This window comes from Neolamprologus brichardi, chromosome 8, assembly GCF_056152115.1.
Source record: "Neolamprologus brichardi isolate AB-2024 chromosome 8, ASM5615211v1, whole genome shotgun sequence".
NCBI lineage: Eukaryota > Metazoa > Chordata > Actinopteri > Cichliformes > Cichlidae > Neolamprologus > Neolamprologus brichardi.
The window spans coordinates 15,492,787-15,614,682 of record NC_142111.1 but is presented as its reverse complement, the minus strand read 5'-3'; the positions used below and the strand labels follow the sequence as shown (position 1 = coordinate 15,614,682).

The following is a 121,896-nucleotide window of genomic DNA, read 5'->3' as shown; positions in this document are numbered from 1 at the left end:
TTTGTAACTTCCTAAAAACATCGATAGACAGGTGAAATTATTACCTAGGTGTAAGATGGCTTAACAAATTAGTAGATATACATAACAAACTATAAGTTAAAATAGCAACAATAGCTGCAGATTATATAGCAAAAGTAGCCTAGCTTAACGTGAAATAGTTAGCTAGCAATACTTAGCTAAATATAATGGAAATACGATAGAATTGGTAATAATTAGCAATACATTCCTATTGTCTTCTGCTTATTCAAAATTGTGTCATAGTGGTGTTGAAATAATCAAGGTCTTCAGGTTTTTCTTTTTATATATACAAAATTATGTTATAAAGGTAAATAAATGAGTTAGTAATAAGTAATAAATATAAAGGAAGCGATTTGATAAACTGAAAGGCATTATAGAGGTCACGAATATTAGTGTCCTGTAATAACAATAGATTCATGCTAGTTGACTGAGTAAGCAGAGAGAAAAGTGCAGGGGAGCTCAGTTTTATTTTAGCTGTCGGGATGTCTGGGTAGGTATCTGTCAGAAATATAACTCCACAGGTTATGACATACAGGCTGAAGGGTGAGGGCTACTCACCAGAGGAGACACCATCCAAGAATACCAGAGATATGGACAAAGACAAGCTGAACATGAACCTGCAGGCCATGGTCTGAAGAATTTGCTTCAAAGAGCAAGAAATCAACGTATAAAGAGGAAAAGGTCAGTGTATATCCGTAATGCACAGTTTTTTGTTTTTGTTTTTATGAAATCTATGAACTTGTAGTCTTTGCATAGTTTTTGTATACATGTGATGCACATGCAAGGTCGTCTAGTCAGGCTTGGCAAGATAGGTTATTATGGAGTTTAGCCTTTAGCCTAAAATAAAACATTTACAAAGTGGTCTTGTAAAGTTTAGTTACATAGGGACATGCAGCTATTTTTTTTGTCACAATGCACACAAAATCATGCAACTGGCTTTGATTAGAGACCATTTGTTGAGTACTGGTCAGGCTGGTTCAGCACCATGGACAGATTCAGCAAATTTCAGAGTGAGCAATTATCAGTGGAATAATGATAATTGGCAAAGAAAGGTCTGTTGTCGCTAATGTGGATTGTGAAATGGTCATCAGTACAGCTTGAAATGCAGATGGAGCTAGAGATCGAGATCGAGATGTTTCATTGTAATGGTTACGAGCAAAACCCACATAACTGCCAAATTCACGTACAATGAGTCTAAAACCTGGACATTAATTGTTTTTTACAGGTTCTAAATGTTATGTTAACAGTGTATGTAGTTTTGATTGGACTGGGTGTTTCTTACAAAAAAATCCTCTTAGACATGCTTCTGCCTTTGCATTTTTATGTACACAGACTTCTTCCTTTGACTTATTGATCAAAGAATTCAGTCTTTTTGAAACATGACTGCTTGAGTTTTTCCAGTGATAATTTAAGTTGTAAAGTTTGGTGTTTCTCATTCTTTGTGAACAGAGAGGACAGAAGGTATCAAATCAGCTGTAAAGGGTACAGAAGGGTGGTCCATTATCACTGAGAAACCAAAGTAATACAACGTTTCATGGCCAGAGATGAAATAGTTGTTTTACATGTGACGCACACCGATAGAGACAGGGTGGTGATGAAGCAGAGGCCCTCCTGGTTACACTGCGTCTCCTTAAAAACAAAAATCTCCCGGCGTAGCTTCGGCTCCAAGCTGATGTGCTATAGGGAGCTGAGGTCACTGGTTCATCCGTCAGAGAGGCTCCTCGCTGATGGATGGCACTCAGAGCAACGCGCGCCCAATCCGCTGTAGCCCTAACCGCCGAGAAAAGGCCTTTGCAGGCAGAGAAATAAATAAATAAACAGCAACATCAAAGGGATGTTCAAAAGAAAAACAAAGCCTGCACACGTTCGTTTGCAAACACACACACAGAGGCGCACATTGGCTCTCTCGCACGCATCCGGCGAGAGAGAAAAGGGAGGCGGAGGGAAAAAATACAAAGGAGTGAAAGCGTACACATAGTTTACTCTCCGATGACACTCGGCTTGAAGAAAATCCAGACAAAACAAGGCAGAGTGGCGAAAATTGGAGCGTTTGATGGTTCGATATTCATTCTGAACAGACTCAAAAACAAATATCACGGCAAAAACTATATACAGATTCACATTTGTTTGTTTGTTTAAAAAGAAATCTACAAACACCCTCAGAGATCTTTATTTCAAGTCTTTTGGTATCTCACTGTGGGGATTAACTGACACCTTCACATACTGGACATCCAGCTGAGGTTCAGCAGTCATCAGTAAATCTATACGTGTTATGCGTAGTCTAAAAAACCTTTTTAGACATTCTTCAAATAGCTATTAAAGAACATGTTTCTTATCCAGGAATCCCACGAAAAGATCATTTGATCCTAGTAACATGTGATCTCTGTGAAGCCTGATATTGTAGCTCTTTCCACCATACCATATGGATGAATTTTTCCAGGATTTCACAAGTGTGGTTAGCACTGCAAAATGACGTCAATGTCAAGTGTCGAAAACTGTAGTTCCTCAAATTGCCACTTGAGGCTTGCTACACAAGTGAGTTACTCTCCATAGACTCCCATGCTAAAATGCTCACTTTACAGCAGGACTGAGAATATTTACAGCTAGTAGAAAAACGAGGTGTTGAATCCTTTTTTAAAACGCTTAAAGTTTGTTTGCTTTGGCAGCTGAAATTAGTTTGATCAGAATCAGAATCCTTGAGAAAATGATGTGGTCACAATTGCTCCAAGACAATAAAAAAGTAACTCACTAAACTAAATTAAACATATTACAAAGTTACAAAATATAACAAAATAGCACTAATATATACAAATAGCTCAATTATAAGTATCCCAATATATAACACTAATGGTTAAAATTGAAGTGCAAGGATGTGCAAATATTATGGGTGTGCAGCTGTTACAGTGCATATTGTACATTAGATGGAGGAATTACCACAAGCAGGAATGATTTCTTGTTTTGTTCAGCAATGCATTTTGGTAATAGGCTAGCAAACAACCTGTTTGCTGTATTGTGGTGAGGTTTACAGTAATTGTACAGAACTTGCTCTGGACTTCATGTTAGGTTGTATCAAATGTTGCTGACATCAGTTTATACTGTTCGAGTCACTCACTGAATTCCACTTCTTATACCAACTTTATAGTGTCTGGCCATGGAGCTGATGTAACGTTGCTTATATCTTGCTGAATTCAATGTGAGAGTAGCAGCACAGACCAGCCAATCACAGCTGGTAGAAAAATATACTGGAACTCAAAAAACAAATTATTTTGCGTCTTACTTCTAAGTATTTCTTCACCCCACGCTCCACCTGCCAAGTCCCACTTTAACCCTTGCCAGTGGCTGAAAGTAACATTTGCTTGACAGTAACATAAAACAGACTATCGTCTGGTATATCCTTTAAGCGAGAACGAAATATCTGCCATTTGTTGAGTCCCAGTTAGGACAGTCTCCAGTTGCTCCAATGGTACTGCCGTCATGTATCCGGCAGCTCACACAGAATGTGAACAATGTAAGAGCCTTTTGTTTGAATGTGTCAAATAATCTACTTGCACTCTGTTTCTGGACAGAAATCTGTCTGCTGGGATTATAGAAGAGCACCAAGAGGTCAGAAAGGAGGCAACAAAACTCCCCCCAAAAGTTGAAGAATCCTGTATGAGGTAACTTAAAGCAATCATTCAAAAACAAGTTTGAATTCGGGAACTTTTACCCCTTGAAGAGTCTTAGGATGCTTTTAAACATGTGGCTACTTATTGTATTCCAACTCAAAAAATGCATCGTGATACCGGTTAACACATTTTCTTTCACTTCTTTCCTTTTGAAGACACGCTCAAAAATGATAACATTTACATTTATGGCAGTCATCACAGATGCACCGTGTTCTTCTTTGTCTCCTTCAACCGATTCCTGTGAACTGGAGCTAAATGTTATTGTTTCCAAGATCGTGGATATTGGCAACCGGGAACCTCAGCAGATTGTGAGTGCTTTGGTTGGTTAGGGAGCCTTGCTTGCATGGCCTTGAGTTAGTCAGCATGGGCTCATCCCATGAAATATTGAGGAAGCTGGAAGGGCTGGGCTGGGGCCTCACGTTGGGTGTATGTGTGTGTGTATGTGTGTGTGTGTGAGTGTTTTTGTGTGATGGGGAATGCCTGACGGTGGAAATAGTGGATGTTGTGTCAGCTCCCCCAAACCAAAACAAACACCTATACCCCCCCTCCCCCCAGTGCACTCCTAAAATCAGAAAAGTGGATTGCAATATATCTTCCATTGAAAATATACCATTCTCTCTCTTGTTTTCGCACCCGACTCCCCCCTCCTGCTCACCCCTCTCTCTCCTTTCTGTCTTACACCAGCCTGACTCTCCTCCTAGATTTAATCTCATCCTTATTCCTCTACCCTTAATCTTTTTCTTTCTTTACATCTCCATTTCCTTCCAAATCAGCACCTCTCATCTTTCAGATTATTCTCCTTCACTTTCTGCTCTTGCTCTTTCTCTCTGTTTTCCAATCAGCCCACAGAGTTGCTGCTGTGTGTGTGTGTGTTTGTGTGTGTGAGTGTGTGTGTCTAGTCAGTCAGTGAGCTGAGCTACTGTACAGACAGTTTAGTACAGTTGAAAGAGCACATCAGACTTCTGCCCTGCTCTCTCTGAGGGCTGATAATATGGGCCCTTCTTACCTGTTAGGAGCTAGTGAGCCGCTGCTCCTCCCTTTAAATGAACTTCAGAGGGGGAATCAGATTGACAGGAACACAGAGAGGGCTGCCTCGTTTGACTGGCGGTCCTGTCAAGGTGAACCCAAGGTGCTGTCTCGGGCCCCGTATTGCTTTCCACAAGGCTGCCCTGGTGAGCTGATTGGGTCTTAATGGTGCAGTAATGACCCAAACAAGCTCACTCCATCTCGGCCAAGGGCGCGCTATTGCAACCCATTTTGGAAACTTAAAGGTCTAAGCCAGCTAATTTGGCAAGTTAACATCAGTTGAGCTTCCCTATTAATCTTTGTTTCAAAGTATGTGAGAGAAATATAAGGCGAGAGTAGTAAGTGTTTGAGAAACCATTAAGAGTGCGTGGTCTCGTTTTTCTCCCCGACAGATTCTGCATAGTAATAAAGGCGAGGGGAAGCCTCTCTTTAAGCCTCAGCACCTTAATAGCCTGTATGATGACACTTTATCTATAGTTTGTGCATATAATCACCAAACTAAAGGGGGCGACCTCAGGGCGTGGGTTCACCCGCTGACATTTGACATCTTTATAATTAACTGGGAAGGTCTAATCTCTGCCTTCAAATGACGCGTGGCCGCATTCCATTTAATATGCTTATAAGCACTATGTATTATTCAAATATGCTGATGAGGCTCCGTTACAAAACAGACTTTTTGACACAGGTTTTTCTCTCCCGTCGTGGTGGGGTACGGGGCCACTAATGGACGTGCAGGGATCGGAGAGCAACAGCCCTTCTGAAATTTTCATTCCCTGAGAAAGACGACAAAGTTTTCTCCTAAATCCTCTTTGTCTTACGCTCCTGTTTGAATTTAAGGAACTCCGGAATAACAGAAGCTAAATGAATGCTTTTCAAGGTGCAAACAAACCAAAAAGCTCTTAAAGCGAATTCTTTCTCGTAGTATAAGACCTCATTAGTATTAGGACAGGGGCTGCTTGTGTGGCTTTCTCTGAAGAGTTTTAATAGTTTTAATAGTTTTGGCCAGAGATGTTTGGAAGAATCAGCCATCTTTAGACCGAGGGAACCAGCAGAGCTTTTTATGGATGCGGGCTCTAACAGGGCTGGAAGAAAGAGCCTCTTATGTTCACTTTTGGCTTGAGTTACTTTTGAGAGGTTGGTGGTCGCTGGGTCAGAGGCTTCAGTGAGCCGGTAACCACTACACGAAGCCCTCAGTCCTCACCGGAGCTTTTCGGCTGCAGCAGAGCCTCACCGCATTCCCAGCCTTCCATCCTCTCATTTTAAGGAAAGGAAGGGAGCTAGAAATCACCGAGCAGCGTATCTTAAGACGCTATCAATGTTTTTGCCTTTTCTTTCACCAATCCATATTCATGAAGCTCTTAGAAATTAAAAAATCAATACTAGACCACAATTAGACTGTGCTGAGGTCATGCGGTCTTGTTTTTTGGAAATCATACAAGCAACCACGGAGCAGCTACTATAAAAACAATGGAAAATTATTTTAATGAATGCATTATGATACAAGGTCATTACAAACTAGAATATTAATTGCATCTTTTGTCTTTTGAAACCACGTTTTTTGCACTAAACGTTGGCGATCTGCAAATCTAAGTGTTCTTATGATGTTTATGAAGTCTTTTAACTTTAAAATCATGGTAGATTTGGAGTAATTAAGAAAATGAGGCAAACTACTTTTTTCATTAATTTCACTATTATGTTGTCTGAAGCAAATATACAGTCCCTGGATGAGGCAAGTGCAACCTCTTTTTAACTGCATATCATTTTAATACGCTGGTCTTCTCAGCAGGAGAAGAACGAGGCTGTGTTATTTATATAACATAGGGGGCATTCTTCATACTTTCCTCTGCTTAATTGTTCGCATTGTCTTCAAAAAATCTAACATCCGAAAATGTGAAAAAGCAGTTTTCTTAAAAACAAACAAACAACCCCCCCCCCCCCCCCCCCCCCCAAAAAAAAGCAAAAAAATCAAACAACGTCTGGTGCATATGCCCTCTGTTTCAGGTTTATCCCCAGCCCGCTGTTTGGTTGTTACAGGGTTGATATTGAACAGCATTGAATCACCTTTTTTTTTTTGTTCCTTAAAGGTTTGTAAAAATTTGTAAATGAGTTCTTGCATTTGTTGAAGGCATATTTTCTCCCTGGTGCCCATGGGTGTAGGGTGTGTGTGTGTGTGTGTGGTGGTGGTGGTGGTGGGGGGTTATTGAGTGTGCTGTTGTTGATCCTGGGCTGTGAATCCTTCCCTGCCCTCTCCTCTGCCTGGAGCCTGCCCCCAGCCTCTCCACAACCTCCCACCGAGCTCCCTCCGTGTCGGGCTTCAGCTCCGACTTTTCCGTCTACGCGGCTCACCATCGCATCTCCCGCTTTCCCGTCTCGTGTCCCTTTAAACGAAACTGTTTTCGCTCTTCTTTCTGATTCTCGTGTTGCTTGTGCACCTGAGTTTTACAACCCTCAAACTAGTCCCTTTTAGAGACCCTCGCAGGTGTTTTTAACCTGCCTTCAGCCCACGTGTACACTTTACCTGCCTGGGTCTCTTTCAGAAGCGACTAAACAACAAAATGCTTAAAGCTTAATTTGACTTTAGGTTTATGTAACAGCTGCTGTGTTAATTGGAGACACACAGTGTTGCAAATCCAATGTTTCTTTAACTCGTTGGTAAGAAAATCAGACCTTTGGAGTTACACAGCTGTAGAAAGTTAACAACTGAGCACTTTTGAGTGGATGATAAAGAGTTGGCCTGGTCGTAAAATACCAAGCGACAAAGTATATGTGGTTTTTTTTTTTTGCTTGTTTGCTTGGTGCTGAAGTCCCACCAAGAGCACACAAAAAAGTCACCACAAAAACCATAAAATACCATAAAAGAAGCTTTCGTTAGCTTTAGAAAGAGCCAGATGAACTGTAAGAACACTGTCAAACTACAGTACTGTGCTGTAACGGCTATCAGGCTTATAAGTATAATGCTGTTTAGCTGCTAGATTCCCAACTGGAATATTATCACATTTTCACAAATGCCTTGTTTGATGATTTTAATTTGAACATTTGCATTTACATGACTTCGTTTATGAGACCCCATTACTGCTGTTGTAGGCCGTGACGTTGGAGGAAGGGTACACCAATTTTAATCTCAATCGTGATTTTTGGCTTCTCAAAATTAAGTGAGCATGATTTAGTAATACTGGCTAACGTAGTTGAGACAGACAGTCTGATGTGCTCACATTTACACCTATAGGTAGTTTTAAATCACCATTTAACTGATATCTTTGGACTCTGAGAAACCAAAGTGCTAACCACTGTACCACAACGCAGCCATTTCTAGATGTCTGTGTAGGTTCTCAGGCATCCAGGTTGTGTTGGTCTTAGGAGCCTGAAAAAAGAAGACAACTGGACTTCTTTACGTTTGTGAAAATGCTTCAACCCTCATCCAAGAGGCTTCTTCAGTTCTAAAACAAAAAGCGGCGACCCCTTGGACTCTCCAACCCCTACTGGGGGTTAAATACCTGGGACCCACCATCTTTTGTTTTGGATCTGAAGAAGCTTCTTGGATGAGCATTGAAGCATTTCACAAATTTCAAGCTCCTAATATTTTTAAAAGATAAATGTTCTTTTTCATAATTTAACTCAGGGGTGTCAAACATAAAGCCTTGGGGCCAGAATTGGCCAGCCAAAGACTCTAATACACCCCATTGGATGGCTTTGGATTTTGCATTTGCATTTTCTTGTCATGTAGAAAATACTCAACATACTGTTGAAATTGCTCTTCTTTTTCTTATATTAAGGCATCTCACTGGTTAAATGTGTAGCTAAACCTTGTTACACTGACAGAAATTGGAATTTCACTGGTCCGGACCATATAAAATCAAAGTGCGTTGTATGTGGCCTGCATTATTAAAAGACTTTAACATACCAGTTTTAAATGTTATCAGCACACTCGTGTTTTCTTATGTTTTTGTCTGAATGCTTTCATGTTTTATGGAAAGGCTTATAGAAGGCATAATTCTCATTATCTACCCATGATTATATATCCCATAGTATATAACATGAGCCAAGCCTCGTGCCAAAGGTGCAGTATAGACATGAACAGCGTGTATGAGAATTTTATTAAAAAGTTCCAGACAGAAAATGATGCTCTGCACAAATATGCGTGGGATACACATAACATCTTGTGCATCTGTTCAGAGTGCATGTCCGCCAACGATTCTCTTTGCAGACACATTAAAAAAAAACAAAAAACCAGTGAAGGCAACGGGCCTGTTGGCAGCCATATTGGCTGAGTGATTTATTACTTTTCTCACATCCACCTGTTGTTTTTCATGGGGCCTAATTAGAAGCCTGCTGTGTGTGTCATATTGTAACGTCAGTCAAACAAGCATGGAGGCAGTTGTGCAAAATTTGCTTACGCCCAAAATAAACAAGGTAAGAAATATTTGCCGTCTTCAGCCATTTGAGGACAAAGTCCCAAAATGCTTCAGATATTTTAGCATATTAGAACTGTTTTCATTTATTTCTTTATTTATTAGGTGAGGAATATTAAAGGCTTATCTCGCTTTTTAATGTCCTAAATATATCAAGAAAGATATTTCCCTCTTTTTTCCCCTCTTTTCTGCCACTGTCCTCTCTCTCAAACAACCCATCTTTATCGCTTCGACACATCTCTCTTTCCTCTCCTTCTCTCCTTCTCTCCTTCCCTAGGCCCTGCAGATTGTCACTGTTATTTACCAAATATAGTCTGACAAAGAAGAAGTGGGATTTTTTACTGATTGAAGATCAAAGTAGCAAAGTCTCCTCCTCGAAGCCCGCCCCTTCTATTAGCCGCCCTTAAGAACAGAGGAAAACATCAATTTCTCGCACATCAATGGCGGCTTCATAATCAATTGAAAAAGACACTTGTATGGGGATGCAAATCTTATCTTTGTCTTATTAGAGCTTTTAGAAGATGCATGTCGGGATTTAATGTTATGAAATAAAAGGGGGTCGCTTTTTTTAATCTAAAGATGCAGAGGCGTTAGTAATGGTCGAAATCAAAGCCCAGAGACTGTGGTAATTACTGGAGGAGTTTGGCTATCCTTATTAATATTGATCAAATATTACTGTGATCTGATCTCTGGGCTTATGATGAATTTGGAAGGTGGTTAACGAGCACAAAGAGGAACGTGGCAAAGCAACAACGAACAGATGTCCATTTTCTTCTGGTTGGGATTATGTCTCTTTTTAAAGTAAAATTATTTTCACTCACATTTTTCTCTTATTCCTGTATTCCTCCATTTTGCCTTAAGTCGCAACAAGGTGATGCACGCTCAGGCTGGTTTGAAAACTGGAAAAAGACAGTTGTGTCAAAGGGAATTCAAGGTTGCTTTTTCATTGACCTGATGATGATGTGCAGAGCTTTCAAATGGCCCTAAATAAGCTGATGTCCTCTAGGCAAACGGGATGCACAAAACACACTGATTCATCCACCAAGAATGCTGCAGATGATCACAGAATGTTAAAAGATCCTCATTTTGAAGTGTAAATAAGGCCGGCTCAAAAGTGTTGCCGGTAAGGGCACAATTTCTACAAAATATATCCCAATTCTAGTAAGCTTTTTTTTCACGTTAAGTCATACTTAAATGAAAACCAAAGGCATGATTTCATGCCCTGGAATATACATTGTAGATCACAGGGGATTGTGAAAGGTGGAAAATTCATTAATGTTTATTTCATTTAAATTCATATATCGAAATCCTCCAGCTATGAACACATAAACAAAAGAGTGAGGGGGCTTTGGAGCCACCCATGTGGAAAGCATTGATTGCTGCTTGCTTGAAGCCTTCAGGAGTCTATTGGACATAAAACTTGAGGCCAATTGATTTTTCTGCATTAATTTCTCAATTAGGATCTTCGAAGAAGACCACGAGGGCTGCAGCCAAAACACTCCAGTTGAGGCTAAAGCATGAAGCTTTGGGGCCTTATTGTTGTGAATGTGTGTTTGTGTTTGTGTGTGTGTGTGTGTTGGCACTGTATCTAATGTACCTACCACAGAACTATCTGTGTGATTATGAAGGATTGTGGGATCAATTTTCAGGAAAAATGAATACCTGAGAGGTAATCAATATTTGAACCAACTGTGCCCTCAAACTTCATACACTCACATCCCTCCATCACAGTCAAACATTAAAACAAAAGACCGACAGACCTTTAAGAGCAGCTGTGAGCGTACAGTATGTGTCATGTTGACAACAAAGAGCATTTAAACAAAGAGAAGAATTACACAGCTAAATATGTACTTTGGTATATTTGGTTGCCCTTGTTTCTTTTTTACCTTCTGTCATCTGCAAAATAACAACTGTTGAATGGGGGTCTTAACAATCAGGGATTTAGTTAAACATCCCTGTTTGACTAATGCAGTGAGGTCATGATAAGTTAAAAAGAAAAGAGATGCAGAATGTGAGTGTTTTTCTAAGTGCACTTGTTTTCTTTACAATTGGCTTTAGAGGTTTAGATTTTACTTAAATGTGTTAAAAACTTAGAACCAGATTAGTCCCTGCTTTAACTCTCAACTCTCAGTACTGTACTTTGAAGCATAGTACTGTGGACAAGTCTTGAGCTGCTCCTCATTTCTTTATATTTTGCTAAGAAAATGGGAAATACATGCAGGGATTTGCTGAAATGTGTAAATACAGTATATAAAAGAAAAACAGTTTGTACAGTTCTAACAAGCTTGAAAATCAATATTGGTATGACCACCTTTATTCTTCAGCACAGCTTGAACTCTCTTAGGCAAACTTTCTTCTAATTTCTTTTCTTCAGTCTTCAGGAATAGTTCTCCAGACTTCTTAAGGATATTCAAAGCTCTTCTTTGGATGTTGGCTGTCTTTAGTTCTGTTTTCTGTCTGCTTCAGTTATGTTAAGGTTCGAGGCCAATCCATGACTCTTAGTGTTCCACAGTGTGTTTTTCTATGCAGCTATGCTTTTCTGCTTTTACTGTGTTTGGGATCATTGTCATGCTGAAAAATGAAGCTGGTGTCAATCAAAAACTTTTAGGATGGTACATACATGGTAGATTATAAGGTCAAAGCAAAAGCATCTGTGTTCACAATTCTATCAAATTCGACAAGATTCCCAACACTTTTCTTTAGACATTCAGTTTTCTGGCCCTCTTAGGAGATTTCCAGTGACCTTGTACATATTGAGAATGATTTGACCTAATCACTCCATAAGACCTATTACCACTGATTTTCAGTCCCCCTCTTGTGTAATTTGGCATAACTCAGCTTTTCCTCCCTTTTTCTCTTCCTCAAGAAAAGCTTTATGACAGCCACCTTCCACTGAGACCATTACTAATGAGGCTTTGGAGAGTAGTAGATGGACGCAAGGGTAACATGCATTTCTCAGGTCCTATGTCAGGTCTTTGGTCCATTTTCTCTTCAAATTTTGCACAACATGTCAGATAATATTTTCATGGACCGGCCTTTAAGGTGTCGCGATTCTCAGAAGATCCAAAATCAAATGATACGACCAAGACAAAAACTGTGTTTTTTTGTAAATATAATAATAAATACAAATTCACTGTGTAATTGTGTAACTTTATTAGCAGCATTCTTCTGAAATGCGCCAACAACGCTGAGAGTGACATCCTCCCCTCTGGCCCTTAACACTCTCTGGTCACTATGGTAATGCGTAGATATTTCTTTCAAAATAAGACACACAACTACAACACGAGAATAGACCCAGGGAAACCGAGTTAACGATAAAAACCCTGAAAACCATAAATTTCACACCCGTGGCTCAACTCTCACAGCCTGGTACCAAGTGACTCACGAACCGGTACTGGTCCGTGGCCCGGGGGTTGGGGACCGCTGATCTAAATTATAATTATAAATTATATAAATTATATAAATTATAATTATTGTGTCAAGGTTAAATGGCTAAACAAAATAACATCTGTCTGAAATTGATCAGGTACAAGGACTGGACTAATATGAGTGAAAAGCAGCCAATGTCCAAAGAAAAAGTTTGGAAAACTTTAAGAAAGCCTGGAGAACTACGGAGAAAGTCTGGCTCCTTATATGCAAGATATTGTATAAAAAAAACTGAATGGGTGATTCATGACTTTTGCACAGTACTGTATGTGTAATCTATATTAAGATATTTTATGACAGCGTGGTGGTGCAGTGGTTAGCGCTGCCACCTCAAATTAAAACGGTTTCTTGATTTGAACCTGCTGGACAGCTGGGGGGCTCTCTGTGTGGAGCTGGTGGCTGCATGGTTTTTCCTCAGGCGCTTCGGTTCCTCAGGTGTAACCTGTCTCCGACGGCTGGGATAGGATCCAGCTGCCCTACGACTCTAGCTGGATAAGCAGTTAAAAAAATGAGACTTTAATGCAATTTTATGAAAGTTTACTTTACAAAATATACATGACAACAATAATTTCTAGAGACAAACGCAATATATGGTAATGATCAGTTTATTAAGTCAAAATATTAACATTATAATATGGAAAACCACTGAAAACTTTGCATAATGAGTGCTTTTACTTTAATTGCTTGTGATTTTTAATACAGGATTAAAAAAAATAGTTTGACATTATGCTACTTAGTAATGACCTAAATACTTAATGCAGTTGTCTGGCTTATGTCTTTAGGAACAGGCATACATAATATAAGGCTCTAAAGTGTTATTTAGGTGTATAAGATTTAAATTAAAAGAATGATTCTTATAAGTTAGACTATCACTGAAGTCAAGATAAAGAGAAGAGTTAAATCTTTTATTTGCAATTTACACACATACACTGGGTCTGGAAACACAGGAACTTGGAGTCGGAGTCAAATAAATACAGATGTATATATACAAGTATAAAACAAAGGACACACTGAGGTAAAGTAAGGTGTATTATTTAACAGATAAAGATACGAAAAACAACATGTCAAGTAGTTTCAGGTAAGAATCTGGAGGAATGAGATGTAAAATGTGTGTTCCAGTGTTAGATAGGACACAAAGGAGTCCAGTGTAATTACATAGAGACTAGTTAAAATAGTAATGGTTTGTACAAAAGCTTCCCACCCTCTACTTATCATTACTCACAGTTTTAAACAGTCTAATAAAGACTGGATTTTAGCGCATATATTTTACAAAGCAAATGCAACCTCAAGTAAACAAAAGAGGTTTGTATACACGACAAACAGATTTTGGCTCAGATCTACATGATATTCTTGCGGTTCTCTTGTTTTGTGTGTGTAGATACCGAGAGCAACATGTGACCACCAAGATATGAGCCTTCGCATCAGCTATAACCTGCTCACAACTTAACCTTGGATGATGTTTAGCTTTCTTTTGACTTGTATTGCACAAAGAACGCAGACTGATGTCTCATTAAGCGGCTCATCTTCCACTCTGTTAATGAAAACATAGCCAAATGAACACGCCGCGGCTCTGATTTATACCGAGAGGCGACTCATTTCACACAAGGTCACGTCTCCATTGTCTCGCTCGTTAATAACTGCGCACGTTAAAGATGCAATGGGTTCTCTGTACTCAAGCTTTTTCCAAGAATTTATAGCATTGAAAGAAAACCCGTCGCTTCTTCATAACTCGGCAAATGAGCAGTAATGTCAAGTTCAAATAGGCGCTCTTTATGTTTGAAATAACATCTCAAATTCCTCTCTGTGGGTTGGTTTACCGCAAAGACGTTTAGATAATGTGCTACCAAAACTTTGTCTTCAATGAGCATAAGTCCCTTGGATATAAAAATAGCATGCATACACAAGACAACAAAAGTTTGCTGAAAACTCGCACGCAGTCACACAAAGGCACCTGTTTCCATCATTTACATAACACCCCAAAAAGGTCAACTTGCCCTTACTGTGATTTTAATTAACGTCCCATTGTCAGGAACATGAAGAAGGCACAGTTCCCTCTTTTTCCTCCTCTTACAATAAGGCCCTCTGCTTCCTGTTTGAGGAAGCACCTTCTATGAGACTCTCCCTCTCTTAACCAAGAATCAGAAAGAGTTTCTCCTCATTAAAAGTGCAGAGATGTCAACGGTCCTGCTTACAATACCATTAAAGAAGAGGGAGTCCTGGTTTTCTTCAGAGGGATAAAGCAGGACTCAGCAGGGAGATACTTTCTCCACATTTGTCCTCTTTTACTTTTTCTGTAGTGGTGGAAAAACATGAAGGTCATAGGTTAAATTTGTTGTCTGACTTTTGCTTTAGCAGCTCGCCAGCTGACAAGGTGAACACCTCAAATTCATCAGGATTTTGCCGCCTGAGTGCTTATGTGCATCGTTGCAGGGAGGGCCGTGCTTTTAAGAAGAATGCCAGTGGGCTTTACCCATCTGTGATTCCTTTATGCAGACTGTCAGTGATTTCTGTGTGACAAAGGCTACTACATGTTTGCTTCGCATTACATATAAACTGAATTCACAGAAGATCCATTAGGAAACACATGAATGACATGAGTCACCTGAATCAGCCTATAAACATTTTCTTCGGCTACCTAAAGCCAGTCTGAAAGTATTACTTAACCACCAACCGATTGGCTCAAACACCACTGACCTTTAAGTAACATTTACCAGCCAGCAGTGGCTTGGCTTGCTCCTCCCTGTAAGATGCTGCTCTGATGGACAGGTGAACAGTGTGTGCGTGTGCATGTGAATGTGCGTGTGTGCAGCACAGTACATAAGTTAGCTCGTCTCCCAGGTGGATTCCATGTTTAAAGAGTTCAGGCCCTGCCTCAGACCTTGATTAATGGCTATCTCGTCCATTTCTGAAAATCGCTCGGCTGTTTGTTTTGGAGGCAACAGGAGACAGCTCACGTAGCTGGCCTAATATAGTTCCCATGATGCTGGCTGCGCGGATGAGTTCTGGAGACGCTAGCTCCTGCTTGAGTCCGGTTCCTCCAGTAATATGAAAAGCAGTGTGTCTACATTCATCACACGTGTCCAGTCTGTTTGCAAGCTAACTCCTCATCCAATTTTTTTTTTGCTGGCAAAATTAAAAATGAAACTTCGCATCCTCAGGTTTGACCTGTTCTGATAATTGATTCACAAACTTTTAACCTAATGAGACGCTCACCGAGCTGTTTCTTTTATTACTCTCGTGGGGGTAATATTGATTTGGATGAGTGCAGAGTCACAGGCAAATTCATTATGCTATTATTCTTATTCTGTGCTGTCATCACTGAGATTTGTAATGTGGGTTATAAACACAGACAGAAATTGAATGCATTAAAAAACAAAACATTGTGCTTTTTATACTAATATGTTCCTGCAAAACACGTCCCTGAGACATCAGTGACCTTCAGTGAGCAGACGCACTGGATTTCTATTTCTACATTGATAACAGGTCCTCTCTGTGAAAAAGACATAACCCTCAGCCCTTAAAGCTTTGGTCAATATAACTCTCTGAGCATTTTCCTTCTTAAATTAATTTCTGAAGGATTTATGAATGGAATTCCTGTATACAAAGCTTTTTTTTTTCTCAAATAAATTGTCCTATTGTGTCAAATGATTACAGTGCTGAGGGGCAAGGGAGTGGAGAAACTCCTTTTGTACATTTACAATAAGAGTGAAAATAAATAAATAAATATATAAATGTATATATCGACTGTATATACATTGTGCACATGAAATGACTTCATTTTCAAGAAAGCGGCTCTTTTCTCATCATTTGCCACGTTTTGATGTATAGAATATAAACCCCCCCAATCCATCCAGTGAGTAATTAAAAGACACAGAAATGCTTAGACAACAGCCATGCACTCAATCTGGCGAGCACAATGAGAGGAAGAGTGTTCAAGAAAGCGGGCTCAACCATTTGCACACAAATGCAAGCGCAAACTACATATTTGTTGTGTGATTTGGCTTTTAGCCTAAAATAATATACAGCATTAGACATGGTTTTCATAATCAGGTAAAACAGACATCTATTTCTCCATCCTGTCCATTCTTTAAAAAGAAAAAAAAAACCCCAATGAGGACTATTAGTATAGATGTAATTACGGCTAACTGCAGTATTATCCCGGTGATAGAATTCATGTGAGCCAAATGCCAAAAAAATGCTCCGCAGCATCTTTCTCAACAATAGAGGAAATTTGCAAATGCACATGAAGTTAAATGTTAAGTCTGGCTTATTAACAAGTAAACAAACCTCGTCGCAGGAATAAATAAGTTACCATAAAACAGCCCGCTTTTTTGTGCAGGAAAAAAAAGGAGGAAAATGTCCAGCGTTAATATGTTAATCAGCAACGAGAGACCTTTTAGTGGCAACGCAGATGCATGATGGGAAATTAACCGTTTGACAACGCAGAGCATGTTCGCTGCATGTTGCTCGAAAGCAGGCGACTATTTGCTGTGATGTCTGAGGATTCGAGGACTCTGAATCTTTTTAACCCTCCTCCTGTTGTGTTTTTAAGACTGGGAACAGCTGTAGACAAACGCGTACCTGTGAACACAAAACCTATGGGATATTTTTGTCTGTGCAGGCTGTACATAAACCAGTACAGCCTAAACACATGTCAGTTTTTATTTGTGCAGCTTCTATTTGCTTTACACAAACCTGAAGCATACGTGCAGGGTGGTAGTGGGGATTGAGAAGAATTATGAGATTATAGTAAACAGTAACTCCTCTTCATGAAAGCTCTTTTCACCAAAGACTGTTTGGACTGGGTAGGCCATTTAATTATTCAAGCCACTATTTGAAAGCAAAGGAGCAAATTAAAAGCAAAATGTGGACTACTACGTAAAAAGCTTCTTGTGTGTGTGTTGCAAATATTGCTGCATGCATATATATTGCAAAGCAATGTCGTGTTTTGTTCCTGTAAAGCAAAAGCAAAATGATCAAAGCATGCATTATATACCTTTAATTTGACATTTAATTATATTAAATGTGTGTGAGGGAACATTAGTGTGATTAAATCTGGGCCAAGTTTCATTTCCAAAAGTGCCAGTTCAAAAAAAAAAAAAGAAAAGAAAAAAGGTCAGAGTGCGATCATGTGATCAGGCACAGGTGATGCTTCTGACTTCCTCCACGCGCTCAGCCAAAGGAGGATGAGGCAGTCTGCGTCTGTACTGAACGACAACCACAAGGATGCAGAGGTGAAGATGCCGGTAACAAAATAAATAACAGCGACAGACACTGAGTGTGCTCCCGCTCCATCATTCAAGGCAGCGGCGGCAGCAGCATAGCCTATCATTATGATATTAAAGGGTCCTGTAGATTAGAATCACCAGGGCGGCATCAGAGGCAGGTGTCCCCACGGCATGCATGATAACATGCTGCCAGCCCCCGGTAAACTCTCAGGTACCTGCTGAGGCAATCCGGGGAGAGGCCAGCTTGGATCTCCTCTGCTTTGGTCTGGTCTGTGTGGGCTCGGGTTTGGAGGGCCCCGAGCGGCAGGGTGCCTCTTCTTCTTCCACCGGCTGCCTAAACACAGACACACTGGATGAGAACCAGAGACGGCAATGCCTTCCCCTTTTCCTCCTTGCCCCCTAACACTGCTGGCTGGGCTGCAGCCAGCTAACACAATCACAGCTTTCACTGCATCCAGATAAGGCACATCAGTGATCACCGAGCGGAATCGTCTGCTTTCATGGTGCTGCCTGGTCTAGGTGAGTCAGGCAGGCAGATTCACAGCACAGTGGTGCTACGCTGTGCACATAATTCCCCATCAGTTCTGTTTGACAACACTGCTGAGAACAGATACAGAGGAATTAGCGTCATAATATTTGTTTTTATGCGTCTTAGAGCGTGATGACATGAAACAATATTTTTTTAATCAGCAATTCTGTGGCTTGTTTTTTTTTTTTTTTTGATCTCACACTCTTTTATTTTTGCCTGAAAGGAGCCATGTTGCAACAGAGTGTAAGTGTCACCTGGATGTATGATGCAGTTCTGTTTCTTGCAGCTATATTTAAAAAAATTTTTTGTGCATGTGTGTGTGTGTTTGTGTGATTACTCCATCATATATTGGCTGTAAGAGAAAATGCATTTCCTGCCTGATGAGGTTCACCTCCCCCCTCCTACTCATTTACCAATATGCACATATATAGATATATATGTATATCTATATATTTATATATATATTTATATATATATATATATATATATATTATATATATATATATATATATATATATATATATATATATATATATATATATATATATAATAGAATATAATTTATTTTGTTATTTAACGCATACCCTTAATGAGTCAATTTTATTTAGAGAAAACTGATAAACATTTTTCTCTTTTTTTAAAAACATTTTTTATAATAATTTTATGCAATGGCTTTTAGATGATAAAATCTATAAAATATAAAAAAAATATGTATATTGTCAAATTATAAGCAGTTCTCTCAACTTTCTTCCTAATATATGCATATGTGTAGTCTGCAGTATCATATAGCTGTCTGTGGTTGATTTTCTGCTAAATAAAACACAGAATTGGAGCATCTAAATCTGCATCAGTTGTTTGTGTCCAGCCTGGGTGCTAAAAGAGAAGAGAGAGAGAGAAAAAATAAATAAATATATGTAGTCAGTCTGTGCTGCCAGTGAGGAATTCAGGTTAGTCCCAAAGGACATCACACCTGTCAAGAAAGCAGGATGCAATAACACCATCCATCCCAAAAAATAGATCTGAGGAAACATTATCTAATATGATGAAAAATAGATCTAAGGACCTGACAAAGCAGATAAAATAGGAAAACAAGGTCGGAGTAATAGCTTTTATTCTGCCTTGATGGGCCTCTAGTAGTTAGTATGCAAACTAAGGACAGATCCAAAAGTAGGTTAGAGAATCTGAATGTGAAAGGATAGGATTGGGGGGGATAAAAAAATAAAACTTTAATTTCAGCTATGATCTTAACTTTATTTGGCCCTAGTGTGGCAGACTGGTCGGGAACAGAGGAGTCAAACTGGTTGCAAACAGCCTGAGGAAGTACCCTCTTTTCATTTTTTTTTTCATTTTTCCTTCCTCCCCCCTCTGGGAGACCGCCCATATGTGCGTTTAATCCACATTTGCAAGCAACTCCTATCTTCCTCCTATTTTACCATCACTGTCCTGCTCCCAAACTGCCTTTTTCCTCCTCACATGCTTTTTTCACCGCAGTCGTCCGCCGGCTTCCTCCAGCCTCCATCTCTCACTCTCTCTCTCTCTCTCCCCTCCCTCCCTCTCTCTCTCCTTTTTTTTCCTCCTATTTATGAAAACGTCACTTCAAGTCCCTCCCTGTTTGAATCTCATTAGTTTCTTGTGTGTTTCTCCCTGTCAATAATCCTGAATCCAGACTCTCTCTATTTCCATCCCTCTCTATCTGTCAATCAGCGCCGCCTTTGAACTGAAAACCACTCCGACCAACTTCAACTCACTCAATCCGAGCGGCTCGGCTCCTTCTCCGGCTTCCTTTTTCTGCCAAGATTCCCTTCTTTTTTAGTTTTGTACCAACCGCCAGAGCTTTGGAAAACGCCAATACAGACCCCAAACTTAAACTCGGACTTTTCTAGATCACCGAGATCAAGGTTTTTTTTTAAAAAACTTTTTTTTTGGTTTTTTGTGCCCCCTTGTCTCTTAAAAAAAAAAGAAAAGAGAAAAGATTTTTGCTCGGGAAAAATGCCGCAGCTCAACGGCGGTGGAGGGGACGATCTGGGCGCAAACGATGAAATGATTTCCTTCAAAGACGAAGGGGAGCAGGAAGAGAAAATTTCGGAGAACTCCTCGGCAGAAAGGGATTTAGCAGATGTCAAATCTTCTCTTGTAAACGAGTCGGAAACAAATCAGAACAGCTCGTCGGATTCAGAGGTGAGTTCAGTCTGTTTCTTCGCATGTTAGAGAAAAAAAAATCGGGGATCGATCGTCCCCCCGGCGCTGTTTTTAAGTTTAGGGGCCTACATTTACTAACACTGTATAGCGGGTGGACTTGGAAAGAAAGTTAACTATCGCCCTTCACCGTCCGCTGTGCTAACTTTAACGCAATCCTTGTGTTTCATTGCATTTCAAGGCGGAAAGACGGCCTGCGCCTAGATCTGAAACTTTCAGAGACAAAACAAGGGAAAGTTTAGAGGAGGGTGAGTTTCTGCTTTATTGTTCACTCTTGTTTTTTATTTTATTTCTACCTACAACATGACATTATGTGTGCCTGTGCCTCCGCCTTTTATTATGCAATTGCAATTTTTTTGCAAAAAAAAAAAAAAAAGTTCTCAAGGCCACTTTATAAAAAAAGTTTTCTTCTTTCCCACAACCCCCTCTTCCCCCCCTCGCCATGTTAGCTGCGAAAAGGCAAGATGGAGGGCTGTTCAAGAGCCCACCGTACCCGGGCTATCCATTTATAATGATCCCCGATCTCACAAGCCCCTACCTTCCCAATGGATCACTTTCTCCAACAGCACGCACAGTAAGTTCATTTATTTACAGCTTGTATGTGCACACACACTCGTCACACACACACACACACACACACACACACACTGACTCCCCGGGTTAGGCGCCGAGGCAAAGGCAGACGCGGAGTGTTGTCACACTGAAGTGCAGCCGATAAAAATGCAGAGCCAAGTTTTGCAAACTCCCCGTGAAGTGTACAGTACAATGGCATGCATGCGTGCATGCGTGCCCGCACGCGGCTCCCAGCCCGTTTGCCCTGGTCAGAAGCTAGCATGCTAACAGTGCTAAAGAGCTGCAAGTGGGTTAAAATAAAAGGAGAAAAGGAAAAACAGAAATAAGTAGGTTATTGTTATATGTCAGCTTTACGTGCACGGCATTTTTACCAGTATTTTTTTTAGCAACTTTTAAATCAAATGCACAAGCCCCTGTGAAAATTTCATTCTCCTTGTTATAATTTAATAATGATTATGACATTATTATTGTTGTTATTATCATTATTACTACTAAGGGTCTGCGTATTCTCCTGGCTTACAAGTGCATGTTTTTACTCTCCTGAATAATGCAGTTGGCTTGTGTTTGCACGGCCTCATCAAAAATGCCCTTTTTTCTTAATGCAACACCATGCATGAGCATTCAGGCCTTTATATAGCAGCTTTTCTGACACACTGTAAGCAGGGGAAAGCAGTGTAAAACCACACAAATAAAATCAATATGCAAATTGGGTTGTTTTTTTTTACAGAGTGATTTGCATGTGTCAAAACCTGTAAAGACACTATGTAAAAGATGCATGCGTGATAGCTTTCCCCCCTCTGAAACATCAAGCAGTGCATTTTTTTCTTTTTAATTTAATTTTTTGCTTTTTCTAATTATTCTTTCAAATGCGTGTTTATATATATACATATACAGACATATATATATATATATATATTTATATATGTTTGTATGTATGGTGTGATTTACTGATAGGAATTGTGCGAGACTGTGCTGTTTTGCATGTGCACTGCCTTTGCTCCCAGCGAGGAATCCATGGCAAACATGTGCCATGCAGTAAACCCATATTTATAAATAAATTCATGTTATTTATTTAAACACAATCAGCCATGCTGTAATTATGCCCACTTACTCATTTGCTCAGCACCTCGCCGGTCCCACTGGGCGATGGCAATCCTTAAGCAGCATAATTTTCTCAACCATGGGTGTTTTTTGTTTTTTTTCCTTTTTCTTTGCCCCCCTATTTTAAACGGTTGCAATTACAAGTCTGCGCTTTAGGACCTGTCATCTCATTTTACAAGGTTAAGGCAAAGACCAGGCATTAGGAAATGTGACCCTCCAACACCCCCCCTGCCCCCGCCGCCACCACCACCACCTCAGCTCTGCCTAACGAAACTGATATTTGTTACCTCTTTTTTTTTGTGTTCTCCGCACACCTTGGAAATCAACGCACATCTGACACACAATGCCTTCTTTTGTGTTTGACACAAATTCTGCTTTTGAGTTCAACATGATCACCCATGGTTTCACATGAAATATTTCTTTTGCTGCTTACACAGGTTCTCTCTTTGCGTGCGTGCTCCCTTTGCACATAGGAGAACATTTTGCCATTCATTCTCTCTTAGTCAGCCAGCCTTCTTAACGCTGCTGGCTGGTATGTGGAATTAGTCACTCATTATTCTCATCCGCACTGACACAAACACACATTCACAACAACACGCATGATTTGAAGTGAAGCACTTCCTTGTTTCGATGGCAGAGTTTTGTAGTTTGCTGTCACACGCTACTGTGTGTGGAGCGCTCATTTCCTTGTGCTTATGCAGCAGTTAGAAAAGCAGTAAATTGTGTGGTATGGCTGGAGGATGCTGCGGCGAGACCGTATTGACCTTTACCCTCTTAATGATGCCCTTGAAATACTATTCTCGGACATAATTGAGGAAAGGAAAGATTTTTAATTTTTTTTTTAAATATATGCTCCCAGATTTATTTATTTATCTGTTGTTTTCCTCTCTGTGCCGCTTTCCCTTATTTAAGGAAAAGTCATTACAAAATCTAAAAGAAGGAGGTGCTCGTTTGCAGATGATTCGGAAACCTTTATTACAGCTTAACCTACTGATGCACCTGGACGTGGTTCTTGACTTATGGTGGTCTTCCTACTGTACTGCCTCGGCCCCCTCTTGTCTGCAGCGCGCTGTGTGTCCAGCCATTAGCGCTTTGAAGTCAGCGGTCGCTGTAATATAAATCTATTAGACTTAAAGCTGGCATAAATAATTCACCTGGACATTGATTAGCTGTCTTGCTCCCTAACATGTCATGTAAGGCACTGAATATGACTGCTAGTATCATTAGAATGAGACTTTCTCCTTCATGGCATGAAAGGCTTTGATTCTCGCTGCTTTTACCTTCGCCTTTTCTTTTTCTCCACTCGGTTTTGGTGATGCTGCGATGCTGGTTTTTCCTTTTGCCTTTTTAAAAATTATTTAAATGAATACAATTGATTGGAAGTCTTACAGGCTAAATTCTGATGGGTTTAAATGTTTCCCATCAGCTGGCGGTGATTCTGATCTCCCTGGACGTCTTAACTTGCTTCACTTATTTAGTGTTTGCATGACTTAAGGAGGGGGAAAAAAAGATTTCTTGCATGTGGCTATTACGATCGTTTGTCTGACCTCTGGGAGTCATAACCAGTGAAAATTTGTTTTTCCTACCACCTAAGCCCAAGGAGGCTCACAATTTAGTATCATTTAGCAATTTGACATGACGCTGTGCCCGGGCTTTAAAAGCCTTCCTGCCCTCGTCTCCTCCTCTCCTTTCCCTGCCGTCTCCCTCCTCCCTAAACCTCACACAAAGGCCTACTGGATCACTCGGTGCAGGTTGAATTGCAGAAGTGGCCTGGCTAGTTCACCCTGGGTTTTCTATCTCCTTTCCCCCTGTTCCCTTTGCTCTCTTCCTTTCTTCCTCACTACCTTTTGTTTCCTGCCAATGCTAACACTAGGCTTTTTAAAAAAAGGCGGCGGGTTAACTCCCGGTGCTGTGGGCTAACATCTACACCTCAACAGGTCTGTGGATGCAGAGGCTGAGGGAGGGAGAATGGGATCTGGGCGGCCAGCTCCCCTGCATCGGGGCTGCTGGGCCGTAAATCCACTGGCTTTATTTACTGCCTCGCGGACTTATGAATGTTAAGATATTTGACGCCACCCCTGGCCCCATAATTCTCCAGGCCTGGAGACTTTTGGCGGAGGTTTTGAGTTTCGACGTATAATTACGAGCAGTTTAAAAAAGAACGAGAAAGTGCACGGGGTGGGGAGCAAAACGGGGGATGAAGACACAACACTGTGCATCCAATACTGTGTTTAGAGTGGGAAGGGAGGAAAATAAGAAAGACGCTCCGAGAACCCGTGATGATTCTACTACAGGGCGGTGAAAAGGCTTTGTGTGGTTGAAACAATAGTTTTCTCCCCTTTTTTTCCTCTTTTGTTTCATTCGTCTAGTCACGCCAGGACTGCTCATGTTGCCGCACATTCACCTATTTTTTAATAAAAAAACCCATAAATCTACTTTGATACGGGGGCCGACTCGGTCTTTTGTCTTTTTTTATTTTATTTTTAAGGAAGAAATAATGGAGGATTTTCTGGTGAGATTATTATAATCAACACCCATAAGTGCACACCACCTCCTTTGTGCTCACGTGCACACATTGCTGTAGCCTGTTATCTGTTATAAATGACACAGACAGTATCTTTCCTAAACATGGCAGCAGCATAAGCATAACAATGGTATATCATATGGATTATGTGTGTTCGCCTGTTGTAAAATGGATTTTATTTTTTTTTGGCCGTGACAAGGGGGAAGATAGTTTAATGCGGATTTAAGGGATAGGGCCCACACCTTATCAAATTGGCTTTACATGTTAATAGGGCCTAATTGGTGTCCGTGGGGGGTTTGGTGGCACGACGTGGCCGCATTTTGTGCCTCAAGCTGCAGAATGCACTCCGAATTTAGTTGGAAGGTTGCGCTCCTTTTGTCTTGCAAATCACTTTTGTTTACAAAGTATGGCGGAAGCGGCTCCCGCTCGCTCTCTCACTCACTCTCCCCCATCTCTCTCTTCCTCTTCTGCATCTACTCCCTCTTTTCCTCTCACTCGCTCTCCGCTGCTTCTCTCATCCTAGGCAAGGAGAGGGGGAAAAGAAAAAAGGTCCTTATTTTTCTTCGACTCAATAAACACTCATAAAAAAAAAAAAGTACAATCTGCTTTGGATTTGAGGAGTTAAGTTAGAGAAAAGGTGGAGGCGGGGGTGGCTGGGAAGCAAAGTTTGGCACCATTAAACTAAAATTGGGGTCTGCTAGACATTAGCGGTGCACAGCACATTCTCAGAGCTTAATTAGTCCGAACTGTAATTGTTCATGGTCTGCCAATAGGAGTAATGCTCAGAAAAAGTGGAGTTGCACTAAATCGGCCCGGGGTTTTTAAAACAATAAATCACTCGCATATTTGTGCCGTGATTCAAATGGAGGCTCGACCTCTCCCATCTCGACATGTGGTAAATTGTAAAGTCAATGAATCGCAGATGTAGGGGTGGGGTGGGGGGATTGGTGGTGGTGCTGAGGACTCAGAAAGAAAGCGAGAGAGAGGGAGTACAGTAAGGTTTTGTTAGTGCCTGGTGAATGAATGGAAAAGATTTGTGCAGTAAATATTTACCTTTTTATATATAAAATATATAAAAAAAATTCTCCCTGCTAGCGGGGCTTAATTGTCTAATGCTGATGATGTTGGCAGGCTGAGCCGTGTGAGAGCTTACGCGCTCGTCGATCTGTCACTCCGCTTGAAACACCACAGAGGCAGGAGGAAAAAAAAATCAGTCAGTTTGTGGGGTGTGTTTCTAATCAGATTTTAAACTAGTGCGAAGGGAGTAGTGGTTCCCTGGTGGCAGTGTGAGCTGGGTTTGGGTGTAGCAGCTGCAGTAAAGTCTGGTTTGGAGCTGAACCTTTTTTTTTTTAAAATTAAATCATCGACTTTATTGCTTTTAATGTAATAACAGCTAATCTGAGGCCTAATTTTGCCTTCGATGTGACATATCATTATGTCTCGGTTCAATCTGGATATATATATGTATATGTTTATTTTTGCTTTTTATTCTTAAAAGTGAATTAATCCATTTATCCTAGTTTCCGTCAGTGAGCCACCAACACTCTGCTTTTCTGTGTCTGAGCAAAGAAAAAAAAAAGGCATTAGTTAAGCAGCTGTGCACTGGGGTCCCTCTTACCCCAGCCCCCTGGTGTAACCCCCTTCCTCTCCCAGTTTACCCCCACCCATCCAGCCCCACCTCTTTCTCCAGTGCATTTCTATAGAGCTGAACACAAAGATACTACTGTACATCTGGAATGAAACTTGTGTCATCTGTTTAAATATAGGCTAGCTCCACTCTTGGCCCACAGGGATTGGGGCTCCCTCAAACATGGAAATTAAATTATTGTGTGTGTGTGTCCATGTAGCCACACTTAAAATCTCTTATCTGTGTATGTTACCTTATTTTAGCTCAATGTCTTGCACATCCACAGCATTGTGGGAAGTTCATGCTTAATATCAAAAGCAGTGTGGAGATATATGCTTGGGAAGCCAATATTTTCCCATTTTACTTCTTCCTCTTACAAAAATATTTGCACTGTTGGAATATGTTAACAACAATATACGCCAAGTTCCTTTTAAAAAAAAAAAAAGCAAAGAAAAAACAAAAAAACTTTACGGTCTCTTTATGGATTTTAAATTACTGAAGAGCAGCAGGGTACAAATGCAGGTGTTCCTAGGATGGAATGAACTTGTGAACTTATATGGAAGTGGCGATAAGATAATTAAAAGTGGTTGCTGGAAATTTTCTTGGCAGCGTTACTTTGCTGCATCCAGCAAAAGAAGATAAGGTTAAATGACTATTGATCGCATCTTTTTAGATATGAAGGTTATGGGTAGGGCTAGGATTAGATGCTTTCAAGAGATGATTACCTAGAATTGGTATTTTTATTTTTTCTATTTTTTAAAGGCGTCGTAATTACAAAAAACACTGGAAATGTCACTTTTTAACTGGATGCTGTGTATGTGCATCTAGAAGGAAGCCACAGATTGTTTGTCATATTCCTTTTCCTCTAAGTTCATTCATAATGGGACCAGAGTGCTCCAGTAGTCAAATGAGTTCACCAGTAGCTGAGTGGGAGGGGAGGGGGGGCTCAGAGAAAAGCGGGAAATGTGTGTTAGGCCTCTGCCTGTGTGTGTGTGTGAGTGAATTGGGACGGTGGGGGGGCCTCGGGGTCGGCCGCACAAAAGCTGTCTGAATAGAGCGCATAATTGCTGTTAATGCCAGGGCAATGAGAGCAGCGACAGTTCCTGGCTAGATGTCCAAACAATAGTGCCCCTCGGCTTCACATTTATCTTCCCGTTTGGAGGAATGAAAAAAAAAAAGGGGGGGGGGGGCGGGGGAAGAGGAACACAGATTGGAACAGGAGAGTTTCAGTTTTCATTCACGCCTGACGAACAGGCATGTGTTCATGTGCGTGGTTCGCGTCTCTGAATAAACCCCCCTCCCGCCCCGCCGCCCTATCTCTCGGCCCAACCTCCACTCCACGTTTTCCCTTCGTGCTTCCCATTCTCGTCGTCATCAGAAAATATTTGCCTTAAAAGCTCTGGGTGAGAAGGCCGCCGTGATGCTGGGAGGAATTCTGGTTGCTGTCGACCTTCTGTTTGGATTGCGGCATGTGTTTGGGAGGGGTCAAAGTGCACTGGCGCTGACATGCTTTTCGTTGACGAAGGAGCTTCCCCTCTCACCCCCTTTTTCTTTCTGATAGGGAGTGCTTGAGTATCCATTGGAGGTTGTTTTTTTTTTGTAATTCCAGCTTGTGTGTGTGTGAATGCAGGGAGGAGGTGCCAAACACAGCTCCTAATGATCACGTTGGGCTAGATAATGACTAGCCGTGCCAGTGTGCAGTGAACACCTGTGGTACACCAGCCTTTTATGGATGTGGTACAATGTCCTGGAATGTACCACAGAAGAAGAATTTCATTCATTCATTCCAGTATCTGTTTTAAAAATACTTTCCTCACTTTTTCCTCACAAAAGTGGTGGCAGTGTTATTTAAATATTCACATCTAGATATTAAACATTAATTATACAAAAGTCTTTGTCCAGTGTTCATCCAGCCACGCGCGATATATTATGCAGATGGTTGTTTTTCTACCCAGTTTCTATCTGCAGCCTTAATGTAGTCAAGGGAATTTCAGTATGCAGATAATCTGTTCAAAATGGCTCAGATGGGAAGGAGGCACTTGTGTGTGCTAAACACATAATAGAGGAGTTTAAGGTGATAAAAGTCCAGTCAATGTATTTTTAATCTACTAATTAAACTTTTAATTGTAGCGGGATAAGCTCCAAGGAGCGTGTGTGTGTGTGATTATGTGTGTGTGTGTGTGTGTGTGTGTTTTGGAAGCGAAGCCGGTCTGCTAATGAGGTGATCGTCTGCTTGTTTTGTCGTCAGGAGGTGGTGGATTCATAACTCCCCGCAAAAGGTGAGGGAGGGTTTAAAAGTGCGAGCGAAATAAATGCATCTACTAATCTGCGGATTATGGCGGGATTTGTGTAAAAAAAAAAAAAAAATGTTGGCAAGATTATTTTAAAATGCACAAGGCTAATAAAATGTAACCTCCATACCCTGCGATGTGGTGCAACGTTAGAGTCTTTTTTTTTTCTTTTTTTTAGCTAGTTGATGAAGCAATTCCAGTGGAAAACAGATTAAGAGTAAATTCCCATGTTAGCTCTTTAACCAGCTGTTAGAAACCTATTTACACACAATAATAATACGCCTCTTTTAAAGAGACAGCTGTCGGCTTGCGTACAGCACTAGATAACATTTCATGAGAACAGCTTGTCACATCCACACATGGCCTGCACATGGGCACTGAATTGCCAGTCATTGTGCAGGTGATGATATTTGGAAGTGCATATATATCTATATATATACATATAAACTTCTGCTTTTGCAAAATTAATTACATCTTTGACCGATTTTTAAATAATAAGATGGATTTTTAATTTTTATATGGCATAGCATCTTTTTCCCCCCATTATTTTCTTAATGGTTTCAGCTTTTAAAAAATAAATCTCCCCTCCCATCCCTTCCCTGGCATTCTCAGTATTATGTATTCATCCGGGCTCCAGTGAGAGGCCAGTGTGTCACCAGTGTTCAGGGTCAATTCCAAAAGTGCACAAATTGACTGGTGGAAGTGAATTGTCAATTGTCTTTCTCCCTCGAGGGGTCAGAGTGAATGGAGAGGCTTGTTTGGACAACTGTCCCGAGGTGAGATGTGTGGCCCTCTCTGTCCAGCCAGAGGGGATGGACTGATGAACGGACAAGAGAGCGGGGAAACGAATGAACAGCAGATAGGCAAGACGACGCTGTGGAGGTAGAAAACAATGCAGTCTCGTCCCCCTGAAATCACAGTTTTGATTGAGCGGATTTGGTTGGCAACTCTTGATGGTATCCAGTGGAGGCACTGACACAATAGGGAAGTAATTGTGTGGATGCCTGAAAGGGCATCCACACTATTGAGATCCTGTTTCTCTTTCTTCTTTATTCTACTTTATTCTAGTTGCTTCCGTACGTTTTTTGGCGCTTAACTACTCCCTCAGTTTTCAACCGATTTTCTCAGTTCAAACTCTAAACTGTTCTGCTCTTTCTGCTAATGTGTGCTATATCTTTTGGTGTTTATTACTATTATACTTTTTAAAATATTACACTTTTTTCCTTTAATTTGTCCCATTGAAATGAATGGAAAACTTCTACAATTCTGCTAAAACTTGCGTGTTTTTAAAACTTAACTACTTCCTCATACTTTCACGTAGAAACTCCATTCAAACTTTAAAACGTTCTCAAATGATTGGGCTATTCCTGTGTGATTCAGCTTTTTCATATCTGTTACCGTTTTCATTTAATGCCTCTTTAAGTTTTCAGTTGCAGCTTTGTGATTTTTCAGAAAATACATGCGTTGCTATGGTTGCTATGCAATTAACTCAGAGTGAGCACTGGTGCGTTCTGAATTTTCTCTTCATGTCTGAACAACTTCTTGCTACTCGCTCAATTTCCACTCATCCCCCACAAATTATACATCAAAACGTAGGTATTTTTGCTGGCTTTAAGACAATGTTACTATAATTATCGTGCGAGTTACGTTTTTTTCACAATTTGCCTCGAAGTGACACGAAGTCTAAAAACTCCCCATTCAAAGTCTATGGGGAGGTTGTGAAACTCAGAGCTGAAATACTGAAACTGAAGGCATTTTCAAATCGTCATATCTCCTTAACGAAGCAAAGTTAAGACATGAGGCTTGTGCCAATTCATCTTCAGACACTGCTGACACTCACGGTCGAAGCAGTTTTTACAGTCATCTTACCGTTGAGCCATGAATTACATTTGTTTGAGGAGTGGAAATCTGTCCTCCTCTCAGTTTTCAAACTCCGAAAATGAAGCCGTTTCTTCTCTCGTCATATCTCCGCGACGGAAGTACAAAGAGCTATGTAAATCGCAGTCAAAGTTCACCAAAGTCCGCTGATTCACCCAGTGCAAGAATTATGTTTCTAGTCCACCTAGTTCTTGAGTTACACGACGTTTTGTAACTCCAAAAAACGGCGTTTTTCGCCTCTTACCGCGATCTAATTCTGACTGCTCATCAACCTGTTTTCCAGGCGCCCGCTCTCTTTGCCAGTGGCGCAGTTGGTAATGACACGGGTTTGAAGCCCAAAGGTCGTGTGTTCAATTCCACCTTTTCCACATTTTTTTTTCACTACAAATTAATACACTATCACAGACCAGTAATTCATATTGATCATTTGTTACAATTCTGCAAAGTTTTATGATTTTGGCAGCTTTCCTAATATGGACCTCAGATTCTTGTTAACGCTCCATGGCAGAAATACATACAAGTACACAGCCTGATAAAGCAGACAGAAGAAATACCTCTGATTGGTTCAGCATTTTCACCTCCTATCAGCACAAATCTCAGCTGTTTTCAGAAAAAACTCTTTTGAGCAGAAATTCTGCTGATTCATCTCTTTTCAGTGCAGAATTTCTGCTTCTTTCCATCCTTTCTGCAGAAATTCTGCTCATTCAACTCTTTTCAGCAAAATTTTCAGCCTTTTCACCTCTTATCAGCACAAATCTCAGCTGTTTTCAGAAAAAACTCTTTTGAGCACAAATTCTGCTGATTCATCTCTTTTGAGCAGAAATTCTGCGCATTCACCTCATTGCCATCATTCAGCCTTTTCACCTCTTATCAGCACAAATCTCAGTTGTTTTCAGAAAAAACTCTTTTGAGCAGAAATTCTGCTAATTCATCTCTTTTCAGTGCAACTTTCTGCTTCTTTACTTCTTTTCAGCAGAAATTCTGCTGATTCACCTCTTTTCAGCAGAATTTTAAATTTTTTCACCACTTTTCAGCACAAATCCCAGCTCTTTCAGCTGTTTTCAGCAAAAACCTCATTTCAGCAGAATTCTGCTCATTCACCTCTTTTCAGCAGAATTTTCACCTCTTTTCAGCCCAAATTCTGCTTATTCACCTCTTCTGCAAAATTTTCAGCCTTTTCACCTCTTTTCAGCACAAATCTCAGCTGTTTTCACAAAAAACTCTTTTGAGCAGAAATTCTGCTGATTCATCTCTTTTCAGCGCAACTTTCTGCTTCTTTACCTCTTTTCAGCAGAAATTCTGGTTATTCACCTCTTTTCAGCAGAATTTTAAATTTTTTCAACACTTTTCAGCACAAATCCCAGCTTTTTCAGCTGTCTTCAGCAAAAACCTCTTTTGAGCAGAAATTATGCTGATTCATCTCTTTTCTGAAAAAAAATCATCCTTTTCACCTCTTATCAGCACAATTCTCAGCCATTCTGCTCATTTCAGCAAAAGTGACAGTTTCTCCACCTCTTCTTTGCGAGAATGACTTTGGCTCAGTGAGATGAATAGCCGCTTTGAGACCAGGAGGGCCAGGTTCAAATCCTGCTCACGGCAGCCTTTTTTTTTTTTTCACCACTTTTCAGCAAAAATTTCTCCGTCTTTACCCCTTTCAGTAGAATTTTTTGCTTTTCACCACTTTTCAACAAAATTTTCTGCTTCTTCACCTATTTTCAGCAGAATTTTACATTTCTTCACCGCCATGCAACTTTTTGCAACTTTTCAACTTTTTCAGCTTTTTTCACCAGACATCTTCAGCGTTAAGGCATCCACACAGCATTTTCGCAGGAAATGCAAATTTTTCTAGTTATCACAGTCTTCCTATAATAAAACCAACACTGAATGACGCCTGGTCTCTGTGTTAAATATTAAATCTATTCCCATAACATAAATGTACATAGTTCTGCACGGATACTCAAAATCAGGTTATTCCAAAAGTTTATCTTTTAATTTTGATCCCAGTAAAACTCAACTAAAGTCCACAATTTATTGATGGATCAACACGTAAGGCAAGATATGTCTCTAACTATTTGGATAGTCATATGTATGACGTTTGCATGCTATTACTCTGTGGGTTAAATTGTTCCGCTAAAGCGGATCTTTACTGTGCGATTATTTCGAGAACTATTCATTTTATTCTTAGATGGAACCTAGTTTTAGTTTACTGTCCATTGGCATGCAAACCAAAGGTTCATTTTATAGATTAACTTTGAACCTGAAACCACCAGTTCAGCCATAATGAAAGTTGAGATTAGAGGCAGGCATTACTAAGCAGGTTTGGCCTTTGTGTCATGTGATGCACGTCACAGTGTACTTTAGAACCAGGAGGTGTTTTATCTTCACTTTACTGCCTCCTCTATCTTTATTGGCAGCCACACTTTGCATATTTCGTGTACCAATAAAGATAAATTTCCTGCTTTATCATTACAGATGGCGTCAAATGGTTAAGGTCTGGCTCGGCGATGTTATGATTTTAGCTCTCAGGGTGGTCAGCTAGGACTACAGCATTCAGCAGCATGGGGAGCATTTCTGGAAGATGCAACCTGTTTTGCATCTTTTATAAAAGCCCTTTGTCTGTTGTGGATGACCCTTGCTGTTGTAAGGCCTGTATCTGTCTCTGCTCAGGCAGGCAGGCAGGCCTGCAGTGAGGATGCAGCAGCTGGCCTGGGCCCAGGCACAGGAATGCTGTGTGTGCTGTTTAAACACTGGCTAGTCTCAGTGCAGGCCTAGAGGACTGGAGGGAAGGAAGTTGCAGCATGTTTACATAGCTGAATTGTCCGTTGCCCCCCCCCCCCCCCCCAATGGCTGATACACTTCTGTTCAAACATCCACAAGTGTGGAGATGACCCCCGTTGATGCCGGTGTTCACAGCTCTGCCTTAACACTTACTTCTTTCTCTCTGAATGTGTGTGTGTGAACACTGAACACTCATAGCCAGTACTTCCCTGCTGTGGGTGTTTGCTGTTTTAACCTGGAGGCTTGGATAATAGATAAAAAGTGTTATAAGGAAGCATTTATCACACTGAGAATGGCAACAAGAAGAGATATTCAGACAGATGAAGCGATAGAGGGGAACCTCATTGCTTCAACCAAGGTCCTATCCAAGCAGGGAGCCAGCCATTGACATATGGTGGAATTGTCATCTAATTGTTGTTTGAATTACCTGTTATGATCCAATGACAAATCTCTCACACTCTTGCCATCAGAGCGGAAAATGCATCCGGGGATTGGCATGATCTTTGTGAGTGTGTAAACCTGGCTTCAACAAGATGGATAAATGCAATTACTGGACAGACCTGGAGAGGAGAAAATCCATTTAAAGCCCGTAAAGCTAAGCAGGGGCCGTGCTTAATTCATTTGGCCAATTTACGGGTGATGTACGAGTGTCAGGGCACATTAGTCAGGCGGGGGGAGAGGTGAGTGTATGCTGGCTCAATGGGTTGGGTGTATTTTCTTTCTTTTTTGGGGAGGGGGGGCTTTTTGGTAGCAGAGCAGTCTCCTTGAGACCGGGTTCCATGCTTTCCTCCAGACAAAGCCAGTGGAGCCTGGACATGGAAATGACAAAAAGATGCACTGAGTGGGAGGGAAGCGGGATTGCTTTGCAAATGAGGTGGGGAAATGTTGCTTTGGTCTGCTGGGCAGCAGAGTGAGTACCGGCATGCTTTGCCATACCAAGAGCTCAATCAGGTGCTGTCAACAACCCTCGCGTCCTACAAGTTAAACGACTGATTTTTATATAGAAATGTAAACCCTTGTGACCACTGTTGCCGCCTAGTTTCTGTTTTAGTTTATTAATAGTGCCCTTGCAACACTTTTGCAAACACTTTAATTTTAGTTAAAGATAATGAAGGAAGAGCAGACTAAAGCGTTAGAGGGCTCTGTTCATTTTGATCCCTGCTGACTTTGAAACTCTCTCTCAACTCTTTACTTTCAAAATGAGTTATAATTACATTGTTTATCTAGACTGCAACCGGTTCACCTGAGAAATCTTTGCTTTTGGCCTGTGCAGTGTTTGCCTCAGCCGCTGGCAGTCTCATCCGTGTTACTGTTATTATTTTATCCTGGAGGCACTTTAGTCTCCCAGTGCTTACATTTTTATTTCGTCTATGCTTCTTGCGCCGCGTAGACCGACTTCTGTTTATCAACTCTTCCAGTGCATTGACATTAGACGTCTTTACTCTGCTTAGTCTGTTACGCAGCCATTGTCTTGGTGGAGCAAAACCACTCAACGGTTACACAAGCTGAGTGGTATGCAAAAACAGTGGTTAGAGCCTCGCCGGGCGGGTGAGAGGCGTTGAGGGAAGCTTTGGTTTACAGCTTCAAGCCGCAGCCTGAATCAGGGCAGGGTTAGCTATCAGACAGAGAGACATGTGAGGCTAAGACCTCTCTCACTATGATGCAGATGCTTTTTAAGTGGTTGGGATCACACTTAAGTGCCTCTTGGGTTAGTAGATTTGGATTGCCAGAGTTTATGTGTGCGCACTCGGTGTCAGGGAAACTGTGCGTTAGCATATGTCACCTGACTGCCAGGCAGCCGGCCTCGGGAAACCAGAGTTAGTGTGAATGCCGGGGCTTGTCAAAGACAGGTGCCACCACTGCGGCCCATGCCTGCCATACAGCAGCTGGGAAAAGACTGCAAGGCCCACGGTCAAGTGTGGGCCATTGGGAGATCGCATCAGGCTAGAATTCCAGATCAGTGGGGGGTGAAATGGGCATGCCTCCCTGCAGTACTGTGGCTTAAAGGGTGATGTATGCATGGTGCATAGGCTTCTCTGTTCACTTTCTGCAGCCAACACTGTTTAAAGTAATTAAATAATTTGTAGGTCAAATTTCCACTTCCTTCAAACATGTCTGTTGCATTGCTCTTGATGATAATCTAACACCGAAAGACATGCAGTGGGTATTTGGGGTATAAATTTTGAGTTGCACATACTGGCTACCATCATGTCCCTCGCTCCTCAGCCCCTTCTGTAAATGTCTCTTGACTTCCTATAGCAATGTGAGGATTGGTGTAGTGTTGTGGTACAGTGGTGCAGCTTCTTTCCCGAGCACGGCAACTGGAAGCCTCCCCCCGTCGTCTCGGGGTATCGTGGGGTTGTGGATGTGCCTGGGAGTCATCACTGTAAGTCCTCTGAGCCTTCTGGGGAAGTTTCACGGACCCTTTCTTCTCATTTTCTGCACTTGCTTTTGGGATGACTTTGAGTCCTGAAAACTCAAAATCCTGTGGTGTAAATATGCAGATGTAGTCATAGTTTTCCCCTGATCCGCCTGCTCGCTTCTTCCCAGATGCTTGCCTCCCCCGTCCTCATGGGAGAACAACTGCTGGTTGCCATCTATAGGCCAGTGGAATTCCTCACCCTGACTCAAGAATAATAATATAAAAAAAAAAAACGTGGAAGTTTTCTATATGCTCCTGCAGATCATTTTACAGCAGTGCCTCTCAACACAACTGTTCCTAGTTAGTGGAAACTTCCAGACTTATTACAGTCACCAACAGGGCAAATTTCTTCACTACCAGTGCTTGTACGTTTAATGCTACATGGCTTGGGGTGACGTTATTTAAGCCAATGAGCCAGTCTGTCCTTGTATGCTATGTTAAATTTAGAATTAAATGCTCAGCTGTAAATTATGTAGTCTCCTGGCATGAGACAAATAGTTTTGGTTTAATCTGACACCCACAGGCGTAAGCGGGAGTTACCCCAACTAGGCTGGAGAATTTATGATCATGCCGGCCAGAAGCCATACCTTTTTTGGCCCAGAACCAAAGTTTGGCAACCGAGTTTACATCAGTGGTTGCCATTGCACATTCAGAAATGATCTCAGTGAAAGCATTTTATGCATGACATTAATGAGGCCAGTCAGCACAGTTAATTTGCTGTTATTTAGCTCTGCGGTCGTGTTAAATCATAAACAGGCTGAGAGAGGCCTCGCTGCTAACAGTAAGTGTTGAATAAGGGGTAAAACTCAGACCTGAACTTGAGGGGAATCTTGATTCTTGGCTAGGTAGCTCAGTTATTGGAGCTTCCTGGCCAGAAATTGAGATTCTGCGGTCTCAGACGCTGGGAAAGTTAACCTCTAATTGTTCGCAGAAGCTATTGGCAGGGGGAGCTAAGTGATGATGAGTGAGGCATCGACGGGGAACACGGGTTGGATGCTGAGATGAGACAGCTCACACTTGCCGGTCAGGGGTGTTGTTTTTTTTTTTTCATTAGGAAAGAACTGGAGCCCAATGGGATTCTCCCCAATGACAAAATGGTAGCCCTAAAGGGAGAAAGAAATGAAGAAAACCCAGCTCTTTCTTTCTTGGCTCTGTTTTAAGAGACAGACACTTTGTTCACGTTTTAAATTGGCCTTGTCATGCGGTTTCCTCCACTGGGCTGCTGGGAGCTGACTGTTTCCACATAGGCCAATGTTCTGTACCAGTTTTGGTTTCGAGAAAAATAAGCGTCTGTTTTTTGTGGCACCGATCGCTGTCGTATTAAACTTGGGTTTTTTGTTGCTTTTTCCCCTCCCCAAAAGCTAACACAGCCGTGTTTGTATTCTTTACGCCTTATATATATTTTTTAGTATTATTATTATTATCTCAGTTGCAGTTGCTTGGCAAGAGGCACATCAGCCTCTGTCCTAACACGGCCATGACCCTGTAACCTCACCCCCGACCCCTCTTCCCGCTTGTACTACAAATCTACTTTTTGTAGTGTTTTTCTGCGTGCCACATTTTCGCAAATAACATCAGTAATCATTCAATTGGGCATAAAGTAATTGAGAGGCGGCCTGCTTGCCATCTGTCTGGTGAGATTACTACTTTCTGTGTAATTAAACGTGTGACCTTGCGGCCATGGAGGGAGGTGCCAGCGGGCGAGCCACTGCCAAAGAGCCAGGCTGTCTTATTTGAAGTCAGAGGGAAGCTGTTGGTGAGGGTGGGAGGGAGAGAGAGTTGTGCGGTTTTAAAAGTTTAGCCCAGCTGCTAAAGATAGCACAGGTTGATGTGAGTTGAGCTTAAGCGGCAGCCTTTACATGGCTGCGTCCTGCGTGTGTCGAAGCCCAAGCCTCAGTCAATTTTGCAATTCTACAGGAGCCTTGTTGAAGTCAGCATGATCCCTGTGTGCATACAGTGTAACCAGGAGAGGATAGAAAAGCAGGGGTCAGAAAAGTGTGTGTGTGTGTGTGTGTTTCTGTGTGTGCTTGTGGGGTCAGGATGGGCTGAATAGAGACTGCTGTTTTAACTCTGATTTTATGTGTGGTTTTGTTTGGACTCCTGAGGTTTGGTTTCCTTTGGACAGTGTCCAGAGACTACAAGGCCTGCTTCTCCTCAGCTTTCTTGTGAGGCCGACGTGAAGGGCCCTGCAAAGCCCCGTGATTGGATTTCAGCGCTGATCTGGTTGATTTGCGTTGTAAACAGGACATTAAAGACAGGGGAGATGGCGAACTAATGAGTCTTTGTGTCAGTGTGCATACTGCAAAAGGGTGCTTGTGTGGTTTTATCCTCTGCATCCTGCATCGCGGTGTCACACGCCCAGTTAAGAAGAGGAACTAAAACTCCTGTAGATCCCTGATGACGTTCAGTATACTCATAGACATATACATAAACACCAAATGCGCAACTGAAAGAGACATCGGCATGGTTTAGTCAGTGTGGGCTGGATGGTGTCTTGCAATACTTCCGCTCAGATCTGGAAAAAAAAAAGTCTCTCTTGTTCCCCCAAACAAAAATAACCGTTTTAATTACTATGGTTGTGCTATGGTGCAGCCACAGCATGGCTGGTGGGACCCAGCTGAGGTGGCACTTGCCACTGGGGATGGGGACAAGGTCTGGGCCGGCCTCCAGGGAAATTACAGGGTGGTGTGGAGGATGGGGGGGGGGAACTGTATCCGTCCTCCAGTCCCTGCTGTCAACCCAGAGAGCTCCTGTTTGCAGCTAAGCAAGGCTCTCTCCGTTTCATCTTCACCCTCTGGAGATAATTGGAGTTGTACTGTGTGTAAACATGTTTTTGGTTTCAAAGATAAGTTTCAGTCTGAAGACCTGTATATCTGCCCGGCATGCAGGGGGGAGGAAAAAAAATCAGTTTAAAAATTTTTTTTCTAAAAAAAAAAAGAGCAGCATTTTTAAACTGAACTCGATTCTTATTTTCTGTTTCTTACATTCTTCTTCTTCTGTTTTCTCCCTAACCTCTTCAGCCATCTCCCTTTTCTCTTTTTCCACTACCCCTCCCCTCCCCTCTCTCAGTATGTGCTCTGATTACCTCTCCAAACTGGCAATAAGTTGATTGCTTTACAGAGATGATGTAAGCCTCTGCCCTAGGGTACATCAGGTTGGATTTCTCCCGCTTTATCTTGTAAAGCCTAAATTAACAGCTGGTTTGGTTGGAGTTCTCCTGGATCTGACTAAAGGATTAGGCTTGGTTCTCATGCGAGTCAATCCGGTTTGATTTATTGCAGGTCTATCAAAAAAGATCAATGGGAGTCCTTTTGAAAGTAAATCCTTAATCGCTCTTTGCACTTACGTGTCATCATTGTGAATTTTTTCCCTCCCCTCTGTTTCTTGCTCCCTTCTTTCTCACTCCCTAATTCTTATTCTTTCCTTACACCACTGCCTGTCTGTTTTTATTTTTTATCTCCTCCTATACCCCACCCAACCCAATCTGCGGTAGCGTTTTGCACTTGTCGATGGTATCATGGTGAATTGCTGGATAGATTTTCTCTCTGTTCTCATTAGTTTTCCATTGGGGCAAATGCTTGCTTTTAAAGCCTCAGGTTGCGATTGCGAATGAAATATAGCCAGTATAGCTTGGTCTTAACCCAAACACAGTTTTTTTCTGTATAAGACCCATCAGTTACCTTTGGCCATAAGTAACAAGGGTGCTGAAGAAATCAGTGTTTGGTTCTCATATTCTCTTACCCATCTGGGGTTAAATTGGCCATAGATATAAAAGTGAATGACAGGTGATTTGGAAATTAAAGCTCAGTCGGACTATTAATCCCATTTGCATGTTATGGCTGCTGTTTGCATTTGGCACTTTTATTATATCTGACATTGCTTCCTGGTTCCAGCTAATCATCAATGCTTTTGGCTCATTAGTATCCAGGAACTGAAGATCAGAAACGCTTGAGATGTTTTTAACTCAAATAATGACGTATCATCCTTCACTTCCCTTTTGGATCTCTCCTGTCTCATGCTAGCGTTGAAACACTTGCTAAACTGAATGAATTAACTCAATCCTAGCTCTAATTATGGAGCACTGAATGCATTTTTCCTGCATATTCACATATGTCTGTGCTCACAAAATGATATGCGAGTCGAACAACACCCTGCAGCATGCGGCGTATTTTCTTCCACACTTACGTAAATGGACATGGCAGCTTCTGCTATTTTTCCGCCCAATCTCTCTCCTTCACTTTCCCTTATTTCCTCATTAACAGGGCTCGTTATGTATTATATATCATCCTCCTCCTCTTCTGCTAGGCTAATTTTCCCCTGCTCCACCTCCATCGACGCCATGGCTCTCTAGGAATCTGTATCTTGAAGGATGCAGCCAGTATCACTGACAGGAAGACTAGATGGATTGGCAGACCCCCTTTGATGGTGCCAGTGATATGTAGGCCTTCTCCTGGCCAACATTCACATTTATCTTGAGGATTTTCCATGTCTTTAAATACTTTTTTGCTCTGAAGTATGACTGATGTGATCAGTGTCAAATTCAGGTGTATCTGCTTGGCATGCTCTGTGGCCTGGTTGGCTGTCAGACCTGGGTATGGAGGTGTGGGAGGGGCTCTAGATAAGGGAACTGGGTGGGGGTGGAGGTGGGTGGGTGGGGGGAGTTGGGTGAGATCGACGGGATACGTGGGAAGGAAGGGCTTGCTGTCAGCCAGCTGGACCTCTTAATCCTACAGCCTTGGGGAAAGGGTGTGTGTGAATGTGTGTGTGTGTGTGAGTGAGTGTGTGTGTATTGTGTTTGTCTCGTAGAGATTTGTCAATTTTAGCACACCTCTGCTCGACTCTTTGGCCCAGCTGAGCCCACAATCTCGCGTGCGCATGTGTGTGTGTTTGGTAGTGTGTTGTGTGAGTGTCTCTGCTCCAGTGAGACAAAACCAGGATTTCATGCACGCTGTGTTTACTGTAGTCTTCGCTTTAACAGCACACTGTATATTTATGTCAAGACGACACAGTCTCTCACCCCCTTGATGTTGGAGAGGAGCTGGTGGTTGGTGCAGGGTGGAAGTGTCTGTCTGTTTTTGTGCGCGTACACGCATGTGTGTGTTGAGGGTAATTTTTGTACCGTGTTGCTGGTTGAGGGTGGAGGAGGAACCCGTGGATGGGGGTGGGGGTGGGGGGGCAGGACACTGACAGCGCCACTCGCTCCACGTCGTCCCACTCCAAGCCTTTATGCCCAGCCCTGCAAGCATGAAGCGTCTGAAAAACTTGTGCACGCGCGAGCTCCATCCCGCTCTACGTCATTTTGTAGCTCGCTGTCTGATTGCGTCACCCCCTTGTCATTCATTAGACACAAAACGCGCTATTTAACCAAATTCCATGCAAGCTTCCTCTTTCCCGAGCACCCTCTCCTGCTCTCTCTGCCCCACTCTCTCTCTCTCTTTTGGCGTAGACTTTTGCATATATAACAGGCTGGCAGGCTAAGAGCTTGGGACTTCCCCACGCCACACTCCAAGCCTTTGATCCTTTGCTTTGGAGGTAACATCAAAAGGAGAGGCATAGAAAGGCAGCTACTACTGTGAAGTTCAATGTTCAACTTGATGGCTTGGCTGAGGGCTTTTTTTTCCCTCTCTCCTCCTCCTCCTCCCCTCCCGCTTCACCTCCCTCCTCCCACCGCTCCCTCGATCCCTTCGCTGTATCCCTCAGCTGACAAAAACACACAGTTTGTAGCCAAGGGTTTTTTTTATTTATTTATTTATTTTTATTTTTTTTATTTTAGTGCCTCTGACCTCACCTCCATAGAATGAGAATCTGACATAAAACAAGATCTCAACCCTATAAAGAAAACAAAAAAACTCAGCTGTAGAGAGGGTGTACACAAACATTCAGATCCTTTTTGACGCCGAGGTAAAAGGCGCTTTTCCAGCGCCAGGCCCTTCTTTTTCCTCTCAGTTTCTCCCACTGTCTGTGTGGGTAACATGCAGCAGCAGCATCCCTGTATTGCACCTTGTTGCGTCAATGCCGAGCTGGGCTCTTTGCTGCTAGGTTAAGCAGCAGGATGAGGGCAACATACCGTATTGTTTTCTGCACACCCTCTTTGGATGAGTGGATGAATGGATGCATCCTTAAACTTGATTTAGGGTCAGTGTGAACTGCCTTTGGATAGCTTTGAAAACCACTCCCCTGCAACTTATAAACATTGGACAGTGGTTGTCAAAGTTGCCCATTTTGTGCAGTTTCTGCATCCAACACTGGCTTGCTCTCAGGACATGGGAGAACAGCCGGGCATTTTGCTTATTTTTTTCATCTTTTTGCCCTGCCTTTGCATGCGTCTGCCAGGGATGACTTTAAACACGTTTGATTTCCAACAGCACGCCTTGAAAACTTGTTCTGAGAGGTTATAACCTGACCCTTATGCTCTACCTCACTTTTTCTTTCTGATTTGGAGAAAAAGAGAGTGCCAGAATAAGCTCAGAGGAGGAGAAAGGCCTGTTTTCTGCTTCTTTCTTTTGGTTGTTTTGTTTTTTCCATCTTCTCCTTTGCAGCGTTGACATGTGAAGCTTGCAATCAGCCGTTCACGGAAAAAACAAACGATTTTCATAATGAACGTCTTAACCGAGTTTCTTATGCAAACTCTGTAAATTAAGGAAGAATCAGACGAGGCCGTGGCCTTCCAGGTCAAAAGCGGCCTTTTGCTGTGCTGTTTGCGACTGTATTTAAATGACACAGACTTGATAAAGGCGATCTAGAAAGCTGAGATGCTTCACTAAATGCTTTTTCGTCCTTTATGAGCTTCGTTGTCTGACTGTGCCAATTAGCAAAGGCGTGTGGCCTGCTTTCCCTCTCCTCTTTTTCTCTTTTTTCCCCCCTGTGCTCCAACTCTCTTTCTAGATAGATGCTTTCTCTATCATGCTCCTGCACATACACACACACACCAAGCACACATTTGGTGTATCATTAGCTTAGTGTGCGGGGAGGCGTGCGAGCCTGGGCTCTCTCCTGCCTTATCTCCATGTCAATCACAGCGTGTGTGTGAACATCAGTTGTAATGATCTCCATCCAGCCTGTCGGTGCGTGTTAGCGCCTGGCTTCCCTCGCCCCCGGAGCAAGCCGTTCCCTAGCTAATAGATGCAAAATTAAGCTGATCAATAGATGGCCTCAGCTCATTATTGACATGTTATCGTGGTGTGGGATTTTTGTGTTTGTGTGTGTGAGAGAGTGTGTGTCCAGGGGTTTATATACAGTCAGAGATGCAAGACAGGATGAGCCCACCCCCAAAAAATTTAAAGTTAGCTTTCTTCTCCAAATGGCTCAGACCACTTTATCTCAGGCCTGCAATGATATTGCATTAAGCTAATTTATTCTTACTCTGTTTTATGCATTTTTTGGTTGCTAAAGCCTCTACTCAAAGCGTAATCATCGGCTCAGTGGTAGGAAATGAGATGGAGACTTTGCAAAGCGCCATATTAAAGATTCATCAATAATTGGCATGTGTGCTGCTGTTTGTGTTGCGGGGGAGGAAGGTGGAGGGGGCTCTTATGGACAGATCACCACGTGATTGAGCTAAGTGGTAATTAACCATGAGAGAGGTGTGTATGTTTTGGTGTGTGTGTGCACATCCTAGAAGATGTCTGCGCTGTTGCGTGTCAGCGAAGGTGGGAATGCTGAGGGTAAGGTTGGCTGACAGAGTTGATTTGGAGGTGAGCGTTTGGGGCCATGTGGTCAGGTCATTGAGGGATGGGGTGTACGGAGGTGGCGAGGGGTGTGTGTGACACTAGCCCTAGTCACACAACCGCCTCCCCTGACCCTCTTCAAGTCTTATTGTCTCGGAAGCATCCCCCATTTTAATGAGCTCCAATAACCAAGTCCTTATTACTTATTTATTCATTAAGCCACCGTGGCAAAGCGGCAGTACCCCACTGTGTGTGCGTGCATGTAATTGCTCGTGTGCATTTTTTTTCTTCCCTGTCTTCCGTGCACAATATCATAGTAAATACCATGTTTCAACAGCAATAATAAGTTTGATTAAAGCTAATTGAACCTAAAATAGATTAGATGAACGCTAATGATTTTCCCCGCTTGTTTGGGTTACGAATCTATAACCTGAAACCATATTTGAGATTTGAGTTGAAACCTTAAAATCCTGGGCTTTAGCTCTGCTGAGGGAGTATGTCTCATGAATATGGAGGCTGAACCGCTTCAAGGTGCGCAAGTGTGAAAGAGACATGAAACAGACTAAATGTTTGTTAGTTTCAGATGATTCTTTTGTGAGGATTAATTGCCTGTTGGTATGTGCGTGTGATGCCTTCAACATAATGCTTTGTGATTGATGAACGCGCGTAGGTGGAATTGTGTGATAGCGTGTAGTGTTTTCAGAATATCGGAAGTCTTTGTGAAGCCTGAGAGTGTACACACTCTCTCCCTCTGAGGCATGTTTCATAGCTTCCCTATATCCAGTCTGCCGTTTAACTAATTCATAGTGAACTCTCGAAGAACAAAACCAGACACCCAACATCAAGGGCAGCGTTCAGCTCTCCTCCAGCACAATACCAAATACAGCATTCTCCAGCAGAACGTGGGCGCTGCAATCAGCTTACTTTTCTCCCGTAGCAGAGCTCAGCTGCTGTTCACCTTTTTAACTCTCCCCTCTGCAACCTTAAGCCTGCTTCCTGCAAAGGTAACATATGAGTTGCCCAACCTCTTCTTCTCCTAGCTCCTGCCCTGGCCTTGCGTAAGGGGCTCAGACACACCCAGGCCTGCAGACATGCCCGTTCACCTCCAAGCAGCTTCTGAGTAGGTCAGCGTGTATGAGACTTTAACTGGCAAGGCCCTCTTTGTTTTGTCGGACCATTGGCCCCTTCTGCCACTGATCTTCAAGGGTCTTCGACGGATTACTATTAGAAAATGATGCTAAATAAGTTACAAAGAAATCCTGGTTACTGGAACTATCTAGACTAAGTTAATATTTACACTGGGTGTTTACATGGGTTTCAGCGAGGTTATGTTGTCTTAGGCTTATTCACAGAGCTGTGTTTTGGTAACTGGACTGTTTTGAAGTTAAAGACATTTCACCTGTCGTAAAAGACACATTTAGCCTTTGTCTTGTCACTTGTTGGCTTCTGAAGTCCAGTTTGTAGGAATCTCGGCCTCTTGGTCTTCTGGAGCGTGAAGTGAATATATCTTGTAAGTGTGGGGAATAAATTTATGTGGCGATATTGTATCGATACAGAGACACCAAATATCGATATTTCTTAAAATAAATTAAAACACTATGGGAATACTAAGGACAGAAAGACTGTTGCCATCTGTCTGATTGAGTTTTTGTCAGCGAGCACAACTCAAGGGGACTCGACTCAGCTGGCTTCCAGCTGGTTGTATTCTTGTTATATTCTTTTAGAATGAAAGTGCAATACTAAAATAGGAATTTCTGTCCTTTCAAACAGCTACAAATTTGTGATTTTCACAGATTTCAACAATTCAGTTGTAGACTGATAGCAGACTGACTCCATCTTATGGCAACATTCTGGCAGGGTTGAGTGACAGTGTTGGTATGCTTGATAAATTTCAAAGTTGGATTGTTTAGTTGTTGTTATTTTTTAACACGAAGTTTAGCTTTGAAGAAATTATTTAAAATTGATAAAAGGCGATAAACAGCTATATACGTATTACAAAACTCAGCTCAATGTTAAAAATCCCAATAATATCGAATCAGGAGTGAAGCACTGTGATAATATTGTGTTGTGGGCTGTCTGGCGATTCCCACTTCTAATACCTAGATGACCTAACAACCTAACAGTCTGGGGCCCCAGAAAGGGAAACAACCCAGTTTGCTTGCCAACCAAATGTGTTAACCACTACACTTTGGAACCTGTATGTTTTTGCTGTAAAGTTGAGCATCATAACTTTGGAGTCTTCGGAGCTTGGATCCAGTCTCAAGAAGCCATTCAAGGAAATCCAGTTTTCCCCACTTACGTGTTTGTTAGTTTCATTTTTTTCGCTGCTTTGCTAGTTGATTCATCAGACATCCAAGATTATTTGATCTTCAGCTTTCAGGAGAACACAAACCTGTAATTCCAGTTACCTTTGACTTTGTACATCTGATATGTCATTACACTGTTGGCTAATGTGGAGGGACTTGTTCATCGTGTTGATCTGATAGGGCGCCCGTCGTTTGCTGTTGAGGTACAAAAAAACCATGCTTCACGTATACTGCCTAAGCTGAGCATTAAGGTATTCTTTCAGCTTCTACAGTGTGAACTCTAGAAGATATCAGTTCTTTCTAGTCTGCCCATATCCCACTCTGTTAATTGATTAATTTAACAACCCTAATCGGAGAAAGTAAAATAAATCAATTAAGATTTATTTACTACCACTGAAATAATCAGAGCTTCCAGGCTCATAACAGTTTGTTACCCCAGTGAGTCTGGAAGTCAATGAAAGCACCCTAGAGCCTATTTGTGTCCAAGCAAAGGAAACGAAAAGAAGTGGAAGAGTCACTGAGAAAGATGAGCAGCAGGAGGAACACCTGAAAGAAAAGGCATTCTGTCGCAGAGCTGGATGCTAAAGGTGCCAGAGTACCTGTTCATTAACTGGCCCGATGGAAGACTAGCCATCTCCTGCTGGCCTTCACCCTTCATGCCACTATTTATAGAGCAGCCAAGAGATACTCTTAATGACACAGGACAGTGTTAACTGGGGGGAGGGGGTGCAAAAGTCAGAAATGGAACGGTGTTTACTTTCTGAGAAGAGCTGAGAAGTTGGCGTATTTTAGAATGCTGTCATATCATCCTCACACTTCCTTTGAGAACTTTATAGTTTCATCCAGGTAGTGTTCGTGGCACACTTTCCCCATCTAATTAATTGAATGAAGTGAATGTAACTATATTTTGTAGTCTTTTTCTTATGTCTTCTCCTTGTTTTTTCCACTTGGAAAAATATGTCTTCTGTGGCTTGTGCAATCCTTTGAAACTCTGGTCAGTCAGCTGGTGTTTGAACAGCACATTTGTCCACACCTGCTAAGCAAACAGTGATGGAGCATAGCCATACTTATCGCGTGACCCAGTGTTTAAAAAGAGTGAAACAAACTTCCAGGACGGACCTGATAAAAAGGAAAAAAAAGACGAAGAAGAAGTGTTCATGGACAAAAAAAAGAGTGTTAAAAGCTGAGAAATGCTCCCCCTTTTTCCATTATAGACTACAGTGCTTTCTGAACTAATTTAGAACAATAGTAGTTTCTCATTTCTACTGCTTCATTGTAAACGGTGAGCAAAGTCTGAGCTGGGTAGAGAGGCAGGAGAGGTCATGTGCACATTCTACCCTTGTGGGAAAAAAGGCTTATATGAAAGTGTCAGGGCGAGTTTTTCTGCAAGAAAGAAAGCGAGCGAGAGAGCGAAAGAGGAGGGGAGTTTGAGGTTTAGGTGGAGATTGTTGGCAAAGGGGGTAGGGGTAGGAGGTAAGGAGTGGAGAAGGGAGGTTTTGGATCAGGTCAGCAGCCCCTGTGCTGTCAGGGCCAGTGGAACCCCCAAGCGGTTCTGGCTTTGGAGTAAATATGGGCCCAGCGGACCCCTTCCCGCCCCAGGGCACACAAACCCCAGGCCTTCCCACATTTCACTTTTATTTTCCTGGTTGCAAAATGCCTCTGGCTATCAGATCAGGTGGGGTGCTTTTTTTTCTTTCTTTAATATTTACTCATAAAATGTGCATTAGTAGAACCAAAGCAGCCATGATGGACCCTCTTGTGTTGGCTAACTTTCTCTCAGTTTTGTCAAGGAACTCTTGCGCAGGTTTCTTTACAATAAACACGTGCTGTATGCAGAAGCAGACACAACAATGGATCATGTAACAAAGTGGGCTGGTGGGTTTTTTTTGTTTGTTTTGTAACCAAAAATATTTCAAAGACTCTCCTTTAAGCTTTTCCTCTCTGTTACAGAGAATCACTTTCTCCCCCTTAATAAATTACGTGTGAATAAGCGTGCGTTCGCTTCTTCTCCTGCACCTGTGAGTGAGGACAAAGACTGCCAGCATTATCCGCAACAGATCAAGACAATATGCTCAGCTCTCGTTTTTAAAGGGATAAAATTGTAGTCAAACTGGATGGACTAATCTTTTAAGCTCGGTGCAGTTTACTCCGTGCAGCTTTGAATGGGCTCCTCTTACTAGCCTTGATCATTTCAGACTTAAATAAAGCTCTTTATAGTAAGGGGTCTGATTGGTGTAATCTGCAAGCTGTCAATCCCATCTCTGAGCGCCCTCCCCGAGGAGCTGCTGGCCCAGTCGAGCGTGGCATGTTCAAATATGGGTGAGCTTTGTTTTTCAGGTGTGAATCAGTGAATAAGCATGTACAGTATGTTGGGATTGGAGGTGGGAGGTCATGTATATCTGTTATCTGTATATGTCCCCCCCTGATGTCTGTGTAAAGCTGTCATATTTGTGAAATGAGGTGGCCACAGATGGTCTGAATAACTGCTGGACTCTAGAGCAACACCCAGCATCCATATGCTGACACTAAAACCCAGGCTGCTGCCTTTCTATCTTTTACATTACTCACATGGCTGAAATGCTCGATGGATCCCCCATTTGTCTCCTGTTCCCCATCTGGAAAGTAGACCAGCGTTTGGGAGCCACATTGGCACATAAGGACCTCTGTTTGTTTGATTGGTCTGGAGCCCTCTGCTCTTAATCCAAAACAAAACGAACAAGCCGTGCAGTGGCATGTGATAAAAACATCAGATGGGGGGGGGGGGGGGGGGGGCTTTATAGAGAAGAAGCTGGTTGTTGACGAGAAACAGACAGAACAATCCTGCTCGTTCACACTAAAAAAATTATGAGTAAGACTTCCTCTTCTTCTTTGTCAATATCTTATATTGGCGTTTGTCAAATTTTGATGGGCTGTAGTAAAAAAAAAATGTTTTATTTTCAGGAGGATTTTGGTGTCTGCTGTGGGTACTGGGAAGTGGTGTTTGAGGCCAAATTGCTTCTGTGCCAGCTTGTTGAATTGGTAATGACAGTGGTGGAAGCTGGTGTGAGCTCAGGATGCCCATTCATTTGTCTCTAGGCTGCTTCCTTCCCCACTACCATGAGCTGTGACACGGTACCAGGGCCCTAGCTTGTTTTCCCTTCGATGACAGTCAGATCTGGGTTAACACTCTGTAGCTCATAACATGTCAAACCTGGGTGTAGTTGCAGTCAGTCACAGACTTGGGTGAGTGGTTCAACGTGCAAGTAGGAAACACCTACTCAGATATAGTATAGTAACAAAATATAGCTAAAACAAGTAAAAGGTTATAGAATTAATCATTGTAAACAAAGGGGAGGGCTTCCTTGGAGGTAAGGATGTTTCAGGTCAGGTCAGGTCATGTGTATTCAAAAAGAAATTGTTATTTCTGTTTAGTGCAACTTATATTTGGCAGCATGACTGTTTTTACCTACACTTACACATATGCGGTAGGAAAGAGAGAGACAGCTGCAACAACACAGATTATAGGAGTCCTTGAGACAACAGAGGTGACTTTGAGACAGAAAGGGTATAAAAAAGGAGTTGCGGATTAGGTGGGTTGCAAAGAGACTTGCAGATATGCAGCGTAATAGAGCTTAAAAATGTTCTATGTGTGATTTACATATTGGATTTGAAGGGTATCATCTGAGCTGTCAGCTGATGTGGGCTTGAACCCCACTTTGACTCCTGGCAGGTCTAAATCTAATGCTGTGTTTGGTATCGGAGTTTCGGAGAGTCAGACATCAGCCAATTTCAAGGTTCTTGGACTCTGACAAGTTCTGGCAATTAAATGTTCCTGTGCTCTGGAATCTTTTATAGACTAAACCTATAAATTGATTGCATTAAAAAAAAAAAAAAGCTTACGTAATAAACAGTAATGAAATTAATTGTAAGTTGTAGCCCTTGCCAAGACCCCCCAGCACACACACACACACACTCCCCATTGCCAATCACCAGTTGCCTCCTTGTTCTTAGGAAAGCAGCAGACGACCGGAATATCGGGACAAGCGAGAGTGAGTTCATCCCTCTGTTAGGATTTAGAGGACTCCCTTGTCTTTCACTTCATCAGAGACAATTGAGTCATTCAGATCCCATTGTGGGGCTGGCCAGCTGAGGAGGGGTGCAGGGTAGTGGGGAGAGAACAAGAGGGATATTGGGTGGGAAGACTGAAAGGGAGAGAGGAGAAGGAGAAGCCGTATGCTGCATAACCCAGAGTAGGAGCACAACGGCTAGGATGGCTCTTACAGGGTGGGGGTCCGTCAAAGGGGGGCTTGCTAGTGTTTGTATGTGTGGGAGGGAGGGAGGGGAGGAGAGACAGACGAGAGGAGAGAGTTATCCTGGAATGGAGCAATTTGTCACATTGGAATGGCTCTTGAGTTACACGGGGGGCCCCCTCATAGCAGGAGAGTTTTCAGGTCGCAGAGTTGGGAACAGGGAGGGGCTTGGAGTAGCAGAGAGGGGGTCAGAGGTCATGGCCTACTCAAGCCCAGGCAGCGTGTCCGTTAGCAGGGCAGACGGGCCTGCGGAGAGAGAGAGAAAGAGAGAGAAGTTGAGGGAGGCAGGAGGCCAAGAAGGGGGTGGTCGGAAAGTCTGGTTCTTGCCAAGGCTCCGTTTTCCTCTGCATGCTTATAAAATCTGCAGGAGAGATTAGTGTGTGAGAACATTTGCAACAGCAGAGCTGAAGTGGAGCCACTTGTCAGGGCATGCACTCCCAGCACCCTCCCTCTCTCCCTGCTAGACTTTTGGTGTCTCACTACCCCATCACCCCACTCTGGAGTGTCACCTTCACGGTCTTTACCCACCTCCTCAGAATGTCCCCTTGTTTTAACCTCCCCTGGCTGCAGCTGTGTTTGAAAATTCGAATGTGTGAGCACGTGTACACATGCGCATGCCATGGCAGGACTTTCCCATGACTGGATTCACAATTCCTCCAATTTCTCCACCACTGCCCTGTCCTCTCGCCCCTCTGGCACCACTGGACGCTGTCTTGAATTACCTCATACATGACAGCAGCCCCGTCACTCTCCTCCTTCTACTCCTTGCCTTTTTTTTTAGTTTTCCTTTTTTTTTTACTGTTACAACACCACCCTTCTCTCCTACTCACCCCCCTTCATGGCAATTAATACCCAGTGTAGGGGGTGCATAAAAAGCTCACAAGACTTCGGCTCTGGAGTTTTTATAACCATTCCCTTTTCCACTCTGAGGACATACAAACAAGCATAAACAAACCCAGCTTTTTAGCAGTAAAAGCCATCTTTGGGTCATAAATGAGTGTTAGCTGTGGAGAAAGACCAGGCAGCAAACTGTTTTTTTTCCCCAGTACAGGCTATAACCGAGGACATGGAGTCAATAACTCCCTCCAGCGTCTATCACTGGCAGACACCCCACAGTGAACCCTTCGCTAATTACCACTGATTTAGACACAGTCTCAGGAAGGGTCGCGACACGCTCACTCTCACCAGCACCGGCACACTCTCGCACACATGCGCACACACATATCCTCAGACGTGCCTGAGCCGTCACTTCTGCGAGATGGCAACACAAAGAAAGCGGATGCGTACCTTCGTCGCTGTGCGAGCGCTACCACACAATTAAGCTCGATCTCTTCCGCTCTGCATAGATTGTCCTCGAGGAAGAGATAATGCAAACTTTTTGTCATCATGTGCCAACATGTGATCATGGGTGTAATAATTATATATAAATATGGAGAAGAGACTGGGAAGAAAGTGTGATTTAAGAGTGTCCGTGGCACTGAAGTTACAGCATAGGGCTGTTACTCCTCTTTGGTGTTAGTTAGTCCCAACCCCAGTGATTTCTCAATGGAATTGAAGCAGATATAAAGCAAATATTCCAATGTAACTGAAATACCCGTTGTTATTATGCTGCGTAGAGCCCCTGTTGTCCCTTCCTTCACAGCTGAAACAGTTGCTGTGACCTCTTTCTCTTGAGCTAGGTGGCTGTGACATTGATAAGCAGAGTCAACACCAAGCAGTTGGTGGCTAAGCAAGCCACAGTTTACTGTGTGGTCAGCAAGAATTTATACATTTCGTACTGCTCTTGCATGTTTGAGCATTTGCAATGTTTTATTATGACTAAATATGCATATGTCCAGAAAGTTTCCAGGGTCATTTTGCCAACAGGTATGAGCTAGTACTTTTTAAAGTCAACGTAACCGATGTCATCAAATTACAAAGGATGCCACCAAGTTTATTACCCAGACAGATGTTTCTCTTGACCTGTGTTTCTGCTTATCTGTGTGCGTGTGTGTCAGAGAGAGAGAGAAGGTGGGAGAAAGAGACAGACTGACTTCTGATAGAGGCCAAGTCAATCATTTATAAGTGCAGTCAAGAGGTTTAGCCTTAGACGAGCGTGGTGGTGAGACGCCATGCTCTATCCACTTTATGGGTTCTAATAAAATGTCTGACAACAGTCACATTTATGACATTAGGTCATCTTAAAGCCATAAGCTGCGTACAGTGCCAGCCCTAACTCGACCTTAACTCCAAAAATGTGTCACTGAATCATGTGTCTGCTGCTTAGTTAACATAAAAAAAAAAATTAAAGATAAGTAGAGCTCTAAACCTGCGATGGAGCCTGGTTACTATGTGTGTGCTATGTGTTTCTGATATGATTTGGTTTTGCTGCTGCTGCCACTGCTGCTGCTGTGACCCATCCTCACCACCTTCTACCATCCGCCTTTAGATCTTTATTTGCGTTTCCATGTTTTTAAGTTTCCACATCCATACACTTGTCAAGAAATGTCGTCTCCCCCTTTTTTTTTGTCTTTTTTTTAATTTGGTCTTTTGGTTTTTGCTTTCTGCATTGTTAACATGTTTTGTTTCTTTCTTTCCATTCTGTTTCCTTTCTGCCATTCAGTACCTACAGATGAAATGGCCCCTGCTAGATGTTCAACCAGGAAGTCTTCAAAGTAGACAAGCACTTAAAGATGCCAGGTCCCCTTCACCGGCACACATCGTTGTAAGTAATACGCCGCTCGGTCCTTTATCTCTTTCTTCCCTCATTCACGACTGACGGAGCTGAACAGAAACAAACCTTTGGACTTGAATACGCATAGCTGTTTGCATTTACCCTTAAACACAGTCACTAACCACCCAGTCAGTTTTATATCAACTTTTTCTTTTTTGTGCGGGTGCACGCTTTGACAAGGGCAGTTTCGTGGGTCCCAGAAAGCAGAGGTTTTGCAAGTGCGATCAGGGGCGGCCGCTGTGGCAGGTGCTGTAATCTCAGGGAAAAATGATAACTCCCGGGGCAGGCTGAGCTGGCTGATGGTGGAAAAACTGGTCTCGTGTTGACAACTTTCATGAGAATAGGCTAACGCTGGGCTGCTAATACACCGCCTTTGAGAGAAGTGTGGGCGTTCCTTCAGCATTGATTACCCTACCCATGTAGTTGGAGGAGTACTCTGGCAGGAGAGTTGGCTGGACAGCCATAGGGGCATATTCAGTACATGCACATAACAGAGCATCTATCCCAGGCATGTCAATATCTAAGAGGCTAGCAGTTCTAGATTGAACAGTAGAATATGAACTTCATAGTTAGCCAAAGGCTTAAAGTTTTCAGGAGGTCAGCGGAGAGGTTGAACATGGGGAGGTGTACGTATGTGGTCACAGGGTTAGCGAGCCAAGAAAATCAATAAGAGTAGGGATTGAGCAGAATTAGTGAGGTGGCCATCAACGCCCTGGGCCGTTATTGGCACAGTTGTTACTTTTGTCCTGAGTGCATTAACTGTTATGAAAATGAAAATTTAAGAAGGAGAAACCTTCCAAGTTTGTATCCTCGTGAGTATAATATGTCCTGTGGTAATGGCTACAAAGTAACCCCCCCCCCCCCCCTTTTTTTTTTTTTTTTGTGTGTGTTTGCTGCACAGTTGTCATCATGACTCTGGAGCTCACGCCAAACTTAGTAAGGATTTTTGTCACGCAGATTACACTGTCAAGACACGGTGTCCCTCTGAGTCACATATGACATTTGATCAGTTCACTTACATTTATGGTGTGTAGTAAATACGTGCTCGAACGCTTGCTGAAAAGTTGGCAAACCAAAGCCTCTGTAGTGTTTTTGGCTATTTAAGTTAAGCACAACATAGCTTAAAAATAGCAGAACTTGACAAGGCTTTTTATTTAAAACAGAAACCCTGTCAAAAGTGGTCTTCAAGACAAAGAGCCAGTGATGACAGTGTTATTCTGAACAAAACAAGCCCAGCTAAGGCCCTCCTTATCTTCGCCTGCGATGCTAGTGTTATTTTTATACCAAAGAGTTCAGGGGGCCTCTTCTTACTCTGTTATTTTCGGAGACGCTGAGAAAAAGAGTCCCAACTTCTCTGAAGTCATTAAACTGGTCGTAGGCAGCAAACGCTGCAGGTAAATACTTGAGGTTTTATTCTGCTATGAGTCATATAGCTGTAAATACCACCTCACATACGCATCAACCCGTGCAGCACAATTCACGTTTCTTCCCCGCATGAAGAAGTTTAAGGACAAAAAAAGCGCTGCAGCTCTAACTTTGGAGACTCTGGGGGTGACGTCATGCTGCTTTTCTTCTGTAATAAACTGCTTTAATTAGAGACCTCATTTGGCTGCTAAAATGATCTATAATTGCAATTAAAGCACATTTTATAAATGTAAACATCTGATTTTTAGGAGACAGAGAGTAAGCTCCATTACAACGCCACACAGTCAGTCAAGCATGAAACAGTAATAGGCTTGGAACAAAAAAGGCAACACCAGCTCAGAAAACAGAAATTGGCTATGGGGCAAAAACAAACATGAAACAAGAAAGATGGACAACCAGACTGATGGAAGAAATAAGCTCGCAACAGTGAGAAGTAGAGACCGTACCTATTGAGTTACACCAAAAGATAAGAGACATAAAGACATAAATTGGTCATAAGTAATAGATCAGGGAGATGTAAAAGCAAAATGCATGAAGAGAAGCGAAGCCGTGGCCAGATCAGTTTTCTCCCAAGTTTAATAAAATCCTGGATCATTTTATGCCAAAGGACACTTTAAGGCAGTAAAGTGGGATTAAATGTAACAGAAAATTGCTGCTTTAAAACAAATAAAGACGAATAAAGTTATGTTAAAAAATAGGGATGCTGCAGTTGTGACATTCTGAAACAGACCGTATTTTATTTTCTCGTTAATCTCGTTTTCTTTTAAGCTGGTGGGCGGAAAACAAATCCTTATTATAAACATTTACAGCTCTTTTAGCTCTTTTACATTTAGCCAGTACCACAGATAAACATTGGACACTGTAGGTCATCTAGTTTGCAGATAGCAGCAACATGTACATATTTTATCCAACATAACCCCTAGTAAAAAGGAACAGTTGAGCCTAGCGTGGGCACAGATGGGCTTTGAGCATGGATACAATTTAGTTTGGGACTGAATAGGTGATTTCTGGCCAAAAATAATAGTGAGCCTAAGCAACCTTTTCCCAATTCAATCTCCTAAATGGGTTTTTACAGGGCTGTGAGTTGGATTTGATAATTAAAACCTCATCTGAATCCTAAATAAACCTTTTGGTGTGCTTTTTGCTTTCTTTGGGCTTTACTTGTAAGCAGAGAGCCAAAGAAATATCACATTGCAATAGTGAGAGCGCTCTTAAACTCTTAGTGTGATTAGTACTGACAGTGATCAATATGGGAGAATATATTGTAATATCTGTGGTCATATTGCCCAACCCCAGTGTGATCTGTTTGATAGAGTACACAGGCTGGTAAGATCAGAGGCATTGCAGCATGGCTGCATAGGCACACAACTGGCTGTTAGTACAAGTGATGAAATTGAATGTGAACTGCAGCTTGTATTGTTGCCACTCCTTCCATCCTGCTCCAGCATCCACCTCTGACTGAGAAGGAAGTGTGATTGAATGTTTCCCTGGTTTGCATCATATCGGCTGTCATACATATAGAAAAGACAGATAACTGTGTACAGCGTAGTGAATTCCAATGATAACCTCACGCGGACTCCCACAGGTGTCACTCATCGGTCAAGCCCTTTTTTCCCCTCCTCCTTCTTCTTCGTCTTCTTTTTTTACATCTACAAGATGTAGGTCTGCTCAATCTAGTACGTGATCCCCTTATCAATCAATTGGGCTGTAAACGGTAGCTTCTTTTTGTTTACAAATGCAAAGAAACATTCAATCACCTTGACTCTTCCTGCCTGGAGCGCTAACAGGCTGCTTCGACAGTGATAAGAACCTCTTGATTGGCCTGTCGATAACAGCAATCTGAAGCCTGAGTGACCCAGAGACAGTTAAAACAACAATATAAAGACGGAGAAAGAAGGAAAGACATCGATGCCTGCAGATAAAGCCTCTGAGAAAGTTAAGGCACAGAGAGATGGGCAGGGACAAAGATGCAGACAGATGGTGTCATTTCTGTCTGGAAGGCTCATTCGAGGTGGAGCACTGGAGGATCAGCCAAGAAAAAGAGGAAGTGACCTCACGCCGGCTGGTCTTTCTGAGGGCACGGTGTATGCCCCTGTTTACCATGCCCTCAAAGGGGGGCACGCAGGACTTTTTGAAGTGCCTGACCACCCCGCAGGCAGCCTCAAAACCTGCCGCTGCTGAACTTTCATGCCATTGGTTGAAAGTTATTCAATATTTATCTGCCTATTGATGTGTATTTCTAGAGGGAGAGACTCCAAGAAACATTTTTATGCCTCACACAGCTCCTGAGGGAAAGATCATAAACAGTCCTTACTTTGTCAACTTGCCTTTTTTATTGTGAGGGTTTAATTTGACACTGAGGTCTTGAAGACTGTTTGTGCACACTTGGCTAAAGGAAGTAGCCCGAAGCTGGTTGATAGGTTTTGGAGTAGATATGCGTGACTTAATCAGTCTTACACTTTTATTTAGATAGGGATTATTGCGTTAACTGGTAACACAACATGTCACAACATGAGATTGTTTTGGAAACCACCTCTTACACAGCATGTGTTGATGGCATAACAGTATTGCCGTAGCTGAAATCCAGGCTCATGTTGGTAATGTCATGGCATCATTTGTCAACTTTCAGAAAGTTTTTTTCTTCTTTTTTCTCAATTTTAGTTAATCCAGTACCAAGAAACCAAGATATGCCATTCTAATTGAATCACATTTCCTAATTTTCTATTCTGGGAATGGTGGGTGGGCATGTCCATGTTAAGAGCATACGCACACAGTCTACTTTCTGACATCCACGTGCACACTCATGCACACGCGTACACAACCCTAGAGTCTAGAGTCTAGTCCTGGACGAACAATGTCTCCATTGTTTTGTGGGCTTTCACTGGCAGCAGGGGACGGCTGGAGTGTTAACCATTTCCCGACTGCACCTCGCTGTGTGCCATTGTGTGCGTGTGTGTGTGTCAGAGGAAGTGAAGCATGGGCTCAGGGATGAAGAGAAGAAGGGCACTCGCTCCAAGTGTATGGTAATTAGTGTGGAGGAAGTGATGGAATCTGGGCATTTTTACGGCTTGTAAGACCTCCCACCTGAGCTTTTGCAACTGTTGAACATGCGTACTTTTCTCCCATTCGCTCTCACCGGTTCTATACTAGAAGGAAGCTGGGAAGAAAATACTACAAAGTGACATATTTTTGATATTAGGTTGAGGGGGAAAAGCAGCTTTAGCCATGCATTCAGAAAAGACAGACCACAGTGGATTCCTATTATAGTCGTGCGACTGCTGCTCGAGGTCAGCATTAGAAAGGGACAGGATCACATTCACCCTCCTTGACCACTTCTCTGTCCATTTTGAGGGAAGAGGGATAAAGGGAGCTTCCTGTGGTCTGAATGGGCCATGCACCTGGGCTGTCCAGACAATCGTCCAGGCCTCCGGGAGGCCTAGCCTTCTCTCTTGTTAATTAGCGACCCCGTGGTCAGCAGCCACCACCCACAAACTGTCCATAGGCTTTACCCAGCGCACTTTCTCTATCCTGGCTTATGTCAGCCTTAAGTTGCTTTTTCCTTCTGCATTTAAGCCTTCTTCTAAATAACCTCTTCTACTCCACCCCACCTTTTGTCTTCTTTTTGTTCACGTGCATCAATCCTTGTCCTTCACTGCACATCTCAAACATAACAAGTAATTTTCATCTGATTCTTTTATGTGCAAGTATTTTCTTAGTTGAGTTTACTAATACTAATACTGCATTTTGTCATTCGATACACCAATATGTAAATCCAACTTAGCACGTAACACCACTGAAGATTCCATCCACATAGGCTAGTTCTTCTTGGCGGTGCCGTCCAGCTCTCAGATTAGAGACGGCTGTGACTGTCCGCTGTCACTCGCCGTCTTCTCCAGACAACGAGTTTGTTCAAGGGGTCACGCTTACATCATCGGCTCGGGCCAAAATCTGAGGCAGTTGAGACATGGCGTCAGGCCCGGGAACTGTGACAATGAAAATGAGAGCACCTCAGTCATTGTATCTGTCCAGCAGTCTGGATGGTGGCTTGTTCCCACAGACAATCCACTCAGTGTTGGCTTAGTCAGCAACAACACCACAACAAAGCTCAGAGTCTTCTTGCTCCTAGGATTTGGAACATAACACCTTAATGTGTCAAAACACCTGATAACTTGTTAACAGGCCACCTAGTGAGAATACAAATTGTTAAATATTAAATTGATTTTGTCAAGTGTGCGTATTAAATTTAAAGACATAGTTAAGTGTCTCGCCCTCTTGGCTCTTTATCTCCAGCCCTTATTTTCTTCTCCTCCTGTCGTCTATAATCCCAAACTTTAAGGCAAATTATCGATCTTTTTAAATGTGCCAGTTTAACCTCTGAATGCCTCTTAAAGAAAAAAATCGGTATTTGAAAACCTAGTAATGTAGTTCACAATTTTAATGCCTATATCAGAGAGGTAAAAACACCTGAAAATTCTGCTCTGGGGACTCAAAGTCGCCATCATTTTATTTCAGGCGTAATTTGTTCTGCCATCAGTAAAAGCACGACTGGTGACACCTTTCATCCTGTCGCCTGTTTGCTGTTAAAATATTTTGAGCTTTTGCCAAAATGGTGGCGACGCTAAGTCCCTAGATCAGCTGACTGCTGCTGAACATATGTGAAGGTGCGCATGCTGAGGAGATGAAATGTTCTCCCAAAGTGAAATACTGTTTGAACAACCAGCCAGCCAGTACTGACAACCGCGTAACCCCGTGCCGAGCCAGTGTTCTCCCATTCTCTCCGAGTAAAATTAGTCATAACGGGGCCGAGCGCGCACCCAGGAGAAAGCTGAGCCAGCAGAGATGAGGCAGTTGCTTAAATAACTAAAAGGCCAGGGGGATGCGTTATTTCCAGGGAGAACACGTTGCTTTCTGCATAAAACCTGGCCGGCTGGGATTGAGTGCAGATATCTGTGTGTTCGTGTCTGTGTGTGAGAGTTTACGAGTGAGAGAAAGAATAGATGAGAGATGGAGAGCTGATATAATTGTGTGACTTGGGAACGTCCATCTTTGCCTTACAGGGGCCCTTCCGCTGGGAATTCCCCGGACAGTCAGATCTGAGCCTTCACCAATTTCATTTGGTGAGAGACCTTTGAATTCCAAAAATATCTTCTTGGATTTTATTTTTGGTTGATTCCACACACAAATTAACAGCTGATAATTGATGATTTAAAACAACAGCAACAAAAATAAGAATGAAAAATGAAATCCTGGTGATGATGATGATGATGATGATGATGATGATGATTATGCTTTGCTGTTTATTGCACTAATTCAGTGCTGCTGCTCTAATGCTAATGTGCTTTTTGAATGTCTAAAATGCCTTCATCCAGGAGATGGTACCGGAGGGACGGTGCTCAGGCTTCATTCTTTTACATCCATTTAACTTCTTGGATTTTCTTTTTCTTTTTATGTTCAGCTTTATTCAGCTTTGAAGATGTTTTTGCATGTGACTGTTTTTACTTTCCAGATCTTTCTAGTGATAACATTTTTTTAAAAGAGGAGTAAGAAAAAAATAATGCATGTTTTAATGGGTAACGTCCTTTTTAGATGTGCACTGTGGCAGGGTAAGACCTTTTTTATGGGGGTAGCCAGGTTGAGACTAGTATGCAGACTACCCTGCATACTTTTTATTGTTTTTATTGCTGTTTCAAATAATTTTTTTAAGGTTATTGGAGTTGAAAATATGATCAAATGGATGAAATTGCAGTTCTGTTTGTATATGCAAAACTCCTTTGCCAGCTTCATTTTTGCTTGTGTGGGTTGGCTAACTGTTTTAGACAGTGAGGGCAGTGGGTACCCCTGGCCACCCTTAACTCTGCCACTGTCTGTGCACTTGTTTTGAATATTGAGAGTTTTCCTTATTCCTGGCATTTGGGTCCAGATTTTATCAAAGAGCAGCAACCCGTTGGTTACAACTTCTGTGGAATCTTTGTTAAAGCTCACAGGTAAAGTTAGTCCTGTTTCTGCTGCAATGCTGACATTCTGAGGACATCGCTAAGCCTTGTTTTGATTTGCTTCAGTCGGGCATTGGGAAGTCAGAAAGAGGCTGGCATTACGAAGCCCATCAGAGACGTCTTAATCTCCTCTGAGACGTCCGTGGCTCTCTGGATTGCTTACTTGAATTGTTTGACTAATCAATTGCTTGTTGATTTTGCACACCATGTGCAGCCTTTGTTGTTAGGAGGGAAAAAACCCCAAACATAGCCCCTTTAAAACAGGCCGAAGGGAAATCAGCTGTTAATGTGGTTAACATTCCTCCGTCGACGTGATTCCCCCCCCCTCTCTTGTACAAGTGCCTTTGCTAGAACTTGTTTGACAAGGTCTGTAAGGATCACTGTTGGGTGTGCCTGTCTGTCTTTTTCTGTGTGTGTGTGTGTGTGCTCGTGTCTTACAAACAAATCTTTGTCTACACGAGTGTGTGTGCGTAGTGTCCTTGTGTCTAAGGTGTGACTTATTTAGATGATAGATAGTCAGGTTATGATATAACTTTTATGTGAGTGCATTCAGGAGTTTGACTCTATTTAACCCTGAGCTCTGACTTTCAGGCTTTCAAGGAGTGGATCAAAAGCCCCTAACTAAGTAGGCTTTGGAAAAACATGACAATCAAGTCAGAGTTTATTTGCACAAAGAAACAGGGTCAAGGTTCAGGAGTAATATTAATGAATAATCTTAATTTACAACAAACCAATCCTCACATGCCGGCAGTCGGGGTGTGCTGGCGTTTGAGACATGTCCTCAGATAGGACGATCCCTGGTTGCATTTCTGTGGTCAGCCTCGCGAGTGACAACAGACTCAGCGTCTCGGTACGCTACTGTATTAACACTGGAGGCCGTTTCACAGGGAAACTTGTTTTGACAGAGCTCCAGGTGTCTCATTGTTAGGGATGACATGGTTCAACAGATTTACCAATTAGCACCGGGTTGAGTGCGCAGGGTGGGTGGTAGCAAAGAAGAGGGGAGGGAAGAAATGAAACTCGGAGCGGTGGAGGGCGGAGTGACAGTCGGACGAGGCGGATTTGGCCACAGTGATGGAATGAGGTTTTAAGTGAGCGGGGTGGGTGGGGAGGGGGGTGGTGAAGAGGGGGTGACCATAGGGGAGGCAGGCCTGAGTAAGGCGATCCTTGACCTCATTTTTTTCCCCCCTCCCGGCAGTAGTAAGGAAGGGCCTGAGGTTTCAGCCGAGCCACAAAGAGGAGGGAAGAGGCAGTGGGAGGGTAGCAGTGGCTCATGGCAACTTTTCAGGAGTTTGTGGCATTTCTCTTGCAGACAAACTCCTACCTCTTACTTCTGCTGCTAACACGGGTCCACCTGCAGGAGTGGCAATTTCTTTTCGCCGCACCGCCTCACCTCCCCTGCCGGTTTGCTGTTCTCACTGTGTTACGAGGCAGAATTGTGCGGGATTAAACAAAATGTTATTACTCCATGCTGTTATTACGCTCACTAACCCTCTTTGTGTTTCCTCAGAAAATTCTGCTCCTTTTTTTCCAGGAAGTTTGGAAGTGAACTTTAGAGAACGGGGTGAAGAGATTTAGAGAATATATCCCAGGGGTGGCCTGCAGAATTTAGTGTTTTTTGGCTCTTGATTGTTAGCACATGCACACACATACACAAATTCTTTGTAGCATGCATGTTGTGCAGGTATCACTGCCCTTTGTTTAGTTTTAAAAAAGTGGGCGGTTGAATATATATATTTATATATTTCTCTCTCTCTCTCTCTCTCTCTCTCTATATATATATATATATATATATATATATATATACACACACACACACACACACACACACACAACTAGTGAAGGTGTGTTTGCAGTATTGTGCTTCTTTCAAAATGACAGCCTTCTGTAGTTGAGAAAAAAAATCACTTTTCAGAGGAGCATGCCTTTTTTTTGAGCCACAACAAAGAGAAGTCAGGCTTTTTCTTTATGTAGGAAACTGTCAGTTTACAACAACAACCAGACTACAACAGGGGCAAGTAGCAAAGTTGGGGAGCAGCTGTTTGTCTGATCCTTTAGTCAGCACAGGCATGGTGTTTAGTATATATTACTGTTTAATATCAAAGACTTGGACGTACACTTAAGAGAAATCTAGTAACTAGAACCTGGACCTACTGTCCTTTTCCTTATATTCTCTCATGCTGTCAGAATGATGGATGCTTGTATTTAAAATGGCCAAATTTTCAAATTGTGAGGGTAGCGTATGGACTTCAGACTGCTCCAGAGGGTGGGTTTTAGACAGTTTTTTCCACTCTTATCTGTCAGTGATGTCAATGAGATCATATATCCCAGCCAGCTGTGGCGCTTTAGGGCTGTGGAATAGCCGAGGGGCCGCACCAAGGCAGTATAAAGCCGTAATCACGCACAAGTTACTGTAGTAGAGCCTGCAAATAAAACAATATGGCATTGGAAATTAAATTTAGAAATTATAATAATAAAAGCAGTGGTAGGTCTATTTTCTTGTCTCCTAAACATATACCATTTAATTTTCTTACTAAAGTCTTGAAGTAAAATTTAAAAACTTTGGAAGTTTTGCCAGGTTTCCCCCCCCCAGATATTTAAACCCCTTATTAGCAGTGCTGATGCACATAAGTTGTGGCCTATAGGGGAGAAAGAGAGAAGGCATCTGAGACAAGCAACGTGTACTTAAAAGATTTAATAAATGCAAACAGTAATCAGAAAGCAATCAATAATCCAACTACAGAAGGTGCTTCAAGGACATAGGCCATGAGTTATTGTTGCCTTCGTCTTTAAAAGCCCCGGATCACTGTTGTGGCCTCACAGATATTTCTGGTTTTATAATGATTTAGCACGGAGTGATCCCACAATTGCTTTGGCAACTGTCTGTTCTTTACATATGAGCAAGCAGCTTGTGATTGAGAGTGATGGAGACAGCTTTCTGGAAAGGCCAAGGATACAGGGACTCTAGCGGGGAAAGATGGGAAGGGGTTGTGGGGTGTACGAAGCCCCGCCAAATTCCCCAAAGAACAATTTGCAGTTATGGATGAATACACTGTCGCAGTCAAATTTCGACTCGGTGAATGTGTATGTGTCGGAGACGGTGGAATGCTGAGTGATTCCAGAGAGCACTTAAGCTGCCTCGAATTCAGTTTTCTCTCTCCCACCCGCGTTATAACAGGAGAGGGGGCTTTTCTTTTGGAGTTTGCAGGGGTAAACACGGGGTATCTGCTTTCTGAGTCATTTAGCATCGTCCTCCGTCACCTTCCTCATATATTCTAAACCGTGTTTCCTGGTTTGTCGGGGCAGCCTGAACGAGACTAACCCCCCAATTTATTTGATTTGTTCCTCTCTGCGGTTCCAATGAAGACCTATCTGAACTTTTCTTGGATTTGTTTGGCTCTGGTTTTGATGTGCGGGTTGTTATTTTTTTTCCCTCCGTCTTCCAAGTGCGCGCAGTCGACAGTGTCTGAGTACCAGGCCTCGCTTTTGTCTCGGCCCGGGGAGGGAATTTGATGTGATGCTTATTTTCCTACTCAGTCAGTTTCTTTGAGTGGTTTTTTTTTTATTTTTCCCCCTCTGCTCCTGTTTTCCCTTTTTTTTTTGTTGTTTTTGTTTTTGTTTGTTCTAATAGTCCTCGAAGTTTGGGACACTTCTTTGAGGCAGGTGACGCTGTGATACGACTGCTTTTTGCATACCTATGCAGGTGTGAGCACGCTTTTGTATTTATTTATCCAGCCGTTCTGAAACGTCTGCTCTAATTGAACGGCCCGTTAAAGACGTCACTGGAATCAGTCAAGTAATAGCAGGAGGGAATGGTGATGGGGTGAAAAGGAGAGCTGCATTGTGGGAGATTAAGGAGGATCATCATCCTGGAGGTTTTTGGATGAAGCGAGAGATGGCTCAATACTCAGGGTATTGGCTGCTTTTCATGGGAGAGAAGTCTAAACTAATGTGTCAGACCGCTTTTTCTCATCAGCGAGATGTGCTATAGACGCCCAGCACTGGCTAGACGGTACCTTTCGAAAGATGCAGAGAAGTGCATGCTGGGAAAAGAATAAACAAGCTTGTCACTAAAGTTGGGAAGAATCCTTAGTGCAGCGCTACTGTCAAAAAGCAGCTTCCAATTCATACATTATTAACATTACCTAAACGCATTATTTGTGTATTTATTCATTCATTTGTCTTGTTAACATCCTCCTGGAGTAAGATAAACAGCGCGGCCAGACTGGCTGCGTGACAGTTGTGTGTGAGATTTGAATAAAAAGCCCGGCAGCGTGATTGGAGTGAGACAGGAGCCCATTCTGTGGACACCAGACTTCCTCTCCAGGCTCATTAAGGGACAGTAAGGCGATGATGTCGAATCGGCGCGCACTTTACCGGCCTGCCTTTTTCTTTGAACAGCATCGGCCTCTTATCTGCAACATGCTCTGTTCCTCCATAACAAGACGCTCGTACTCCCGTGCACGCACACGCTCAGTCCGTCTCTCTCCCTGTCTCCCTCACACACCCATTCTGCCTACATACACACTCTTCGTACTTATTTAGTTTGTGTAGACAGAAAACTCTTAAGTATGTGGCTTGTCCACAGAATTTTGGCAGCTTTTGTTGTATTTTCTCCTACGCTATCGAAAAAGCCGGGTCCTTGTTTTCTTTTTCTTTTTTTTTTCTTGCACAGACATCACAAATGGATATTTTAATTGGAACTTTTGGCACTGTCTCCATCTTGTGTTGGAATGGCAGACAAGTGAGTGGCTGGCGAGGCCGGGGCTGGGCTGATTGGTGTGTAGCGAGGCGTGCCTAAATCAACTGGCAGCATGAATAGCTTGCTTGATTCTCACTGGCATTCACTGGAATCCATGCCTTCTTTCCTTTTTCTTTTTTTTTTAAACAAGATTCTTTCTTTGGAAAAAAAATAGTGTGGAATAACCAACAAGGGAGAGAGAATACCTCCTGCTTCCTTGAAGCATGACTTCCCTTTTGTTTTGCTGGTGCAATTTACTTGCCTTTATGCCGACTCACTCCTTGAATCTTTTGTGCTTTTTGTCAGATTGAAATGGCTAACTCGTGTTGTTGCTGCTCCCTGGCCATAGATTCATTGACTTCACAGCTTCATGTGAAATTTTTTTGAAATATGTGATAATAAAAACAAACATTTCACTGCAGTGAGATATCACTTTAGTTTCAATGTTTTCATATTTGAAGTCTAACTCAAAGGAAGTGGCAAGCCTGTTGGGATTAGTGTAGTTGCAGCCCTGATGATGATTAAGAATATCTGCTTTTTCAAGTGGTTTTAAGTCTTCAGACTGTTGCAGAGTTTGTTGTGACTCCGTTACGCTGCTTTGTGAAACCGTGACGTCACGCTGCAACCTCTGCGCACCTCCGGGTTCAACGCCGAGGATTAAAGCAGTTAAATAAAACCGATAAAAGCGCTCAGTGTGGTTGATTGTCTTCTTATTTCTTTACTTGAGCGGTGCTAAACCCATTACTCCCATGCATGAATTCAATTACAACAATTCGGAAATAATTAAAGCAGTCCACTCACAATTCTGAATTATGCCGGAGATTAAATAAGCATATGTTTCTAGCGTCTCGTTTATTCATTTATATTGGAATTTGAGGAAGTGTCCACTTCCCGAATTCATGGAAAGTGAATAGATCACCAACCCCAAGTGACAAGCTGGGCTCGGTTCCTGCTCCAGCTTTGGCTTCACTGCAGCAGCTAATGCAGACCACATGTTTGAGCCTTGTTGCATCTGCATAAGTATACACCTGTTTAAACTTTGGACAGTCTTTTAGCCCCAAACAGTAAATTCAGGGAGACTCACGCCAGAGGTAGAGCGGCTGCAGAGCCGGGTCAGGTTGGAGTCATTGTAATCCTCCTTGACATAATGTAGTCTTTGTATTTGGCAGGGACGGTGTGCATGTGTGTGTGTGTGAGGGAAGAGAGAGAGAGAGAATGCAAGACAGATTATGTGTGTGTGTGCAGGTGGGACTGTGTGAGCTGTATACTTTGGGCATGCAAATAAGTGTTTTTGTGTATGTGTGTGTGGTATTGGCCCTTTCTCTTCGAGCTGGTAGTCAGTGCTGTGTAATTACCTGGCTGTCTGCCACCGAGCCCCACTGGAGCAAAGACAGAAGTGAAGCTGGGTCTTACACAACGAAACGCAGCAGCTCGTCCTGAACCACAGGCTCTGAGTTTGTTCATTTTGGGTTCTGGACACATTCTGTCTTTTGACACGCAGATGACAAGTCGGGGGTGATTTTGAAAGACTACACTTAAAATAAAAGCCTATGAAATGAAACATTTTTTAAAAAAAAAAAAACCACATAAAATATGTTATGGCAGAAAAATCTCCACCAGAACTTCCCATAGCCCAGGATGGCACCTCCAGATTACCTGTTTACCCAAGCTATTCAGTTTTAATTAATGCAAAACAGAAAGACTGCAGATTCTTAAACTGAAGATGAAAAGAAAAATCCAACAACAACATGGAGGATGTTTTTGCTTCATAAATGAATTAAATAGTTAATAAACAATGAAAATTCTCGATTAGTTTAAGCTGCTACAGGCCAAAAAAAGGTTGTGAAATGTTGCTACAGGGGAAAAAAGTGCCTAACTGACAGACACAGACGGAAACGAGGTGGGGGGAACAGCCAATATGAAGCCAGGAGAAGCCACAAGACAGATTTATAGCACTGGCATAAAGAGCATATCTGAACTTGCATGTGACTTCTCATTGCTCCAGCAGGCTGTGGTGCTCCCTCTACTTGCAAAGGCCAGTGTCCTAGGCGCACAGGTGGGCACATGCCTGTGCAAGCACGTGCCGTGACGTCAGCCTGTCCCGCCATTTTAATTGTTATATCTCCTCAGCCTTGATATGAGCAAAAAGGGAGGCCTAGGTAAAACCTGGCACATCAAAGGCTACCTCCCCTAGTCTTACACGTTGCCTGTCTCTTTGGAGGAGCGCAGGCTTTGGAGAATCAGAAAGGGGTATTGGAGAGGCGGTGTGGATCCCCGGCTTGAATGAGTTTGATGGACTAATTGTAGCCCCCAGTGGACACAGGCACACATCACAGAGGGCTGGCTGAGTAGGGGAGCAGAGGCTGCTGCTGGAAAGTGTTCCTGCTTAGCTTTTCCCTCCATATCTGGATTTTTGCACACGCCAATGTGTCACCTTTGATTGCGGTATCTTGTCTTAAGTAGATGGATGCCATGGATATTCCAGTCCCTCTTTTTCTCCACTGTTCCTCCATTTCAGTCCTGCCTTTCCTTCCCTTGCTATAAACTTACAAACTTTTTGTTTCCTCACACAGCTGCAGTGTTTTGTGTGCTCACTTTGACATCCTCCATTGGAATTAAAACCTTTTTCTCTATGATTGCATCCATCAGTGATAGCACTGCATGCTGGCCTCTGCATTTAATAAGCCTTCTGGCTGAACTGTAACACAATGCACAACAAAGCAAACATTGCACACACAATGCCTTACTACCAACAACATTACCAACTGGCTCGACTGTAGTGGTGATCAAAACAAGGCCCTCTCTGTAGCTTTGAACAGTTTTCTTTATTCTCTATCTGCTTCAAAAAGAAATCAATAGCCAAAACTTTTGAGTGCATTTATTGGCTTTTCCTCCCATTGCTCTTCCCTCCCTATCACCAGTTTGGCAGTTGTATATTATGCCAAGAGTAAAGCACAGTTAAAAGGAGAAAGGCACAAGGAGATGACACCAGCAAGGAAACAGCTTGTGTTGGGTAGGGCCTTGGCTGGGAGAAAATCAATGGGAGGGAACACTTCCATACACGGAAATGGCACAATGGGAGGGAGAGGAGGGAGTAAAGATTCTTTCTTTCTTTTTTTTTTTTTAAACTGAAAAATGATGCATTTGTTTTTCCCAGGGAGAGAAAAAGCAAAGACGAGGAGATAAAAAAAAAAAAAAACGGAAAAAAAAAACACTCTTCTGAACATCTTTTGAAAAAAAGCCAGTTCTTTGGTGAGGTTGAGTTGTGTGGTTAAGGTTTGTTTTATCCAACTGTGCGGAAGCGTGTGTAGCTGTCTTTCAGGTTTCTTTTTAGTTGAGGCGCAGAAAGACTACTCATGGCATGTTCAAGGGCACTCAGTGGACACGGATGCCCTGCAGGAGGCGGAATTATGAATACAACATGAGTAAACAGACACCTACATATACTATTAAAAATAGTAAGGCTAGCACTTGGCAAGAGACCATCTTTAAGTAGTAATTTGAGCCGGTCCGTAGCATTTCAGCCTTACTCTTCCGAGGGTCATTGATAAAGACTTGTTTTTAAAATAAATAAATAATTTTTTTTTTAAAAATCGTCTCTAATTTGCCTGATAGTGGGATGATTTGCACATTGGCAGTAATGTATTCCTGTGTGCATTCCTCCAGTACAACCGTTTTAGTATTCAGTTTAGTGATAAAGGATTTTTTTTTTTGTAACACAGCAGCTGTGAACAAAGAATACAATAGCACACAAACTTGAAACACAATTCCAAGCCTGAGCCTTGAATGCCATTCAGACTTCACTGTGACTGAGCAAACCCATTCAGTGGGAGTACGCGGCGGTTGAAGAGATGGTATCAAGTTGCCTGCAGATGGAGGTCAGTGTGACTGGCACAGTTGGCACCTTGGCACAGCAGCAGTGTGCCGCAGCACTCAGCCCCGCAAAGGATGCGTCGACTGAAGGAGGAGGGGTGGGGGGGTGACCGGGGAGCGAAGCGTTCTTCTCACTTCTCCTTTTTTTTTTTATTGTCTGCGCTTCCTGTTTTGAAAGCCATTAAGGAGCAAATTTCCTCACAGCGAGAGGGGAGATGAAAAGGCCCGGTCTTTTGAAACATGTCCAAGCACAAATGTGAAAAAGAGGGGGAATGATAGCTATCTGTAAACATCTCTGTCGAGGGGTCGACGGAAAAGGAATTGTGAGGGGGGAGAAAATGATACATTCATTTGCGTTCTTCTTCTTCTTCTCCTTTTTTTTGATTTGCTGATGAAAGCGATGCTGCAGTTTTTGTTCCAAGCCAGCTGTATTGCTCTTTTCACTGCCACACTAATGTATCAGGGCAGAATCGCATAACTACACAGCCACCCCCCCAACCCCTTTTCCGAAAATGCTTTGTGACATCTGCATCCACACATGTCTGCATTCACTGTAGCCAGTGAGTATTTATAGATGAGTTGGTTTTGTCATCCATTGATCCTTGCAGGTTCTCTGATCACAAAATTGTGCTTCTAAGCGGCGTTTGTACGCCATCACAATGGTAATCTCTCTGCATTTGAACAGAGGTTACCTGCAGAAGCGGACTTGATCCGGTGCTTGGCTTTTTTTTAAAAAGTCCAACCTGGGTTAGTCATAATTGCCACAGCTGTCCTGTTTAGTTGGCACACAGTGTATTTACACCAGTTTCCCCTCAGTGGTGCTTGCCTAGTTTCTCAAGAGCAGCGATAGCTTGGTGCTGCAGACTCCTCCTCCCTCTCCTCCTCCTCCTCCCTCCTACCCCTCACTGCCCCCGAGCCTGGCCAGTCTGCGCCTCTTAATAAAACCGACAGGCTCTAATTGGGCTTAATTGCACCCTTCGGGCGTCGTCAAAAGGAGTGTTGCTAAACAAACTGCAGGGTCTGCAAGCAGGCCAGCCAGTCTGCGGCTGCACATTGGCCGCTGAGCTCATGCCTCCATGTTATGCGTACCGATCGCCAGAGCTCGCTGCATAAAATGCACAGCGCATGTGAGCGTTTAATGGCACATTAGCAATGTGCATGAGTAAGCATCAGATTTAATTGCGTGGGTGTGCGTGCATACGAGTTTGGAGCTATGCAGCAAGCCATTCATTCCTCTCGGTGAGCCAGCTGAACAAGAGATCACAAGTCTGAGAATCTTATGCATTCAAGTAGGCAGCGTCACCTGACTGTGAACCTCTCAGCGCTCTCTGCCGCTAAATCGACACCGACAGTAAAACAGAGTACGTCTGTGTCTTTGAGGAAGTGTCTACAACTCCAGGTGTCAGAAAAGCCTTTTAAATCCCCGCTATTATGAAAACCCCTACCAAACAAATCCCTGTCTGCCTTTCAGCTATGTAAGCAAAAAGATGAAGTAGTGCTCTACATCCCGGTAGCACCACCTCCTGGTTAATGGACAAGGGCGGCCATGATACTGATTTCCTTTCTGAATGTGGTCTGATTCGGAGAGGTGGAGCAAGGCGCTCGCCACATGGGCCTTTGCTGGGTCACTGACCACAATCGATGGAGAGCTCCAGATGCGATTGAGTCATTGAAACGGCAAAGCCTAACCTGTGTCTGTGTGCGTGCACGCGCGTGTGTATTAGACGGCAACGACCCTAAAGCTGCAACCCGCGAGGAGAGAAAAGACAAATCAGTGAGCACAGCACAGCGCTAAAATCCTTCTGGCTATTTGTTCCCCTTCTACCCTTTGAGCTATTTACTCATTACAGCCTTTCACAGCCTGTTAGTCTTCCCGAAAAGTTTCGCAGTTCCAGTTTGTTTTGAAGGCGTGCAGCTTGAGACGAAAAAATGCCATAAACAGGATCGCTTCTATTATGCAGCGTTACGCCAGGAAAGACACGGGGAACAAGGCATCCACTGTGTTTTTGTCCAGAGCTTAAAAGTCGTGTAATGATGCAGTGGCTGAGCTGGAGGCCCCATAAAGACTGGAAGGGCCTCATTTCAGTGGCCTGCTGCTGCTCCAGTGCCTGACTGGCAGACTCCATCACCGCTTCTTTTAGGAAAAGAGGTAGAGCACATAATTAAGATATACAGCCCAGGGTGGACTGAATATATAGACTGAAAATATAGAGGAGCAGGCCAGTCTGCCTCAATCACAGCCTGTGGTTTAGTGTTTGGCTGCAGACGGTGCCCAGACCTGTATGAGTGAGTGAGTGTGTGTGTGTGTGTGTGTGTGTGAGTCTGAGCAGTGTGAGCAGCATGCTATAAAAGGCTGGTGAGTTGAGCCATAGCCTTTCTGTGTGTCGGGGTCACAGCGAGCCAAACTGTTTGTGCGTGTTTGTGAACACGTACACATACTCTGTGCGGGTGTTCTGTGTATTTATTTGTGTGTGTGTGTGTGTGTGTGTGTGTGTGTGGGTGTGAAGGATGCAACCCTGCTCCCTGACCCAAAGTTCTTCACCATCCCATCTCTCTGTATTCATTCTGTTGTAATATATAATCCTGCTGTCTGGGGCAGCAGTGTGTATCTGAGAGGACACCTCTTCCACTGCCGGTGTGCACACAAACGCACACACGCACTTTGCTGCTCACGCCTCAGTTGTTTCAGTGCTTTGTCACTCTCTAATGATAACTATCCATCAATGGTAGGGGCGTTGCTCTTGGAAATGAAGATGGATTGAATTAGCGCTGAGTGTGCTGGCCGCTGCGTTGTGGCGGCAACCCGTAATTACACTGTCAGGACCATTGAACCCCCCTCAACGAGACACTGAACTTAACACATTTACACCAGGGTTGATTACAAGGTCTTTTAGTCTGGGCAGATTCAGATCATGTAGTTTCTAATAGCAAGTGAAAGGCCCAGTCATTTGCAGGAGATTAGTGAAACGGTGTGATGTGTGTGTGCGTGTGTGCAGCGGTTCCCTTGCGCTGAAGTGAAGGCGAGTTGCTGCAAATTTACCCTTATGGTTTGGGAAGTTATAACAATAGCAGAAGCTTCATGCAGTTTCATTGTCCCGTGATGAGCAAACACATATGGGAGCGATCATGTTCTGAGCTAGCCTGCATACTGGAGTGAAAAACCTGATAGAAAAGCACGCAGCTGGAACTGAGCTTGAGTGGGAAAGGGGAGTCCAAATTGAAACTGCTGCATACTTTGAGGGTAAACTCGATATGTGTACATGCCAGGGATGCTGATATTGAACCCATTCACTGCCAAATAGCATTATATTTATCAGTAGCATATTCTTGTGTCTTATCAATTATACGCTGGCTAAATGCTTAAAGATTGTGTTTCTTCTGGCACAAAAGATCAAATAAATAACAACAAAAACCCAATAAATGCAACCATAGTTTCCCCAAGGTTGTTTATTTTAAACACTGGCATTGGTGCAAGCCTGACAGATGCAAAAAGTTGAGTGTTTTTTCTTAACCACAGTAAAGGCTGAATGCCAGAGTTTGAGACTGTTTGCAGTTTATGGTTGCAAATATTGTGATGTGCAAGCGTGCATTGCCTCAGTAAACATCGTGTTAAGAATATTAGGGATATTACCTCATAGATAAATGCAGAATTAGCTTAGACGACAGATGAAAGCTCTTCTTACACACTGGTGGAGAGCAGAAAACCAAGCGAAACCCAACTGTGGTCTATGTGACAAGCAACCACAGTGAATAAGTACAGTGTGCAGCCTCATATGATTTCAGATTTTTTTTTAAAAAAGAAGCCGCAGAATAATATATTGCTGGTACTTAGCTTTTAGGTATCTGTGAAATACACAGCAATAATTGCATTCGTTAAGTTACACACTGGTCTCAGAAGCAAACATAAACACCGATGGCGTTAATAGTATAGGCAAGTAACACAACTAAAAACAACCAACCTCCACCCCCTCCACACAGACCTTCGCCAAGCTTCACTGTATTTCTCCCTGCACCCTGGAACATGAAAATTGGGCTGAAGTGTTTGTTATTAAACACGTCCGGGGGAAACTCCAGGAAATGGACTTCATTTCATATAGAGGCACATGACTCAGAGGATCTTAGTGAACCAATTAACCTTACCTCAGCTCATTAAAAACTCTCCTTTCATGGCCAGAAGCAGCAACTCATCTGCTAACACGGGACATGAAAGCACAAATTTGTCCATCCAAAACTCTTAAAAGTAATTGGGAAGGTAGATACGAAGGGCCGGTAATCTAGTGACACAGCCTAAGTTGAGTGAAGTGAAAATAGAGGTGATTATAGGGCGAGCCGAAAGATCACGCTCATGATCTCATAAAAAATCTGAATGTAATTATCAGCCTCGGAAGTGTGCAATAGATCTTAAAATTACCCTTCAGGATTAAGGCTGTTTCGCTCAAGGTCACAGCGAGGCAGAGGGGGCATCCTGAGTGCAGCGGAGGCTGGGAGGACAAAAACGTCCTCTTCACACAGTGGAGATCAGCTGTGCCTCAATTATGCTGGTGCCAAGAGAGAACTTAAACTTTAGACATAACATCATTACTGACTGACGATATTACACATTTCCCTGCTGTTTTTCTGCAAGATGTGTTCCTATGAAAGCACGTAGTCTGCTTTGATTTGTTTTTAGGGGTGCAACGAAATATTTTTTACTTCTGTCAAGGTAAGATAGTGTTTTTACCACAGCGGTTACATGTTTAAGCTTAGCTCAACACACGCCATTGTTGTCCGAGGATTTCGCTTTCGATCTCATTGAAAGTCCATTTGTGTTGCCCAGCAAGAACATTAATTTTTTTTACCCCCTTGCACATAAAACATTATTCTCAGGCCTTTGTTGAAATTATCTAATGGGTTAATGGCATTGAGAGTACCCATTCAGCTCTTTCCACGCTCGCGTGCCTGCCTGAGAGTGTGTGTGCATGCCTTGGCTCACACTGTGCACACTCATCTAACCACATGCAAACAACCAATCTCTGTCATCTGCATCAAAATAATTACAGAGAGATAAACACACCATTTGACCATTTTCACAGTGATCTAATCTGAAGCCGGGCTGTGAAAGCGCACGGGGGAGATGATCAAATCCCCGCTTAATGGAACTGATCACTACTGTGTGTTCAACATTCAGCCGACAGCCGTGTTACAGATGCATCGCCTCGTTTTCCTCTGCGTTCAGCATGCCGGCTTCGCCGCTTCAGCCATGTCTATTTAGAACAGAAATAAAGATTAAAATGACATTTGGAATAAATTAAAATTTTGACTCCGCGTCCCGTTTTTCTTGGCCATACATACCAGTTTAAGTGTGAGAAAACAAACGCAAGGCCTTTTGTGTCGAGGTCAGGATTGCGATGAACTCTTAAGTATACTGGTTACAGCCCTATTGCTCCAAGCGTTTCCATCTCCTTTTAGCTAGAAGGCAAACGGCATCCGAAATCTGATTAGCCTCCATTACAAAGAGTGATATTTTCATCCCGCCGATTCTCGGCACTGCGTCAGAGCATTCGGTCGCTTTAATGCCGGGAAAAGCCTACTCTTCTGACAGATAGTAGATATTCCCAACATCACTTGTTTGGACATTTATGTCTTTTATGACATGGAATAAAAGACGGGCAAGAAAATAAAAAGCTACTAAATAATGTCAAAAGATCAGAAATCAATGGGCCGGAGGAACGTGATACGCACATCTCCGTAAGCGACCGGCCCGCTCCCCCCCTCGCATTGCGAGTGTCTTTCCACAGCCACTAAAGTTGCTTTTGTTCACCCCCTCGGAGATGTAACTCAAGCATGAGGAAGCCGTCTGACAATGTTTGGATATCGGCAAAAAAATAGCCTTTTACTTAAAGGTTACCGGCCGAGGTTTATTGAGTTACATGTTCATCAGTGATGGGAGGCAGAGGAGTTGAGCCATGAGAGAGCTTCTTCATTAATGTGTAGGTTTGTATTTCACATTTTGATGTAACTGTGCTGTGGAGTAGCAGGAAATGATCAATGAGGCTGTGGATAAAATGGTTGTGATTTGTTTGTTTTTTCGTTTGTTTTTTTTAATCGAAATTTATTACATTTATTCAATGTAAGTCTATTTTAAAATATAGTTTATAAAAAATGCAAATGTTACTTACGTAATTATGCTATTTTATTAAAAAAAATTCTTTAATTTTATTATTATTATTATTATTGTTGTTAATAATTAGATGATGCATTCTTAAATTTCATGATAAAAATTGTTTTATTAACAAACAGCGATTTTAAGATTTATTTAAAAATAGTCCTGGATATATCAAAAATATTTTAAAATCTAATTTTATAATTTTTTTAGATGACTATAACTGCAGAATTCGTGTGACAATGTTGCTGCAGGACAAACAAAATGTAATAGCACATTTTAAATGGTGCCGTGTAAATTAAATGATAAATGCTCGTGTGAAGATTGATTTTGAGAACTGATAAATACAAAAGAAAAGCCCTAGCGTTTTTTCCCCGTAAAGCGTTTTATTCCTTTAATCTGATAATAGCTCCCCTTGTAGGGTAAAAAATAGATACTGCATTTATCGTCTAGTATTTTTGTTGGATCCGTAGGTCACGGGCAGGCTACTTTATCGCCTTCTTTTTTCTTCCCAAAGAAATGTTGGACTCCTTTTAAAGTAATTTCTACGGGTTAGTCTAGAGGTTACAGTATAGGGTTTCAACTTCTGTGGGAGTTGTGATCTGTTCTAATGAGAAAAAGAAAATGTAGCACCACAATGCTTTGTGTCACCCACTGAGGCTGAGAGATAGACACAGGATTAAAAAAAAAGAAAGGGAAGAAAAAAAAACAATTTCTGGACATTTCTAGGAGATAAATTTAATTTCTTTGCTATTTGGAGGTCTTCTTTGAAAACGCAATTGTAATGAACACATTCAAAACTGGAGAATAGATTTACCCTCGGCTTCAAATAACGCTGCGTTATCGGACTCTGTCATTCGCTCCTTCCCATTTTCGAGCTGCTAATTGATGTTTTTGATGTTGGCGAGAAAATTGAAGAAAATGTCATGAGTGAACCGGCGCGGAAGTTAATAAGATTGACTTCGTTGACTGAATTCACAATGAGCGAAGGAGAGGCGTGTAATGGGGACTGCTGCGAATTCGTCCGTCCATCTGCCGAGGGATGAAATTGACACCGAGCGCGAATGGGCCCGTAGAGGTCGATGTGGAGGGAGGTAGCATTTGGGATGCCCTGTCTGTCTTCAAAAAAAAAAAAAAATGAAAATAAATAAATTTTTCCCCTCCCTTCGTAGCCGTTGGGTTTTGGTTTGTTTGTCTACTGATTGGAGTGCATAAGCAGCTGCTTTTCCAGAGGGCTCCTTGCCCCAGCTTTTCTGTGGCGTCGTCTCCCAGGGCTGTTCTTTCCTCGCACCAAACAATGCTACTTCTTAATGCTGTTTTGAGTCTGAAAAGCTGCACAGCTTTATAAAGGTTAGATTAAGATGTGGCTAAAAGATGCACCAATATCAGTTAGGGTCATTGCATATGCTTGGCCAATGTGTAGCCGAGCCTGAACTTAAATCCCCTTAAATAAAAGGATAGAAGCACCACTGGGGTCGCGCCATCTTGAGCCATTTATCGAGTACTGGCTGATAGCCGAACGGAGAAGGGTTTATTTCTCGTGTTGTCTCGCTAAAGTGAATTTGCGCTAATACTCCAAATATTTGTCAGAATTTGGCAAAGTTTAATCAATTTAGCCGTAATTTTAAGGTTTTTATTTGTCGATGCGCTAATGTTCAGTGTAATGGGTTCGCCGTTTTTAATTGGAGTACGGATTACTTGAGTTTGGTTCAGTGCTTCTGATTATTTTTCCCAGCCTGAAGGGGACTGAGCTAAACCCCTAATACGGCCAGTACCCCTAAGCGCTCGTCTTTTTGAAGACACCAAACAAAAAAAAAAAGAAAAAAAAGTGGCCTCTGCTAGCGTTCGGCCCTCCGAGAATCGTGGTTAAGGGACATTATTCTCAGAATAGGCAATTAATTCCGCTGGCAACGATCGGTTCGAGCGACTTCCCCCACCGCCCCTCCAAATGCCCTCCTCTCCACCCTCCACTCGCCATTTGAAATGCTAACACAATGAAATATTTTTCTATTGGTCCATGTCCCTCGGCTAAGCCACCGCCGCGGGCAAAGAATTTCATCGACTGATGAGACCACAGGCATGCCCGATAAAAAGGTTAACTGTACGTGACACGCACTCCAAGTAGCCCGCGCTACCTTGAACTCTCAAGTTCTGTAACTTTTATTTGACTTTTTTATTGTTAGCGAGTGCGGGCTTGTTTGGCCCGGTGAAGCAGTTTGAAAACGGGGATAACGTGACGTTTTTCAACAAAGTAATTTTCTCGTTTTTTGATTGCGCTTTTTCTGGGTCGGCATTTTACAAGCAAGCTTCCATTGTCTGGTTATTCTTAGACAGATTGTTGTTGGGTTTTCTTGGTTTTTTTAATGAAACGGAAACGAGCTTTAATCAAAGACAGGATAACTTTACTTGTAGTGTCGTGTTTCATATCGTACAACTGACGAATATATTTGTCGGACAGTAATTATTCCCTACGAAGATTAAAAAGACGAATTTAATCTATTATTATTATGATTATTATTTTATTATTGTTATTGTTTTTATTGTTGTGGTCTTCCATTGTTTTGGATTTTACCTCAGCTTGGCTTTGCTGTGTGTGAGAATAAAGAAAGATCCAAGATGGCACATTTCTTCCACCTTCAGGGGTAGGCAAGGTAGACTGCCAGAGAGTGGGAGGAGGATTCCAGGCTGTTTTCAAATTGTTAGTAAAAGATATATGGGCACAGAATAGGCATGGCTGCTGAAATACCCCCCAAAACCATCTTTCATGCACATAAACACACATGCATACACACCGCGCGCACACACACATACACACGGAGTGCTGTGCGAGGACTGAGGCAGGTGGCTCCCCATGGCTGCAGCTTCATGACAACATGCCATTAGAAATAGCAGGCCTGTTGATCAATCCTGCCGACATGACAGCTTCGCCGCGAGGCCTGGCTCTTTGAGTGCCGACGCCGCGGCAGCTCCCTCTCCCGTTTCTCCCCACTAATTGGTGAAGGTTTCTCTTATATATGCTTTTGGCACAGTGCTTTTTTTCTCCTCTACCTCCTCCTCCTTTTCTTCTTTTTCTCTCTCACTCTCTCTCTTTTTTTTGTGCTTTTTTAGCTTTCCATTCTCTCTCCCACCACCCCTTCCACCCCATTTTATCTCTTTCTCTTTTTCTGTCTTCCCTTCTTTAACATACTGTGATAAACAGATGCTATATATTACATAAATACACGCACACAGTATAGGTAGAGTATATATTCTAGGTATGTAATATTTTTTTGTTTTTCAGTTTAACGTTGTCACAGTGGAAACGGTAACTTTGGGTGAGATATTGCAAGTGGGTTGAGTAAAAGGAATGTGTGTGCCGCGGGCACTGTTCGTTCTGTATTTTTTGCGGGACTTTTGGAGCTGGGATTTGACATTGACTCTAGGCAATGTGCATCAGTACGAGATACACAATGGGGATCAACCAGAAAAAAAAAATTAAGTCTTTGTCAGGTGAAATGAAGGAGAAACTAGGCCTTTGATATAGTTGCATTTTTAATTGCATGGTTTGTTTTGACAATTTAGGCAATGATGCTAAAAATACTTTATCCATAATCGAGTGACGCCGTCATTTACATTGTCCTCCTTTTTTCTTTTTTCTTTTTTTGCTTTTCAGAAACAGCTGTGTAGCAGAATCCATATTTGTGTTTATTTGATTTATTACCTAATCCCTTTCTTTCCCATCAAACAGAATTAAGTTGCAAAACGTCAAAACAATTGTCAGGAAATGGCTGCGTGCTGCTTGCTGACTTCTCGCGACGCACGGGGCTGCGTTCTAATTCCGCCAGCGTTTCGCCGGCACATCACTCTTAAACGCCACCCACTCTGAATCTCTCCCAACTAAATAAATGAGGGGGGAGATAAGCACACATTAAATGTTTAACTGTCTCGCATTTGTCATCTGTTTTACCCCTCTTAATTAAACAGACGCAGCTTAGCCCCGGCACTCCAAGTGCAGACACACTCGCGCGCAAGCGCACACATACACATACACACCCCTGCCTTTGAGCACTGGAGCTTGAGTGCAAACACTGTCCTGCCGATGATTAATTTAGCCGTTAATATTTATTTTACTCGGTCCCGCTAAGTTAGCAGCTCAGTGGAGGGCAAACCTAAGTTTTGTAGGCTGTTTTGCTGCAAAATGATGAGAGGAAACAAATAGGATTTTATTTAGTTGTTGCTTTTTTCCGTATTTATTTCCTGTATTTTGTCCTGTAATGTTTTTAGTTTGTGGAGAGGAGGTGGTGTTCTGTGGGCCGGCTGTGGTTTGTGTCTGCTTCGGTATATTGTAGTGATAAGAGTGCATGTTGAAAACATTAACTACTACCTCCACCCAGTGGCACAAAATGAAAAAAAAAAGGCAGGTGTGATTGGCAGCACACAATATTTAATGTAGTGGGAAGACTTGCCTTAAGCGAAGAGGGGGATGTATTCACCACACAATAGTACTGCTATCTTCCACTCTGCATTGTCTCTCTCATCGTCGACCTTATTACATGCCGTATTTGGCATGAAGAATCCCCTTCTTATCGACACTGAATTTTAATGCCATTGCGCTTAGATGGCCGCCTTAGTCTAGTTGTTGTTTTGACATCGTATTGCATTTTTTGGTGTTCGTGTGTGTGTGTGTGTGTGTGTGTGTGTTGCTTTATTATGATTTCTCAGTGAATCAGAAAAAACATCTGTCTGCACCACTGTGCACTACTGCGTTCTCCATTGGTGCGATTGAACACTGTGTGCCAGCGGTGCTTTGCCGGTTCTTGGGGCATCAACAGATGTGGAAAGGGAAAGAGCGAGCCGCAGCCCGGGCCTGGGATGAGTGGGAGAAGAGAGGAGAGCAGAATTGGGGGTTCCTCTGAAGCCCCCTCTCCAGATCCGAGGAGCGGAGCGGGGATCAAAGTGGCTTGTTTTATGTGGCTGGTGCAACACTTTGAAGTCCCAGAGTCACCTACAGCACTCACTTCATCAAGTTCACTAGTGTCTTAATAGCAGATCAATAAATTTCAAAGTCAGAGAGTTAATTTGATACTAGCGCTGATGTGATCACGCTGGGCCACAGAGCTGGCTGCTCCGCTCACTTTCGTCTCTCCCTTCCCTTCTCTCCTCCTCACCTAGATTGGACCTGTTTTAGGCTCTCAACTTGAATTAATTCGCAGCGTTCGGTGCCTGTTTTCATAGACGGCCTTGTGTGAACACTTAATCAGTGTCTGTGCCCTAGTCACAACAATGAAAAGATTGTTTTATTAATTGTAATTTAAATTGGAGTTATTCCCTTCCTTGCACTTATTGGAATTTAAAGAGATGTATGTTTAACATCTAAATTTCTTATGTTTTTAATTTGAAATGATTTATTAGTGATGCACATTTGAAATTTTGATTCTTTGATATTTTTAGCGATACATTTTTAATTGAGATAATTATTTAAACCCACAATTAATTAGATCTTTTTTTTCAACTAGGTTAGCTTCCTAATTTTATTACATTTACAATTTTTAGCTGGTGAAATCAAACATTGAAAGATCTTGGAAATTAAGAGTTTCACATTTTTATACTAAATTATATGTATGACACACTTTTAGTTAGATTTCAGATTTAAAAGTAAATAAACTGGTAAAAAAGAAAAATCTAAAGAATTATTTCCAGTTTTTTTAAAAGCGACATCATTTAAAAAATACAATAAAATAAGATAATGCCGCGCCGACGGCTTTTAGAGATCGGGCGATTCGGGATGAAGCCGCGCTTTCTTAAGCGCGCTATTCATCTCAGAGAAAACCAGCACCATCTGCATTCGGTGCCGTGATACCAGTGAGTTGGTGAGGCCGGATCAGCTCCTGGAGAACAAAAGGCCAATTTAGTATGTTCATCTAAGGGTTACTAATGGTATTAGGTAGCCGGCAGGGTGGTCGGCAGGGGCTCGGTGCTCCAAGGTGAGCCCGCAGCTTGACCCCTACACTCACACCAATTCACTGGGCTGCTGGCATTAGTGCCCCACATCTGCCATTTTTTTGTGCGACTGCGTCTGTGTCTTTTCGCTTTATTTTGTGGTTGTGTTCTTCAGACGACAGAAAGTAACAGAAAATAAGTTTTAATTGGACCCGGTAAGAATTTGTCCGTTCCCCCGATTGAAATGATTGAAAAGAGAAGAGTAATCAGATAATTGTGGAGAAAGGAAGGATGCTACTGGGAAAGCTGGGCATGGTGTGGTTCAAAATTTACAATACTAAGAAAAGTGTTTTGTATTTTTTTAAATCATGCAAAAGGTACTTTGGATACAGAGGAGTAAAGAAGATGATGCGTCATCTGCTTAATTTTTCTAGACACGTGTTAGTAGCAGTGATATTTGTTGAGGTAAATATTTCAACGAGAGCTTTAAATTTACTAAACAATTCCGATGAGGATTTTCATTAGAGAAATGAAACCAGCATTATTATTATTATTCAGATAATAATAGAAATTGTCACACATTCGATGAAGGTTTGGAAAATTGTGCCAGGAGCCGTAGTTGCTGGTTGTGATGCCGTTTCAGTGGAAAGCGGGCGGCGAAGCAGGGGAGAAAGCTCCGGGATGGAGCTGGTGCAGCGGGTGGTGCTGATGCAGGCTGCCTGTGTGGTCCTCAGCGGTCGGCGATCCGCCGGGCTCTGCCGAGAGAGCCGGAGGTCCCGTGTTTTAATTATTGTTTCATGTTAAATTTATCTCCAGCGACGCTCACTCTGAAGCGCACGCACGTCTTATTTTTTTCTATGATCAAAAGAAAAAAAAAGGTGAAATCCAGCTTTTATGTATTAATAAAGATACCTGAGAGAACAAATGTTTTTCACTCCAAAAAAAATATAAATCTTTGAGGTAAAATTTTGTCTCCTGTCATCGAAATTAGTTGTAATTTATAAATCCAGTGCTTAAATGATTGTAGAAATTGAGATGAAATATTTCTATATTCCTCTCTCCTTTTTTTTCTCGAGGTTCCTGCTGTTCGTGCACCATGAAATCTTGCTTCATTAAAAGTGTATTAATCTTGTCTCGTCTCATGGGAGGTACCTTAAGATGATGTTGTGTCTTTTTCTTTAAATTGTTGGAGGGGAAAAAAAAATCTTCCAGATTTGGTCCCTGTCAGTCAGAAATAATTGTGTGCTTAATCTTGTCCCTGATGGATGACTTGGAGTTCAGCAATGGGCCAGCTCCAATGACAAATACAATATTAATATTCATTAACTGCTTTGACAATGCTAATTTTGATGCAGTAGTAAAGGGCCTTCCAAAGTTAGCGGCCAAAGCATCAGAGCTGAGCAAGGTGGCAAGATAATTTGTGCTGCTTTACTGAGCTGAAGGCTTTTAAAGTCTTAAGCAGGGGGAAAAAAAGGCTAGGTACCACAAACAAAATAAAAGAGAAAGGGAAAAAGTTCAGACGCATTGGAAACCAGGACTGTGGAAGTAATACGATCAAGAGACGGCTACAAAAATTTGACACCTCCAATGCTGCATCTTTGAGCAAATATTTTTTTTTATTTAAACAAAATCTTGCAACAAAAAGGAGCACAACATGGTAAGTCAGCACATTCTTGATTTTTCTCTCTTTTTCTTTTTGTTTAATCTTTTTGATCTTTTCAATTATCGCCATTTGAAGATCAATAGTAATTTTTTTTCTGCTGTGGTTAAAAGGCTCACAGCGGTGGTATAGCGGATGGTCGGATCACGGCTTTAAGAGTGGGCTTCCTCTCTTCAAGCCACCAGTTGGCCGGGTTGAATTTACTATTGCCAGCTCTCCTGAAAACCGTCCACAGCTTGTATCTATTTATTTGTATTTTTGGGTATTGTTTTAACTGCTGTTGTTGCCTTGTTGTCTGGCAGGTTTGACTTTGGAGTTGGGGCTCCTTTTCCCCCCTCAGTTGTCTTAAGAGAGTTCAGGCAGGAGAGTTGGAGGTGCAAAAGCTGTACTACAGTGACAGGCTCTTTTGGTGATAAATGTCTGTTTTTTTGTCTTTTGTGAGACTGTTTTTTTTTTCTTCCCGGGGCTTCCTACATCAAAAATTGGGGCTACCGACGGGCAGGACTTAGGGGCAACGTGGCTGCAACACCACACACCCTTTGCCCTGGATCGGAAAGCTTTCTCTAGGCTTTTTTCCCCCTTTTTCTGACACTTCTTCTGCCCGGCGTTTGTGTTTTTGATTTTGCATTTAATTTAGTGTGACTAGCAGTGAATGGAGCGTGGCTAGTTTTGGGGATTAATGACATGACGAGAGACACCCCGCTGCTTGAGTTTAGCCAAGTTAGGGCAACTCCTATAGACGGCACTCCACTACCTTTATGTCTTCCAAGCAAGCTGAATGAAAGCTTTTCTTTCTCGCCCTCTTTTTGTTGTTCTTTCAACTTATCAAAGAAAGAGAGATGGACACAAAAGAGCTTATTAGGGGGGATATGAAGATGGGCAAGGGGTAAAGAGGGAGTCCCGGACAGACGCGGAGAAGAGCAGCGCAGCCTCTGAGTGTGCGTTTGAATGCGTGAGGTGGCTGAAAGTGAACAGCCAGCTCTGGCCGCTTGCTCGCGGTCCTTCCCCCCCGCTCTGGGACCCGAAGGGCTGCCGTCCTAAATTCGCTCCAGCATTACCTTGGCTGTCGCCCGGTCCTCCGGACGCTGTCTTATCGGCTTAACCCATCGGGCTTTAGCGAGGGGCTGCCGTAGATGAGGTGCTGCCCCCCAGTGGATTAGTGGCTGACATGGTGGTGGGAGTCTGCTTGGAGTCTGTGCACTACCATGAGTGCCAGCATGCTTGTTTTAACCAGGAACCGAGCAGCATCTCAAATACAGCTCTTTTAAATGGTAAGACTTTTCAACATTTTAATTACAGCTGTGCTTAATTTTCTGGTGCTTGTTTGACTTTAAATATCATGTTTTGGTTGAATCTATCCGTGGATATTTTTCTGTGCTCCGTTTGGCAATTTATAACACTTATGTTGCTAAGTGACAGATTGACAATTTGGATAATGAAAGGCACTGTTTGATTGCTTTGTCCTGACAGCCTGACAGGGGTGCATTATTCTAACACATCAAACCAAATACGATTCTTATTTATTGTGTGCTTTAAAAAATAAAATGCTGCTATTTTACGTTTTAATTCATGCATGCTGTTATTCGTATCGAATCAGTTTTAAAATATATATTTTATTGACGTTTTAATTTAAGTAAATCTGATCATCGCTCACATCTGCTGTTCTCGTTTTTCTGGTAATATTAAAAAAAATCAGAGTCAATATTTAATTTGGATTTTGTGTGTTTAAAAGAATTTCAATTGTTTTTACTCAAATAGAATTTTTTGGAAATATCATAATTATACTGTAATTATTATAGTAATTGCTGAGGACTTTGAAGTTGGTGCTTGTGCATTTTGCCTCCGATTGTTGTGATTTATCAGAGAAAACAATGAACTGCTAAGGTCATAGGTTGTTTCATTTCCTTGTTTTGTAAAACTTTTTGTCCGTCATTCTTTTTCTTTTCTTTTTTTCCCCTCGCACACTTTTCGGTCTCGTGCGAACATCTTAGACCGTCGAATAAAAAAAAAAGAGGGTTTTTAAAAGTTTTTTTTATCCTCCCTGTGCTCTCTTGTGTTGTGGCGTTGATGCCATTGTGGCTGGATGATTGGGAGCTGTCCATCACTTGCTGGCAAACTGGCAGTTTACTTAAGAAAGTGCACGTGGGACAAAAGGAGATGGCAGGAGTGTGGCGGGGCGGCTGAATGGAGGGAGGGCAGGCAATTAGCCACCGCCTTGTCGGAGCTCTTTTACTTGTCAAGCTGGAGCCCCGGCGCTATTGTTCAAGTTGTGTAAAGGACATTCCCAGGGCTTTGTTTTGGCTTTAAGGGCCTCAGGACTGCCTGCTGCAGGCCAAGGGAAGAGCAGGGTCCTAACAGCGGCAGAGAGGCTGAGCGAGTGCAGGAGGAAAAGAAAGCGAGAGTGTATTTTGAGGAAAACAAAGTCTCTGTTGTATTAAGAAAAAAAAAAAAAAAAAAAAAAGAGATGTAATGTAATGAGAAACATTTGTGTTTTCATTTCTCTGACCTCACTTCCAAAAAAGAAATTATTGCTTGTTTCTACATACAAATTTTCTCACTGTAGTTAAACTTTATTTTTATTTATTTTTATTGATATTCTTATTTAGGTCATGTTAAAAAAATTGAATAAATGTGACATTTATTCTATAAATATTTAATTTGTCATGGTTCTTATTCAGGTTTAGGTGGTTAGATAATTAAAATAAGGCAAGCCTAATTATTATTATAGAACGCAAAATTTAAAATCTCTTTAAAAAGTGTGACAGCCTGACTTATTACTTTAAATAATTAATTTGTTGCAATGAAAAAGAAATTTTCCTCAACATGTAGCATTTTTTTTTTGTTTCTTCTCAGCTTACTAAACTTTTTTTTTATATTTCCTCTTCTCTTATTTTCTCAGTCATGTTAGGATGAACAAAATATTTTTGGATATTTCATTTTTTTTATTTATTATTTTATTGCTACACCCAAAACTAAATAAATAAAGTGAACAAACAGCATTGCAAAATTCTGAAACGTTTTTATTTTCTTTTTTTAAATAATAAATGAAATGTCTCGTTTGAAGGATTTCCCTTTTAAATACATCTCGTCTATTTCTGCAGTGGATGGCACATCTTTTGAATTGCTCGGGGGGGAATCTTGACCACACAAAGCTTATTGTTTGGTTTCAGTATTCAGAAGAATAATGGTCTTGAAGGTGAAATAGTTGCAGAGAAAAAGGAGAACAGGGAAGAGAGGGCAGTGAGGAGGGGCTCGAGGCCTTGTTCACATGAACCTTGAATTGAGTTGGAAGGAGGGAGGAGGGGGGTTAAAAGAAGAATTGTTCTCCACTCTAAGGTATTGTTTAGAGGGAAAAAAGTAGAGCGGGATAGAGGACAGGAACCAAAAAAAAAGGAGAAAGATTGCAACGAAAGGTGCCACGTCTGTGTCAGAGTGAAGACGTTCTCTCCCTCTCCTTGGTTTCTCCCCTGGAAAGTGGGCATGAAGAGGGGACTGTCAGCATCACACAGATAAAGTGACTGTTGGCCACACTTTGCTGAGCCTGCCCTCCCTTTGTGGATGTTGTTGTGTCTTGTTCCTTTTTTTTTTCCACTTTCTATCTCTCTCTCTCTCCTGCTCTCTCTCTCCTCTTTGTCTCCATCTCTCGCTTTGCTCGCTTTACCTTGTAGCCAAAGCTTTTCAAGCTGCCAGTTCGTCTCTGGGCATCCTGGAGGCACAGCAGAGCCCACACACATACACACACATACTCTTAAGAAACACATACACAGACCCAACGTACAGCAGGGATTTGGGTAATAACTGATTTTGTGTGTATATGTATGTGTGTGTGTGTTTGTGAGTATTTTTTTCTGGAGTATAGCTAGTGGGAAGACTACTGCAGTGCTGAACAACTGCTCAGAGTAATTTTTCCTTCTCTCTGACCACATTCTGGCTTTCACTTCTTATACTTCTTGTCACCGGCATCAAAACTTTCTCTGACAAAGAAGAGGAGACTGCTGGCCGCAAAGAGCAAGTGCTTCTGTGGTTAGAGTGAAGGATTTTGGGGGATTTTCTTTCCTCTTTTTTTTCCTCCTTTTTTTTTGGAGCAGGCAGATGTGGGTGGGTGGGTGGATGGGTGGAGAGGATTTGGTGACTGTGTGTTTATGGGGGGGGAAACTAGGCCTCAGACCCTGAGCCTGCTCTAGACACGTCAGGAGACACACGCACTCTAATGTCAAAAACCTGAGGGAACAATGGTCAGCTGGCTGCGGCACCAAACGCAAAGCGAGGGGGGACGACAAACATATATGCACGCTCGCGCCACACATGCCCGGCAATACACTCTCACACAGTGGAGGAAGGAGTCAAGACAGGAACAGACAAAGGAGGAAGAGAAGAAGTGAAGGAGAGGAGCGGCCAAGGAAAGTGAGAGGGCTTTTCCCCGGCGTAGACGGGGAAGGAGGAGCTGGGGGGGGGCCAGGTGGAAGAAGAAGGAGGAGGAGGAGGAGGAGAAGGCAGGGGTGGGGGTGGGGGTGGAACCGAGGGGGTCATGTACCCGCGGGATGGAGCTCCAGCCGGGCCAGAGGAGACGGGAGCCAAGGCAGGAGTCCTAGGCCCCGGGCTCTCTCTCCTCCAGCAGGTGGGCTGCTGGCACCTCAATCTGAGCAGCTGGGTGAGTAACGCTGCTCCCCTGCTTCTTCACTGTCTCTGCTTTTTCTTACCACTGAAGGGTTTTAACATTGTTTTGACAGGTAGCTGTTGTGGTGCAGGCCGGTTGTAGATAGGTGAGGGGAAAGGGAGGAGGGGAGTGGGGGGAAGGGGGGCTGAGAGAGTGGTGGTCACTTGATTTTTTTTTTTTAAAAGCCTGTTAGAAATACTTTGAAAACTCGTGCGTGTTTGTGTGCTTGTGTATGTGCATGCCTGAGCTTGATCCAAGACCAGTATCCCAAATATTTTTATTTATTTATTTGTTTTTTGCCACACACTTGTGAGCATAACTTTAAAGCCCACATAATAAACGTTATAAACAATGTGCTTGAATTAATTAAAAAGGCAATAGACGTGATTCTCTCAAGAGGAGAATTATTTACTTGATAATATTTGATCAAACTCATGTCTTAGCTGTGAAATGTAAAATAAGATTTGGGGCAACCTCACAGATTAACATATTCTTTTGTTAATGTTGCCATTCAATTCAGATTCTAATTGCTCGGCTTTCTGATGAAATTCTTAGGGACTGATTGCATTTCAAAAGGCACAGTTCAGTCTGGCTCTTAACGCCGTCATACAATATCACCTCTCAGAGAAGCCTCCTTTAACTCAGGTATGTGAGTTCAAGAGGCTGTTTACACTGAAAAGGAAGAGGGGGAAAAAAAGCTTGAACACACGTGTGTCTAAGAGGATGATTTGTCTTCACAGAATACAACAGCTCTACCAAAATACCACTTCATATTTAAGCTATTTGTGCGCAGTTTTATTTATCTGTGACATATCAGAACATGTCCTTTCTGCGATTCTATTTGATGTGCCGACTATCAAAGATGGGAAGCAGAAGGAAAAAAATAAATGATGACGAATGACTTGAGTGTTAGTGAAGAGAGCAGGAGGAAGGGGAGCAAAGGCTCTGGCCCACATAATATTTTTGTTCAGCGCTCTGATCAAGCAGTCAGCATGTCACTGCAGCAAAGTGAATAGATTAACTTTTAAATATACTGTGGTCTCGGGAGCCTCTTGCCCTCGGAGACGCATCTTCTCTGCAAGAGAAAACTGATCAACACCTCCATATCTGTTTTTTAAATCACCCCCCCCCCCCCCCCCTTTACAATCCCCAGGTTCTTAATATTTTGAGGAGTTTCCTTCTTCTTCTTCTTCTCCTGCTTCTTCTTCTGATTAACCAAAAAATTATTATTTTTGAAATGTAGCAGAGTTTTAATCAGCATGTTATCCTGGAAGGTCATGGCTTTGATAAGCCTGTAATTTGTCAGAGCATTTCATATTCCATCGCTGCTAATCTCTAAGTATTCCTTTAGATTGTCTGCTTGAATCTGAGGATTGATTTGGCTGAGTGCTACGAGGACTAGCGTGCGTGTGTGTGTGTGTGTGTGTTTGAACATTCATTGGTATGATATGGCGTTTGCTTAGAGATTAATATCTGTAGCCTGGAGGGGGCACTCTATGCCTCCCAAAGGAAAACTAATTCTGTGTAAACAGATTTCAGCAGGACAGCATCGATTGATACCAGATGATTAGATTAGTGGCAGCACCGTTTGTACTTTGTTTCTTTTTTTTTGTTTTGTTTTGCTTTATATCAAATCATGCGCACACACACATTCACCCCCCCAACCCCCCAGCTTCCCACTATTGCTGTTGTGTTGTTTTCTGTATGGTGTCACTCCATGTGATTTGGATTCCGGCCACTTGCATGTTCTGGGAGAGGCAGTGTGCTCTGGCAGCTTTTTCTGCTTGCTTTGGAATTTGGAGGACCCCAATCCATCACGCCACTGTCATCCCCACATCCCTCACCCCTCTCTTCCCGGTCTCCCTTCCCTGCCCCGGCCTCACTACAGCTCATTAGCGCCCTGCAAGCTGTTGTGACAACTCATCATATCATGACATGAAGCAGGGAGACAGAGGCTCTAGCCCCCTGCCCAGCCACCCACTGGGCCCACAAGGTCGCCACCTTCACATTTAGGGCTCAAATTGGCCCTGCAAGGTCCCACCAGGCGGAAATGCAAGGCCAACAGCTTTTTCCTGTCTGGCCTCCACCTCTCTGTCCCCCTCCCTTTGTCTTACTCTGTCCTGCTGTCACTTTATTCCCCCCCTGACTTCTCCTGTACCCCTTCTCCCTTCCAAAAGGTCTGACATCTGAAAGGCTTTTCACTGATGGAAGTTACCAGCTACTATATATATTATATATAGTTTTTTTTATGCACTTGCTGAAATGGATTGAATTTGCAGTAAGAGGCTGATTATGACCCTATTAAAACATGCAGGCTTCCTGTGAGCATTTTAACCTCACATCTGGAAGAAAGAGGAGCGGATCAGAATAAAAAAAAGAGCCGAGGCGATATTAATAACACAATCAAACGCCAACAACTGCTGCTTCTGTTTGTGTCTGCTTGGTGGATTTCAGCAGCAGGTGCCATATCTGTGTCCTGGATGTGGAAAGAGTAAACGTGCTCACTGATGTTCGCACAAGAGGGTGCCCTTAAATTTTACTTCAGGCTGTTTTGAATGCGAAATCTCTATCTCGAGCTCGCGAATCAGCTCGTCACATCTGCAGAGCGGCGCGTCCGTCTCCTGCTATATTTGTTTATTTTCACGACATAGGTGGTGGGAAGGATGCGAGTCAGCGGGGGTGTAGGGGCAGGAAATGTTCTTTTCTTTTTACCCCTGGCTTTTGTGGAGCAGGGAGAGTAAAGCCTCCCACGTCGCCTGCTTTTTGTTTCCATGTGTGGGCCCTGTGCGGCTCAAGCACCCAGCAGCCTGCTAGACGAGTCCTGGGCCTTGCATTGTCCCACAGTGGGCCACAGGGCAGGTGCTGGGCCTCTTTTCCGCAAGGGACCACCGGGTACTGTCTTGACGTCAGCAGGAAGTTATGATGATTGCAAAAAATGCAGAGTGTGCGTCTTAGCTGATGGAAGAAGGTCGATATCAGCTGACTGATTGATGTAAGCAGGATGTAGATAACACAGTGGGGGCTAGTTTGACCAATTCTTGAGTCCTCAAACTGTAAAGGCTTCTTTTAAAGGACCTACCATTAAAGTCTTGCAACAAACACCAAAACTTGAGTTTATGTTACAGTGTCCTTTTTCTGGCTTCACGATTTTCCACCTCCAGCAGGCAGTTCAGCCTACTGCTATTTGCATCACTCTGAGCTTTTCAGGAAAAAAAAATGAGGACACTCTTATACCACAAGTGACTGTGATGTAAATCGTCTGCCCTCTACTTCTCTCCCTCCCTCTTAGTCCCATACACACCCTCTCTAACACCCTCTGTCTAAATGTGGACTCAGTGGATGGGCATTTTGAACTGTCTTCTCAATGGCCGGGGTCCCTGGACAAAAGAACTCATTTAAATGGCCACTAAAGCTTTTTCAGCGCAGAGAGTTGAAGAATTGACAACATTCTTTCACATCATTACCCGAGGGAGGAGCGGAGAGACGTGAAGGAGGAGGTTAGGAGGTGAGCGATGAGGTGGTGGGGATGGGGGGACAAAAAGAGGGAGAGAGGGAGAGACTGAGGCCGTCTTCTAGCATTCAGCTGCCGACTCATCGGCCACATTCAGCAGCTGCCGTAACCTCTATCACGATTGTTTTTTCCACCTTTTTTTCATCCCTGTATTCTGGGTGTGCAGATCAGATAAGGATTCCCTAAGCAACAATGAGTGCCTTCGTTTGTGTTTCTTTTTAACGAATCCCATTCCATCTATCCACCCCTCCAACCCTGACACACAAACACATACACCCGCCCCAAACCCTCTCTCCCTTTTCCCATCCCTAGCCTTTTCAGCTCAGGGCTGTGAATGAGTCCCAGGAGTCTCTCTCTGCCTCCCTGGAGTTCTGCTGGGGTTCATTAATCTTTCATTGGGACCACGGCAATAGGGAATGCCCCCCACCCCTCTTCCACACACACTCTTCCCACTCCCCCAGCATTGCCATTATAGAATAGAGGTCTAGATGGCCATGCTTGTACCGACCATGCAGATAGACAGCTTTAACTACCCAGTGAAAATTTAGCACGGGACTCTGAATGGGCTGTTGGTGCATCGGGCTCTCACACAGACACGATATTAACTTCAGCCTCAAACAGACTGGGCGGATGATTAGTTTGCAGCATTAATCTCTGCTCACATTTGTCTTGCCCTGGGCCCGTAGCTTTGCATTTGTATTGTCAATGAGCACTGGGCAGCTGTGTATCTTATGCATGTATCCCCCCCCCCCACACACACACACACTCCTCCTCCTCCCCTGCCAACATCTAGTCCCATTAATGTTTTTCAAAGTCTTTTGGAAATGTGCCACAGTGGAGCTTTTTTTTTTCTTTCTTTCTTGCATGGGTTAAAGTCACTAATGAGGGTGTGTGGCCTACGAGAGAGCAGACTGAACACACACATACGCACGCAAGCAGCTTGGTGTCTCACTCCTCTCCCCCTGAACATATCATCCATGTTATGATAAGCCTGATTAGTGCTGCTTCTTTGACTGCTGAGGGCAGGATAAGGATGTGTGGGTAAAGAGGCGAGAGCAGCCTCTGCCACCAGCCTAATCTACAGCAGAGCTCTAATCTGGTTATCTTGTGGTTGGGGACTGTGTGTATTAGTCTGTCCCCAGCCCTGGCCTGATGAGAGGGGGGCTGAGCTCCGGTTAACACAGGGGCCCACGGCAGCACACCCCTAAAGCTCAACTGTAATCTTTGGGTAATTGAAAAAAAAAAAAAGGGGGCCTGCGCCACTTAGAAGCACAAAGAGAAGATTACATAGCTAAAACTAATTTGGCAAAAATGCAGAAATGGATTTACGGCCCCACCTCTTCTCTCCTAACCCTTTTATTACAATACACCCATACCCTCCATGAACTGGGGCCCTGGGGGAATAGATAGAGGGAAGGGGATAGCAGGAGGCTCGAGAGCTGAGCGGAGAGCTGCTAATGACTGTGGATATACGCGCGCGCTCCCTTGATTTTTGTGGTTTACAGATGATCGATTACTTCACTTACAACCGTGGTTAAAAGTGCCTCATCACACATCAAACTCAAATGTGAACAGGCAACCCCACAAGCCTCTTAGATTGTGTTACCGAATTCCAGAGTGACACCACAGAAGTGTTTTTAATTACAAACCATGCTATTTTCACTGTGGTTTGGTGGTTTGGCGCCTTGAGTATACCCAGAATTTGATAGCTCTTCTTTGGAGAACTTTCAAGTTGTAACTCTATGGCAGGCGCCTGCAATCTTTAACTCACATCCCAAATATTAACATCCTCGCCTCTTTTTTTTTCTCTCTCCCCTCCTTTCCTCTTTCTTTATCGCTGTCCATCTATCTTTCTCTGTATCCTCCTCCTCTCTCTTGTCTCTCAGTCTAATAAGGTTCCAGTGGTACAGCACCCCCACCATGTGCACCCTCTCACGCCTCTGATCACCTACAGCAATGAACACTTCACACCGGGGAACCCCCCACCTCACCTACAGACAGACGTGGATCCCAAAACAGGTACGGTCCGGAGTGTTTTCACACAAGTTTAACTGGCGTGCGGAGACGGGCGTGTTTGATTTCTGCTCAAAACACCTTCAGAATTAAGTGCACTTGTTTTCCAAAAGCAACAGGATGAACCTCCCGAAAACCCAATTATGTTCCGAACAAATTAAGAATAAATCTCAGGGGGTGAAAAAACACATAAGCTTCTCTTCTTTGATAAGGAACCACAGCTCTTTGAACAGTATGTAGACGTGTTCTTGTCACACGTTCAATGCAGGTAATGTGAAAAGGAATGAAACAAAAAAAAAAGCTTATTTTATCCATTAATTGCTCATTTGATGACTTCATAAACATGACTGTTTACAAGATACTTAATGTAGGACAAGGTCAGCTCAAGTGCTTCTTATTGAAAACTGCTGCTCTAATCTGTTTCTGATTGATTCAGCTATCATGCTAAAATTGTTTGGTTTTGATTGAGGGGGGTAAAAAAAAAGGGCCTTACATTTCAGAACAACAACCTTGCAGAGTGCCTCGTAAACTTCTCGTTAAACGTGGAATTCAGTAAACAGCCACCGCTCTAATTGCCAATGCTCAAAATAATACTGCCACTGTAGTGGGAGCTCTTTACTTTTAAAGACCAGCAAGCACAGAGTTTTCAACTAAGTGCACAAAACTCCTCAGTATGAAAGATTTACACAGACTTTTACAGGTTTTCTCCACGCCTGCTTTATAGCCTGTTGATCCTGCAGTCAGTGTCCATGTTTATACCCACAATTCAGTCTCCTACATTCATTCAGCGCACTTTTTTTTAAGGCAATTTCATTCATTTCCACGAGCATCTTGACCCAGCACTTAATTTTGCTAACTGTCATTCAGCCCGTCCTTTCAGGTTAATGCATTTCCAGTGTGCTGAATAATTTCATGCTTTTCAGAGGTCTCTGGTGGATTCACTTAGTGTTTTAGGTAATAATGTTCCCTTATTATGATGGCCCTTACAAAGGGGAAATAATGTGCCAGCTGCTGTTTAATGTAGTGCTTAATGGGGCTGCTTAATTGGGCACAGTGTTTAATTAATTAATGAGCTATATTAGGTCTTGAGCGCTGGGTGGCGATGGGATAATTTTCCACAGGCTTTCTTTTTTTTTTTTTAATAGAACTCGCTTTTGGTATAACTGTACTCCCAAGAAAGGTTTTCTGCTTTGGGAAAAAGCGTCCATACGTACCATAATTCCTCAAGAGTCAGATCCTGGATGAGCTAAATCAGCTGGGAACAAACACCAGCAGAAGCCAACGTCTTTAATCTATGAAGATTCATCTGGGTTTACGTTGGCTTTGTTACCACAGGCCAAAATACCTGAAGCATCAGCTGGATGGGCAAAAGCAAGCTGTGTGGAAGAAACGCACATCAGCCAGCCAAAAAAAGAAAGAAAGAAAAAATGTCCCCCAGTTCCTGGTCTGCTGCACATAAACCCCTCCCTGCCACGCTTTTACACTTGTCTAGTGTTCCCTGTTTCAAGTTTGTCATGAGAGAGAAAGTTATTTTTACAGCCGGCTGTGTACGAGACCTTTTCAAGGCATTCGTTCGGGGCAGCTTGTCGATGCAGCTCCTTCGCCTGTCAGCTGCCACAGAGAGTAAAGGCAACACCGTGGATGCTGTGATTGCTCGGCGATGCCCTCAAAAAGAGCTGTCCTTAAATTGGATATCTTTGTCACCGTCGGTGGGTGAAAAACAAAATTTGCTGCTTGTTTTATGCTAAATCTGAGGATCACTTCAACGAATGGAGACTGATGATCGGATATTGGGGTTTGATCGTCACTGCGTTGTACTTCTGGTAGCATCGAATGTAAAGCTAATTGACTATTAATCTGATTTAAATCCAGAAATATTGAGGTAAATTTGAAAAAAAGGAAGCTCTTAACTGCTTTGTTTATTCATGTATGTAACAACTACACCCATACAGCGAGGACTGTCAGTGTAAATCAGCGGGCAGATTCAACTGCTAGCCCCATATTGGCAGCTCTTTGATCAGATAGAAAGCTTTAATTATGATACTATGTTTTGTTAACTTCTAAACCTCAGTCATTTTATATCATTAATCTTCTGAGTCACCAGACAAATGTGACAAGAATCGTGTTGGTGTTTTTTCCTCACCTCTCTTCCCCTCTGCCTCTTCCAACACACTGTGCCGCTGTGCCGCCTCAAAGGCCTTTGATCAGGAAGTGTGATTTAGCACTGTGTACATTCGATGCAACAAGCCCTCTTCCTCCTCCTCTTCCTCCCATCTGCACTCCTGTGATGTCTGCCCCGTTCATATGTGAAACTGAACAAAGAAAAGATCCCAGCACTGACAAAGATTTTGGTTCTCCTCTCTCTGTCATCGTCTCGTCCTGTCCACCTCCTCTCTCCTCCTGTCATCCTCTTTTTCTACTTTTTCTTCTTCCACAGGAATTCCAAGGCCTCCACATCCTCCAGATATATCTCCTTATTACCCACTGTCACCTGGCACTGTCGGCCAGATCCCCCATCCGCTAGGATGGTTAGTACCACAGTAAGCAAATCCTTTTTTTACTTCTCTTTCATCTTTATTCTCCTGTGAGTTGTGCGGAAAGGCTAGAAACATCTTCATGCTGTGGTGATTGCTAAGCATAAAGTTGCGCATCAAGCTAAACCATTAAAGAGTGGCGCTGTAAACATGAAAAGTGGATATTACCTTTCATACATTTCATTTATGGATTTATGGACACAGTTTTAAAAGCTTTCTCTGTCTCTCGCTGGCCCACTAACTTCTACACTCGCTGCTTAACCACAGCAGCAGCTCCTTTAAGCCCTCACCAACCCCAACTTGCTATTTTGTGTCAAATACTATTTTGCATGTCTGTGTATGGTTCAATTAGATTAATGAACTGTGATTGCCCGTATTTTACCCACAATTCCACATAGGGGCTCTCCCCTGGTAACTCTTGTCAACACTTGTTAATATGACAAAAGGCTACAAATTAAGCTCTGTTAATTTAATGTTTTCTCACCGCGATCTAAATACCGAGAGAGGCCTTGAGCGCAGCCATGGCGCCCTTTGATTTGCTGCACTTTATTTTGGTATAAATTTACATTCATTATTGTTTGTCTTTGGATGTGTAGACCTCAATTAGTGTGATGGCTCCATTAAAGAGACCCGCGCTTCGTCTTTAATTATCACAACAAAACACCTAGTTCCAGCTTGGGGAGGAACGGGGCCCCACTCTGTCGACACAGAGCGAAGGGTTATGAAATTTAATTAGCCATTGCTATCAAGATTTGTGGCATTCAAATTGTTCAGAGTTTTCCTCCCTTTGATCTGCGCTCTGCAATCCCCTAGATTTTTGTCCTGATCAAATGAGAATAAAGAGGCCCACGGTGGGGAGAAGTGAGAGACAGAGGGCTTTAGCTTCTCCTCTTCCATCAACTCTGTTCCTTTACCTTTCTGTCTTTCTTCTTTTCTTCCCTCTTCTTAGGCAAGGTCAACCTGTTTATCCAATCACAACAGGGGGTTTTAGACACCCCTACCCAACTGCGCTCACTGTCAACGCATCCATGTCAAGGTGAGTTAAGCCCTAAGAGCTAAACACACGCATGCTTGTTCTCATTTGCTTGTACCTTCGCTGGTGTGTGTTTGTGTTGGCTGTGAGGGCAATGCGCAAGCAGCACACACACACACGCACGCTCATGTGCACAAACAGTGAGCAGAAACTTCTCCCTTAAGGAGCGCTCCCACTCCCCCATCTCTGTTCAAAAGGCCAATTCTCCAGTGTGGGGCTTCAGCTAGCATGCTCAAATATTAATTATATTTATCATTTTCTAATGAGGCCCCTGAAGAACATTTACCCCCGCTGCATGTCAGGCTGATGTGAAATGAGATGGGGCATGTCCTTGCTGTGAGTTTAAGCAGGCAGACAGATAAACAAACAGCAACACTTTGAAGAGGACTACGTAATATAAGCTGGGGTCTGACACTTGGCCAGTGCTTTGGTCCAGTTCATCTGCTGCTCTGGACATTAGTGCACCCATGGGAGGGCATTGTGTGTGTGCGTGTGTGTGTACTCGTTGCCATCTTTTTTATTATGTGTGTCTATTTGTCAGTCAGCAGTTAGCTACTTATTGTTCCCCTGAGGAACGCATGTCTTCTCTATTGTGTGGGAAGTGACCGTAATTAATTTAGGATGCCTGAAAACCCCATGATTTGTGGGTCTGGATGAGTCAAAAAAGCACCAAGACAGAAAAACAAACAGCCTCCCACTCTCTCCACTCCCACTGCTCCTCCCTCCTCCCTCTACATGCCCCTGCAGCAGGGGACTTTGGACGGCGCTGGTTTGGAGTCTAGGGATGAAGCCAAGCTTTGGTTTAATTACAGCCTGATTGGAAAAGCAGCTCCTGAGGGCGGCTTGTTTAGACCTCTGTGACATTGATGGATCATGTAGATGCAGGAAGGGAGCAGTTTCAAGAGGGAATTATGTTTTGTGAAGCATAACCCTGAGAATAAAGGGTAGCTTCATTTATAGGCTAACCTAGACGGTTTACTTCAGTTTTTTTTGCATCTGTTTTTTAAAAAATTCTGTCTTGCACCAATTTTGCTTTCTCGTTGGAACGATGTCTGCATTAGAGTCAGATTGGGCCCCTCACAGCCCATCCCCAGCAAGTCTCAAGTGCAAAGGGTCAGATGGTGGGTCTATCCAGACATTGGCATCTGGCAACAGTACCCAGCCAACTTGGGCTTTAAGTGACTGCTAATTTGGTCCCTTAATGACAGCCTCTACATTGTGATCATCTTATTTCCAGTGCGGCTAATTGAATATACTGGCTGGGGTGTGGGGGGGGACTGGCCATGGGGAAGAGCTAATGCCCTGTGATGAGGCCCCTAATTGAATTAGTATAACTGAATAGATGGAGGGCTCTGGGAGTTCTCTGGTGAATGGAAGGGTTTAGTACATCACCCCCCTCAAAATGAGGGGAAAAAAATGTACTAGCTGACAAAATCTAGTAACAATTTGTCTAATTGTGTCAGCAGCATAGCAGAATCCCTTCATCACAGCCTTCTTCAGCTTGTTGGTGTTGTTTAAAGATCAGGCCGCACTGCTGTGATAGCTCAAACGATTTGTAGCGTGCAGGCTGGCTGCGGAAAATCTGAGAGAAAAGACATCCTGGCTTGTACTCTTGTCGGGAGTTAGGTCTTTGCAGGAGAGCGCTGCTTCATATCAGTCCCGGGTGCCTTAGCCCGAACTGAATTAGGATTCAAGGAATGAATCCGGTACCTCGTAGTCTCCCCCCCCCCAATGAGCACCTTACACCTAGGTCCTGTTAAAAAATACATTCTTGTAGGAAGGGAGGAAAAAGAGCCAAGGAGAGTAGAGACAGTCAGCGGAGCAAATGAAAGACATTATTTTGATAATAGGGTTGGAGCCAGTGCAGGTCCCCCATATTGTCTGTGTGCGTGTGAATGTATGTGTGACAGGTGGGTGGATGTGGAGGCCCCCTTGCCCCTTGTGCTTAAGCCTGCCCTTTGATATGTTCCCCCGTCATCCCACTCCCTCTCTTTTCCTGGTTAACGGGAGAAGCGCACCGGCCGGATCATTATACATTAAACAGGCACGGGGGCTATCGCTTCACACTGGCAATTAAATGGCACTGGCTGACACTGGGCTTGCTGCGCCGGTGACCCCCCCCCCCTTTCCCACCAGCCATTCTTACCTTTTGATTGAGACGTAGGAGCCCCGGGGTTGGGGTGGGTGGATGGGTGGGGTCTCCAATGCATCTCCCTCTCTGTGTTGGCTAAATTGGTCCAAGGCGCTGCTTGCTGCTGATGAGCCCGATGATGGTGATGATGATGCCCCCATGCTTCAAAGGGATGGCCGTCATGTTTAAACCATAACCTGGGCCGTGCGGTGGCAGCAGGAGGAGGGGTGGAGAGAGGAAACGAAGGAGCGTGGAGGTGGTGAGGGGACAGGGAGGAGTAGAGAAGAAGAAGAGAGTAGAGAAAAATAGATCTTGGAACAGAGGAAATTTTAACAAGTGCACAGAGAGAGAAGGAGGGAGGGGTGAACAGGGAGAGAGGAAACGGGGTGAGTGAAGAAAATGCAGCAGCCTTAATGATGGGCGATATGCAGCCACTGCTGCCGAGCTCCCCATCATCGGATGACATGGCACAAACACCAATGTGTCAGTGATGAAGGGAGAAGAGGGGAAAGGAGAAAAAGAGGGAAAGAGTTTGAGGGGGAGCACTGGCACTCCCCTGAGATGGCCTCCAACAGAAACTAGTTGTTCCTGGCGAGTTTATCCTCATCATTATATTCTGGCTCGGAGCCATGCAGCCAGACACTGCTGGATAATGAGCTGCTTTAAAAAAAGAATTATTTCTCCTTTTTCTTCTCCTTCATCATCCTCTCTTCTCTTGAATTTGTGTGTGGTCACGTGGAACTAAGGCACCATGCTGTAAACATACACATGAACGTACATGTTCAAATAATCGCACACAAATAATTATTGTCATACATACACTGGCGCATACAGAACAGCAGAGTCTTATGGCTGTTCTAGCCGGTGCGAGCGATTTTTATAAATAAGAGTTTTTGGCCTCGATATGTGGCACAGTTGGAGATGATGAAATGATGATAGGAGTGCAGAGGGATGAAGATAAAAATGTCAGTGCTGCTGACAGTGCTGAATAGGCAGAAACGAATGGGAAGAAATAAATACAGACCCAATACCGGAGTGTATGATAGAACATTTTCATCTAGTTTGCAGAATTCCTTGATAAGAGATAACACTTCAAGCTTTACCTCTCCCAAATCTGGCATTTTCATATTCGTTTAACTGGCAAAATGCAATAAACTGAAATCTTTGATCGCCCCTTGTTATCTACAGCTGAATGATGGAAATAGTAATTGCCAGTAGAATCATATTTGGAAACCATGTGCACACCTATTGTATATGTCATTTGTTATAGATGGCAATGACATGTGCGTGCTGAGAATTTCTCAGCTATTGAAGGCATTAAACTATGAAAACAGGAGTTCGAGGAGCCCTCAAGTCCTAGACGAACAAATTAAATTGGTAGCTTAACATACCATCGGAAATTAAGAAAAAAAGTGGACAAGACTAGCTAAAGCTGCGGCTAATAAGCTTTTAAGAGCTAAAATGTGTTAAGAATGATGTGGCCCTCAACAACAGTCCCAGTTTCTTAGTGAGCCATTGGGAAGATTAATTGCACAACACTAGTTAACAGTATTGATAAACAAAGATCATTTTTAGCTAACATGTAAAATGTTAGCTAACAGCAAGCTAAGCTGTTAGCTAAGCTAAATTAGCTAAGCCTGTCCTTTAAACCTGTATTCTTTCTGTTGACCAGCAGGAGGCGTTACAATTTTTTTTCGATTGTCTCACATTGAGCTGTGGCCTCCGTAAAACATCAGTTACTGGTTTTATGTCTTACTGAATTCAGCACGATGTTTTTGTTTTTTTTTATGTTTGTCCCAGTAGAGTTAGAGACGCATGATAAAGCTACCATATAAAGAATCCAGTATCCCATCAAAAAAATGGACTGGGTGCAGTGTGGATTTATAGTAGTTCATTTTCATTTAAGATTCATCTTTAATTAAGCAACAGGAAATGACCTTTTTACTATTTTTTAAGCTTTAGTGACTGAGTAAACTGTCATTTTGAGTAGATAAGTCTATAAATGTTTATTAATACATTTTCAGCTTAGGAAATTTTCATGTGAATGTTTGTATTTAGTGTGGCTAAGGGTCAATTCCATTTCTGTGAAAGAAACTGAAAATACATGATGTGCTTTGACATGTGTAGTCTTGTGTGTACATGTGCTCCATCTTCTCATTTCACCTGTGTTCATTCTGACGATTTACACAGTCTTCTGTCCTCTAGGTTCCCCCCACACATGGTGCCCCCTCACCACAGTTTGCACACCACGGGCATCCCTCACCCAGCCATCGTAACACCCAACGTCAAGCAGGAATCCTCGCACAGTGACATCAGCTCTCTCGACAGCTCGTGAGTAAACTTTCTCCTATTACTGACTTTTGGTGACCACTTGGAGATAGACTCTGCTCATCTCACTGCTCTCTGCCCCATCACAGGAAACAGACAGACGGTAAAAAGGTAGAAGAGAAAAAGAAAGAGGTCCACATAAAGAAACCTCTGAATGCCTTCATGCTCTATATGAAGGAGATGCGGGCCAAAGTGGTGGCTGAGTGCACACTCAAGGAAAGTGCTGCCATCAACCAGATCCTGGGGCGAAGGGTAAGTCCTACCAGCTTATTCGCACAAGACATTCAGCCATGCTGATTTCAATCATAACATGGCTGTAAAGGGCCTAATGGGATGGAAGAAAAGAGTCGTAGTTAATGATGACATACTTTGGGATTTACAGAAAGTACACAACATGCACACATTCTTCTATTTTTATCTCTGTTCTGGGTGAAAATCTCTTCTTTCTGTGCCTGGTTTTTCATTTTGCAGTGGCACGCCCTATCGCGGGAGGAGCAGGCCAAGTACTACGAGCTGGCCAGGAAAGAACGACAGCTCCACATGCAGCTGTACCCAGGCTGGTCAGCACGAGACAACTATGTAAGTTTTTAAGTTTACAAGTCGTATTAGCCTCTTCTTTCCCCCCCTTTCGCTAGGTCACATATTCAAGGCCATTTATTTTTGCTTTTTTTCCTTTCTTTGCCCCACAGATCAAAATCTGTTCATGTAGATCTGGGGACAAAAATGCTCTGGTCTTAAATCCACCTTATCATGCTATAGATAATGACAGTCCAGTAAGGAATATTTAAAGGATGCAAAGTACCAAGTCTTAGTATTAATTTGAGTGGGTTTATCAGTATAGAAAGTATTTAAAACACAGGCCCCCCCAAGGGAACAAAGGTCATTTACAGACATATGTGAATCAAACTACATTATATTTAAAATATTGTGCAGTCTGTAAATGCCCGAGGTCCCTGGTCCATAGTCATCAGCAGATGCTTTGTAGCTTCCCCGGTGGTGCTCTCCCTGCTGCAGCCTTCACCTCATGACTGCTGCCATGCCTCTTTGCCTTTCTGGTCTTCAGAAAGTGGAATTAAGCCCAATCTGATTAAGATCAGATTACTGACCTGGCCGTTCCAGGGTGTTTAACTTCTTCCCCCTGAATTGCTCTGGGGTTGTTTTGGGTAAATGTTTAGGTTTGCCATTCTGAATGGGTTTAGAGGCATTTCGGAGAATCCTACCACACTAAATGCTTTTGTATACCTCGAGTTACTTCTATCTGCAGTGAAATCATCAGTAAATGCCACTGGCCAGGTTGATATTTTGTCATTATTCCACAGAACTTGGTTGCACAACTCAACCTGTTTCTTTTTGCATGTGGATTACCGAGGGGTTCAACATCATGATTGCTGGCGGGTACATCCTGGAAAGCATCCTCGGCATTCAAACATTACTTGCTGACATTTAAAGTTCATGAGCAAGTAAATCTTACCTCATAAAAACGTGACCAGGGTGCTCATTCACACCTGCTTGTCTAATAGGGGCTATAAATTGGTCCTCCAATTTGAAAGAGTTGTAGTTGGTTGTTGGCGAGTTTTACCTCTCTGCACAGAATCACAGACACTCTGTGCACATGGGTTTTCAAAATATACACTTTTGGAAAGACAAGTACCTTAAATGCCACTTTACATGGATACCTCAAACCACCTTGAACTACAATGCTCGGTAATGCTCAGTGAGCTTTGAGCCACGTGAGCAACACATAGCTGCCCACGAAGTTCAGTATATCCCACATAGCTCTTGCTATGTCATTGTAAAACTACTCAAATTAAAGCTGAGATTTTAAAGTGTGAAATGTTTTGTAGCCTGGATAGTTCACTCTGACCCACGCATACCCGATTCTCATCTTGGGATCAGTCTGACCACTGCAGTCGCCCAAGAGCAGCCTTGAGAAATCCGTCTTCCAAATAAGAAGTGCGTCGAGATGCCTAGGCATTCACAAAACAGAGGAAAATGAAACAAAAGATTAGAGAACAAGAAGAAAAGAGCCAAAAAAAGAGGGAGAGAGAGGAGGGAGAATTCTGGTCTTGGCCTGCAGTGGCTGCTGCAAACCGGAGGGCAAAGACAGAAAAAAGGCAGAGAAAGAATGAATGAATAAATAAGTAAACACGAAGATGAGTGCTATTCTCTGTTTCATGTTTTGGGCATTCTGCAATATAATAACTAAGGTTCCTGTCTGTGTCTATTTTTTTCTTTCTATTTTTTGGCGGCTAACCAACAGGGGAAAAGGAAGAAGAGAAAAAGGGAAAAGCAGCAAGCAGAGAGCAATGGTAAGTGAGCTGCAATTATCTCTCATATTAGAAGAGCCCCATCATGTGTCAGGCAGATGTGACATCTTGCAAGATAAAAGTGTAGCTAGTTTTTTTGTGTTATGTTTTTTAAAAAAAAAATTATTGTGTGTGTATGTGAGTTATATTGCCTGGCTTTTTCTCTCTTTATTTTTTGGTATAGTTACTACCCAATGCAATATTTAAATAGTAGAATTGCTTGTAAATCCCACCCCTCCCTCCTTTTTCCAGTTTCCCTTGCTCTCCCTAGCTAATAGCGACTGAATATGCATGACCCCCCACAGTCCTTCTCACCCCCCCTCCCCTCCCCTGGCCCTTAGCCTTCTGGTATTGTGATATGTTATGAGAATGTGAGGTTTAAGCATCGTGAGAGCCATTAACTTTGACAGTGTTGTGTGCGTGTTTTATATTTACTTGCCTGTGCCCTGCAGACGGACTGCACGACTGTACCGCGTGCGTGTTTGCGTGACTGTGCATGCGTGTGCTTGTTGGGCCTACCTCCCCTTCCCATCGCCTGCTTCCTTGCATGCTTTTATACCAACTTGAGGAAAAAACAAAACAAAACAAATCACCTATATCTTAAAAATTAAGGAGGTTTGCTAAACCTGTGATTTTCATTCATTCATTCATTATTCTTTTTAATTCTGATGATGTAAGGAGCAATGACGACTTGTTCTCATGTATTTTGCGCTCGTTTTGGTGACGGATTTCTTCTTGAAGGCCTCTCTATCTGTTCTTTTTTTTTTCCAGAACGCAGAGAATATTTTCCAAACCCTTGCCTTTCACTCCCTCCGATTACAGGTGCTAATGTCATTTTGAGTATTAAATCACTAACTGTTTTATATTCCTTCCTTTTAAATTTATGTATACATTTATATATCTATATCTATCCATTCATAAATGTGCAGTGAGGCAGGTTTAAGCTTAAATCCTATATTTTGAAATATGCTCTTTTTGCTTTGTTTGTTGCTTTCTTTTCTTCAAAAATGTTGCCATTGTTTATTTGACTTCAGGGTAGCTTATATTTAATTCATTTTACACTCATTTACTGTTGCTATTTAGCTCAAATTACTATGCAGTATGCTTGAGGACCTGGTGATATATATATATATTTATATATAAAGCTAGATTAACATTATGAAGTATGACCTGAAGGCTGTAATGTCAGGGTAAACCTCCTTAATCTATATGCTTCAGTAGCTGCACCTTTGCCTTTCCTATAGGCCAGCATGAGTTTGGCCCAGCCTCTGTCGAATAAGTCTCTGCTCAGACAAAGCCTGGACTCAAACGCTTCCACCACAGCGTTTTGCTGTCACTCAGCTCTATTTCTGATAATGACTTGATTACTGGGTAGAGCTAGCAAGTGACTGGCAGCTGTTCCACAACAGACCGCCAATGCTGATGGAAAATAATCAACTGTTTGATGCCAGGTCTAAAGAGTAGATTCCCTCTTCAGATTCCAGCCTTTTTAATCATTCCCCTGGCTAGGGCTAACTCACGACTGTGCTGCTCCAGCAATCTGCTACTTCTTCCTAGTTCTGCCACCTTGACCTCGTCTCTTTGAAACCGTAGTGCGCTGATAGCATCTAACCGTAAATTAATCCAACCTGCATTTGCTCCATTTATACCCCTCTCAGCCAAATCTGTCTTTATCTTCAGCTTTAACTCCAGCCAGAATTTAGATTATGCCACTGAAAAGTTTCCACTGTTAACATCCTGATTTGATAATTTGCATGCATTTTGATTTTTACTTGTGTTTGAAACTTACTAATTGAGTTCAGCCCTATCTTTAAAGGCACACTTGATAATGGCTTTAAGGGGAATTATTTTTTCTTTTTCTTTTGGGTGCGGGGTTTTGATTTCTTGCAAAATGAGCCACTGCCAAGCTTCATAGATTCACTGTTTTTTCTCCTTATTTCTCTCCTCTTTTTAATTTCTGTTCCTTATTTTTTTTTATTGGTTTTGGTTCTATTGCTCCTCTCTGCTGGCTTCCCTTCCTTGTTGCGGCATCAGACCTGAGCGCTCCTAAGAAGTGTCGAGCGCGCTTTGGGCTCGACCAACAGAATAACTGGTGTGGCCCGTGCAGGTGTGTATGGTGTGTGCTTGCACTGGCCAGGGCCAGGTGAAGGCTGGGTCACTCTACGCTGGGACTTCCTCCTCTCTTTTATGCTGCTGCTTTTCCTTTCTCTTCGCTTCCCTCCCCCGTCTGTCCCGCCAGGCTATTATGACCTCTCAGCTTCCTCCAGCCACACCCTGCCGGTCTATCTCTGGGTTCACCCTATTTGATTTTTTACCTCCTGTTTGGGGAAAAAGGTTTTGCGTACGAGTGCTTGTATGAGTGGTGTCTGTGTGTATGTGTTCAAGTTGCAAAGTTGCAGGATGCACAGTTACAATGAGCCTTACTGAGATTAATCAGAAGTCCTAAACTGGCAGGTCGGGGCTTGGAGGTTCTGGAGCCTGATGGCTTGGTCAATATGGAGGACATCCCAGTGTTGCCAGCCTAAATCTAAGCCCTGGCTACATGTTTTTGTCTGTGCAATGACGTGTCCATTTTCTTTTTTCTTTCTTTTTTTTTTTCTTTTTGTCTCTGTGTGTGTGTTTGTGTCTACCTCTTTGGCTAACAGATGCAAATACCCCAAAGAAGTGTCGTGCCTTGTTCGGGCTTGACCAGCTGAGTTTATGGTGCAAACCATGCAGGTATAACTCCTGTAGTAGCAATGGGAGGAAAGACATCCACAATGAGCATCTTCTCCTTGATTACTGGCTCAGATGTCTTGCTAAAAACACGTTTCCATCACTGTGGTAACAGATGGAAAACTTCTCAGCTCCCCTTTTCCTAACTGAGAAGTTTCCTACTCCTCTAAAGTCAGTTCAAGCCAAGTGTCAGAAAATGGATTTCTAAATAAGACTTTCAAATATTTTATGCAAACACATGTTGAAAGATCATGGCTCCTAATGTGATTTAGCAGAACATTTTTGACCGTCTAAGCTGCTACGATTGAAATCCATTTTCTCTCCAGGCAGTGGATAATTCCCTCCCATCCTAAATGTCATGTATGTTCTAATTGGCACTCTTTTTGAATAACACTGTGATGCTTACAAATTTAGCCCTGCTTTCTCTGAGGGCCTGCTCAGTGACACTCTTTTCTGTGCCCTCTTCCTCCTCCTTCTCCACCTCTTCTTCCTCCAAACTCCTCTTCGATAACCCTTACTTAGTCCCTACCTGTTGTCTTTCTGTTCTGACACAAGCAGTCTTTGAATTGGGAATATTTTCATGGTAGGTATTTGTTTCTGCTAAGTAATACCCTTCTTTGTGTCTGGCTTGCACCACACCTTGCCCCACTCTTTCTCGACACATTTCATCGCAGCGCATTGTCTGTTTAATGTTTCATTTTCACTGTTTCTAAAACACAGATGGGCTTAAAAAAAAAAAAGCCAAAATTTTGTCGCAAGATGAACACCAAAAGGTCATTTTTCTGTTTTTTCTGTAACCGTTAGCTTCCAGCTGGCCCCTTCCTTTACAGCTGACACACACATTATCAGAAACATGGCTTTATTTCTAATAATAGCACATCATGAGATCAGGAGACTGAAAAGTGCAGTAAATCAGCCTTCATTTTAAGAGCAGAGAGGTTAAAAGTTCTCTCTGGGCTCCATTTCCTAAAAGATGCATCTGCTATAATTTCCCCCGAGACAGAGAAATCAATATCATACACGGGCACATACCATAAATCAATATGTCTGTTAAAAAATGGATATTAGCTCATTTGTTGCAGTTTGACAGACAGTTATCGAGAGCGGGGCGTGCATGTAGTAGCAAAACGATACCTTTTTACGCCCGATCGATGCGCCGCGCCGTCCAAAAAAGCTACAGTATCGGCACAGGATGTACTTAACAGCCTCATCCTCACTCTTTCCTGCTGTCCTGGTGTTGTGTGCTTGCACTGTGTTGACTTCATCAGAAATGCATGCCTTTCCCCACACCCAGCATGCGATTGTGGGCTTTTATATGTAATCTGTCGATGTCCCTCCTTCTTTTCATCCTCACTGATCTGCTCTCCGTTTGCGTTTATGTAGATCAGAGTTAACAGAAATAAAGGTTTAATTAAACAGTAAGTCAGCGTTACATGTTCCAAAAGGCTCAGTTTTTGGTCTATTTTTATTTATTTTTTCTTACTTGACATCCCTGTAAGTCTTAAATACTGGTACTCTGCGGCCTTCGGGCATTCTTGTGATAAAATAGAGAGCTGAGAGAGAGAAAGAGAGAGAGGGGTCACTGTCAGGGTCAGGGTAAAGATGAGGTGGGCAGAGATTCCCCCTTAACCAAATCTGAAGCACAGCCTTCACAGCAGAGTCACCACAGAAAAATGCAACAATCCCCTGCTCTCCTGATCACCCCCCCTCCCTCCTGTGTTTCGTTCACCGGGTTCTGCGAGCGCAACGGGCCTGGCCTCGGGAAGCGGCAGGCAGGGGGAGGGTCCCAACCCCAGGCAGGAATGCAAACATGGTGCTTTGACCCCCCTCATGCACACACACACTTGTGTCTGTGGGGCAGATGCAGGGCAGTTTGGATCCTGTTGACTTTTTCGCCTCATATCCAAACTCTGTTCCCTCAGGAGAAGAGAGAGAGAGAGTAGAGTCTGATAGAAGTAGAGCAGTGAGCTGGGTCCAGTAACAGTTGTGCTAGAGACAACAGGCTGCGGTTCTTCCTGTAAGAACAGCAGAGCGTTACATCCAGAGAGCAAACGCGACCACAGCTCATCTCTTTCATTCTTCATCGTCCTCATCTCTGTGTGCGTGCTTCTCATTCCCTTTCTGCTTCCTGTCCAGGCGATCTTTCTTCAGTGTCTGTCCTGCCTAATGACTTAGAAACTGACTATCATTTCTACCACCTTCCTCCTTTACAAAGTTGCTTAAATGCACCTCCAAACGTTATCCATCGAGTATTGTTTCTTTTTAATAAACCCTCCCCCCACAAATTTCTGAAGGGAAAGGTGCATTTAAGTCAGCAACAGTGCTAAGATGATATTCAGTGTGAAGCTGTGACACTGAGAGACGCTCTCTTTCTCTCACCTTGTCCTTTAGGAGAAAAAAAAAGTGCATTCGCTACATCCAAGGTGAAGGCAGCTGTGCCAGTCCTCCCTCTACGGACGGAAGCTTACTCGACTCCCCCCCATCCTCCCCCTCCTCAGTGGTTCCTTCCCCCTCCTCAAAAGAGTCCAAATCTCAGACTGAACAAATGCAACCTCTCTCACTGACTATGAAACCGGCCCACCAGCCACTCCACCACCCGCACCTCCTGGCTGGGCCTCCACCGCCATCTTTGGTTCAGCTGGAAAACTCTGCCGCAGCAGCTAGCAAAACGCCCGCCGCCTCCTCCCACAACGGAGCTCTGGAGCACCGTGACGTCTCGTCCTCGCGGCAGCCGGGCTCCTCTGTGGCGTCCTCGATGGCCCGGCCCTCGGCATCGCTGTGTCATTCCCACTCGCTCCTCCCCTCCACAGCCCCACAGCCTCTGTCGCTAGTGACCAAGTCTATAGAATAGTCTATCCTATTCTCCTCCTCTGTTTGTTTTTTTAACTCTGCACACACACACTCACACAAACATCTTTCTAGGCCCTCTCTCTGCTCCGTTTCACTCGCCCTCGGTTCTTTTCTCTTTCTGTTTCTGTGCCATAAGGCTTTGGAATTTTAGGTTATGTTTTTATTAAAGTTCATTGGTCAATATTTGACCCGTCATTATCAGACAAATCTAATTATTATAAAGAAATGATACAATGAGCTGTAGTATAGCTTTGTGAATCTGCCAAAATTTTTATGAATTTTGTTTTTGTCTTTTTTGTAGTTTTAAAACAGCGCAAAACAGAAATTATCTAGTTCAGCATCCAAATGTTTAAAAAGACGGATATAAAAAAGGTAGGCTAGATTATTCAACGAGCCCTTTTCTTGAAAGAGTTGGTTCTCCTTCTTTATTTGTATTAAATACGAGCTCGCGAACCAATCATTCGACATCTGTTCAAAACTCTTGGAGGGCATGAGGCTAGCGGTGACACCTCTCTGAGGAACAACTTTAATTGTGATGTTACTTGTTCTTGTTTAAATGTACAGAATAACGGGGCGGGAGGGGATTACTGTGTTAAATATGCATTCTTCCACTGCGTTGTCTTTTTTTTCTTTGTTGTTTACCTTTGGGGTGGAGTCAGGCAAGTTTGGGTGGGCTTGAGGGGAGGTCGGGTGGGAGGGTTGTGGGTTATTAAATTCAAAATGTCACAACGCTAGGACCAGTAGTATTTATTGCTTTAGAGATTGCTTGTTGTATCTTGTATGTGTCTCTTTTTTTTTTCTTTCTGAATACATTGTACAAATATTTTTTCTTAAGGTAAGCAACTATACGAACGATCCATTTTTACGAGGTTTTAAAAAGGCAAATCTTTTTGTTATCTTTCCTCTCCGAAAAACCTGGATTCCGCTCAGTGTACTGTGTAGATCTCATGAACAGATGTATGCACAACTTCATTTCAAGAAATGCGTCTATAAGCCATTTTACAGGAAAAAAAAGAAGAAAAGAAAACTTGAAACACGAGACAGTGGGTACCGCGTGTTCAGTAGTTGGAAAAGTGTCAGATGCCCTTCTTTTTTATTGCACAGTCACATCTCTCGGACTGTAGATTCGTGTACAGATTTTCCGTGCCAAAATTTTGTGATAATTTTTCCTCTGCCCCCACCCCCCACCCCAACCATGCTGTAGGGATCTCTTTTTGTTTTGTTTTGTTGTTGTTTGTTTGTTTTGTTTTTTTTTTCATTTCGATACCATTTTTTGCTGTGACGTTACATAGATTGCTATGTATGTAGTATAAATGTTGCTATAACAAATGTGTTTGGTAGCAAATTGTCAAATATTAAAATTTAAACTTAATAAAAAGACGGACATCATACTGTATAAACCCACCAGGGCCAAATTATGTATATTAGGAAGTTCATAAAAAAACTATTAAATACAAAAAAATACACAAACTGCCACTTTTAAGTACACTACTACATATAGGTAGATAGAAAAAATAGGCATGTTGATGTTGCAAGAGGCTGTAAAAAAAGCTACAAGAGAATCATCCACTCGGTGCCATTGTAGTTGACATGACGCGACTGTAATCTGTCGATTTCTTCTCTGGTTTATTAAGATGCTAATGATAAATAGTTTGAATGTTTCCTTAACGGCTGTGATGTTCCTGTTCTATTTTATGCTCTTATATTTTTTTGTTTGTTTTTTCCTGTTATTTTAAATGGTTCTAAAACCATGTTTTTTGTAATGAATAAATGTTTATGCTGTACAGTCTCTGTAGCATGCAGTTCTGTATTAATAAAAGCAACTTAGTATGTGCGCATCTGTGTTTCGCTTTTATTCTGAAAATCCCCGAACCCAGCGCCTCAGGATGGGGGTCTTATAAGGAAATCTGCCAAAAAAATGTAGCATTTTATTCAAATGAAATCTTGAGAATCATCATGTCGTAATTATAAAATGGAAATATACATCCAAGCGTGTTTTTGGGGGGCTACTTGTTTTTATTATTATTATTATTATTTGCTATACAAAATAACAGCAGAGGTGTTTCGTATTCTACTAAAATAGTTGTGATTAACTTCTGCAAAACTTTTCATAGTGAGAAGGAGTAATATCACTTAGATAATTTGAACTGCTCCTCCTATAACAAGTCTTTTTTCTTTTTCTTTTAAATTATAAGCCATCTTTATACTCATTGTTTGCAGGGCAGTACATCGTGCGCAATCAGAAAACACAAGATAAAACATGTTTAGAGCTGGATATTATGATTTGATGGGCGCATCAGTGACCAATCACAAAAAACAGCACTGGTTTATTTTTCTCTACAAAGGTCAACTTCCAACTAACCTTTGAACCCTTCTCTGTCCCACTACTAACAGTAATGCTCCGCTATGTGATCGGTTTTCATAGGTAAGAATGTAATGAAGGATACCGGTGGATGTTTTAGAGCACAGATGTCAAACTCTTTACAATGAGGGCCACATACAGCCCACTTTAATCTTACGTGGACCGGACCAGTGAAAGTCACGTTTCTGTCAGTGTGAAGATGTTTAACTAAACATTTAATCCCAGAGGTAAGAAAAAAAATTGCAAGTCTTTGTTCTACATGAAAAATGAGTAAAATGACAGGAACGTTTCTGGTAGTGTCCTGTAGTTTTAAATGTAATGTTTTGGGGTTTTTTTCCTTTCTTCTTTTTCTTTAACAATTTTTAGCACAAATGTTCAAAGTTTTAACCGTTTAAAGTTCAAAATCTACATCCTCACAGCCATTTAGTGGGCCGGACTGTAGTCTTTGCCTGGCCAATTTTAGGACCCCGGGCCTTATGTTGGACAACCCTGTGTTAGACGGTGCTAAAGATTTGCATTACATATGTGTGTAAATTATGCTATATATTTTGTATTTTATGTTGTATGTTTAGCATTTTCTAGATGTTTGTAAGGCTGCTACTATAAGCTGCTAAAGGTAATAGTAATAATTATGCACTCTGTCGTGTCTCCCTTACCTGCAATGTGTTTACCAGTGCATATTTCTAATAATATTTGTTCCCATTTTTCAGAATAATTTTAAAAGAAAATCTCATTTTGCCTTGAACTCTTTGCACAGAGATGTCAGGGTAGCTCTCCCTCGTATCCAAGATGTAATACTGACCAGACTGCATCCCAGACACAACAGCTGCTGCTAAAGGGGAAAGAAATGACACACCTGTACAAGGCCATGCATTCAAACAGATAAGAGGATATTCTTCTAGTGTTCAGGACCTTTCATTAATCCCAGGCTAAGTTAATCAGTTATTATTGCTCAGTATATGGACACTACAGATTTGAACAGCTGACACTGATCTAGGTTCACGTTCTATTACCACTTCTCTGTATTCCTGCCTGCGTTACCAACTATGCTTTTTTATTTCAAGTATCGAACAGAGTTGAAAGTAGAGTACTTTGTGCATACGTTTAAAAAAGTACAGGACAGCACAAATGTGTGAGAGGACTGCAGAAGTAGTCTGGTAAGAAAGGCAAGAACTACTGTGCTCCAATCTTAACACTTCATAAGAAGAATCTCCTTTTCCCACATTGCCTGAACACATTCAGTCATTCGTGTCTCATGCAAATGGACCTCTTGTGCTAAATTAATGATAAGGTGAAACTTCTCTTATTCCCATAGGGAAGTTTTCCATTCCCTAGCCTCTGTCTAACATGGAGGCCAGAGTTCAGGATGAGCTGAGGGCAGTGGGACCTCTGGAGCTGCAGAATCACTGACATGTAGAAGAACATTTAAAAAAGACTTTTTCTTGGTGGCAAAAGTACGTTATACTGGGGTTGGATGTGTGCTCCACAATGAAGTATTGGGACATTAACGCAGATTAACATAGGGTGGTCCCTGAACACATCCAGCATTTCAACACAGTTTCAATACAGAGGTTTGATCATAGCAGTCATTTATCGCATTGGCTTTTAGACATTTTCTTGCCATACCATCCATTAAACATCACCACTGCAGGATTTCATCTGTTCCAGTGAAGTTGTGTTCCTGTGTGAGGAAAGCTGTGTACAAAGTTTCTGTAGTACATGCAGTGTTTTTTGGGCAGGGTTGGTCTTCATTTATGAGGCATTCTCAAGTTATCAACAACCACTTCACAAGGAAGAGTTTCTCTGTACGTGATTGTGTTTTTTTCCCACTCCTTACACTGAGGAGCTTACCACTGATTTCTTATTCATTCCAAGTTTCCATGAATATACAAAGTAGACGAGCAAACAACACAAAAGTACTAAAGCTGTAATGCAGACTGAAAGCCAGGCGAAGAAGAGCTGGAAAAGAAAGGGTTCACTTGCGATCAAGGAAATGCAGGAATTTTTCTTCGTTCCCTTTGAATGTCTGCACATTTAATGCATTTGTGCAGTATATACCCTTGAACCCTGAACCGGCGAGCTACGTATAACGTGGACATGTCTGTGATGGTTCTATTGCACTTTGAGAAGGAGGAGAGGCTTTGTGTACCTGAGTAGAGAAATTAAGTGTTTTGATGTGAGTGTGGCATGGAGGAACAATGTTGAAGGCCATCGCCGCAGGCAAGCATACAAATCAGAAAACACTGCAAAACATTAAATATGTCCCCTATGTTACAACAAACAACATACAAAGACATATTGTTTTGGATGTATTCCCCTGACCCTCATCGTGGCAACAAGACAAAACTGAAAGGTTGCAGATATGGCTGCAGCATAGCATAAACAACTAGTCTCTTTTATTAAGATTAAAATGGCACATGTTTTCATAGCTAATAGCTTCATATTAGCGGATGAATGTCGTACTTCATGATCATAATCTATTTTTAATCTCAGTTGGGCTCAATACAAAGTTAAAAGGGGGCTGGGGTCAGTGTTCACTTTCCCTGTGCAGACGTACATTTCAAAGATGCTCTTTAGTTTGGAGCCACTGCCATCTCTGAAAGGAGTTCTCATAACACTCTAGAGGCATAGAAAATTAAAAAGCCTGAATTGCATAGTTAGTTCAAAAGAATATATTGAAACCAATTCCAGTGCATTGTGGCCCTTGTTGTGACCTTCATCGGGTAGGAACAAACCTTCATTCATTCTTCATGCACTTGAGTATACTGCTCCCTGAAGAAAGACATCAAATTTCATAGGTTCAAAAAGCACTTGAGGAATTGTTTGGGAATAGGAATACCGAGCCAGTGGCCCCGCGTACCGTTCTTGACCGTATCTCATGGAGTTTAGATTTAAGTCACGAGGATGAACTGAAATCTATTGATTTTTGCAGGACTGTCGAAAGAAAGAAAAAACCCACACAAGTAAAGGATCCTGAGGTCAGGTCAATACTTATTACAAGTTTGCACTCTATAGTGTAGGTGAAGTGCTGCAGTGCAGTCTGTGTGTTATCAGTGTTTTTGGTATTCTTAAACACTGGGCTGAAGAAAAAAGGTAGATGTAAAAGGTGTTTAATTACTGAAACAAAAAAAACCCTAATATTTCTTTTAAATATTAGACATGCTGTTTGAGAGAAAGAACCCAATTCCTTGTAGTGTATGTGTACACATACTTGGCCAATAAAGCTGATTCTGACTGTCTCTTTCTGCACATTGTTGATTTTTTTCCTTCTTTTTTTTGTACAAGCAACTTGATAAAAAAGAAAAAAGTTAGTAATACTTTGTCTATGTCTTTAGCTTTTGATGCTGAGACCACCTTGTTTTCATAAAATCCTAACACACACTGAGTCATGCGTAGACTCAACATCATCTTCCATCCCCACACTGTTTAGCAAGAATCAGCCCACTCTTTATTCGCTGACAACTGTCCGATAACCTTGAAGAATAAAATGATGAACATGAAAGGTGAGCATTTCAAGAAATTTTTTTCCCTCTTTCTGACAATATGAAAGAATCTCTTTCATCAAATAAATAAACAGGGGCCAACAAATGAGGGAAGATTTGGTATGATTTGGTGCTTTTCCTAAAGGACTATCCCACAGTGTGCCAGCAGCAAGGCCAAGCTGAATCACAAGACTCTGGATGCATAAAGGTATTAACGTGTGTATCGCACAACAAATAGATTGTAACGGGGGGGAAAAACGGGGGAGTTCCAGGAGAGAAAAATAAATTCTTTCTCGTAATCTTGTGATCCTCCTTTAAAAAAATTAATTCTGCGACATCGAACGATGAAACCAAAGGTCACAGAATCGAACAGCAACAGAGGAATCGATTAGGATGCATCTTATGCTTTCTGTTGTTTTACAGCATCCTCACATCTACGAGTGACAACACAACGAGTCCAGTTTCTCAGATCTGCGTTTGACTGGCTGAAAACAGGGCTCATTTATTATGCAAAACCACTAAACTTTTGCACATTATGGCTTACTAAACGTCAGGATGTGTCCGTAGCAGAGGGGAAACTATTTGATTAAAAGTCATTTCAACTCTGACAGGATCAAGTTGTGCTTGTTTCTGCTCAACTGAGCTGATCAAAATATTGGCTCAGAACAGCTTATTATTTGTCTGCTGAGAGCATGAGCTCAAAAATCAAGCTGTGCTTAAAAGTCAGCATTAGGTCACTTTGTATTGACCAGGAACCCTGATTGATTCTCAGCACAGATATACCGTGCTTATTCATTACGTTGCCTTTACATTTCCTAATCGACTTTTAAAGTTTACTTACAGCTCGATCTCTCCCGAGTGTTTGTTACAATGAGCTTCTTACAAGGGGGAGGACTCAAGTAGAAACACCTCGAGACCGAGTGTGAGACAGGCGGAGTTGCAGAGAAGAAGCGCGGCATATTTACAGGTGTTACGTGTACTCGCTGCTGTCTGAGTGCAGGCTTGTGTTTCACCTTCCCAAGCACAAGTGCCCTAGTCCCTAATGATGGCGGTGTGCAGTAAGCTAACTACCCTCACAGTGGAGCGAGCCCCCAGGCTAGTGCCACATCTCTCCATCAAGGCTTGCCTTCATCCCACTTTACACTGGGCCCTTTCCAAAGACACACACATACACACACAGAGCCAATGACAAATAATTCATATTATGGCCTGCCTGAAAGTTTGCCACACTACCTCATTAAGCAGCCTATTGTAACTGGCTGACATTCTCTCAGCATAATAACATTCCTTGGTCGGGTTGTTTTTGAAGTGACATCTCACTAGAGGGAAACAGAAATAAATAAAGAAATAATAATAATAATAAAAATAATAAAAAAAAAAAAAACAACAACACCCCAGTTGTGCTACGCTGTTTTTCACCTTTGGAACTCACTCAAGGTGATGCAACTTTAGCTGCTAGATATCAATAATGGATCCCTGTTGTTTCTTGATATGGTACAAGGTCCAGCAATGACATATCAAATGAAGACAGAAATGTGGTTACTTGTGTCATTCGCATGGAAGGAGCAGCTTTTTCTATTTCAATAAATACCTACGAGGACAGGATGTGATAAGGACGGGGATAGCAGACACACACGCGCAGCTTTAGACTTCTTTGCATGAACTTTAATTACTAAATCATAAAGGCAAGCTGTCAGCTTATGAGACGGATAATGGCCAAGGTGAGGAGGTTTGCTGTCACACGTGGCATTGTGCGTTGTATATTTAGACATGAAAAGCCGAATTTAGATTCCACGTTAGGCATGGCATAAAACAGCACAAGTACCTCAGCCTTCACCTTTTTTGGACGAGGTGAGCAAAGAACTAAGGCAGCTCGGGATAAATGAAAATTTGCTTACTTGCAGAGAGGACATTTCATTCTATGCACATCTCAAGCCAAGGAAACAAACAAAGCCTCCTCAGCTTTGTCCCCATGTGGGCTTTTCACACACACACACACACACACACACACACACACACACACACACACAAAAGAGATAGATTTATTTGGTGTAATAAAGACACTATGGCTCAGTCCAAACCTACATATTGAGTTTGATCTCCCACTTAGGGCCGCATTGATTTTTCCTCTTAGCCACATGGTCCAGTGCGCTGCTTCTGATACGCAATGAAAATTAGTCTGTTTGAAGTAATTTGCAAAATTTACAATGGGTAAAGAGAGAGGCAGAGTAAGGAGGGAGGGAGGGAAGGAAAGAGGAGGAGGAGTGCAGGGGTGCATTCGGGGAATGGGGTATATGGCTTGATGAGGATGTAGAGTGGGGGTAAGTGAATATGCTCCTTTGATGTGCTTCGTGTTTGTGCGTGTGGCAGCAAATGGCAGCACGGCAACAATGTGGGAGTTTTTTTTTTCCGAGTGGCAATCAGTCAGTTCAGAGGCGCTGAGCTCCTGGCGAGCCTACAAGGCATGTGGCTAGGTGCTCTCTGTCCTGGGGGCGAGACAGGGAGAGCTCTGACTTAGCTCTGACTTTTCCGGGGCAACAACGAGGCATGGGAGAGGAAGAAGAAACTTTCTCAGCAAAGTGAAAGGGGAAACAAGGGGGAGAATCATCCAAGTAAGGCAGGCTTCAAGTTAAAGTACTGACGTGCACTTCAATCTTCACTTCAGTCTCGACAAGTATGCCAAACATGGATTTTGCATAAACACACAGCACTTCAGAGGCGCTCGAAGAGATAAAGATGAAGTTATTCGAATAACAAAAGGGAAAATGAGAGGAAGACGGAAGGCGAAGCCTTAAAACATGAGGAAAGATGGAAGACAACCCCTGCTAAGTTGGAATCTGCGTCTGCTCCGTCTCCCTTAGCAGATATAGCGGGAATGATAGTGGTGCATGTTCCAGTCTCTTGTAATGAAGTCCAGATGTATCAAGTCAGCTACGCTCCTCATCATCACAGGCAGCGACCTTGGGAAAACTACCTCAGTCGTGGGCCTTTTGTCATACTCAGAGAATATAGCAGTAACACTGTCGCTTTGGGATAAGGGAATAGAAAATTCCAGGGGAAATTCCAGGTTACATTTCCCTTGATTACTTTTGAATTAATAGAGTGGTTTGCGTCTACCTGTCCTCCACAGTTTATCCTGTCTCCGTGAGAGGCAGTGCCATTCAGCTAACCCCGACATAACCTGCTTAATAACAAAGAGGCCGAACTTTAAGGCGAGGATGCCGTGCACGGCTATTAAAACGGGAAACTTTTTGTTCTATCGAAACAAAACACACTGAGCTAATGGAGATGCATCACGATTTAACAATGGCTTGTCAATAAATTAACTGCAATTCAAATCTGATTGTACTGTGCGCAGAAAACAAAGTAGTCTATGAATGACCGTGCACAAAAAAGGAAGAAAAAAAGAAACAAGAGATAAGAGCCCCGGTTTAACAATGACAATAAGAGTGATGTACTGCGTTCACTGGATGTAAAACATCACCCTAATCAGTTAAAAGTGGCACTAGTCTCTCTGCTTTTTTTAGTTGCAAGGAAAAAATGTGAGTGCTCCTTAAAATAAAACCTCAAATCCCGCTCCGGATCTCCCTGCAAGGTCCTGAATATGAGCCCGGGAGAAGAGGCACTCCTACACCCTTGCGAAATTCAACAGTCTCAATAGCTTTCCACAGAGTATATACTTAAGAAGTTGGTTTTATTCCAAGGCTGACAATGGGAGTAGATTGTGTTTTTGTACTGCATATTACTTCTTATTACCTCTTTTAGCGATGGAAGATTAGAAAGCACAAGACATGGCTGAGAATAGCAGGTAAAAACATTCCACTGAATTTCGACTCCTCAGTCAAGTGCAATGTATCACAACTTCAGTGGCGCGCGCTCCCTGTATGAAACAAAAGTGGCGTAAAAGTGGGACGGCAAGTCTCATCGAGTAGACACAATTACAGTGCCGAGGATATGCTGTGAGCATCGGATGTAAGACAAGAGAGCCATTTTAAAGGAGATTAGTGCTGACACCTCCCTGTGTCTCAGCATGCAGTGATCACACTGCGCCAGCTACTGTGTGTGGGAGGCCTTTTGTCACTTGTACCATTCAAAGTGGGAGAGGGAAAACAAGCGATGGGATGACACCCAGCCGCCTCCGATAGATCAAAACCAAATTAATAAGCCAGAATGCTCAAATTAACAATGAGGCCTCTTGTTTAACTCGGCTGCTTGACTTCCTCAGCCGAGGCACATCGACTACACAGGCACGTTTAAATCCATACGAGGAGCAGACTTTGGAAATAATGACTGCACTCAGCGTCACTGGGAAAAAATAATTTGGGGCGAAAAAGAAGCTCTTCTGTCAACACACCTTTATGTTAAACTCTAAAGAGGACGCGCACGGGATGCAATCACAACGACTCGCAACAGAAGCAGCTGATTGTAAGTTTGGTCGAGGTGGAGGCGCATTAAGAGGCCAGACATCCACTTAGTGAAGCCAAAGCACACAAGGCCCTCCCTCTGCAATAGTAATCCATCTCCATTGTTCCCCTGAAGAGGCTTGTTGAAAATTAATTTGGGCTGGTCAACAGTCAATAACACGCTCCCCAGAGACACGCAGTTTAACCCCTATAGTGCTCGATGTATTAGCGCGCACACACAAACACTCAAATCCGCATTCCTCTCAATAGTGAGAGGAAGGGATTATTGACCAATTGCTGAGCTTAATGTACCTACATTTCCCCCCTCCGGGCGATCCGCTCGCACCTCCTCCACCCACTTTTACCTCGTTGTTATGTCATGTGGTCTTTTATTCATTGCACCACTGGATGAGAAAATAGCAGGAACACGAGACCGATAAGGACCGCGCCAAGACAGCAACCTGATCATTTTAAAATAAGCTGTTATATGTCACTCTAAATAGACATTTTCTTAATTCTACTTTTCTCTTAGTGCACTTCACTGTGATAGATTATATCAAATGCATGAAACATGAGCTACTAATTACACGCAAATACAAACACGCAAAAAAAAAAAGTCATACTATCATGTTATAACTCCAACTTTGCTTGGTATTTTTTAGACTGATTCAGCGTGATATACATCATCTGAAGTGGATTAAAGATGAGCACTACCGAGTTTGAGAATTAAATGATGTCGGTGTTGTTGAGGACGAATGTTCCTTTCGCAGAAATACAACGTGAGGAAAAAGAGAAAGGAAAAAAAAACTGACCAGAACCCCACAAGACCACTTGTTTTACTGCTGTATTTTCATTTTAGATCACACAAAATACCTGACACTGCTGCTGTCAGCTTTGTGTTCAACCACTCACTGCAGACCATGTTTGACATTACAGACTTTTTCACATCTTTTGCTGAAGAGTGCACCGCATTTGTTTTAGAGCAGTCAGCTATTTTCAATGCTCAGCACTCAAGTTCGGTGTGTGTGTGTGTGTGTGTGTGTGCAGAGACGCAGGCATGAGGCAATCCTGCAAAGAAGAAACATAATAGTTTATACTGCCCAGTGTGTATTTACTCCCCCATAAAACAGACATTGTGATTCATCCCTAAGGGTGACCCCATAAAAACACATTCTGTGTCTAGTGACAGACTGAGGCAACAGCCAGCAAAAGAGTTGCAACTGCCTTGAAGAAATTTAGGACACTTACATCAGGACGTTTTATTCAGCTATTATGTTTTTCAGAAGTGAACACAGTGACAAAAGTGTTGTGTGACTTCTTAAACGTAAGAACAGAATACAGTTCATTTGTATGGATTAAGAAGTAAGAGCAGGAATCTCGATTAGGGCCGGGCTATATCATACCGTTCACGGTAATACCGGTGTAATGTTGGGCAATGATAAGAAAATGAAATATCGCGATAGAATATGGGTAAAATGCGCGTGCGCAGTGCGTTTGTTTACATACACACATGGCTGCGACGCAGAATGAGAAGAGCGAAAGTGGATCGTTAAATGAAACGGATGAACCAGAATTGGTTTGTAAAAATGCTGCAACTTCAGTGGTGTGGAACTGGTTTGGCTTTCGTCCGTCAGATATACAACAAAGCACTATTTTTGGTAGCGCATGCTAGTGGGTCGTCGTTATTACCATGTTTTTTGGAAAATACGGCACACTTAAAATCAATCCTTTGATTTTTCTGAAAATCGACAGTGCCCCATGTATGAATTCTAGTTGTGTTTACTGACCTCGAAATGATTTTATGTCGTACACAGCCCTCGAAAATCTTTCAAATGTTTCAGTACGACTTTGCTAAGCTACGAAGCCGCACCGCTTGGATTGTCAGAGCATTACGGCTATCGTAGGCAGGAACCTCGCGGAGTGATACGTACTGTGCTTCAACATAATATTACCGTGTTGTGTGTGTATAACCTCTTTTTAAGTTTTGTGGATATTATACATGGTTATGCTGAGGACATGTTGGCCAATTTCCACTGGAAATGCCTTTTGGTTAAACTGTCAGCAAGGAATTTGCATTTGCGCCTTGAGGCGACTTTTGTTATGATTTGGCGCTATATAAATAAAATTGAATTGACTTGAATTTGCACTGCAAATTTTTTATATAACTTTAATGCACTTGAAAAGCTTCTTGTGTAAGTGCAAAATGCATTGATGTTTTGGTTTTTTTTGCACTAATAAAGTTGAGGAGTTGTAAAGTATTTTGTCTAGTGTCAATTATATCATCAGTTATATCGTTATCGCAAATTTTCAAATGTATATCGTGATAGATGTTTTTGGTCATATCGCCCTGCTCTAGTCTCGATTCTGATGACTGAGTTCGGAAAGATGCGTCAAATTGAAACTTTTATTTGCCATTTGTAATCTGTCCGTTTAGAGAACAGCAATTCAGTCGTGTTCGTGCTGGCTGTTATATTTCGCGACACCAGTTATATTTTCAAAAATTGGAAGGTTTAGTCTGCTACGATGGATGGAAGAACAAATTAACGCTAACCGAGCTTCCTCCATCTCATTCTCAGCTGATGCATCACGCCACATCACGAGATCCAGGGCGGAACAGTGGTTAGCGCTGTCCCCTCACAGAAACAAGGGTACTTCAGGTACTCCAGCGTCCTCTCACATCCCCAAAATTAAATTCAGTTTCATTTATATAGCACCAAATCACAATATTAGTCAGCTCAAGGCACTTTATATTGTCAGGCAAAGACCATAAATAACAATAAAAGTGAGAAAACGAGCAAACACTTGGCAACAGTGGGAAGGAAAAACTCCCTTTTAACAGGAAGAAACCTCTGACAGAACCAGGCTCAGTGAAGGGAGACAAAAACAGGCATTTTAGGTTAATTAGCTGTAGGTGTGAATGTGCGTATGAATGGCTGTCTCTCTGAGTTATCCCCCCTGATGGCTAACCTGTACGGGGACTACCAGGCAGTGCAAGCCTCAACTGGATAAGCGGTTTAAAAAGTGGGCCTAATAAAACATTTCAGAGGCCCATTGAGAACTCTTATTTTAGGGAAATAACAGATAAAGCTTTGGTGCATATTAAGGAAGAAAAGGGTTATTCTCTCATGAAATCATAATGCAGCTGTATATCA

At 42.6% G+C, this 121,896-nt stretch overlaps 1 protein-coding gene across 16 annotated transcripts; it reads left to right on the top strand.

The window, feature by feature from the left end:
• Window positions 1-569: 569 nt before the first annotated feature.
• tcf7l2 (transcription factor 7 like 2) lies at window positions 570-110,329 on the top strand. 16 transcript variants are annotated; one of them, XM_087844690.1, is made up of 17 exons: window positions 570-699; window positions 3,585-3,674; window positions 20,006-20,479; window positions 20,679-20,745; window positions 20,947-21,071; window positions 52,556-52,657; window positions 59,149-59,208; window positions 92,474-92,606; window positions 95,038-95,140; window positions 96,084-96,170; window positions 100,489-100,629; window positions 100,716-100,878; window positions 101,098-101,206; window positions 102,873-102,935; window positions 103,704-103,754; window positions 104,967-105,039; window positions 108,039-110,329. In XM_087844690.1, exons 3-17 carry the CDS (start codon window positions 20,291-20,293, stop codon window positions 108,496-108,498), a joined length of 1,926 nt encoding a protein of 641 aa, XP_087700816.1. In that variant the 5' UTR covers window positions 570-699; window positions 3,585-3,674; window positions 20,006-20,290; the 3' UTR covers window positions 108,499-110,329. The 16 variants fall into 16 exon arrangements, with proteins under 16 accessions (XP_087700816.1, XP_087700817.1, XP_087700815.1 ...); XM_087844691.1 differs by lacking the exons at window positions 570-699; window positions 3,585-3,674; window positions 104,967-105,039 and adding an exon at window positions 105,578-105,650 and having other exon boundaries at window positions 19,770-20,479; XM_087844689.1 differs by lacking the exons at window positions 570-699; window positions 3,585-3,674 and having other exon boundaries at window positions 19,770-20,479.
• Window positions 110,330-121,896: the final 11,567 nt, after the last annotated feature.

What these genes read in the sequence shown, in the direction of transcription:
- tcf7l2 (XM_087844690.1), top strand. Translation starts at nt 20,291, where the DNA reads ATGCCGCAGCTCAACGGCGGTGGAGGGGACGATCTGGGCGCAAACGAT. An exon ending in ACCAGATCCTGGGGCGAAGG is followed by an intron (nt 100,879 to 101,097) that starts GTAAGTCCTACC and finishes TTCATTTTGCAG; the next exon opens with TGGCACGCCCTATCGCGGGA. An exon ending in TTCACTCCCTCCGATTACAG is followed by an intron (nt 103,755 to 104,966) that starts GTGCTAATGTCA and finishes TTGCGGCATCAG; the next exon opens with ACCTGAGCGCTCCTAAGAAG.